The 112,933-nt window shown below is 41.7% G+C and overlaps 2 protein-coding genes across 8 annotated transcripts; one reads left to right on the top strand and one right to left on the bottom strand.

The window, feature by feature from the left end:
• Positions 1 to 21,412: 21,412 nt before the first annotated feature.
• On the bottom strand, positions 21,413 to 60,822 carry ccdc66 (coiled-coil domain containing 66). 6 transcript variants are annotated; one of them, XM_034083395.2, is made up of 21 exons: positions 60,662 to 60,822; positions 59,147 to 59,205; positions 58,958 to 58,980; positions 58,062 to 58,310; positions 57,029 to 57,278; positions 56,064 to 56,175; positions 55,720 to 55,814; positions 55,186 to 55,238; positions 54,339 to 54,446; positions 54,095 to 54,229; positions 53,352 to 53,584; positions 40,559 to 40,643; positions 40,282 to 40,440; positions 40,084 to 40,159; positions 39,202 to 39,285; positions 38,523 to 38,748; positions 33,353 to 33,557; positions 33,113 to 33,165; positions 26,870 to 27,042; positions 25,557 to 25,675; positions 21,413 to 22,880 (listed from the first exon to the last, which is right to left on the bottom strand). In XM_034083395.2, the coding sequence occupies exons 1-21, from the start codon at positions 60,670 to 60,672 to the stop codon at positions 22,779 to 22,781; spliced, it is 2,610 nt and encodes an 869-aa protein (XP_033939286.1). In that variant the 5' UTR covers positions 60,673 to 60,822; the 3' UTR covers positions 21,413 to 22,778. The 6 variants fall into 6 exon arrangements, with proteins under 6 accessions (XP_033939286.1, XP_033939290.1, XP_033939288.1 ...); XM_034083399.2 differs by having other exon boundaries at positions 26,870 to 27,012; XM_034083397.2 differs by having other exon boundaries at positions 39,202 to 39,282.
• Positions 60,823 to 61,957: 1,135 nt separating this feature from the next.
• On the top strand, positions 61,958 to 87,626 carry ip6k1 (inositol hexakisphosphate kinase 1). Of its 2 annotated transcripts, none has more exons than XM_034083404.2 (9): positions 61,958 to 62,157; positions 73,972 to 74,224; positions 74,525 to 74,670; positions 75,602 to 75,728; positions 79,216 to 79,450; positions 79,944 to 80,125; positions 81,324 to 81,499; positions 82,385 to 82,618; positions 83,110 to 87,626. In XM_034083404.2, exons 3-9 carry the CDS (start codon positions 74,554 to 74,556, stop codon positions 83,614 to 83,616), a joined length of 1,578 nt encoding a protein of 525 aa, XP_033939295.1. In that variant the 5' UTR covers positions 61,958 to 62,157; positions 73,972 to 74,224; positions 74,525 to 74,553; the 3' UTR covers positions 83,617 to 87,626. The 2 variants fall into 2 exon arrangements, with proteins under 2 accessions (XP_033939295.1, XP_033939292.1); XM_034083401.2 differs by having other exon boundaries at positions 81,318 to 81,499.
• The last annotated feature ends 25,307 nt before the right edge of the window (positions 87,627 to 112,933 follow it).

Raw genomic sequence — 112,933 nt, 5'->3', positions numbered from 1 at the left:
GTCATACAAAATGCTGATGAATGAGCCCAGTTACCGCATTTAAATCAGTTAAAAGACTGGTTATGAAAATGGATTCAACCCACACTATGATCTTCATTACATACACAGTTAATCATTTGAAATCTAATTTTAGACCAATGACAATCATATTAGATTCAAATGAAACCTAGAACTGCACACAATATAGCTAGGACTCAATCAAAAAGTCTGTTCAAAAAGGCAGAATTCCAGGTAAGAAAATCATGGCATTTGCAATTACACATATTTAATTTAAATGTATGTTAACACTAGAAACGCCAACAGCGTCAGCACCTACATACTGTAGATATCTTTTTCAAATCATTTAATTTGTTCCTCTTCATAATTTCCTTATAAACTAAGTAGGACGATTTAAAACTCAGTTAATTGGGTTAATTTAGAAATTGCTTCAGTTTATCATAACAGATCAAAAAGTTCAGATTCATATTACAATAAATCAAGGAATGATGCACTTCTACAAACAAAAACAACATAATTAAAACATTTAAACAAACTACATTATTCAAAGGTTTACAGTAACTTCTGATAATAACACGGGAAATAGACGAGGCATCTCTTTTCCTCTCTCTCTCTCTCCTGGCAGCCCGTCAGTATCGGGGTTAGTAAAAAATGAATCCCTTGGCGGTTCTAGTGTTAATTTACCGTTTTGTCTTCTCTTTGCAATGCTTAATCGATTTGAAACCAAGTCTAAGGTAGCTTAAACTTAACGTTAGCTTTCTAGCTAACACCAGGGTTGCCAACTTTGGGTACCTGGCTGGAGTGAGATTTTGATATCGTAGGTTTAATTACACATATGCGCACGAAATGACTGCTATCGTGTCAGCAGCGGGACCTTAGCATATATGTAGGATATATATACAAATACACAATATTGTTTGTTTCCACTGTTTTATTGTGTGCCTGTAAGCAATTAATTGACTTATCGTACGATAAATAAAAATGAACTCGATACATTTCCATTTACATGAGGATGTGACTAGCAGTTTGAAAGGATGTACTTGAATTATTATTATATATTATCATTATGTCAGTGGTCTAAAATGGTCATACAACGCCGGTGCCGACAATATTATCGTTTATCGCAATAATTTCCGGGAAAATGTATCCAACAAAATTAATTACCGTGAGAGGCCTATATGCTACATGAAACACACAAACAAATTGACAGATTTACTCCAAACTGCCAAATATATTAATTAACACACTCTCACTCTCATATACTCTTTGACTCTATTTTGGCCTAGTAGAACAATAAGCAGCAGACTTTTACTTTTTTATCATTTCTACTGGATCTTAGATCTGCGCATGCGTAATACGGGTCGGCAGTTGCGGCTCCAGAGTATTTTTGTTGGGTAATCTATGGTAGACAGACAGTGGTGGGGCTCAAATCAGTATTTACAATACACGTAATTACATACACGCTCCCCTTGACAGTGAAATGCCACGCGTGAGGTTTAGATTATTTCCCTGTCTCAATCCAAATTGAACTGTATGAAATAAAAAGGCACATTTGTCTTGTAGTAAATAAAAAGGGCGACCTGGAGCCAATCCTGCAATCTCCCCACAGGTGAAAGAGTTGACATGTTGAAAACCCAACCCCTGCAGGGGGGTCTGGGGGGATTCTCCCCCAGGAGATTTTTTGAAATACTAACATAAAATACATATTCTGGTACTCTTGTGTGTCAGGGGCGGGAGATTCATGTGATTGGTTGTTGGTCGAGTTTCAGACACGCACGCCGCTGTGTGGACGGGCCGTGAGGCATTTATGGCGGACAGGTTGAGGAGGATGTCCCGCTCCTCTGTGTGTGGTGTGTGTGTGTGTGTGTGTGTGTGGTGTGTGTGTGTGTGTGTGTGTGTGTGTGTGTGTGTGTGTGTGTGTGTGTGCGCGCTGTGCGCGTGCGTGCGTGTGTGTGACGGAGCTCAGGTGAGAGGGCTCTGATTACAGTTTTAAATCCTCTGTCAAACTGCATGTTTTCTGCTATATTTGATGAGAGATAAAATGATTTTCTTGCCACAGGAGTTTGACAGAGAATAACTGAAAAAGTACAGTAAAATAACTTCATAGTAGCCTACTTGTGGTAGAAGTCCAACTAGTACTGAGTCCAACAGTAAAGTACTTCATTGTATGTGTGGTAGTTGTCTTGTCTAACTGAGTCCAACTCTGTGTAGATGGAACATCCAGTATTTCGGAGGGGCCCTAACGGGACCCTCCTCTTGAAAGAAATGGATATAAGATAAAAGAACTGTAGGAAATAGTTCTGAACTGTTTCCGCCAGTTCTTTAAATTCGTCGTTCGCGAACAGCTTCTCTTTAGCTTTTGGCGGAAGGCGGCGACTCAAACAAACATCGTTTTGTGGGATGGAATCAGTTCAGTTCAAAAATAACGAATCGTTCGCGAACGACCCATCACTGGGCAGCGTGAGATTGAGAGTGAAAGCGTGTGTCACACGCCAGATGCGTGAGAGTTGGCAACCCTGGCTAACACAACCATTCACGCACCTTTCTCTGTGGGGTTTTGTAGTGACGAATGAAAGTTGGATGTTGTGGTGGTCGTGTCACTGCACACCACTGTTTTCTCTTAGCGTCATCGACAAAATAATCCTTGAATCCAAACTTGACTATTTGTGGAGTAACGCTAGCCGCTGCCATGTTAACTGAGACTCCTGCCGTCTAGTGCAGTGGTTCCCAACTTGGGGGGCGCCAAAGATCGCGGGGGGGGGGCGTCAGGCCTCAGATGATTTGAGGCCAAATATCATATTTGGACTTTTTTTAATTTATTTTTTACATATAATTGTAACGCAATACATGATTGTCACTAAAGCCTTGTCTCTACATTACATTAAAATATATAAAAATAATTGATTAATTAATTTGAATACAATTCAAGTTAGTAGCTATTAAAGGCATAAAAAGACAGAAATGTATAATTCTTTAATAGAAATGTTTCTTCTGCCCGTAAAGTGTCTTCCAACAGGAGTCATTTGGGGGGGCTCTTGGGAAAAAGGTTGGGAACCACTGGTCTAGTGGGTTGCCAGGTTTGCGCGCACGGCGCTATAATCACCCAATCACGTTTCGAAAAAACTAAATGTAATATCTCAATACAAAAACAAACGCAAATATTTAATTTTAAAAAGTCAAGTCCTTTCAAGTCATCTGTCTCAAGCTTAAGTCAAGTCTCAAGTCAAAGTAAAGTCTTTTATCAATGTTAGTCAAGCAAGTCTCAAGTCCAAAAAAATGCGACTCGAGTGTGACTCGAGTCCCCACCTCTGATAAAGAGAACTGGATAGTGTCGGAGGCAAGGCACCGTTCATTCCTATGAAAGTTGCTCTGTTGTGCCCAACATGGAGCGACTACAGATTCAGAAAGTACCCGGGTCATCTAGGGCAGGGGTTCCCAACCCCGCGGAGGTGTTACTACCGAGCCGCGAAATAGCTGTGAGTTTATCGTAATATTTGCAGAATTATAAATATATAAAAATATTTGATCATAATATTTTTTTCAAAAAGTGTTTAATTTTCGCACCTATACCAGTCATATTATTTCATCCAGTAGCCTAGTTAAACTTTCACCGAAAACCGTTGAAAATGGCTTTTATGATGTTCTGAGGGATTCGGCGGCTCAGCCTGGTCTCAGCCTCTTGTGCGCACGAGAAAGTTACCGGTGCGCCAAGTAGGAAGAGGAGCAGGAGACAACCGTTTGATTGCAGACTGCTTTGTTTATGTGGGGAAATGGCAGTGCATACATTATTTGAGATATATTTCAAACTCGGACTTCATTTTAAGGACATGTCGGCCAGGGGTGTAGAGCTAGCCTATTTGTTTAAGCACTGGATTGGCAAAACAGGAGAGTAAACCAGTCTGCCTTGATCTATGAATTCATGTCCGGGACTCTCACAGTATCTGCTGCCCACAGCTGTTTTATAGAAGGAAAACCTCCTTCACTTCATGAAATGGCTGCAGCATCCGGAGGCATATACTCATATACTCCGCCTCTGAGAAGTGCAGCACCAGCGGGTAAAGATGTGCCTTTTTACGCACCGCCTTCGCTGTGTTTACCTTCATCAGAACAGCGAGTGACTGTAGGCTGCTACGTGTTAACCACACACACATCGAACTGCCTGATTACTCCCCCTTTTATTAGTTTTATGAAGGAGATGTCCAGTCACCAAGGCGCATGATGTGTGTGTGTATGTGCTCTGCTCAGCTCAGCTCTGTGTGTTTGTGTCAGTCCGACACCGGCATTTGTTTTCAAATGACCATGAACAGTAATTTACACACATCTGGCTAACTCCATAGGTATATGCGGGTGTTCCCAAAAGAAGTTAGTTTAATCTTAATCTCGATGTAGAGCTAAATGCTGTCGGAGTGCACCGGAACGAACGTCACTATCATAATATCTTCTGAAAACAAATGCCAGTGTCACACAGACACTGGGGCTGTTTCTCAATCTCGAGGATACTGGCTTCCAAGACAATATTTCAAGGATGCTACGTCATCGAGTGCCCGCCGAAGGACTGTTCCAATATCCAGCATACTTGGAATTCCACCGAGGCCGCGTCCTTGGTTTGGGGGAAATTTCGAGGCTGCACATGGGTAGACTTCGCATCCTTAAAATCCCCACAATGCTTTTGTGCACGGACCAATTTCAAAAACCCTTGCGGAGAATGGCTGAACCGACGCAGCACACATTTAAATGTAAGTATAGTGGCGTAGAACATGTAAATATGTTACTTTGTTTGTTACATTTGTTATCACCACGCGACGCGGGACCTGTGTGTGCGGTTCTGTAACTGCGGTTCTGTAACTGCTGTCTCCGACGCTGCAGCTTCATACTATTGTGTGTGTGGGTGTTTCTCATTCGCGAGGATGCTGGCTTGGTAGTCGCGTACTTCCAAGTCACTTCCTTCAGAAACGAAGCAAGTATACTTCCAAGCCACGGCTTCGGAAAACGAAGAAGAATGGAACAGGCTAACAAGTGTGCCACTCTCTCTAACGGTTTCAACATAAACTGTACCGAAAATAAATGTCTATCTAATTATGAACTTGCTTTACTTTCACGGAACACATTTTTAACAGGGTAATTACCCTGTTAAAATGTAATAAGTAATGTAACTTGACTATGTAACTATTTGTATTGAAATTCTAATGTTAATTATGGTTATTTTATGTTTTTTGTGAGTCACTTGGATAAAAGCCTCTGTCAAATAACATAACCATAACATACAGTTTCATTAAACAAATAAACAAAATGGTTAACAGTTGGTTTTGCAGCGAGTCATCATAGGCTAACAGATTACATTTAGCACTTGTTGCTTGTATGGCTGTTCAATACAACAGAATAGTTGTTAACTTTAAAAAAAAAAACATGATTCACATTGCTCACACTCTTACTGTAATTAGTGATTCAATTACTCAACTATGACACCTAGTTGGGCTTGCCAAAATCACGCTAGTTTCATTAAACAAATGATCAAATATGCTAACGAAGCTAATGCTTTTGGTAATGCTTTTGCCGAAAGCTATAGCTAACGAATAGTTGTTTTTAGAGACTTTAATACGGTTATAAGCTATCATAAGCAAACAGATGTTTGTTTGTATTGCCTTAACACTATCATAGTTAATGTTAGCTAATCACACTTCATTTCAAGACACCGGAATTGTTATTAATGTTAAACAAATAAAACTGTAAAAGCACTTCACATTACTCACATTCTCTGCGTTGACGTTCACATTCATGTGAACGTGCTCCGTCACGTGCCGCCGTGACGCGGGACCTGTGTGTGCGGTTCTACAAGTGCGGTCCTGTAACTGCTGTCTCCAACACTGCAGCTTCATGCTACTCCACACACGCACGCACGCACGCACACCCTGGCGACCGGACATCTCCTTCATAATGCGCCTGCTCCTCGTTTTCCCAGCATACTGGATTATCCGTAGATCATACAAACAAAACGTTGATTTATCTGTTTTCCCGTTTTGGTTTAAAAACTGAATAACGTCGTTTTTTTGGTTTTCCGTTTTTCCGAAAAACCAAAAAACAACACTGGTTCTTTTTTAAACGTTATTAACGTTTTGGATGCATATTGTTCTAGTATTTGTTCAGGCTGTTACATATAATTAGCCTCTGTTGCTGCTGGTGGTGAGTAAATATTAAAATCAGTTAAAATTGACAACCGGTCCACGATTTTTTTTTTAATGGATCTGCCGGTCCTTGGCACAATAAAGGTTGGGAACCCCTGATCTAGGGCTTTACAGAGTATAGATGAGAGTAACAAATGCGTCACTTCCGGGCAAAAATAACGGCTCCGCCCACTTTTGGGGGAGAACAACGCTGTCAGTTGAACGGCGGTCAATACAAATTCTGAAGTTTTTGCCAATCTGATCAGAAATGTAAGAAAACCGGAGACTTTTGGATCTTCAAAGAGCCCGATTCCAATGGCCAGACAGGCAAACAATTGCATTAAGCCATTAGAAATCGACGATCGGGCTCGATATATGGTTAAATATAGCAGTCGGCGATCGATTTTCATAGATGAGAGTAACATCTACGTGACTTTACGGCCCCGCCCACTTTTAGGGGAAACAACGCTGTAATTTGAATGGCGATCGAGCCTGAAGCCACAGAGATCTTCTGTTACTGTCCTTTCTTCTTAGAGGAAGTACAGAAACACTGAACTCTTGATTATTTTTATGTTTGAGATGCTATAAACGACACAGCAGCTTTTTGGAATGTAAAACTATTATGTTCCGCCTCGCTCATGAGAGTAACAGCTGGAGAAATTACAGGCTCGCCTACTGATTTTAATTTAACCATATATCCAGACTGATTGTCGATTTCCAATGATCGAATGTAACTGTTTGCCTGACTGGCCATCGTAATCGAGCTCTTTGAAGAGCCAAAAATCCACGGCTTTCAAAATTTTTTATCGGATTGGCAAAAACTTCAGAATTTGTATCGACCGCCGTTCAACTGACAGCGTTGTTTCCCCCTAAAGTGGGCGGGGCCGTAATTTTTGTCCGGAAGTGACGTAGGTGTTACTCTCATCTATGCCTTTTCCTTAAGCCCCGCCTCCGATCTCGGGCTCTCGGAATGGAGAGGGAAAATAACTCTGGATTCGTCTTTTAGCACATTTTACAACTTTTAAAGCATTTTGCATAATAGGGGCCCTTTAAAGAATATGGTATGGTATACGTTTTGTTGGTTTTATCAGGTCACAGTAAGTTACTCCTTTTCTGTTCCTGTTTGCTATTTCAGTAGTTAATTTCCAGTTTTTTTCCTCATGTGTCCAGATCTCAGCTAACATGGTAAGTACATGGTTATTTATTATTAAATGACGATGCACAGAACAATGAATATAATCCCAAATTATATTTATCTAGTTTTCAGATCCTTCACCAAAATATGCTTAAACTATGTAGTACTCTTATCTTACTGTTAGAAGCTGAATAGAGGGTAGTAAAAACCCAATTTATTGTAGAAAACAACAACACAGGTTATATATATATCTATCCTGCTGACTAACAGAATGATCGTTAAGGGCAAAGTGGGCACCTTTAAGAAAATATTATGTATCAGAAGAACGTTGACACAAATAATAAATTATGTCTGATTGGAATCTGACAGCATTACATTTGATATTGTGTCCAGTGAGATATAATAAGAACAATCTCTACCACATGAAATTGTCACGTAAGAGCCTTGTTGAAATTCACTGGTCAGGTGGTTGCCTAAATAAAACACGACAAAACAAAGTCTAGAAAGAAATGTAAGGTTCTCGTAACACTTTACATCATTTTATTACATTTGCAATAAATAAAAAAGCACTTTAAAGGTCCCACGTCATGGCCATTTCTACTGATCATAATTCCATTGTTGAGGTCTACTAGAAAAGATTTAAATTGTGCAATTTTCCAAACTCACATTGGTTTCTCAAACAGCATCTCTGTAAAGTATGTGTATTCACTCTCTGTCCTACACGCCTTGTTGGAGCTCCTGCCCCCCCATCTGCGAGGCTCCACTATATTTAAAGGTGACGTTTCAGAAAGGACAGCTTGCTAAAACTTCAGCGTGCAGTACTACTCACATTGGAGGAAGTGCAGACATTCCTCTGTTTGGGTGCTGACAAAAGATCAGCTGGTTTCCCATTTGATGGGTAGTTTCGCAACTCAAAACGGGGCGGGTGGCGCAGTGGTCTGTGCATCTGATCATCAGATCAAGGGGGGTGCTGGGGAACTCCAGTTCGAAACCCGCTCCTGCTGCCACTGCGTCAGGCCGTTGTGTCCTTGGGCAAGACACTTCACCCGGATTTGCTCCTGTGGGTATTGTCCACAGTACATGTATGATATCAATGTGTACTTGTAAAAGCGCCTCGATGACTTCGAGGCGTGAAGATGGACGGTGTGGCGCAGTGCGCTGTGCACTGATCATCAGATCAAGGGGTGAAACCCGCCGCTGCTGCGTCTGTAAAGCCGGTGTGTCCTTGGGCAAGACACTTCACCTGAACTTGCTCCTGTGGGTATTGTCCACAGTACATGACCATTGCATGTATAAATATGTGTGTAAAGCGCTTTGAGCACTGGAAAAGCACTATAATAAATGTAAGGAATTATTATTATTATTAACAGAAAATGCAGTCTATTTGTCCACCTGTTTTTAAGTAAACACAGGAAACACTTGGGATCAGACCAGGTTATGAATCAAACTGAGAAAAAACATCACCACAATTGTTTTTCTCTCGTCTTCCAGGCCTTACTAATACATTCAACAATTAAGGACATCTGTCGGATTCACTCTGATGCACTTTAGTGTAGTAAACTCGTTTGTGGCACATCCAGTTTCAAAGTGATGGACGAGCTCCTGATTCTGTCAAAGGTTCTCCATGACGACCGGTTCAAACACTGTAGAGTCTCTTCTTTATCCTGACTCAGGAACACACACACACACACACACACACACACACACACACACACACACACACACACACACACACACACACCACACACACACACACACACACACACACACACACACACACACACACACACACACACACACACACACACCACACACACACCACACACACACACACACACACACACACACACACGGAGCAGGGGTGAAAGGTCACATGCGGTGCGTTGACGAGGGTGGCAGCTGCTCTTTGTCATGGCGCTTCAGGAGAGGATTCAGATCAGTCTCCAGCTCCCTCTGCTTCTGTAATAAACCCTGAAAACACACACACACACACCACACACCAGAGTTTACGTTAGAATTTTGCCGGTCAACATTTCCGTTATAGTTTAAATCTTCCGGACAAAATTAGAAAAGTGCTGGTCCAAGGTCTTCTTTGTTATTTATTGAGCTTTAAATCAAATTCATAACGACTCTATATTAAACAAACTAATTATAGTAGATTAACTACATTATTCAAAAGTGTACAGTAACTTTGGATAATAACACAGGAATAGTAAATAATAATATTTCACTCCCTCTATACTGTGGTAGAAACCAACTACAACAAAATGAACATAGTTACCGTGATTTAATTGTAATACATGTTTCCAAATGATGCCGAAGTAACAACATACTGATACCGGTTAGTAAAAACCATGAATTAATGCTTTGACAAGTCTGCAGACAGACGGCAGGGCGAAAAACTTTAAAATGCGTGTTTTTCTGAATGGAGATCGGATCGATCAGACTAAGCTAACGTTGTATCTGCTCCGTCCACACTCACAACAACATGATACAGACACAGATATAACAGCGGCTGTATTCGCCATGTTCCAGAGGTAGATAAACTAGCTAAGTGTGTTAGGGTCGAATGTTACAAGCTGCCGCCTTCCAGGTCGTCTTAAACTGTGTTAACCTGTGTTTTATGCAAATTAACTGTGTGGTTTCCCTGATGTCATTGGCTGCCATCTCCCGCCTCTGAGGACTGTGATTGGAGCTTGTCGGGCCAGACGCGTGGCGCTCCAATCGCAGCGCACATCCGGCGTACACCTTCTGGAGACGACTACAAAGCCTGTGACTAACGATCACTCTGGAGGCTCTGACATGTGAACTGACGCCTCCTTGCTCCTTATATAATTCTGTTAACTGTGGTTAAACTCGTGTGCCCATATTTAGTTTGGTATTGTGTATTAGTAGTGTCTAGAGTAGCTTAGGATTTTGTGACTGTTGCCTTTAGTTTAGCTGTGTTTTTGTACAGACTCCTTTTGTTAGTTGTACCACTTTTAAAGTGAGGTTTTGTTTCTCAACGAGGCTCCTCGGTCAGATGGAGGGAGTAAATACAGCGCCAAGCGTAACTGTATGTAACAACGGTTTCAAATCAGCTTCTCTTGGACAAAAAATGTCAATTAATAACTAAAATAAAACACCAAACATCTTTAATTGTTATTTTTATAAGCTTCTTAGTTTTTGCAACAGTCTGTAAATATACACAACTTTATAATAAAATGCACACATTTACCTTTTTCTAGACTAAACATAGGTACGATCCTAAGTTAAAAACATATGAGGTTATCATGAGGTTGTTAACATCGCAATTTATCAGTGGATGTTTGCTGGAACTGTTTGTAAACAGTGTGTTTCCTGACGGACACACACAGCGTGACTCCGGTCAGGTAGTCCGGTCTCAAGTCAGCACCGCTGCAGACTCGCTGTTTGAGGGCTTGATAGCCCACTCCCCCTCCACACCGCTCCACACTCGTTGGCTTGGAACAGCACTTAATGTGGCGGACCCTCCGCGCGAATGCACAAACGGAGGGGTAGTGTGTAGGGGGTGGTTTAGGATTGGGCCTGTGTTTTGCTCCGCTCACCGGTCCGTCACAGCGGGCGGAGCTGTGATCATGCAGAGCTGGGTGTCTCCGTCAGCAGCAGTTGATCTGCTCTCTGATCGCTCCTCGGCGTCCGGTTATACTTCACTCACAGTTATGTCCATATCGATCAGATCTAGCTAGTTCTAGCTAATGATATGACTGCCTGCGTATCAAAGGACACCTATAAGCGTTGCGGCAAAAGTATAGCACAGCATTAAGCATTTGTTTACATGAGGGGTCAAAATGTCCCCTTCAGGAGGATAAATCTCTTTCTCCACATGAATGTCAGACATTAGAAAGGAAGTGACTGTGCATGTAGCGTATTGACTCTTCTTGTCTGTCACATAAGTGGCACAACTGATGCGGTATTGTGCTAAGGGGACATTTGACCGGAGAGATTTAGATTTTCCGGTCTTCAGCATATTTTACCGGTCATAGTCCGGTAATTACCGGCTAACGGAAACCCTGACACACACTGCTGTCAGGGTTGTCATATTTTCATGAAAGAGAGCGTTGTACATCTGAATAACCGTGTTTATACAAACTGTAGCTTATACTTTCTTTATTAACGAGATTTGTTATGGCATACATTTATATATATCGTGATTCATATATTTTGATATGGCATACTTCCCTTTGAATTTTTCATTCATTATTAAATGACATTTTAATAAATATGTTGTAAAGAGAGATGAAAGGGGGGAAATTGCAGCTTCCCCTTCAACGTCTGCAGCAACTGAACAACCTGCCGCTCCATCTGACTCCACCATTCCTACAGCCACCACTGCACAGCCAGCAGCAGCAGCAAGGGGGCTTCAGCCTCCTGCAGACCACCAACCTGCCTCGATTCCACAACCTGCCTTTCACCCCCATGCTAGGCCCCCTGACTGGTGGTGGAGGTGGCCTCCTAGGGCACATGCCTGCCTGGCCAGGAGGCCTGGGTCCAGGTGGCCTGGGTCCAGGTGCTGCTGCCCTGTACTGGCGCTTCCAACAAGCCAGCAGGGACTTAACGGGCCTTCCACTGCTCGGGGGTTCCACAATCCTGAAGTACCGGGCCGCAGCAGGTTCAGGGGGGCCACAGAGGGAGGCTTCAACGGGATGTAGAGACGATTTGACTGACGTTACGCTCGTAACGTTCACACACCTACTCCCTATCAAAAATCCAAACACTACCAGTCTGTTAACAGAGGATAGGGAAATGCACACCCTGAATACAGACAGGTGCCAGGCTGAAGAAAGAAGTGACCACACTCTGCATGGCGCTCCAAGTTTTATTATTCATAATGCCTGATCATGAAAACGTCATGGTACTGATCACGGTGTCCAAGAATCTGGATGTTTTAGTCACTCAAGTTCAGAAACATGATAACAGGAGGAAGGTCGGAAATACTGACTTGACTTTATTTAGTATGCACGTCTGCTTTTATTTGGTGGAGATACTACCAGGTAAGGTTGGCAGAAATCGCTAACACAAACGGATGCGCCCTTTAGCGTAGAATACAAATCACATGTACTTTAACAGGGAGCATTGTCTTCCATTTAAGTAAGTACCTATCATACAAAATCAAAGCATTACATATGAGTTGTTTCTTGCAAGTGTCTGACTTCTCGCATAATTAAACGTTTTTCTCTAATGATTTCTTGTAAATTAACAACTTAACTCTTGGAAATTCAGATTTTTTTTCTCAGAATAAGATCGGCCTTCCCATCTCCAAAAATTAACTGCAAAAGCGCTTAAAATGTCGTCATAGAAAGTTGATTTAAGGCCAGTAAAAAAAGCTTGTGACGAATGCAGAGTGTGGACCAAAATAAGTGGTTGTTTGTGTTGACACAGCAGAAATCAGCTGCTATAAAACAGAATAATAACCTTTACTCTAACTTACTGTAACCTCTACGTGTTGACCTGTCAGAAAAACACTAATGGAAATCCCCTGCATCTTTACACATGTGCAGGAGATAAAAAGACATTACAGGTGAGCAAATGCAATTTTCTATGCCATATTTTTATTAATCTCTGACCTTGAATGTACATTTGTAAAATGCAGCTTTTAAACTGAACACATCGTCTCAGATTTAATCAGTTCAAAAGCTTCGAGTAAATATTCACTGTTTTTTTTTCTATACTCTGCTCGAAGAATTGTCATTGATTAGAATGTTAAAAGACTGGTTCCCAGCTTTCTTGAACGCACGCACCAGCTTGACGAGTTTTCTATTCCAACAAACCGACTAATTCCTCTCTACAAAAGGACGTTTTCTACAGCGAAGGAATATGACCGGATCACCTGTGAAGGACTGAAATAGGACAGACATGTCTTCAAGTGGACATTTTCTTTTGTACCGAATGTTTTGTTTGTCATCCTGCAAGTTGTTTGTGATTAGTTGCTGTTGTTTGTTCAGTAGGATGGGACTTTGTAACAGACTTGTTTTAACTTAAAAATATGTTTTAAATGTTTTTTTACATATTTCTTTTGTATTAAAAGTTGCCTGTGTAAACATTGAGTTTGCCACGAGATGTTTTTGACCTCTTCTGTAGAAACGAAACCAGAATACTTGTGAAATGTAAAAAAAAAAAATTCAATTTAGATAAGAGCTTCTGCAATGAATTAGTTTTTATTGTTGAATTTATTTGTTTTTTTAACAAGCCCGTATTGTTATTGTCTTCCTCCCTGCCTGAAACACCATAAATGTATAAAGAGCAGAGGTGGGAGTAAGCCCTACATGTGCAAGTCCCAAGTCACTGTGATGAGTCAAGCAAGTCAAGTCATACAAAATGCTGATGAATGAGCCCAGTTACCGCATTTAAATCAGTTAAAAGACTGGTTATGAAAATGGATTCAACCCACACTATGATCTTCATTACATACACAGTTAATCATTTGAAATCTAATTTTAGACCAATGACAATCATATTAGATTCAAATGAAACCTAGAACTGCACACAATATAGCTAGGACTCAATCAAAAAGTCTGTTCAAAAAGGCAGAATTCCAGGTAAGAAAATCATGGCATTTGCAATTACACATATTTAATTTAAATGTATGTTAACACTAGAAACGCCAACAGCGTCAGCACCTACATACTGTAGATATCTTTTTCAAATCATTTAATTTGTTCCTCTTCATAATTTCCTTATAAACTAAGTAGGACGATTTAAAACTCAGTTAATTGGGTTAATTTAGAAATTGCTTCAGTTTATCATAACAGATCAAAAAGTTCAGATTCATATTACAATAAATCAAGGAATGATGCACTTCTACAAACAAAAACAACATAATTAAAACATTTAAACAAACTACATTATTCAAAGGTTTACAGTAACTTCTGATAATAACACGGGAAATAGACGAGGCATCTCTTTTCCTCTCTCTCTCTCTCCTGGCAGCCCGTCAGTATCGGGGTTAGTAAAAAATGAATCCCTTGGCGGTTCTAGTGTTAATTTACCGTTTTGTCTTCTCTTTGCAATGCTTAATCGATTTGAAACCAAGTCTAAGGTAGCTTAAACTTAACGTTAGCTTTCTAGCTAACACCAGGGTTGCCAACTTTGGGTACCTGGCTGGAGTGAGATTTTGATATCGTAGGTTTAATTACACATATGCGCACGAAATGACTGCTATCGTGTCAGCAGCGGGACCTTAGCATATATGTAGGATATATATACAAATACACAATATTGTTTGTTTCCACTGTTTTATTGTGTGCCTGTAAGCAATAATTGACTTATCGTACGATAAATAAAAATGAACTCGATACATTTCCATTTACATGAGGATGTGACTAGCCAGTTTGAAAGGATGTACTTGAATTATTATTATATATTATCATTATGTCAGTGGTCTAAAATGGTCAACAACGCCGGTGCCGACAATATTATCGTTTATCGCAATAATTTCCGGGAAAATGTATCCAACAAAATTAATTACCGTGAGAGGCCTATATGCTACATGAAACACACAAACAAATTGACAGATTTACTCCAAACTGCCAAATATATTAATTAACACACTCTCACTCTCATATACTCTTTGACTCTATTTTGGCCTAGTAGAACAATAAGCAGCAGACTTTTACTTTTTTATCATTTCTACTGGATCTTAGATCTGCGCATGCGTAATACGGGTCGGCAGTTGCGGCTCCAGAGTATTTTTGTTGGGTAATCTATGGTAGACAGACAGTGGTGGGGCTCAAATCAGTATTTACAATACACGTAATTACATACACGCTCCCCTTGACAGTGAAATGCCACGCGTGAGGTTTAGATTATTTCCCTGTCTCAATCCAAATTGAACTGTATGAAATAAAAAGGCACATTTGTCTTGTAGTAAATAAAAGGGCGACCTGGAGCCAATCCTGCAATCTCCCCACAGGTGAAATAGTTGACATGTTGAAAACCCAACCCCTGCAGGGGGGTCTGGGGGGATTCTCCCCCAGGAGATTTTTTGAAATACTAACATAAAATACATATTCTGGTACTCTTGTGTGTCAGGGGCGGGAGATTCATGTGATTGGTTGTTGGTCGAGTTTCAGACACGCACGCCGCTGTGTGGACGGGCCGTGAGGCATTTATGGCGGACAGGTTGAGGAGGATGTCCCGCTCCTCTGTGTGTGTGTGTGTGGTGTGTGTGTGTGTGTGTGTGTGTGTGTGTGTGTGTGTGTGTGTGTGTGTGTGTGTGTGTGTGTGCGCGCGTGCGCGTGCGTGCGTGTGTGTGACGGAGCTCAGGTGAGAGGGCTCTGATTACAGTTTTAATCCTCTGTCAAACTGCATGTTTTCTGCTATATTTGATGAGAGATAAAATGATTTTCTGCCACAGGAGTTTGACAGAGAATAACTGAAAAAGTACAGTAAAATAACTTCATAGTAGCCTACTTGTGGTAGAAGTCCAACTAGTACTGAGTCCAACAGTAAAGTACTTCATTGTATGTGTGGTAGTTGTCTTGTCTAACTGAGTCCAACTCTGTGTAGATGGAACATCCAGTATTTCGGAGGGGCCCTAACGGGACCCTCCTCTTGAAAGAAATGGATATAAGATAAAAGAACTGTAGGAAATAGTTCTGAACTGTTTCCGCCAGTTCTTTAAATTCGTCGTTCGCGAACAGCTTCTCTTTAGCTTTTGGCGGAAGGCGGCGACTCAAACAAACATCGTTTTGTGGGAGGAATCAGTTCAGTTCAAAAATAACGAATCGTTCGCGAACGACCCATCACTGGGCAGCGTGAGATTGAGAGTGAAAGCGTGTGTCACACGCCAGATGCGTGAGAGTTGGCAACCCTGGCTAACACAACACATTCACGCACCTTTCTCTGTGGGGTTTTGTAGTGACGAATGAAGTTGGATGTTGTGGTGGTCGTGTCACTGCACACCACTGTTTTCTTCTTAGCGTCATCGACAAAATAATCCTTGAATCCAAACTTGACTATTTGTGGAGTAACGCTAGCCGCTGCCATGTTAACTGAGACTCCTGCCGTCTAGTGCAGTGGTTCCCAACTTGGGGGGCGCCAAAGATCGCGGGGGGGGGGGCGTCAGGCCTCAGATGATTTGAGGCCAAATATCATATTTGGACTTTTTTTAATTTATTTTTTACATATAATTGTAACGCAATACATGATTGTCACTAAAGCCTTGTCTCTACATTACAATAAAATATAAAAAATAATTGATTAATTAATTTGAATAACAATTCAAGTTAGTAGCTATTAAAGGCATAAAAAGACAGAAATGTATAATTCTTTCTTTAATAGAAATGTTTCTTCTGCCCGTAAAGTGTCTTCCAACAGGAGTCATTTGGGGGGGCTCTTGGGAAAAAAGGTTGGGAACCACTGGTCTAGTGGGTTGCCAGGTTTGCGCGCACGGCGCTATAATCACCCAATCACGTTTCGAAAAAACTAAATGTAATATCTCAATACAAAAACAAACGCAAATATTTAATTTTAAAAAGTCAAGTCCTTTCAAGTCATCTGTCTCAAGCTTAAGTCAAGTCTCAAGTCAAAGTAAAGTCTTTTATCAATGTTAGTCAAGCAAGTCTCAAGTCCAAAAAAATGCGACTCGAGTGTGACTCGAGTCCCCACCTCTGATAAAGAGAACTGGATAGTGTCGGAGGCAAGGCACCGTTCATTCCTATGAAAGTTGCTCTGTTGTGCCCAACATGGAGCGACTACAGATTCAGAAAGTACCCGGGTCATCTAGGGCAGGGGTTCCCAACCCCGCGGAGGTGTTACTACCGAGCCGCGAAATAGCTGTGAGTTTATCGTAATATTTGCAGAATTATAAATATATAAAAATATTTGATCATAATATTTTTTTCAAAAAGTGTTTAATTTTCGCACCTATACCAGTCATATTATTTCATCCAGTAGCCTAGTTAAACTTTCACCGAAAACCGTTGAAAATGGCTTTTATGATGTTCTGAGGGATTCGGCGGCTCAGCCTGGTCTCAGCCTCTTGTGCGCACGAGAAAGTTACCGGTGCGCCAAGTAGGAAGAGGAGCAGGAGACAACCGTTTGATTGCAGACTGCTTTGTTTATGTGGGGAAATGGCAGTGCATACATTATTTGAGATATATTTCAAACTCGGACTTCATTTTAAGGACATGTCGGCCAGGGGTGTAGAGCTAGCCTATTTGTTTAAGCACTGGATTGGCAAAACAGGAGAGTAAACCAGTCTGCCTTGATCTATGAATTCATGTCCGGGACTCTCACAGTATCTGCTGCCCACAGCTGTTTTATAGAAGGAAAACCTCCTTCACTTCATGAAATGGCTGCAGCATCCGGAGGCATATACTCATATACTCCGCCTCTGAGAAGTGCAGCACCAGCGGGTAAAGATGTGCCTTTTTACGCACCGCCTTCGCTGTGTTTACCTTCATCAGAACAGCGAGTGACTGTAGGCTGCTACGTGTTAACCACACACACATCGAACTGCCTGATTACTCCCCCTTTTATTAGTTTTATGAAGGAGATGTCCAGTCACCAAGGCGCATGATGTGTGTGTGTATGTGCTCTGCTCAGCTCAGCTCTGTGTGTTTGTGTCAGTCCGACACCGGCATTTGTTTTCAAATGACCATGAACAGTAATTTACACACATCTGGCTAACTCCATAGGTATATGCGGGTGTTCCCAAAAGAAGTTAGTTTAATCTTAATCTCGATGTAGAGCTAAATGCTGTCGGAGTGCACCGGAACGAACGTCACTATCATAATATCTTCTGAAAACAAATGCCAGTGTCACACAGACACTGGGGCTGTTTCTCAATCTCGAGGATACTGGCTTCCAAGACAATATTTCAAGGATGCTACGTCATCGAGTGCCCGCCGAAGGACTGTTCCAATATCCAGCATACTTGGAATTCCACCGAGGCCGCGTCCTTGGTTTGGGGGAAATTTCGAGGCTGCACATGGGTAGACTTCGCATCCTTAAAATCCCCACAATGCTTTGTGCACGGACCAATTTCAAAAACCCTTGCGGAGAATGGCTGAACCGACGCAGCACACATTTAAATGTAAGTATAGTGGCGTAGAACATGTAAATATGTTACTTTGTTTGTTACATTTGTTATCACCACGCGACGCGGGACCTGTGTGTGCGGTTCTGTAACTGCGGTTCTGTAACTGCTGTCTCCGACGCTGCAGCTTCATACTATTGTGTGTGTGGGTGTTTCTCATTCGCGAGGATGCTGGCTTGGTAGTCGCGTACTTCCAAGTCACTTCCTTCAGAAACGAAGCAAGTATACTTCCAAGCCACGGCTTCGGAAAACGAAGAAGAATGGAACAGGCTAACAAGTGTGCCACTCTCTCTAACGGTTTCAACATAAACTGTACCGAAAATAAATGTCTATCTAATTATGAACTTGCTTTACTTTCACGGAACACATTTTTAACAGGGTAATTACCCTGTTAAAATGTAATAAGTAATGTAACTTGACTATGTAACTATTTGTATTGAAATTCTAATGTTAATTATGGTTATTTTATGTTTTTTGTGAGTCACTTTGGATAAAAGCCTCTGTCAAATAACATAACCATAACATACAGTTTCATTAAACAAATAAACAAAATGGTTAACAGTTGGTTTTGCAGCGAGTCATCATAGGCTAACAGATTACATTTAGCACTTGTTGCTTGTATGGCTGTTCAATACAACAGAATAGTTGTTAACTTTAAAAAAAAAAACATGATTCACATTGCTCACACTCTTACTGTAATTAGTGATTCAATTACTCAACTATGACACCTAGTTGGGCTTGCCAAAATCACGCTAGTTTCATTAAACAAATGATCAAATATGCTAACGAAGCTAATGCTTTTGGTAATGCTTTTGCCGAAAGCTATAGCTAACGAATAGTTGTTTTTAGAGACTTTAATACGGTTATAAGCTATCATAAGCAAACAGATGTTTGTTTGTATTGCCTTAACACTATCATAGTTAATGTTAGCTAATCACACTTCATTTCAAGACACCGGAATTGTTATTAATGTTAAACAAATAAAACTGTAAAAGCACTTCACATTACTCACATTCTCTGCGTTGACGTTCACATTCATGTGAACGTGCTCCGTCACGTGCCGCCGTGACGCGGGACCTGTGTGTGCGGTTCTACAAGTGCGGTCCTGTAACTGCTGTCTCCAACACTGCAGCTTCATGCTACTCCACACACGCACGCACGCACGCACACCCTGGCGACCGGACATCTCCTTCATAATGCGCCTGCTCCTCGTTTTCCCAGCATACTGGATTATCCGTAGATCATACAAACAAAACGTTGATTTATCTGTTTTCCCGTTTTGGTTTAAAAACTGAATAACGTCGTTTTTTTGGTTTTCCGTTTTTCCGAAAAACCAAAAAACAACACTGGTTCTTTTTTAAACGTTATTAACGTTTTGGATGCATATTGTTCTAGTATTTGTTCAGGCTGTTACATATAATTAGCCTCTGTTGCTGCTGGTGGTGAGTAAATATTAAAATCAGTTAAAATTGACAACCGGTCCACGATTTTTTTTTTTAATGGATCTGCCGGTCCTTGGCACAATAAAGGTTGGGAACCCCTGATCTAGGGCTTTACAGAGTATAGATGAGAGTAACAAATGCGTCACTTCCGGGCAAAAATAACGGCTCCGCCCACTTTTGGGGGAGAACAACGCTGTCAGTTGAACGGCGGTCAATACAAATTCTGAAGTTTTTGCCAATCTGATCAGAAATGTAAGAAAACCGGAGACTTTTGGATCTTCAAAGAGCCCGATTCCAATGGCCAGACAGGCAAACAATTGCATTAAGCCATTAGAAATCGACGATCGGGCTCGATATATGGTTAAATATAGCAGTCGGCGATCGATTTTCATAGATGAGAGTAACATCTACGTGACTTTACGGCCCCGCCCACTTTTAGGGGAAACAACGCTGTAATTTGAATGGCGATCGAGCCTGAAGCCACAGAGCTCTTCTGTTACTGTCCTTTCTTCTTAGAGGAAGTACAGAAACACTGAACTCTTGATTATTTTTTATGTTTGAGATGCTATAAACGACACAGCAGCTTTTTGGAATGTAAAACTATTATGTTCCGCCTCGCTCATGAGAGTAATAGCTGGAGAAATTACAGGCTCGCCTACTGATTTTAATTTAACCATATATCGAGACTGATTGTCGATTTCCAATGATCGAATGTAATTGTTTGCCTGACTGGCCATCGTAATCGAGCTCTTTGAAGATCCAAAAATCCACGGTTTTCAAAAAAATTTGATCGGATTGGCAAAAACTTCAGAATTTGTATTGACCGCGATTCAAATGACAGCTTTGTTTTCCCCCAAAAGTGGGCGTGGCCGTAATTTTTGCCCGGAAGTGACGTAGGTGTTACTCTCATCTATGCCTTTTCCTTAAGCCCCGCCTCCGATCTCGGGCTCTCGGAATGGAGAGGGAAAATAACTCTGGATTCGTCTTTTAGCACATTTTACAACTTTTAAAGCATTTTGCATAATAGGGGCCCTTTAAAGAATATGGTATGGTATACGTTTTGTTGGTTTTATCAGGTCACAGTAAGTTACTCCTTTTCTGTTCCTGTTTGCTATTTCAGTAGTTAATTTCCAGTTTTTTTCCTCATGTGTCCAGATCTCAGCTAACATGGTAAGTACATGGTTATTTATTATTAAATGACGATGCACAGAACAATGAATATAATCCCAAATTATATTTATCTAGTTTTCAGATCCTTCACCAAAATATGCTTAAACTATGTAGTACTCTTATCTTACTGTTAGAAGCTGAATAGAGGGTAGTAAAAACCCAATTTATTGTAGAAAACAACAACACAGGTTATATATATATCTATCCTGCTGACTAACAGAATGATCGTTAAGGGCAAAGTGGGCACCTTTAAGAAAATATTATGTATCAGAAGAACGTTGACACAAATAATAAATTATGTCTGATTGGAATCTGACAGCATTACATTTGATATTGTGTCCAGTGAGATATAATAAGAACAATCTCTACCACATGAAATTGTCACGTAAGAGCCTTGTTGAAATTCACTGGTCAGGTGGTTGCCTAAATAAAACACGACAAAACAAAGTCTAGAAAGAAATGTAAGGTTCTCGTAACACTTTACATCATTTTATTACATTTGCAATAAATAAAAAAGCACTTTAAAGGTCCCACGTCATGGCCATTTCTACTGATCATAATTCCATTGTTGAGGTCTACTAGAAAAGATTTAAATTGTGCAATTTTCCAAACTCACATTGGTTTCTCAAACAGCATCTCTGTAAAGTATGTGTATTCACTCTCTGTCCTACACGCCTTGTTGGAGCTCCTGCCCCCCCATCTGCGAGGCTCCACTATATTTAAAGGTGACGTTTCAGAAAGGACAGCTTGCTAAAACTTCAGCGTGCAGTACTACTCACATTGGAGGAAGTGCAGACATTCCTCTGTTTGGGTGCTGACAAAAGATCAGCTGGTTTCCCATTTGATGGGTAGTTTCGCAACTCAAAACGGGGCGGGTGGCGCAGTGGTCTGTGCATCTGATCATCAGATCAAGGGGGGTGCTGGGGAACTCCAGTTCGAAACCCGCTCCTGCTGCCACTGCGTCAGGCCGTTGTGTCCTTGGGCAAGACACTTCACCCGGATTTGCTCCTGTGGGTATTGTCCACAGTACATGTATGATATCAATGTGTACTTGTAAAAGCGCCTCGATGACTTCGAGGCGTGAAGATGGACGGTGTGGCGCAGTGCGCTGTGCACTGATCATCAGATCAAGGGGTGAAACCCGCCGCTGCTGCGTCTGTAAAGCCGGTGTGTCCTTGGGCAAGACACTTCACCTGAACTTGCTCCTGTGGGTATTGTCCACAGTACATGACCATTGCATGTATAAATATGTGTGTAAAGCGCTTTGAGCACTGGAAAAGCACTATAATAAATGTAAGGAATTATTATTATTATTAACAGAAAATGCAGTCTATTTGTCCACCTGTTTTTAAGTAAACACAGGAAACACTTGGGATCAGACCAGGTTATGAATCAAACTGAGAAAAAACATCACCACAATTGTTTTTCTCTCGTCTTCCAGGCCTTACTAATACATTCAACAATTAAGGACATCTGTCGGATTCACTCTGATGCACTTTAGTGTAGTAAACTCGTTTGTGGCACATCCAGTTTCAAAGTGATGGACGAGCTCCTGATTCTGTCAAAGGTTCTCCATGACGACCGGTTCAAACACTGTAGAGTCTCTTCTTTATCCTGACTCAGGAACACACACACACACACACACACACACACACACACACACACACACACACACACACACACACACACACACACACACACACACACACACACACACACACACACACACACACACACACACACACACACACACACACACACACACACACACACACACACACACACACACACACACACGGAGCAGGGGTGAAAGGTCACATGCGGTGCGTTGACGAGGGTGGCAGCTGCTCTTTGTCATGGCGCTTCAGGAGAGGATTCAGATCAGTCTCCAGCTCCCTCTGCTTCTGTAATAAACCCTGAAAACACACACACACACACACACACCAGAGTTTACGTTAGAATTTTGCCGGTCAACATTTCCGTTATAGTTTAAATCTTCCGGACAAAATTAGAAAAGTGCTGGTCCAAGGTCTTCTTTGTTATTTATTGAGCTTTAAATCAAATTCATAACGACTCTATATTAAACAAACTAATTATAGTAGATTAACTACATTATTCAAAAGTGTACAGTAACTTTGGATAATAACACAGGAATAGTAAATAATAATATTTCACTCCCTCTATACTGTGGTAGAAACCAACTACAACAAAATGAACATAGTTACCGTGATTTAATTGTAATACATGTTTCCAAATGATGCCGAAGTAACAACATACTGATACCGGTTAGTAAAAACCATGAATTAATGCTTTGACAAGTCTGCAGACAGACGGCAGGCGAAAAACTTTTAAAATGCGTGTTTTTCTGAATGGAGATCGGATCGATCAGACTAAGCTAACGTTGTATCTGCTCCGTCCACACTCACAACAACATGATACAGACACAGATATAACAGCGGCTGTATTCGCCATGTTCCAGAGGTAGATAAACTAGCTAAGTGTGTTAGGTCGAATGTTACAGCTGCCGCCTTCCAGGTCGTCTTAACTGTGTTAACCTGTGTTTTATGCAAATTAACTGTGTGGTTTCCCTGATGTCATTGGCTGCCATCTCCCGCCTCTGAGGACTGTGATTGGAGCTTGTCGGGCCAGACGCGTGGCGCTCCAATCGCAGCGCACATCCGGCGTACACCTTCTGGAGACGACTACAAAGCCTGTGACTAACGATCACTCTGGAGGCTCTGACATGTGAACTGACGCCTCCTTGCTCCTTATATAATTCTGTTAACTGTGGTTAAACTCGTGTGCCCATATTTAGTTTGGTATTGTGTATTAGTAGTGTCTAGAGTAGCTTAGGATTTTGTGACTGTTGCCTTTAGTTTAGCTGTGTTTTTGTACAGACTCCTTTTGTTAGTTGTACCACTTTTAAAGTGAGGTTTTGTTTCTCAACGAGGCTCCTCGGTCAGATGGAGGGAGTAAATACAGCGCCAAGCGTAACTGTATGTAACAACGGTTTCAAATCAGCTTCTCTTGGACAAAAAATGTCAATTAATAACTAAAATAAAACACCAAACATCTTTAATTGTTATTTTTATAAGCTTCTTAGTTTTTGCAACAGTCTGTAAATATACACAACTTTATAATAAAATGCACACATTTACCTTTTTCTAGACTAAACATAGGTACGATCCTAAGTTAAAAACATATGAGGTTATCATGAGGTTGTTAACATCGCAATTTATCAGTGGATGTTTGCTGGAACTGTTTGTAAACAGTGTGTTTCCTGACGGACACACACAGCGTGACTCCGGTCAGGTAGTCCGGTCTCAAGTCAGCACCGCTGCAGACTCGCTGTTTGAGGGCTTGATAGCCCACTCCCCCTCCACACCGCTCCACACTCGTTGGCTTGGAACAGCACTTAATGTGGCGGACCCTCCGCGCGAATGCACAAACGGAGGGGTAGTGTGTAGGGGGTGGTTTAGGATTGGGCCTGTGTTTTGCTCCGCTCACCGGTCCGTCACAGCGGGCGGAGCTGTGATCATGCAGAGCTGGGTGTCTCCGTCAGCAGCAGTTGATCTGCTCTCTGATCGCTCTCGCGTCCGGTTATACTTCACTCACATTTATGTCCATATCGATCAGATCTAGCTAGTTCTAGCTAATGATATGACTGCCTGCGTATCAAAGGACACCTATAAGCGTTGCGGCAAAAGTATAGCACAGCATTAAGCATTTGTTTACATGAGGGGTCAAAATGTCCCCTTCAGGAGGATAAATCTCTTTCTCCACATGAAATGTCAGACATTAGAAAGGAAGTGACTGTGCATGTAGCGTATTGACTCTTCTTGTCTGTCACATAAGTGGCACAACTGATGCGGTATTGTGCTAAGGGGACATTTTGACCGGAGAGATTTAGATTTTCCGGTCTTCAGCATATTTTACCGGTCATAGTCCGGTAATTACCGGCTAACGGAAACCCTGACACACACTGCTGTCAGGGTTGTCATATTTTCATGAAAGAGAGCGGTGTACATCTGAATAACCGTGTTTATACAAACTGTAGCTTATACTTTCTTTATTAACGAGATTTGTTATGGCATACATTTATATATATCGTGATTCATATATTTTGATATGGCATACTTCCCTTTGAATTTTTTCATTCATTATTAAATGACATTTTAATAAATATGTTGTAAAGAGAGATGAAAGGGGGGAAATTGCTGGACTTTGGAACCTAAGTCCTCCGCTCGGGGACACAGCCCGTGTGTGGGCCACCAGCTCCACCCAGTGAGCTAGACAGCAGCGCATTAAAATTACAAATAAATAACTGAATTGATTCAGTATTGCCTAATATAATAATAATAACTTATGCCCTGATCAAATATCACTTCAGTTTCAGAAATGAAAAGTGAATGTCTTGCCAGGTTTAGAAAGAACAGTTTAAATGTAAGCTGGGCGGACACACTTGTTTGGTTTTTGTGTGTGTGTGTGTGTGTGTGTGTGTGTGTGTGTGTGTGTGTGTGTGTGTGTGTGTGTGTGTGTGTGTGTGTGTGTGTGTGTGTGTGTGTGTGTGTGTGTGTGTGTGTGTGTATTACCTGCCGTAGCTGGGCCAGGCCTCGGAGGATCTCTTGCTGTCGGTGTGTGTGTGTGTTGCGCAGCAGTTCAGGGTGGAGGAATCGATGTGAGGGAGGAGACTCTGAGATCGAAGGAGCTTCTGATGAGGAGAAGAATAGTTTACTGACAGTCTGTTAAACAGTCTGTTTCTTTATTTAGTTATTTCATATTTTTTTAAGTGTGGCTCCTCTGTACAAACAACAACTGTAACAAGCCTCTGTCCTGAAAGAGGAGTCGAGTACTATCAGTTAAGTGTAATGGTTACTTTTAATGTCTTGTCTTGGGTAAGGGGAAATGGCGGCAAAAAGAGCTGACATCACAATAAAAATACACAAAGACAAATGCACAGGTCGAGGTGTGTGTGTGTGTGTGTGTGTGTGTGTGTGTGTGTGTGTGTGTGTGTGTGTGTGTGTGTGTGTGTGTGTGTGTGTGTGTGTGTGTGTGTGTGTGTGTGTGTGTGTGTGTGTGTGTGTGTGTCCAACCTGTGTGTGTTTGAGGCGGGGGGGTGTCAGCAGCTCCACACTTGCCTCATCCAAGACACATGATTATCTCAAAGGGGGCAACGTCAAGGTTGTTGCCAAGGTAATAACAATAAAATAGTACTTATTTTATTTAAAGAGCACTTTTTCAAAATCCATGCAACAAAGTGCTTCACAAAGACAGGAACATAAGACAAACAAGTCTGAAATCACCAGGTTTGGAAGACAATAGATGAAAAACAATGTAGTGTTGAAAAAGGAAAGAATAGTAAAACAATTTATTTAAGAGATATTATATCAATATTGTGATGTGAGATTAGATATGGTCTTAGATGAGTATCGTTATCGTATGACATAATTGTTTCCTGGCTTTATAGGCTGCATTACATTAAAGTGATGCCATTTTCCTACTTTTATTATTGAGACCCGAAGACTATATCCACGTTTAAGATATTTATTTAGCAAAAACAAATCATATATCATGTGTAAACATTTTATAATAAGCACCAATAGTCAACATTACAATATTGTTGGTATACCAATATTGAGGTATTTGGTCCAAAATATTGGAAAACAAATTGATTCTCTCCATATCGCGCTTTCAGAGCCTCAGTCAAGTCAAAATCTATTCTATTGGGAGACAGTAAAACAAACGCTTATAAAAGAAGTGATATGATCACGTGATCACGTGTGTGTGTGTGTGTGTGTGTGTGTGTGTGTGTGTGTGTGTGTGTGTGTGTGTGTGTGTGTGTGTGTGTGTGTGTGTGTGTGTGTGTGTGTGTGTGTGTGTGTGTGTGTGTGTGTGTGTGTCCAACCTGTGTGTGTTTGAGGCGGGGGGGTGTCAGCAGGCTCCAGTGGGTCCAGGTTGAAGACTTCATCAGTGCGGACGTAAGGAATGAACTCCAGAGGAGGAGGAGAGGAGGAGGAAGGGGGCACCGGCTGAACCTGGACTCTGAGTCTGACAGCGGGGAGGGGGGGAGAGCGCCCCCTGCAGGGGACATCACAAGAGGAGTCAACGCACTGAACATAAAACATCTTCTCTGGCAGATTAAAGAGCTGAACTGGGTTGCGGTCGAATAGTCCATTTCGTTTAGGAACCTTCCTAACGGAGTGAAATGACCCGGAAGTACCTCAGTGGCAGCCATGATAAGTGCCGTTCGAATTCAGGGCTTCTCAAACTCCGGACCAAGGTCCGGATCCGGACCGAACTGCAAATCAATCCGGACCGAACCCTGTGTCCCATTATAAAAAGAAAGATATGCTATATTGGAAAAACATATTGTAGGGCCATCCCTATACAAAACATGTCTGTGAAGTTTTTTGCTTAAAATACCAAACAGTTCACCCATTGTAGCCATGCCTCATACTGCTCATACCCCTCTTTTGCAGCCCTGTTAGAGAAACACGGATTTTGGGTCCTTAGCTTGAAAAAAAAAAAGAGGAGGCGGAGCTAATGCCTGATCAGAATTCTACCGGAGATAAAGTTAAATTCTGCTGTGATAAAACGCCATCCTGTTCTAAACCACATCAAAGATTACTTCTGAAACAGTATGGAGCTCAAATGCTTTTTCTCTTGCGGGTTTATCACAATGTGAGTTCCTTTTTTTATTTCCTGCTTTTTAAAACACATGTGCTCTCCAGTACAGGTTAGCTCTGAGTGTTAGCGAGGCTTGCTAATGCAAACAAAGACGAGATTACGTCCAAAACACGTCAGGCATTGTTTCTGATAGCGATTTTCTGTGGGTCCGCTGCCGATTTGACGTCAGATCGGCAGCAAATCTGTATCTGCTCGTTGTACCCGTTTTGAAAAGATTTTGGTACGGAGGAAAAGAGAGAGGCTTTTATTTTCTGACGCTGTGTGAGTTCCCCGACGCACCGGGGACACATATTTATGTATAGAAGACATCACAAAGTGCATTTTGCATGATAGGTCCCCTTTAATGTATATTTTCTTGTGTCTGACGCGTTGTGAGAATGAACGTGCATATATATTTACTTGTGTGCGCGAGCGTGACACGCATTGCAGACCGCAAGTTAACCGCAAGTTTACCTTGACTTTCTAATGCCATTTCTCCCACTAGTTCAAGCCATCATACTGTATGTATGTATTGAATGTGTGTGTGTATACAGGGGCGCCGTTTTCCGACAGGCAAGTGCTTGGACCAGAAGGGGGCCCCCAAATAAAGTAGATTAATCCAATCCAACTTTATTTATATAGCACTTTAAAACCTCCAGATCAAAGTGATGTACAGAGAGATGCTTCAAATATAAAATCACACAGCTCAGCTCACAAAACATAAGATAAATAAATAAGTTTAAAATAAAAGATACAAACACAAAACAAACCAGAATAAACGTAACAATTTCAAAATAAGATTAAGAAGGTCCACAGCAACGACAACATGAAACACCCTTTAATTTACTGCAACGACATGTCGGGAAACCCAGTAGTTATGACCGGCCCGTTGGCCACAACAGAAAAACCAGGAGAGACGCTCAAAGTTTCCAACAATCTCCGCACTTTATTCGGCAACACCAAAAAACAGCAGAGTGTGGACGAGGGGAAAGGATCACGGTCAGTTCCTCCGCAGCAGGCTTGGAGAGAGTCATGACGGGGCTGTAACTCCGGGCAGCTGGGCTTTAAGTAGCACCTCCGGCCAGGTGTCCCCGATCACGCTGATTGGACCTGCAACAACATTCACACCCTCACAGGCCCCAGGCTCTGGGGCCATCACAGCCCCCCCCCATGAATTCAGGGTCCCCAACAGAACCCTGGCACCCAAATCAACCACTCTACCAAAACATAGTGCCCACCACAATGAGAGAAAACAACAGGACACTGGAATGCTGCGACTATTTAACCCACACTAACATGGCATTACTCACCGGGGGCCCGAGACAATGCATCCGCCACCACATTGTCCCTCCCCTTGATATGGCGAATGTCCAAATGCTTAAACCAACCAGCCAAATGTTGCAGAGACTCTGAATTCTTAAGTCGGCCATAAAGGACAGCATCATCGGGGCCCGACAAAGTCTGTTCGTCCTGCTCTGCCACAGCCTGGTGGGACGCAGAGACCGACAAACACGTTGCGTGGGCACCGGGCAACAGCCCTTCCTGGTTGGCTGACTGAGCTGTTTGAGTGAAGTATGGCTTCAACAAATGTACATGACAGAGCTGAGTAGCAGACCTACGATCAAGGGTAGCTATCACATAATTCAGTTCTGAAACGTTCTTCACCACCGAATATGGACCAGAAAACTTTGCCTGAAATGAGGAAGACACAATTGGCAATAAAGCGAGCACCTGATCTCCCGGAAGAAAAACACGCTTCTCAACTTGACGGTCATATACCTTTTTCATCCTTTCCTGCACGGAGGTCAAATTGCTCTTAGCCACCTCCTGGGCTCTAAAAAGCCTATACCTAAAACCACTCACATACTCAGCCAGCTTTTGAGGTGGTTTGTCTTCGGTCCAACCATCCCGCAACAATGCCAAAGGGCCCCTCACAGTATGACCGAACACTAGGTCATTGGGGCTAAACCCCGTACTCTCCCGGACAACTTCCCTTGCCGCCAGCAACAGCCAGGCCAAACCTTCCTCCCAGTCTCCATTCATTTGGACACAATACGCACGCAACATTGACTTCAACGTTTGATGGAACCGTTCCAATGCCCCCTGGCTCTGCGCGTGATAAGCAGTTGCCTGGTTGTGCTTAATGCGTAGTTGCTTTAACACTTGTGCAAACAAATGGGACGTAAAATTCGACCCCTGGTCAGACTGAATTACTTTAGGAACACCACAGATGGAAAAAACTGCGACAAAGCACGTACAACAGACCTGGCTGTAATCGTGCGTAGAGGATATGCCGCCGGATATCTTGTGCTCTGGCACATCACTGTCAGTAGGTAACTAGCACCTGACTTAGAAGGAGGTAACGGGCCCACACAATCAATAATGAGATGCTCAAAAGGCTGACCTGTAACTGGTATCGGGTACAATGGCACAGGTTTCAGGATCTGATTAGGCTTACTGGTTAGCTGACAAGTATGACATGACTTAATGTAAGTGGACACATTCCTTTTTAATAAGGGCCAAAAGAAATACCTCAGGATCCGATCATACGTCTTCCTGACACCCAAATGGCCCGCTTCATCGTGGGACATCCGCAACACCAAGGCACGGAACCCGGAAGGCACCACAACCTGGTAAACCGGCTCACCAACGAAGTGCTTCAACTGAGGAACCCACTTTCTCATCAGGACATTATTCTGGAAAAAGTACCCCTGAGCATGATTTCTCACCTCCCCACCAGGCAGAACACTCTCCCTCAGACCTTTTAGAGACGCATCAGCACACTGTGCCTTCCCCAGCTCACTGTGAGAAACCGACCAGGGAATCTCGAGACACATCATGCCTCATTGAGGCCTCATTGATTTCAGCTCAGCTCATGTTCCCCGCCTGCTCACGTCTCATAGCCCGTGTCACGGCGCATGCTGCAAATACGTCAGGGTACTCCGTTTCGCTCTTGTCTGGCTTAATACTGGCGCCATGATAGCAGGCGGTGCCCCATCAGCCCACACCCGACTACCCGCAATGTCGTTACCCAGGATCATCGTGACCCCTTTTATGGGCAGAGCCGGCCGCACGCCAACCGCTACTTCACCCTGAAACAGATCTGAAAACAGCATCATTTTATGGAGGGGGACCTGCATAACATTCAACCCCATTCCCAGCACCGGAACAAACAACCCCATGTACGTGTCCTCTGAAAACGGCAAAGCAGACGCTAAAATAAACGAGTCAAATGCACCGGTGTCACGTAATATTTGTATATGCACCTTCTCATCGCTCCCTACCAAAGAAACAAACCCCTCAGTCATGAACGGCAAATAAGACTTCAGTTCTGGGCTAGACCCCTGTGGTTTCAACTCACTGACTAACCGCCCAGTCACCTGCTCAGCGACAGGTGCCACGAACATTGCTGGCCTGGGACTACTACTAGTCCCTGCCTGCTCAGCGTTAGCCCTAAGTGCATAGCAGTCCTTTCTCCAGTGCCCTTGCCTATGACAGTAATTACACACATCGTCAGGTATACGTGCACCACGTCCATACCCTCTCTTGCCCCACAGATTTCACTGGACGACCAGACCACGCTCCCACACCCGAGGAATCTCCTTTGTGACTGCTGTGTACGTCACAAAGGAGACATGCATAGCGCGCCAAAACTGCTGGCATTGATCCGGACCATTGACCTTGTATAAAATTCACAAGTGGACCTTTAACAAAAAAGTTTGAGTACCCTTGCTCTAGAATGATAGGAAAGGAGGTTTCAAACCTCCTTTATAACCTCCTTTAGCTTAGGAACCACTGGATCTCCCTTGACGAAAGGAGAGGAGAAAATGCTGCCCCACAATGCCTTGCAGCCGCAGCATTTGCCGTCACACAACAGTCGGCCGTTCACGGAAACAACCGATTATGACCGAGAAATTATATCATTAAGCTTTTTAAAACGTATGTGGTAAGTTGCCAAAGTGCTTTGTTTTGAACGTTCATCAGTATTATAATCAAAAAGAGAAATATGAACATTAGTTTTTACTGAAATGATCAAATAAAGTCACCATTTCACAGTCTTTACTGAGCTGTGTGGAGTTTGTTCGACTTTTAAAAGATGTTTGAATGGTGATATACACATGATAGATGTTAAGGACTAACGTGTATAATAAATACATCTGTATTGATTTTAAGATCTTTTCATACAATCATACGTATTGGGATCATTTGTATTAATGTGGACCGGAGGGAGAGGGTGACGAGCATACGTTTCACTTTCCTTTTTTATTTCAATTCCAACTTTGGTCATGAAGAATATGTTTCTCTGTTGTCCACGTTCATAAAGCAAAGCAGCAGCATCAGAGCACGGTGCAGAGTCTCTAGATGAGTTTACAGTCGTCCCTCGTTCTTATTAAACATCCATGTTGTAGTCCGCTGTATAGAAAACTGTAGTTTCCATAGTTTCCCCACAGCAGCAGACGCACATTCATGACGTCCGCTGGCGCATCATAAACACGTCGGATAGTGAAAGTGCATTCGGATTCTCTAAAGTACCGCAGTCTCTTCTCCTAAGTCCTTTTGAATTATCCTATCCACTATCCCTTAACCCCGTGACGTTTCACTCAGAGGTCAAGGAATAGACGATAGGGATAGACGTTAGGAGCTGAATTTTGGACTATTGGACCGCAACTCGCTGCGAAGGGGACCCAAGTTCCCATCAGCAGAAACACGTGGGTTTGCTATCCTGGCTCCAAAATGGTGGAATGAGCTCCACATTGAAATCAGGACAGTAGAAAGCTTACACACCTTCCGGCGCAGACTGAAAACTCATCTCTTTCGACTCCACTTCGAGCGATAGAACTATTAACAAAGCACTTATATACTAATAAAGGACTGGCTTACCTAAAGCCAGTTGAGTAGCACTTGAAATGTTTTTGCTCTATGAAGCCTGATGTACTTTATGATTCTGTTTTCTTCAAGTTTGTATTTTGTTGGTCGAACGCACTTATTGTAAGTCGCTTTGGATAAAAGCGTCAGCTAAATGCAATGTAATGTAACCCTGGTGTTTAGTAATCACACTGTGGAACTTCTTCATGACTGCACAGATAACTTCCTGCATTTCCAGGAGTTCCAACTGCTCGTTTGTGCATTTCGTAGCAGTACAATTACTAACAGTAAAGGTTGTTTTCATTTCATTTTTATTTATTTTTTATAATTGTAAAAGGTTGCTGTGAAATAAAGTCCAAAAGTGTGTTACAGGACTTATACAAACGCATATTAACATTTGATAAGGCAGGAACTGTGAATTTTGACTTACTTTAAATGTAAAATGTGTATATTTTCTATCAAACAACTCATCTTATACTGTCTGTGGGGTTTACTGCTGGCCTGTCTTTACTAGAGACATTTTTCAGTTCTGCTTTTTGTATGTCACTATTGTAGAATTGTCTCCTTTTTCAGGGGAAGGGGTTGAACAGTAAGACATCTGCTCAGAGCTGCTCACCTCTCAGGGCTGACGGCTGCAGCGATGCTGAGTCCTCTGGAAACACTCTCCACCTGCAACAAACACTCATTAACACATATCCAACCACAGATAATATCATCATCCTGCAGGGAAAAACTGAACTCCTTTGGAGAAGGGAAGTAACTAAAGGTGATCAACCTCAACAGTTATATTAAATTAAAACAAAAGCAGCTTTTCAGAATTCACTGTGAAGGTTTACAGTATCAGGGAGTTCCCTACCTTCCTGGTGGGACTGGTTCTGGTTTGTGTGGGGTTGGAGGGGACAGAAAGCTCCCGCTGCTGAGGAGGAGGGTCGGCCCTGGACAGGCAGGTCCTCTCCTGCAGAGCGAGGAGCTCAGCCTGCCTCCTCTGCCGGCTCTCTTGCCTGTTCCTCTGCAGAGCCGCTGGGTAGCGCTCCGACGCGGGGACAAACTGCCGGCTGGGCCTAAGGACCAGCAACAGGTAAAGAGGGGGGGTCTGAGCAAATAAATACTGACAGGGTGTGAGGTATTTATTTTTTAAGACAATATGGAGGTTGTGGGATTGATTTTGGATCTCTACATTCCTGATTTTTAACATTGAAGGGTTGATTAAAGAAGATCAAATGGGGGTACACGGACCCCTGGGGGTAAGTTAGGGTACTGCAGGGGGTACGTGAGATAAAAAAAAAGGTTAATTAAAAAAAAATATTTTATATAAAATATTCCTAGAACCACCAAGGGTTCAAGATCCGTTCTTGTGCTTTTCTGGTGCTTAACTGGTTGTTCTCAGTTTTTATAAGTGTGTGGTCACGTTCTAGTCACTTTGTTCTGCGCTACTGCTTGTTACAACTTGCCGTACTCGCCATTAGCTGTTATTGCTCAGGTTAATTTCGCCCCCCTCCGACGTAAGCTTGAAGTATTGGTTATTACCGGGCAGCCGAGTGGGGCCAGCTAAGAACCGGGTTTCGGTACTGAGAGCCGGCTCCACTGCGGTGGAAACAGGAATAACCAGAGCTAAATCAGGCTCTAGCCCGGAAACCCGCCGAGCGGGAAGCCAGTTGCAATATTAGATTATAACCAGGGGTGCACATAACTTTTTTGCCCTGGTTCTCAAAGGAGCACCTGCAGATGTTGCTTGGTGCTCATCCTTAAAATGAAATAAACCGTAACTTTTGAGGGGGTCTTGACTTCATTTGCCAGAGTCAGACACACGGCACTGAACACACATGCAGAGGTGAACACAAGACAACATTGGCACGACCAGTAATCCTACAAGCTGTCATCACTACCCTCCTGACTGTTCTCCTCACTGTCTTCCTCTCTGTCAGACATAGCTGATGATGTAGGCCTACTACTTTCTCTCTGGTTGAGTCTGCTTGCATCCACAAGTCAACAGCTGGTTTTGGGTCGAAAGTCTCTATTGTCCTCTTAGACAAGTGGATGTAATCAAATAAGTATGTGAACATAACCAATAACCTACCATAGCCAATAACAAATTAATGTAACTTATTTTATTTGTGTTGTTCATTCATATCTTATTTTATAGTTAACATTTATTTATGCATTTTTTTTTATCTCTCCAGTTTTATAGGATGTTTTTGGTTTACTGTCCTATAGTATGCATTGGAATGATTTCAAACCTGTTTATCCCAATAATTAGGCCTAATGAGTGCCTTGGAAATATGTGTTTACATAAATTGTGATCAAAACGTTTGAGACCCACTGAGATAACTTAGACTAAAGTGAACTATCTAAACACTCAAGAGTCCTTTACCTCACTGAGCTGTAGTTATCAGCCTCTCAGTCTGACTGGAGAGGACTCTCCCTCCACATTATTGTAGAAACATCTTCTTACATCCGTTAGAGCAGCTAGCACCAGATGCTAATAACAACAGCGCCGGTACCGGGCGGTGCGCCCTTCCTTTCTCCCTCGCTCGCTCCCACGCTCACTCGCACTTTGGCTGTGAGCTGCGGGTGCCAGATAAGCCAACATCCCCCATTTTCATCACTTACAGCGCCCATCGTACAGGGAAAATGAAAAGTGTAACCGGGATGAAAAGGGTGTTACATTTACTTAATTATGAATGTTGTTACATCAAGGCCGAAAATTAGGATGAGCACCAACGGTCAAAACATTTATTTTTTTCTCCCAGAGCTGTCAGCGCAGCGCCTCCACAGATCTGGCGCCCTAGGCGAACATCTAGCCAGTGCTACGGGCCGGCCCTGAGTTGATATGCAACTCGCAAATATCTTTCTCTCTCCTCTCTTCTCCCTTCTCTCTCTCCCTCTCCCTCTCTCTCACTTTTGGTACGCAAATGCGCCTTTTTTCAAATGAGCCGGTGCTCTTTTTTTGGCGGAGGTGCGCATGCGCACCAGTTATGTGCAGCCCTGATTATAACAAATAGACATTGAAATAGAATCGTGGTTAAAAACGTAGCAGCACTACAGCAGGGAACGCGGACAACGGAGAAAAAAAGAGAGCCAAAATTGAGCCGTCAATATCAGGAGGCGTATGCTTTGATGGGATTCACGTCAACAAACGGTAACCCGCCCCAGGCATTGTGTTTTTTCTGTGGGGAGAAACTAGCCAACAGCTCGATGAAACCAGCGCACCTCCAGAGACATCTCAGCATCAAACACCTGTGTCATGTTGGTAAGCCACCGGAGTTTTTCAAGAGAAAACTCGCTGAGTACAGATCCTCGCAAAAGATTATGCGAAAAGCTTTCACAGCATCAGCCAAAGCACTGAGGCATCGTATGCGGTGTCACTGCTCATCGCTAAAGCCAAAAAGCCGTACACGATCGCTGAGGACCTAAAACTCCTAAATAGTGTCATTGCAGTGTTATTACAGTTTGTTTATAATTGCACTTTTTTTTCAGTTACAACGTTTAAAAAAAAAAGAAGCTTTTCATGCATTGCGGTCACTACATTAGAGACTGCTAATTTAATGCTGTTTTCTTGTATATTCATGGGGTTTCGGATGGTAGGTTACACATCAGGCACCACAGTGGATTTTATTATAATATTTGTGTATTGTATTTTATAGTTTTTGCATAATATATCATTTTGTTAATTGGTTTGTTCAACATATATTACTTAAATATTTGTTTTTTAAAAATGTCGTTATGTTCTTTTTTTTCATGCATAAAGATGAAAATATCCTTAGTTTGTTGTAATTCGTGCATGAAGGAGTTAATAAATCACACACTGATAGGACATCACTATATTGTAATTATTTATATAGGCTTTTTCTATCAAACATGTTCGGGGTCGGTCAGGGGGTACTTGGCTGAGAAAATGTTTCAAAGGGGGTACATTACTGACAAAAGTTTGAGAAGCACTGCTCTAGAGCTCCAACTAATCGTGTGTAATAGGCTAAGGGGCGGGACATCTCTAAGCGGCTGACCAATCACAACCAGCCAACCAATCAGAGCAGACTGGGCTCTGGTTTCAGACAGAGGGTGAAAAGAGGTGCTGCAGCACAGGCAGTATGAGAAAAATAAAGAGCTTTTTGAACATTAAAGCAAGGAGACATGTCACATATCCACCTGAAAATGAGCATAATCTGTCCTCTATAAATACATTTTGTTGATGTTTTAGGCCTACAAATATTCACTTAAATAAAACCGCTAATTCAGTAATGTCCGGATGAACAACACTTCTTATTCAACAAAACAACTAACACATAAATGAATAGGTACATAAATAAATGATTGAATAGCATTTGTTGAGATCTCCATATTAGGTTGAGTACTTCAAACGAAAGTTAGTTATAATCAAATATAATCAATTATATTCTTGTATAAACCCACAATGAAAATGCTTCATATTTTATGATTTTCTATATTTACAGTATAAACAAAACACAAGTGGTTTGTTAAGTTGAGTGTAAGGCCTATAATGGTTTATGGGTGTCCGATAAGAGAGAGGAGACCGTTTCTTCCCTCTTCCCTAACAGCAGTACACAGGGAGGGGGGCTCCTGACTTGTTGGAGAAATATTCTGAGGCCCCAAAAAGGCGGTTATGTCATGGCCGAGAATAATATTTTCCAGTCCTGCACACTAGAGGTCCTGAACTTTTTACACAAGCATGGGAAGGTGTGTCTTAGGGTTTCTGTCCTGTTTTCAGCATAAAAACACTGGGTGAGAGAGGGAAAGCTTCAGAGCTGTTTTTTCGCCTCGGTAAGGTTCTCTCAAACTTGGTAAATATTGCTTACATTTCTGTTTATTGAATGCTGAGTGAATTGTTGGATGAAAGTTTAAAACTGTTCATTCTTACGGACCATTTTTGAGGAGCTGCCTCTGAATGTTGTCAGGCTATAGGTGTGAATGTTAGCCCCGGCGATCCGTGAGGAGATTCCTTTGGATTATGTCGGAAGACTTTAATGTCTAAACTATGAATTAAGGTTTCAGATTATAAAATGACCACAGCATGATATTCTTAGTATGATTGTAATGTTGTAACGAGAGAAGGTAAAAACCCTGTACAAGTGTGGAACATTATTCTTCAAATAAACTGATCCCACCTTTTGGATTGGGACAATTTAAAGACATAGCGCTCTCCTCTCCTGCTTGAAAGGTAAGAAATGCACACTGCCACACACACTTAGGTAGGGCCACACCTCATTACTGATATCAAAATCCTTCGGGATCGCTTAAACAGATTTAAGAGAGTTGTCTGAATTGAAACAGCAGTTAATTGAACCTGGTTCTTCAGGAGTTAATAGAGGTGAGATCTTGCTGACGTTGGTGGATCTGAGCCAAGCAGTAAACTTACATAGACTCAATAACTTCTGTTAGGTCAATTAGTAGGTCAGAGTAATTTGCCGGAATAAATTATCAGCCCTCCCGACTCCCAACACATTGTTGTGTCCATTTCTATATTTTTGTTGTTTGTTTTAGCACTAGATGGCGCAATGGGGCACAAGGTCTTTAAGTGATTTGATCGTGCTGTGCACACACTGTTTTTCTTTGGAAATAAAATGGTACTGAGACTCTTAAATCAATATATCCATTTGAACAATTAAATGTACAATGTGTGAACAGCACAGCATGCTTTTTACAGCGCCACGGCTTCCACAGATGACATTTTTGTATGTATTTGTTGTCAAAGCATTTAATATATTCATTGCTATCGGGATGTTAAAAGCATTCCATGGAATATAACAAAAAGTGTTTCTGAAATAAATTACATACCCCACCTTTAAGCTATTCCTATAAAACATTTAGAATACTTTTTAATAATATATATTTTTTTTTAAATCTTGATTTGATGTCATGTTTATGTATTATACACAAAAGCTAATTCCTTGTATGTAAAAATCTACTCACCAATAAATGTATTCTGATCCTTGTATTTCAACACTTATGAAACAGTATACATTATTGTCTCGTTTCAGGTGTAGCTTCAATCTAAAAACTATTCTCACCTCTGTGTGTTCCACTCCGGCCTCCTCTTGTCCCTCCTGCTCCTGTCTGTTCTGGCAAACGCCTCATACGGGTCTCCTCCTCCTCCTCCTCCCTCAGGTAGACAGATGTTCTCCTTGCCGGTTGTCATTGCTCGGGTCCTGCTGTTTGGAAGAGCCACAGATGAAGCAGGGGGGGGGGGCTGGTACTGTGCAGCGACGTCAGGAGTCTGAACTGTGGCAGCTGCTTCTACACACAGAACATAAGAGGGGGGGGGGGGATTTTAGGATTTTATGGAAATATGTTTGTGAGCTGTGATCAAATCCCTATTTGATGTTTTCTGACAAAATAATGAGCATTAAAATATGTGAAGAATTCAACAGCAAGTTTGGCTGTAACAAAGTACATTAAACCAGCTCTGACTGGGGGATTCCATGGTTCTCCCAGGCCAGCGTGGAGATAAAATCTCTCCACCTGGTGCTCGGTCTAGAACACCTCCCTAGGAACCAAGATGGACTGGTAGATTGAGAGCTTTGCCTTCTGGCTCAGCTCTCTCTTCATCACACTGGTGCAGTAGAGCAACTGCTGTATTACTCCCGTTGCTCTGATTCTCCAGAAGTACTACCAATAGTTGTTTTAGTAGCGGTTACAGCACAAGCCGTAATAATAACAGTAATAGTTGTAGGAGTTAAGTTGAGTTACCTGTCTGTACAGCAGTGTCTCTGTATGGGGAGGCTGAACTGCTGACCTCTTCCCTCTCCAAACACTCGCTCTGCCTATTTACTGCTGAAACACACAAGCAAGTACTAATTACACACACACATTTTTTCACACCAGTTAATTGGGCCATACCAAAGAACAGTTACAGCATCAATAATGTACATTATTACATTGCTTAATTGAATGCTGGATTCTGATTAGTCAATTTGGAAATCCAAAAGATTGTAAATTCTCGCTAACAGACTGCCGGACTATTTCGCATCAATCAGCAAAAAGTAGTGAAGTAAATGTAACATCGGCTGTTGACAACAAACATTAGTTTTCTCCATCGGAAAACACCATGGAGTACTATTTGAATATTCATTTTCATATTTGTGGAGAGCACAACACTTTGGATTCATGATGTCCCCAGTAAAGGAAAGAAAAACAGAACTAGAGAACGAAAGAGGTTAAGAGACAGAGCACTGGAGGTCAGTGAAATCACAAAAAGAAGACAAACAGGAAGTAAACACTAACAGGAACACGGGATGGGCTCTCACAGTGTTAGGGTTATATATATATATATTATTATATATATATTTATTTTTATTTTATTTATTCAAATGTACAATTGTCGGGCTGGGCTAAGCTCTACATGATACTAGATCCAGGCAGCGCCCCCTGGTTTTTACAGACTTTGACAGTTACTCCATCAGTGCTGCTTCGCATCGGGAGCCTTTTTTCATTAATGACTGCTGCATATTATCGCTTTCATAATGTACCGGTACTTTTTAAAGTAAATGATCCGTGTACCAAACAGGTCAGGTGTGAAATCAGTCTCTCAAAGTGCAAAACACTTTTTAATATTGCACAAGCTCTACTCACCGCTCGGCTCCTGCATGTCTTGCTGGCTCTTCTTGTCATCGTCATCTTTCTCTAGCTGCTCTGCCAGGTTGGTCGACTGCACACACACACGCGCGCATACACACACACACACACACACACACACACACACTATAATTATAATTACAACATAGAAATAATACAGTGTGGAGAAAATGTGTGCATAGTTTGTGTCCCAACCTTCTGCTTCTCCCTCTGTGTGTCGATCTCGTACTGTCTCTCCAGCATCTCCCTCTCTAGCGCCACCCTCCTCTCGTCCTCTTTCTCTTCCTCTCTTCTCCTCGTCTCCTCTTGTTCCTTCTGCCGCCGTCGCTCCTCCACCTGGGCCTCAATCGCTCGCTGTGGGAGGAGACGTGTGACACTGTTCACAGTGCCAGCAAAAAAATACCTTGCTGTACTCCATCCTGTCTCCTCCTCCTCCTCCTCCTCCTCCTCCTCCTCCTCCTCCTCCTCCTACCTGCTGATCCAGCTGTTTGAGCCTCCTCTTCTCTCTCTCTTCTATCTGGGTGGGATCCAGCAGGGCGGTCATGGTCCTCAGATGGCTGGACAAAATAGGAGAGAACATTGACTCATTTATATACCTGGATATAAATCTGCAATTTGTTTAGAAACTCAAATACAGTCGTTGTATGATGAGTCTTGCGAGAACAACTGAGCCATTTAGATATTTAAGGCTCGTGTCGTGAATGGGAACATTCATTCAAAGCCTGAAAAACCACGAGGGGACAAATGAATCTTACATTTAGCCAATAGTAAATCTAAAGTGTTGGCTATGAAACCCAGAGCCAAGTCCAGACTCAAAAAATACCCAAATTAAATAAAAGTTTAAACTTTGGCAAAAAGTTGTGTTTTAAAGAAGAGTCACATAAGACGACTAAGGAAATAGGTTACAAAGTTTCCAGGTTTTGCTTAATGCCAATGTAAGTATGTTTATGAAGTTAAAAATGTGCAGAAATTGGAAATCAGTTTTTTTCCTGAATGGCTCTTTAAATGCATTTGGGAAGGGGTATATACAGTGGGGCAAAAAAGTATTTAGTCAGCCACCAATTGTGCAAGTTCTCCCACTTAAAAAGATGAGAGAGGCCTGTAATTTTCATCCTAGGTAGACTTCAACTATGAGAGACAGAATGGAGGTAAAGAATCCAGGAAATCACATTGTAGGATTTTTAATGAATTCATTGGTAAATTCCTCGGTAAAATAAGTATTTGGTCACCTACAAACAAACAAGATTTCTGGCTCTCACAGACCTGTAACTTCTTCTTTAAGAGCCTCCTCTGTCCTCCACTCGTTAACTGTATTAATGGCACCTCTTTGAACTCGTTATCAGTATAAAAGACACCTGTCCACAACCTCAAACAGTCACACTCCAAACTCCACTATGGCCAAGACCAAAGAGCTGTCAAAGGACACCAGAAACAAAATTGTAGACCTGCACCAGGCTGGGAAGACTGAATCTGCAATAGGTAAGCAGCTTGGTGTGAAGAAATCAACTGTGGGAGCTATTATTAGAAAATGGAAGACATACAAGACCACTGATAATCTCCCTCGATCTGGGGCTCCACGTAAGATCTCACCCCGTGGGGTCAAAATGATCACAAGAACGGTGAGCAAAAATCCCAGAACCACACGGGGGGACCTAGTCAATGACCTGCAGAGAGCTGGGACCAAAGTAACAAAGGCTACCATCAGTAACACACTACGCCGCCAGGGACTCAAATCCTGCAGTGCCAGACGTGTCCCCCTGCTTAAGCCAGTACATGTCCAGGCCCGTCTGAAGATTGCAAGAGAGCATTTAGATGATCCAGAAGAGGATTGGGAGAATGTCATATGGTCAGATGAAACCAAAATAGAACTTTTTGGTAAAAACACAACTAGACGTGTTTGGAGGAGAAAGAATGCTGAGTTGCATCCAAAGAACACCATACCTACTGTGAAACATGGGTGTGGAAACATCATGCTTTGGGGCTGTTTTTCTGCAAAGGGACCAGGACGACTGATCCGTGTAAAGGAAAGAATTAATGGGGCCATGTATCGTGAGATTTTGAGTGACAACCTCCTTCCATCAGCAAGGGCATTGAAGATGAAACGTGGCTGGGTCTTTCACCATGACAATGATCCCAAACACACCGCCCGGGCAACGAAGGAGTGGCTTCGTAAGAAGCATTTCAAGGTCCTGGAGTGGCCTAGCCAGTCTCCAGATCTCAACCCCATAGAACATTTTTGTAGGGAGTTGAAAGTCTGTGTTGCCCAGCGACAGCCCCAAAACATCACTGCTCTAGAGGAGATCTGCATGGAGGAATGGGCCAAAATATCAGCAACAGTGTGTGAAAACCTTGTGAAGACTTACAGAAAATGTTTGACCTCTGTCATTGCCAACAAAGGGTATATAACAAAGTATTGAGATGAACTTTTGTTATTGACCAAATACTTATTTTCCACCATAATTAGCAAATAAATTCTTTACAAATCAGACAGTGATTTTCTGGATTTTTTTTCTCATTTTGTCTCTCATAGTTGCAATAGAGTCTGGCTGCAGACCGCAGCAAGGAGGCGGATCCTATAGGGGCGGATCCTCTAGGGGCGTTTCCTATAGTGAACGACGGGAGCCGGCTCTCGCCCGCGAACGAGCCGGTTTTTTGTTTTGTTTTTGCGGAGGGATCTAGATCGGCATGAAGGCACATTATGAAATGTGCAATGTGGACATTATCCCGCTTATTACACATGGCCACATTCTCAACAAAGTAACGACATGACTCCCAATAATTGAAATGCTTTTATGGATTTAGAAAAAGATTTTATTGATTTAAAAAATAGTTTTTTGTATTGATTTAAATGGACATGCATCCGCTAAGAAAAATAGTCCGTTGTTACTGTTTGAACTAACGTAACAACGGCAGGAACTGCTTCTATAGTGTTTTTGAGGAGCTTTTTGATTACAGATTTGAAAACATCGTTGCTTGCTTTAAAAGTAGCACAATTCATGATGTCAAACCTTGAAAGATATCCCTGCCCTAATGCCAAAAGTAACTGGCAACTGAATATGTGTCGCCGTAGCTATGATGTCTATGTCTGGACCGCTGCGTAAAAAGGAGGGTTTCTGCCCCATTACTTCTCTTCTTACTTCTATAAGAATAAAACACGGAGGACGGAGATCTCTTTTTGTCCCCCTCTTCTCCCCGCTGCAGCCTAGCAGTTGATCTCAAAGCACGCTCCCCTCTCCTGCAGGGAGAACAACTATATTTATATACTTTATATAGGTTGATACAGTAGCCCCTTTTTTAAAATAGTTTTTATAGGTGTTGCTATCTGTTTTGTGTAGCGTGGTTCTACAAGCAAGTCAATGCATTCATTGGGTGGTATCAGAGAGTTACACGGGTCTGTAAATGCAATGAAAACAATTGGCCACAGCAAATAATTTATATTAAACATGTAATTTTAACTTTTGAATACTTTAGTACAAAGGATGTCTTGAATAATTTAAGTGATATATGTGTACACATATAAATCATTAGTCAAAACAGGGCTACATTTGATTTAATTAAAAGGTATAATATGTGGTAAACTGAAGAGCCCTTTGGGAGCCGAAAGAGCCGGCTCTTCTTGGTGAGCCAAATGATCCGGCTCACCAAGAAGAGCCGGAATTCCCATCACTAGAACGAATGACTTCTTCTGCGAGGATTTATAAAAGCAGCTGGAATCCCTTAAGTTGCTATTGGATAAAAAAAGTTAGGAAACGCCCCTATAGGAAACGCCCCTATAGGATCCGCCTCCTTGCTGCGGTCTGCAGCCAGACCCATCTCCATAGTTGAGGTAAACCTAGGATGAAAATTACAGGCCTCTCTCATCTTTTTAAGTGGGAGAACTTGCACAATTGGTGGCTGACTAAATACTTGTTTGCCCCACTGTATGTGTGCATTTATGTGTTTTGTTGTTTTTTGTTTGTTTTTTCAGATATATCTTTATTTGTACTTCTATTTGCAGTGCTGCTACAGAACGCCACTTTTGTCTTTATGTGACACTCCCACTTCCCAGTTATGACCCAGCCTAATTTAACAGTACTGTCTGATGGGGGCGACATTAGATTTACGTAGCAAGGTTTTACACCATCTCCACCACTTGGGTGCCCACGTAACCTTTCTACAAGAAACTCATCTTAAGGTTAATGATCATTAGAAATTAAAGAGGGGATGGGTAGGTCAGATTTACCATTCTTCATCTGGGGGCAAAGCAAGGGGTGCAGGAATTCTGTTACATAAATCTGTTCCCTTTGTTCACTCAACAATCATTTCTGATTCTAATGGCAGATTCGTCATAGTTACTGGCCAGATTCATAACACCCGCGACCGCGTGGCTTTAGTTAATGTTTATGCTCCCAATTGTGATGATGATGCCTTTTTTAAACGTCATTTCTTAATAATTCCTGATATGTCTTCACACTTCTTAATATTAGGTCGAGACTTTAACTGATGGCTTAATCCCCGCTTGGATCGCTCTTCCGCCAAGGTCTGTATGCCTTCCAGGTCGGCCAGCGTAATTCAGTCTTTGATGAAAGTCTCCGACGCCTGGCGCTTTTTTAACCCTTATAAAAAGGGAAACAATTTTTGTTCCCGCATGTTCATCATACTTTTACCCGCATTGATTTTTTCCTGGTTGATTACAGATTACTGCCTTCTGTATCCGCATGTAAATATGATGCCATTGTCATATCTGATCACCCTCCGATATCTGTGAATATACATTTTAAAAACCGTACTACTACACGTGGCCATGGCGTCTTAATACACGCTTACTCTCAATTGAAGATTTTGTTGGATTTGTTTCACAGCAAATAGATATATTTTTTGAGTCTAAACAAAACACCTGATGTTTCAGCCTCTGTGTTGTGGGAGGCATTAAAAGGCATATATTAGGGGGGAGATTATCTCGTTTGCAGGATATGAGAACAAAATGAGAAAACAAAAACGGACTTATCTGACACAACGCATATCTCAACTGGATAATATGTATGCTACGTCCTGATCCCCAGAGGTATATCCGTTCAGGCACAGTTTGATGTCCTTATGACAGATCATACGACCGAACTTCTGCTCCAAACGAGATCCAGGTATTACGAACATGGTGACAAGGCTAGCAAATTGCTAGCACACCAGTTATGCCAGGCATCATCATCTCATCAAATCCAAACAGATTCTGGTGTAACTACTGAACCTCTGGAAATAAACAAGGAATTTAAGAAATTGTATATGTCCCTGTACTCGTCAGATCATGGTCCTACTTCTCCCAATTTTGATAATTGTTTTGATGAGTTGGTCATTCTCCCTATTGAACAGTCTGTTGCAAAAGAACTATAAAAGCCAATTACTATTGCAGAACTCAAAGTAGCTGTGTTTTCTCTTCAAGGCAAGGCAAGTTTATTTATATAGCACCTTTCAACACAAGGCAATTCAAGGTGCTTTACAAAAATGAAAGACATTCAGACAAAGGCATTTAAAAAAAAAAGATAATAAAAGAAACATTAAAAGAAAAAATACATGAATAAAAAGTACATGAATAAAAATTACATGAATAAAAAGTTACAGTGCAGTTTAAGATATGAATAGTTCACACAGAAGTTCCACTTTACTGATGAACACAACGGCTCAGTTTCAATTAAAAGCAGCGACAAAAAGAAAAGTCTTCAGCCTGGATTTAAAAGTAGTAAGAGTTGCAGCGGACCTGCAGGTTTCTGGGAGTTTGTTCCAGATATTTGGAGCATAATAACTGAACGCTGCTTTACCATGTTTAGTTCTGACTCTGGGGACAGAAAGCTGACCAGTCCCTGAAGATCTGGATGGTTCATAATTTAGCAGTAGATCAGAAATGTATTTTGGGCCTAAACCATTCAAAGCTTTGTAAACCAGCAGCAGTATTTTTTAAATCTATTCTTTGACACACAGGAAGCCAGTGTATAGACTTCAGAAGAGGAGTGATGTGATCCACTTTCTTAGTGTCAGTGAGGACTCGAGCAGCAGCGTTCTGAATCAGCTGCAGCTTTCTAATAGATTTTTTAGTGAGACCTGTGAAGACACCATTGCAGTAGTCCAGTCTGCTGAAGATAAAATCATGGACAAGTTTTTCCAAATCCTGCTGTGACATTAGTCTTTTAATCCTAGATATGTTCTTTAGGTGATAGTAGGCTGATTTAGTAACTGTTTTAATGTGACTGTTGAAATTCAGGTCAGAGTCCATGACTACACCTAGATTTCTGGCTTTATCTGTTGTTTTGAACATTGCAGACTGAAGCTCAGTGCTAACTTTTATACATTCTGCCTTGGCTCCAAAAACCATTACCTCAGTTTTGTCTTTGTTTAATTGGAGAAAGTTCTAACACATCCAGTCATTGATTTGTTCAATGCACTTACTCAGTGTTTTAACTGGAGAATAGTCTCCTGGTGAAATGGTTATGTAAATGTGTGTGTCATCCGCATAGCTATGGTAACATATTTTGTTGTTTTTCCATTATCTGAGCCAGTGGTAGCATGTACTGTAGATGTTAAAGAGAAGAGGTCCCAAGATGGAGCCTTGAGGAACCCCACATGTCATATTTGTCAACTCAGATGTGTATTTACTATTTACCTATAGAAACAAAGTTGTTTCTGTCCTTTAAGTAGGATTCAAACCAATTTAGAACTGTTGCCGAAAGTTCCACCCAGTTTTCCAGTCGGTCTAGTAATATGTTGTGGTCAACAATGTGAAACGCAGCACTGAGATCTAATGATACTAACACTGAAGTTCTGCCACTGTCTGTGTTTAAGTGGATGTCATTGAAGACCTTTACAAGAGCAGTCTCAGTGCTGTGGTTTGGACAAAATCCTGACTGGAACACATCAAAACAGTTATTTAAATGCAAGAAATTACTCAGCTGTTGAAAAACTACTTTTTCAATGATTTTACCTAGAAATGGCAGGTTTGATATGGGCCTGTAATTGTTCATTACTGAAGCGTCTAGATCAGGGGTGGCCAACCCGCGGCTCTCGAGCCGCATGCGGCTCTTTGCCTAGTTTCATGTGGCTCCTCAGTTCATATCGAATTGTATATGTGTGAGTTTGGGGGAGAGACACTGACTCCTGACTAGTGTTGCACGGTGTACCGATACTTGAAAGGTACCGCGATACCCTGCCGTTAAAAACGTTACGATTCCCCGTTTCATTAGTATCGGTATTTTAAGAATGACGGGGGAAAGTACGCCGGTGAGAAAGTGCCGTTTTAATAAGAGCCGTGTGTGTTCAGCGCTCTGCTTCCACTCCCTGCACTGCAGCCGTGCCTGCAGTCCCTCCCTCCCCAGCACGCTCAAGTGCCTCCCCTCTCTCGTCGCTAGCTGCCAGAGCATGTGAGAAAAGGAGAAGCATGGCTGCAAGTGGGAGTGCAACTGCCGCTGCTACTCGGCTTGTTGACAAAAAAGACGCCAGAAGCGAAATGTGGAAGTATTTTAGCTATATCTCTGACAGTGAGGGCAAGCCTCCTACGGACACCACGAGGCCTGTCTGTAAGAAATGTATTTTATTTAATACGAATTCTTGTCATTTATTTCATTTATTGTTCTCATTGTTTAAAAGTGTGTGTTATGGTTATGGTTCTGGTGTGAAATAAAGCACAATAATTACATTTAAGACTGTTTCCCTTTTTTTAAGAAAAGTATCAAAAAAGAATCGGAATCGCAATTCTTGACTTGGTATTGAAACCAAAATGTTGGTACCGTGAAAACACTAGCTAGTCCTGACAGTTAAACCTGATATTTAGTAGTTCTGTTAAGTATTGAATGCTGATAATTCTGACGTAATTTGGCCGGTCAAAGTTGTTTGGGCTCGGATAAAATTGCTCCGTTACTTTCGTCCCATGTTACTTTCGTCCCGATTCTCCCTACGTGTGTATGTGTGGTGTCAGTATGAGAGGATGACAGCGTGTCTAATTTTGATGTGGCCCAAGAGCCAATCACAAAAATACCTGCGATGCAGTGAACCAATCACCTTTGAGGGGGGGGGGAAACCTATCGTTGATTAAACACTATCCAGTGTTTCCTCTACCATTGTCTTGGAGGGGCGCTACGCCCCGCCAACGGAGCCCCGCGCCCCCCCCCTGAAATTCAAGGTGTTTAAAAAAATATATATAATTTCTTTTTTTTAAATATATATATAGCACCAAATTGCAAATAATCTATAACTACTGTCACTTTTCACATTGAACATGTGCTCTTTTATTAAATAAACTAAACGCTTTCATTTTAAGTTGTGAGTTTAGTGTTTTTGACCCTAAGAAACACTGATGCATTAATCAATAACAATAATCCACAGCTCCTCTCTCTGCTCCAGAGGATTTAAAAAATATATATCCCAATGCCACAAAAATGCATCAGTGAAGTGGTTGAAATCTTGTCTCCAGAAAACAAAAAACTGAAACAAGCGGTATCAGTGACTGTGTGTTTGATGTGGCTCTTTGCAGTAACATAGAAAAAATGTGGCTCTTAACCTCTGACTGGTTGGCCACCCCTGGTCTAGATTATGCTTTTTTAAGAGCGGTTTAATGACTGCAGTTTTCAGGGCCTGTGGAAAAACACCTGAGTGAAGAGACTTGTTTACTATATGAAGTAGATCTGAGGCCATGCAAGGACAAATATTTTTTAAAAACCCTGTTGGAATAATATCAAGGCAGCAGGAGGAGGATTTCAGAAGTTGTATAATGTCCTCTAGGTTTTTATCATTAATCTGATGGAATTGTGTCATGATGTCTGAATTGATGTTAAGTGGACACAGAGACAAAATGTTTGCTGTTCCTGATGCAGAGGCACTGACTGCTTGTCTGATTTTCTGAATTTTGTCAGTGAAGAAAGAGGCACATTTATTGCACGCCCTGGTGGATAGAAATTCAGAGGCTAAAGACACTGGGGGGTAAGATAGTCTGTCGACGGTAGCAATCAAGGCACGTGCGTTGTTTTTGGCAATGATATCAGAGAAGAAAGACTGTCGGGCAAATTTCAATTCCAAATTATAAAGGCCAAGTCTCTCTTTATGGATTTCAAAGTGAACCTGGAGATTTGTTTTTCGCGACCTGCGTTCAGCTTTTAAACACTCTTTTTTCTCTGTTCTCACGGTCATGGCCTTTCTCCATGGAGATATTTTCTTCCCAGTCACTTCCTTTACCTTAGTTAGAGCAATGGCATCTATAACATTTTTAATTTTTTGAATTAAAATGATCTACTAGCTCATTTACTGAGGTGTTAGCAGGGGCAAGTGTGGAAGAAAAACTCTGAGTAAACATTTCCCTAGTATTTTCAGTTAAATATCGCTTTGTGGTTACCTCTTTTTGAACATTTTTGTGAACAGAAATAGAGCTCTCAAAGAAAACACAGGAATGATCAGAGAGTGCAACATCAGTCACCACAACCTTAGAGATATTCAGACCCTTTGAGATAATTAAGTCCAGAGTGCTTATTGTGCGTGGGCTCCGTCACATGCCGAGTCAGTCCATAGCTATCAAGAACACAAAACAGTTCTTTAGCCCCTCTGTCCTGGGGGTTGTCAACATGGATGTTAAAAGTCATCAAAAAAGCTTGCACAGTATTTGGGTGGTCTATAGATATTTAGGAACAGAGCTCGAGAGGAGCATTTCAGCTGAAGGGCCAAATATTCAAAAGAATATTTGGAAGAATATTTGGAATATTGAAGGTGGAAAATGTCCAGGACGAGATGGTTATCTTTCCAAGTTCTATAAAACATGTTGGCATAAGTTAGCCCCCTTATTATTGGACATGTTTAACGAATCATTTCTCTCTGGTTGCCTCCCTCAGACTCTTACTCAAGCCTCTATCTCTCTCCCCTTGAAAAAAGGCAAGGATCCTGTAGCTTGCTCTTCCTACCACCCAATAAGTTTGCTGAATGTTGACTTTAATTTGTTATCGAAGCTATTGATGTTACGCCTGGAATCCATTCTCCCATCTATAATCTCTCCAGACCAGACAGGGTTTATTCGTAACAGGCACAGCTTTTTGAACCTTAGACGTCTGTTCAATACAATCTATAATGTCTCCACCTCTAATTCTCAGGAGGCTTTAATATCTTTAGATGCGGAGAAGGCGTTTGATAGAGTGGAGTGGTATACAAATATACCTTTTATATACTTTAGAGAAGTTTGGCTTCGGGAAAAATCTTATTTCTTGGGTTAAGCTGTTGTACTCCTCTCCACGAGCCTCTGTCAGGACAAATAATCTTCAATCCGAATACTTTCGCCTTTATCGCTCTACTGGACAGGGTTGTCCTTTGAGTCCATTGTTATTTGCGATCACTATTGAGCCCCTTTCAATAGCACTTCCATCCAACCCCCATATTACAGGTATACTTAGAAGTGGTATAGAGTTGAGGGTTTCCCTTTATGCCGACGACCTACTGTTGTATGTTTCCAACTTGCCCGTTTCTGTCCCTGCTGCCCTTACCACTCTTCAATCATTTGGTCAAATCTCTGGGTACAAATTGAATTTGAACAAAAGTGAGATATTTCCTATTAATACAACTGCTAAGAATGATCTTTTGCAGAACTTTCCCTTAGAGTGGCCCAACATAGCTTTACGTACCTACCAACATTACACATGTGCTTGAGGATCTTTACAAGGCTCCCTTGTTGACCAGAATACGAGAGGATTGGGAACGCTGGTCGGTACTCAATTTATCTTTAGTTGCAAGAGTCAATTCCGTTAAAATTAATATTCTTCCCCGGCTCTCATACTTATTCCAATACATACCACTTTTTCTCCCTCAGACCTTCTTTCATAAAGTGGATAGCTTGGTTTTGGAGTTTGTCTGGAATAAGAAGGTTCCTAGGATGCGCAAACAATATCTGCAGAGGCCTAGCTCACTTGGAGGGTTGTCTTTACCAAACATCAGGTTTTATTATTGGGCTGCCAATATTAGGATTCTTAAATATTGGCTTCAATATGAGGCCCTCGATCCTCCTTTGATGTGGCTGGTTATAGAGGCAAACTCTACCAAACCTGTTTCTTTGAAGGCTCTAGTACACTCTCCTATTCATTCTCCGTATACCAAGAATGTGATTGTTAAAACCTCGTTCAGTATTTGGGTCCAATTTAAGCAGTTTTTACAATCACTTTTTGCTTCTGCCCCATTGGCTGCAAATCATGTCTTTCCTCCTTCCCTGGCAGATAGAGTCATTAAACTCTATAAAAACCGCTTGGGAGGAGGATTTGGGTCAACCAATACCGCAGGGGTGGGGAACCTTTTTCCTCTCAAGGGCCATTTCAATGTTTTCAACATCCTCCGAGGGCCGTACAAATTATTGACCTCTGCTTAAAAATACTAAAATCACAGCCCACTCATTTCACCTTTCTTTCATGCTGTGCAAAGAAAAAGCAACCTCTTAATCCAGATATCTTGCCATGACTCATGCATGCACATGCTCGGTTGTGGCATGACCACCAAACAGAAAGATATGGACACAAGATGTGTGCAAATGAATTTAGACTCCTATCCATGTGAACATGATTTAAGTGTGGGGGGGGGGGGGCCTAACCCCTAAAGATTTTTTTTTAAATGTTGAAGTTAAAAGCATCAATCTGGTGCACTTTGAGAGCAACATTAGGAGATCTATGGATACATCTCTCAACACCCATATGAAACAGAACTGTAAGCAGATTTTCTTTTTCTTTATGGATATTTTACAAATCACTCCCCTTTCAAACTGTATTCTTGTTTATTAATAACAACTTTTTTTTACTGTCATATAGTATTTTATAGCTGTTTACTTTATTCTCTTATTTTTTTACAACTATAATAAAGATGTGCCTTTACCTCACTGGTTGTAGAAAAAGCTTCTTATATTCGTTAGCATAGCTAGCTAACCAGATGCTAATAACAACAAAGTTATTGACTGTATGATCAGTATGACAGATCGCCACTGGGCTTACAACTAAAGACACAGCCACGCAAAAACTGCGGCATGTGTACGGCTCCTTATGGGTACTGCAATTTTTGGAAGTGCCGGAGCGGAGCGGCGTTCTGGTGCTCCCCGTCAGAACTACACCCCTGTCAGACGAGACATATACCACGTGATGACAATTTGGCTTGTGTTGTGTTCAAGGACCCTGACCTTGGCCAGGAAAAACAGGCACTCACTTGTTTATTTATTTTGCGGTCTAGATTTCTTTAATTTTTTTCTTTTTTGTGTGTGTTTATAAATTACCTCGAGGGCCACACCAAATGGTCTCGCGGGCCGGAGGTTCCCCACCCCTGCCGGATGAGGTGTGGGAGGAGATTCTAGGACGTGTACACAAATCTTCAATTTGTGCAAGACATGGTCTTATTCAATGTAAACTACCACACTGTATTTATTATAATAAGGCCCGTTTGGCTAGGATCTATGACAGTGTATCACCAGCCTATGATAGATGTCGACAATCGGGCTAATTGGGGCCCCAGTGGCACCGAAGGCTTTTACTGCATTGTTTGGGGTCTCCCCCTCTCCACCCTCCCCTCCCTAAGTCCAAGAGGGACGTGATAGCTTTTAACACCCTAATGGCTAGAAGGTTGATATTGATTAAATGGAAAGATAGTATACTGTACCTCCATTTCCTACTCACTGGATAAGAGACATCCTTTTTTTCCTGAAGATGGAAAGGATTAGATTTTCTCTGGGTGGCTCCTCAAATACATTTGGGAACATATGGGGCCCTTTTTTCAAATGTGTTAAGAGGATAAAGTTCCCAATCATTCCTGAATAACCTTTTGCATTTTGGAGAGGTCCCAACACTGGAAGGGTTGTCGCAGGGAGGAGGTGCTGCCGTACTGACATTTATTGTTTATTATTGACATTTTAGTTTTAGCTGACTAGTTTTTTTATTTGTTTATTTGTTTATTTTTTGTCTGTCTGTTTCTCTATGTCTGTTTGTCTTTTGTCTGTGTGGGATTTAGTTTGCCCTGGTATTAAGCAGTATTTACATTGTTACTCTACCTATTTTTCTATAAAGTGAAGATTTGTTTACCTATTTTTGATACATGCTCCGATAGAATAACTGTATGCTGTTGAAGAAACCCAATAAACAAAGTAAAAGAAAACAAAAACACAACTGTATACTTTTGCGGGAGGAACCCTTACCAACTGGCAATCATCATTCAGAAAATCAGAAATCAGATATACCCTTAAATATAAATGTTTCCATAGCTGTTACACTAATCGGCCCATATCATCTGTCCCCCCCCCCTCCTACCTGGCTCTGCCCGGGTACCCGCTGGTTGTATCTATGCTGGCCCCTACAACACTTTCCGCTCCACAGCTGCTGGCAGCCTCCCAGAGCAGAGACAGGCTAGAGGAGGGGTCCCACTCCCCCTGCTCAGAGAGACGGGACGGGGTTGCAGGTGGAGCTGAAGGAGCAGCCGTCTGCACAGGAGGCCGTCTCTGCAGAGAGTCAAAGTGTGCGGCCCAGAGCTCGTGATCCTCCGTCTGCAGAGTCACAAATAAAGTAAGGAACATGAAACAAAGGGAAACATTTACTCTACTGTAGAAAGCCTGGTGTCTGCTGTGTCTTTATCCAACTCTAGCTTTGAATGTGTCTCTACTGCTTGTAAGCCACATGTTAATATGTTTTCTTTTACTATGTAGTTTGTATAATTTAATATTCTGTTGAATTGCAGGACAAAGTCCAAAACCAATTTTCTCATCAAGAAATTAAGAATATCATATTGTATTCAGGTGCACCTGATTTCTAGTGTGTATCTTCTATACCTGGCTTTGGTTACCTCTGCAAATGAGGACATGTTTTTGGTTTGGTTTGTTTTTTTCTCTGCAGGATAATGGAAATATATTGGCTCATTTCCATGAAACTTGGTGGAGGGGTGTAGCATGGGTCACGAAATAACGCAAAAAAAGTGTGTTGATGATTTGAACCACAGAGCAGACACAGGCAGTATTTTATTCCATGCATTGTCTGCGTTTCTACCGTCTCTCCTGTACCTGGCTCTGCAGCAGTTTCTCTCGTCTCCTGCGTTCACTCGTCTCCTCCCTCTGTCGGTCCAGCTCCTCCAACCAGCGCCTCCTCTGCTCCTCCCTCCTCTCCACACACAGCACCTCCTCCATCGGGGTGACCTCCTACAGAGACAAGTCAGGAGGAAAAAAGATAATTGTACTTTATTTAAGTTTAATGAAAAACACACTAATACTCAATATATTGTAAAATTATTTGTATACGTAAGCATACAGTATGCAGTTGTACCCCGAGTCTAAGGCTGGATCTGATGGCTGCAGGCTGATCTCTGTGGCTGATGGAGCTCTGAACTGAATACACACTCTCTGTGTCGTCCTCTGCCTGAAACACACACAAAATTAAGTTTCATATGAAAAAAAAAAAGATTACTAAAGTCTTAAAACTTCAATAACTTAGCTTTGTTTTTCTTTTTTGCCTTTTTAAGTAAGGCATTTGGTATTTAATAGGGGATATCAGTCCTGGACAGTGTCCACAATTCTTTTTTATTCTTAAGGTCATTTTTAGATATATATTTTTTAGCGTTCAACTTATGTTACTGTGTCAACCCCTGCTTTACTCTTCCCTGTTGTGTGTGTGTGGCCCTTTAACGATCTCCCTTCGTCCCTATCAGCACTGAGGGCACCTGGCCGCCAGTAGCTGAGGAGTGAAAGGCCCGAGCCAGAGTCTTGCCCGCTTTCTCTGTTGGAGGATTTGTTTGGAGAGCAGCTACCTTATTTATGCTTTGGTTTACCTTCATCTTAGTTTGGCATTCAACACCTTGCACCACACCATGTTCACACACCCACACCTACACTACTGATCTTACTGACTAACAAATCCCATTGTGGTAGCTCTTTTGTTAAGTTGAGTTTGTTATAATAAATATCTTTCCTTATATTGTGTCCTTTCCACGTTCTTTGTTATGGCCAGTGCCAGGCCATGAAAATAACTTGTACTTTGTACTTAATTTTGTCTGAATAATTAAATGGACGAAACGTATTAGCTTATTCACTTTTTCCACAATAACGAAAAATAACCAATAAAGTTTAACTCAAAAGATAAAAACATTTTCATGCCGTACCTGAAGTCTGCCAGGAGCTGAACTCTGCTGCTGCTTTAGAGCCACTTGCTCATCTAATACACAAATACGACACACAAGTATATGTTAAAAAATCAAACAAGTTTCAAATTCAGTATATTCAAATTCACTCTTTTAAATAAACTGTAAAATGTAGCTAGATTTTGCATAAAAAGCCAAAAATGGTTTAACTTGAAAAACAAAAAGTAACTTTAGCTACTAAGTGTTCAAATTCTTCCATCAGATAATCTCTACCTCTTTCTGTTTTTGGGAGCAACTGGAAAAACTAATGTTTCATAAAACCAAAACTAGGATGCAAAAAAACTTAAACAATTGGTAAAGTTGGTGATACTACTCTGTAGGGTTGACAGTATAATTCATATATATGCATTACACTGTGTGTGTGTGTGTGTGTGTGTGTGTGTGTGTGTGTGTGTGTGTGTGTGTGTGTGTGTGTGTGTGTGTGTGTGTGTGTGTGTGTGTGTGTGTGTGTGTGTGTGTGTGTGTGTGTGTGTGTGTGTGTGTGTGTGTGTGTACCCAGTTCTCTCCTCCACTGAGCCTTCTTGGCGTCGATGGTTGCTCTGCTGAGGGTCTGTCGCTCTTCCAGCCAGCTGAACGGACATCCAGACAACCTGAACAGCAGTTCTGTTTATAACCACTACTTTACAAACACAGATTTCTACACATTCATTGGAGAATACTGAGGCTGACATGCACTTCTAGAGTTTGGATCTACACCTACAAATATGTAAATGACTGTATATTTTCTAAATAGCAAACTATTAATTATAAATATATTCAAATAATCCTTTTAATGTTTGTACGCTCAAGAGAAATCAAAAATTGTTTCACGTCAAATCTTGTTGATGTCGGCTGCTCACCTGTTGTCTTTATCCTGAGATGTTGCAGTATTATCTGTTCCTCCTCCTCTGTCTTCCTCCTTCATCTCTCCACTTCCCCGTCCTCCATTTATTAAGGATCCAGTTTTGGAGTCTGTTAAAGGGATAATTCCCCCCCAAAAATGTAAGGTTACATATTTGTACCTCTCAACTGAAGTGCTATACATAGATTGTTTTGGAGGGGAAACTGTCGTACAGATGTCTGCTTTCTCTTATAAATAAATGGAAAAGGTGGCACTTGGCTTGTGGTACACCAAGCACTACTTTTGAAACACTGAACAGCAATGTAATTTCCAGAAATAATTACCCGGTTTATCCAATATTTTGCATTTACTCAAGGACAAGTGGCTTGTGCTCGTTTGGTTGAAAGAAAGTAGTTCCTACTTGAAACTGCTAGTGCTTTGACACCATAAGCTTGAGTGCCATCTAGTTCCATTATATTCTATAGAAGGCAAACACATCTACATCCATTATTTCCAACAGTCTGCAAATCCCAGCAAGACATCTAGATTGATAAATAGCTCAACAGGTAAGAAGAAGAATATTATCAGTAGTATTTTGAAATTCAAGCATATTCCTTATATTGAAAACTGAAACAATTTGCAATTTCCAAACGTTCAAGATTTGTACCAACTCCAAACAGTATAACCAGAACTAGCGATTGGTTTTCTACTTTCTTCACTAGCTTTCTTTACAAAAACATGCCTGCTGGTGCTGGAAACACTGAGACTGAAACAAACAGTAAAACCAAACTAGAGTTTAAAAGAGACTTAAAAACATTGTAAAACTGGTGAGGTTGTCAGGATAATACATATGAATATACATTAATGGAGTTGAAATGGTGAGGCCTAATTAAACACTTTTAATTCTGATTTTGGGGTTAAACTTCTTGATACTATCATTACTAATCACTGCTCTCACTTTAATTCTAGCATCACTACTCCTACCCTGGCGCCTGGGATCCTCTGGTGTGTGTTGGCTCTGGTTAGAGGTATGGACGCTGTGGAGGATGTGCTGTAGCTGCTCGCTAGTCAGACACACCACACTGTCCTTCAGTCCTGCGTGTCCACCGGCCTGCGAGTCCTTCAGTCCCACATTCCCACTGGCCTGTGTTCCACTGCTCTGAGGCTGAGCTGTTTTCCCATTGGTTCTCAGGGAGCCAACGGTCATGCTGTGCTTATGTCTGTCTGACTTCACCTTCACACACACACACACACACACACACACACACACACACACACACACACACACACACACACACACACACACACACACACACACACACACACACACACACACACACACACACACACACACACACACACACACACACACACACACACACACACACACACACACACACACACACACACAAAAATGTAACTAAAACAGACCCAAGGGACGTGATCATATCACTTCTTTTATAAGCGTTTGTTTTACTGTCTCCCAATAGAATAGATTTTGACTTGATTGAGGCTCTGAAAGCGCGATATGGAGAGAATCAATTTGTTTTCCAATATTTTGGACCAAATACCTCAATATTGGTATACCAACAATATTGTAATGTTGACTATTGGTGCTTATTATAAAATGTTTACACATGATATATGATTTGTTTTTGCTAAATAAATATCTTAAACGTGGATATAGTCTTCGGGTCTCAATAATAAAAGTAGGAAAATGGCATCACTTTAATGTAATGCAGCCTATAAAGCCAGGAAACAATTATGTCATACGATAACGATACTCATCTAAGACCATATCTAATCTCACATCACAATATTGATATAATATCTCTTAAATAAATTGTTTTACTATTCTTTCCTTTTTCAACACTACATTGTTTTTCATCTATTGTCTTCCAAACCTGGTGATTTCAGACTTGTTTGTCTTATGTTCCTGTCTTTGTGAAGCACTTTGTTGCATGGATTTTGAAAAAGTGCTCTTTAAATAAAATAAGTACTATTTTATTGTTATTACCTTGGCAACAACCTTGACGTTGCCCCCTTTGAGATAATCATGTGTCTTGGATGAGGCAAGTGTGGAGCTCCTCCCTCCGGTGGTGGTGTTGGAGGTGAAGGAGGCGGCTGCTCCTCCTGCTTTGCTCTTGGTTTCTCTACGCCTCCCCAGCTGCTGCCGGGCTGGACGCTCCCCCCCCTGCGCCTCCTCAACACAGGACGGCTGCCTGGAGTTCAGGATGTTAGCCGCTCTGGGTTTGAAAGACAGCTGCTGGAATACAGGTAAATAAAATCATATTAGACAAAACTATAAAAGATAAGTTTACATTTCCTATAAGCATACCAATAGATATCAATTGTTACGTATTTTATTCTACCAGCTGTTCCTATTAACTTTGATTTTATGTTTTGATCCTGATCATTTGATGCTTAGTTTGCTCCTGTCAGGTGTGAGGTGGCAGGAGACGGCAAATAAACAAGACGATATAATGTTTCATGTCAAATATTAAAGAGGCCGTATTATGCTTTTTGGGGTTTTCCCTTTCTTGTAGTTCTCCTGCCTGAAACGCCTCGATTGGAATCCTGTGTTTACTTCCGTAACATAGTGACATTACTTTGTAACACTCGTGCTTCTATTGGCTAGCGCTCCAATACATTGTATTTTAATTGAACTGTTCATATCTTAGACTGCACTGTAACTTTTATCCATGTATTTTTTCTTTTAATGTTTATTTTATTAGCTTTTCTTTTTAATGACTGATTTTATCTTTGTAAAGCACTTTGAATTGCCTTGTGTTGAAAAGTGCTATATAAATAAACTTGCCTTGCCTTGCCTATGTGAGTTGCCGAGGGGCGGCCAGCTAACCACTCAGAGCAGACTGGGCTCAAGGTGCACATTGGTAAAGGAGGATTCCCTACCTTTGCTGGATTCTTCTCAGCGCCTGCAATGGAAGAAAGATGTGACAGTGAGCAGCTATGGATATTACACAACATTCACAGGTGCAAACCTGCTAATCCTATCAAAGGACAATTTCACAAATTAATGCCTTTTGTTACATGTATTACATTTCTTCAAAATTGCACTAAAAGACAGCCGCAAGCTCTCACCATGACTGAGTAAAATCAACTTGGGTTTTCCATTTTCAAGTTCAAACAGCAGGCCGTCTCTGTTCACACAAAAAGGGAAATACTATTACATTATTAATTATTTAGCACACAAAGAATTTGACAATATGTAAAGGCCCAATTAAATTAACTCCTTTGTTTCATTCTGTAACATGATGACATCACTATGTAACATTGGCTAACGCTAAATGCTATAGACATTTCTGATAACATCCCTAAGTGTTTGACCAATCACAACAAAGGAAGCCAACTAACCAATCAGAGCAGACTGGGCTCTGGTTTCAGACAGAGGGTGAAAAGAGGTGCTGCAGCACAGGCAGTATGAGAAAAATAAAGAGCTTTTTGAACATTAAAGCATGGAGACATGTCCCAGTAGAGGCACAACATACAAATATGAACCTGAAAATAAGTATAATATGTCCTCTTTAATGTTTTCAAGTGGCTAGTGTTTTTAAGGTCTTCTGTTTTAATGCTCTCTCACTGCAAACATAATTTCCCCTTTTGGAAACTGATGTCTAAACTGAACAGGCATCTCCGTAAAGGAGTGCTGAGTTAGTGCTGAACCCAGCAGTAACTACATCGTCACATACTTTTATTTATTTAAGTTGTTCCGTCTAAATGACCTACATCAGATATACCAAAACATTGTGTATAACTGGACTTCCCCCTTTATTAATGAATGTATTAATTAATCAATAAACTATTCCGTTTTTTTGTATTTTTAGTCCTACAAAGAGTATTTATTATTAACACCTGGATTAATGTTATATTTACACCTGCACTGCCCAGCGTAACTTCTGTACATGTCCATACTGTATATCATATCGTAGCATATTCATTTAATACTGTTTATAATGTACATGCGTAGCAGGCTCACATTTATCATAATGTTGAATATTTTATTTATCATATATTCTATTTTTCATATACTTTGTAGTGTGTACATCACTCTGCTCTGTACTGCTATTTAAATTCTGGCTCGATGCTAAACTGCATTTCGTGGTATTCACTAACTGTACATTGCTTTGCCTGGAAAAATGCTGCTTTATTCACACAGGAACTCCAAATCACACTTGTTACTCATTAATGACATATCCTATGCCTGTATTATGTGTTTGTATTTATCTTGTTTTTCTTTAACCTTTACCCTGAGTCAATGCAATGCTAAAAAGTGTGCCTTGTCAATTTCTATCTTCTTTGCATGGACAGAAGCACATTATTGTTTGAGAGATTATTGCCATCACCTTTATTGACTAATAACATCAAACAGCTAATGCTGTGTGGGTTAAAGTCTTAACCACAGCTCCTTTATATTATCTGCATTGTGCACGTAGAACTAATGTTGCGTGTGTTACGACAAGAGCTTTCTTTCTTCACAGTTTGGTCGCAAGCTATAAAATAATCCAAGTGCATTTCACTGCGACACACACGGCCAGTGTGTTAGCATTGCCAGCTAGCTAGTAGCTCCCACTAACGTGAGGAAAGGGTACTACTCACCCGAGATTCATGCCGGCAGAAATGTGTTTTTACCGTTTACCGAAACCGTTATGACATAAGGAACAGTCGGTTAACACATATTTGATTATTAATATAATAATAGGGCTTATGTCCAGCTCTGGACTGTCCACCCTGCCAGTCACACCACAGTTCCTGGTTAAATTGTGTACGTTGGTTACAGACAACGACCAATAACGGCTTCACTGATTGGCTAAATCAATTTAACTGTAAAATGGACGGCCAATCAAACGTCTCATTTGGATGTTTACGTTGGACGTAGTTGCGTTTAGTGTGACTGGGAATTTATTATAAACGATATAATCAATAACGAAAATAAAGCGATTACTAACGTTTACTAAGGCTTACAATTACTATGTTTATGACACGGCAGTTAATATACCTACATAATTCTATCTGACATAATAGGGACTATGAATTGACATTACACACAGTATCCCACTGCATTATACAGTATGTGCATTTTCAAAAAGGCCAGTGAAGGCAACCTTTACTTGCATTCAGAGGCCACTTTATCAGATACACACCTTTATCAATGAGGGAAAACATAATATAAAATGTTTTTCTCCATATGATATTCCTCCCCCTTTTTTTTTACATTAAAAACACCAATCAATGTGAGTGCATATATAGAAGAGGTATAATACAGTAGTGTTGCAGTAAGAATTAAGTATGATCCATCAGCCAGAAGCAATATGCTTATAATACCAATTTTAATAATGATACAAAATAAAGATGATCTATGTGATTATGTCAATTGATTATAGTTAAGCATTGAATATAGTATGACTTATGCATAAAATATGCCACTTACATGAGTCAGAGGTCGTCAGTTTAACTAGGTTGAAAGGTCCTCAAAAGTTTGGGAACCACTGCCCTAATCTACAAGACAATATTCCAGTGGTGGACAATACTTAAGTAAGTTTACTCAAGTACTGTACTAATGCGACATTTTGAGATACTCTAGGCAACTTAAACTCCACAACATTTATTAAATAATAAAATGACAAGGTAAAGTAAGGTGTACAGAAGAATAAACGCTTTTCTTTTCTGGGCTATATGTGAATTTGATGGAAATACATTTACTTAAGTACTATGTTGATTGCAGGTCTATTCCAATACTAATGGTATTTCTACACAGTGGTATTACTACTTTTACTTAAGTAAAAGAGTCCGCCACAGATATTTTCTATCATTATGTAATATTCAATAAATCCAATCAAACAAGTAGAAGAGGAGGAGGCAGTTCCAGTGACAGGCGGTAGGGGGCGCCAACCCGTCGCAGTCGTGGAAATGAACTGTAAAAGCCAAACAGGCTGCGTTAGCTTCACTGTAATGACGTTAGCCTGCTGGATGGTTTTTTCTGCCGTTAATGATTTAGGATACTGGGGACCGACATCCATGAGCCTCTCCGGTCTTTTGAAGCACAGCCACCGTGACCTCCTTGAATTCAGCCCCAGTACCGGGCAACCCTGAAGGTATGTTGCTATTGTGACAGCTCGCTGCCTCTATCCGGAGACACTGCGTAACGTCAAACCGTTATGCTAGCTCTTTAGCTAGCGTTAGCATGCAAGGATACTTAAACGGCAAAACTAACGTCAGTGTTTTCCATCAGTGACCGGGACACCGCGCGGCGGTTAAAGGAGAATTTTAGATCGAGATGTCACGAAGCGGTGTTAAGTTTTATTCGCAATGTAAGCTGTTTTAAGCTATTTTTGCTGACTTAGCCTAGCTAGCGTGTTGTCAGGCTAAGGTCAAGAAGCTGCTGGCCAGTCTGACAGCTAACGCTAACTAATATGGTACCCAGGGGTCTATACACGTGTAATATGTGGCAGATAGCCTCGCTGCTAATAGTTAACGCTGGCTATTATCAGGTTTAAACTGGGAGCTGGGCTGGTGTTGTATTCAAGAAGAAAAGGTAGGTATCTAAAAGTTTAATTAGCTTAAAGCTAGCTTGGTGGAAATATAATTAATGGAGGAGGTTTCTAGATGGACTGTCTGCTGTAATGTATTGTGACAAACATATTTGCAGTAGTAACTAGGTTGTTGTTACTGTATGACGTGGTGCAGTGAAGGTTTAATTTGTACTATGTTTATTTGTTTCTGTTGCACTGTGCGCGATGATGCCCACGCTGCTATATGTTATCATACAACTGATACAGAACTGTTTTATCATTCTGCTCCATAAACGACCATAGTGTTAGTAAATAAATAGACCGACATCCACCATTTAGGTACTTCCTGTCATATCAACCATAGTGACTCGAGGATGCGATGCATTTTTACCTATATGTAATGCTGAATATCATGCTGAACAAAACAACCAGTCTTTTCTATGTAATACATGCAGCTGGCTTCACATGTGATTGATGAAGACTGTTTAAATGTATTAATGTCAACATTTGAGGGGACTCTTCCTTGCCTGGTTATTGTCAACTAAGTGGATTTCAAGGGCATGTGTCCAGATCTCCATACCTAAAAGTTTGGGATTTTAATAAAGGGAAATGTCTATAAATATATAGTTTTCTTAGTTACAAATAGTATGCAAAGGTATGGAATATTTCTTTAAATATTTATAATGCTTAAATTGAGTTATTCTTTGAAGATCCAAAAGGAAAAACTATATTAAAGACCTGACTAAGGTATCGTCTTCCTTTCCTCTTCTTAATATGAATAGTTGGACATCTAAGCTCCCTTGTTTTTAACTGTAATACATGTTTTTTTATTGAGTTAGGGATGGGCTTATTATGTAAGAAAGTCATACACAAAATGTATTTGAATGTAAAACATTTGAAAAGATTGTCTATGTGGCACAATATGTTTTCCCCCCAAATCTATTTGGTTGCTACAGATTTATTACATGAAAAACACAAGCCCCATTTTGTGCTTATTCTCTTTTTTTATATATATTCAAACCAATTCTATCAATTTGGAGGAATGTTTATTAAATGTCTAAATGGAGTACCTGTACTGTACCTGAAAGATATGTGTGTAGTGTGCTGTCAGCTTGATGAAGTATAATTTAGATTTTAGATTATAATCTGATAATTTAGCCATATCTAGGCAACCAACCAAACTCTGGAGTACTTCTACCCAAGACCTTGAGTGCTCCATTTAGTCTAATCTTTTCTTTGCCTTTTGTTTCTAATGGAGAAAGACAGATAGAGGAGCGTGCAGACGTTGGGCTTCAGCCTGCCTTTTTGGTCCCAAAGATGTGATAAATGGTACATGATCCCATCATGTATTTGAGTAAATGATGTTTATAAAAAAACACACGTATGTAATTTCATAGAATAATTCAGATGACTGAATTACTTAAAGGGCAAATATTTCCCAATTGAAGTAACGACTGCAGTGAGTTTTTAAATTGTTTAAAAGAAGACCGTCTGCATGATCAACAATTACCAATGAATTCACAAACATCAGACACACAGACCTTTCTTTACATCATCAGGAGAAATTCTGCAAAATTGTCCTGCCTTAAGGTTACATTTGGCCTTACAGATTACAGAAGTGATTGTGGTGTAACTCTTGATATGTTATACCACTGTTTAGTCTATTTTATTTCTTTTGTGTTCAAAATCCTTTTATTATTTAGAGATATTCATAATTTGTTCATAATCTGAGCACGGCAGGCAAATAGCAGTTTCCACGGGGGAAATGTATCTGAATGGACGCTGTGACTTGTGTTCGTTTAATGTAACCACACGTTTATTATTCAGGTAATGATGTTACGCTGGAGGACTGCATTTTATGGAGATGTTCAGTTATTTACATTTTTTTGCAAATTACAAAATGAGTTGTAATCACATGTATACCAATACCACAGTTTTGTCCACAAAACACAAAACTTAACTTGAGTGTGTGTTGCTGACATGAAAGTCTCAGTTGTTGCGGTAACGCCGCAGTCGGTGGTTCGCGGTGTGGTCTTAGTCGTTGTTCTGACTGATGTTGACGTTGTCTCTCTCAGACGATTGTTGATAGGACAGTGTGTTCTTCTAGAACTGTGTGTGTGTGCATGTGTATCTGTGTGTAACTCAGCAGCTGTTGATTTGTGTCAGGGGACATAAGCCGCAGCTGTGCGTTTTCGTGTTTTTCCCAGTTGTAGTTTGTGATTTCTGTAGAAAGACAGATGTGTTTGGGGTGTCTCTCCCACAGCGCTGCATGATATGGAAAATGAGCCGGATCCCTTTCCCTGCACTACTTTCTCCGCTCCTTCCCTGCCTCCTTGTGTTGATCAGTATCTCATACTTTGTTTAATTGCTTCCTCTGTACTTCATTGGTCCTCATTTCCTTCATAACTCCTTTCTCACTTGTACTCCCTGCAGCACATCCTCCATCATCATGATTTCCATTCATTCATTCACTTCCTTTCATCCATCTCGCCACTTAGTCGCTCTACCAAAAAAAACGCCAACTATTTTGATGATCGATTTATTGTTTAAGAAGTTTTTCCTGCAAAGATGGCAGAAAATGCTGTCTCTCAAATGTTGAGATGTCTTGCTTTGTTATGCTTTAAACAGAAGAATACAATAAAAACATCTAGGATGAACACTATTTTCTTACATTTTTAGACCAAACATTTTCTATCGCAAAATAGTCCATAATGAAAATAACCTTTCTATCACAGCCTGTTTTTGGAGAGTCCCTGTTCTTTAATGTTCCTCTTATTTGCTTCCTTACGTCTTTCCTTCCTTCACAGCCTCCTACTTTCCTTTTACTACTTCCTGACTGTCCTTCATACATTCCTTTTTTCCTAGTTCTCCACCACCTAATTTATCATCCATCACACTTAAACCAACTTCTCTATCATAGTGTGTGTGTCAGCAGTACCTACCTCCATCCCATATTTAGCATCATTTACTGGTTATGCTGCGCTTCACTAATGCATCCACTCAGCAATAAAACATGCTCAAAGATGCTGAGTTAAGACATTATGATGGGAACGATGATGATGATGATGATGATGATGATGATGATGATCTCTTGGCTCTTGCACCTGACCTACAAATCATTCTGGGATATATCTTGAACATTGAATTGGTCAAGTTGGGACATTGCAATGCTTTGATTTTACATTGCAGACCAGACAGTTTTTCAGTTGCATTATTATATGTATTATCTGTTGAAATGCATAGCTGGGTTGACAGTCATTTCTTGCAGTTGGTGTATGTTTTACGTAGGGCTGCAACCAAGGATTATATTATATTTTTTCTATTAATGTATTACTTTACTAAAACCTTTGCTTTAAGAAGTTAAAACAATAACATTTTGATCTGTTCTGCTTTCAAAAATAATTGTTTTTAACTCATTATTCAGTCTGAAATAGTGTTTATTTTTTCCTTTTCTTTGCTAAGAGCAGTTAAGGATAATAGAAACATGTTGATTCAAGAGTTGTCATAACTGTTAATTGATTTAACAACAACCTTTACAGCTGCGTCCATTATAACAACTTGTCACCAGGTCTGTGGCTGTTGTCATTTCACAATAAGGTAACCGCTCTACATATAATATATTCACTTTGCCTCATAACTTAATCTCTTATTAAATATTCCCAGTATTAGGACAATTATTTTCCAGCTGTGTTGATATATATGATTTAGGCTAATTTGTTGCTTTACCATTGTTTAAGATGTTTGCAACTGTATATGAGTGTGGTTGACCTCTGACAGATAATAACCTGCTGACCAAACACGTGTTTCTGTATGCAGGTGGACCAGGTCTTTGTTGATTGTAAGCACATTTGGTCAGTTGTGTAAAATAAGTGTTTTGTTGGTGAGAGACACATTTTGCAATCCACTTTGCTGCGATTGATGGAGCCGAGTAGTGCCGAGTAGTTTTATTATTCATTTTATATATTACATTACATTACATTTCACTTGTTAGACGCTTTTATCCAAAGCGACTTACATACATTCAGTACTGTGGGCAATCCCCACAGGAGCAATTTGGGGCGAAGTGTCTCAGGGACACAACGACATGCTGACTGCAGTGGGGTTTGAACTTGCTACCCCCTGATTCAAAGTCCAGCACTCTATCCACTGAGCCACAGCCGCCCCCTATATCAAGTAAAACATTAATTATTGATTTATTGGTCAGTCATTTGAACAAATCACATTAGGGTTTGTAAACTCAGGCATGGCATTTTTCATTAGATGAAAAAAATGTTTGACTTTACATTACATTGATCATTCAAATATGATGTACATGTATCTGATAAATACAAAAATGTTTTTGTCACTTTTCCTTTTCTATTCCTGCATAAAAGGTTTTTTAAAGATGTCTGCTTGACGTTTAACGTAACAAACCTCTGTGGCTCGAGATGTCTTCGTTTTGTGGTTTTGTCTCAAGATGTCATGGCATCTCTCCGGTTTTTCCCCTCAAGTTTTCCCCACAAGTCAGAAGAAATCATTCCTCACTTTTAATTCTGGTTCATGTTAATTCCATCTGCAGCAGCTATTCATCTAACTAATAGAGTGGTGCAGTGATGATGTATCCTTGTAGGCCGACCTGGAAGTAAGCTGCGCCTGGGTTCCATCGACAAAAAAGCAATGGCAATGGCAATGGCAATGGCATTTCTCCATAGGATTTTGGAATATTGTAAAAGATAAGATCTGTGGAAAACAAACCTGTTTGATAAATGCACGTTTTGTTCAGCCGGATAATATCCACATGTCTACCCTACTTTTATAATTTTGTAATCATAAATCTAATCTTCAGAAGCAAATTGCTAATGTTATGCTATAAACGAACTACAGCCGAGTACAGCAGGGTCACGCGACTTCAACGTCACGCTAACTTAAGATCAATATTCAAAAATACAGATTCCAAATTGTACAAGTTGAAGCGTTTATTTTTACAGTTTGCAAGAGCGCAGGTACTTGCATTCAAGCAGAACAGGGCAAAAGAAACTTAGCGGGAGTGTTTACGTGTTCGGCGTAATAACGTACAACGTCCTCGACAACTTCTGTAGTCCTATTCAGCCACTTGGTAACAACCATCGTTTTTCAGACACTCTTCAGAAATCACCAGTGGAGTCACTGCTGATGTGTTTAATGTGGTAGAACAAAACGTGATCCGTCTCTTACATTTGTGTCAACCTCAGACCTTATTTCCAGCTATTTTCCAAAAACTAGTTAGAAAAACCCATTGACTCTGAAACGAGGGTTAGCAAAATGCTAACTCACTTCTGAGTTTTAGGACTCGTTCCTGCACCATTCTATTCCTTGTGTAAAAGGGACATAAATAGAGAGCAAGAGTAGCAGTAGTTGTCAAAGTACTTTAATCTAGTGTCGCTGCTATCGTAGTACTTCACACTACCGCTGATGATGTAAGAAGTACAAATTGGAAAACACGTAGCCAGAAGAGTCACTGGCAAGCGTGGAGGGTAAACATTTCTTATCACTTGAAGGCAGCTTAAAATACTCAGATCAAGGCCAAAAACATTCCTAGATAAAGCATTTTAAATGTGGGTTTGACTTAATTAAGCGCTTAAGATAACTGAAGAAATGGCCCACTTTCAGACTCGGATGTTATTATTAACTTTAGAGAATATTCATATCCTCAACACCAAAAGACAGCCGAGATAAAGTAAGTTCATGTGGTGTATTGAATCCAATGAAATATATAAAAAAGCTTCTCTGCTAAATGCGTTGTTTGGTAAAATTGGTTAAATAAAGTAGTCGTAGTAGAATTTATTTTTGCAAGAAGAATATATGTATTCTAAAAGCGTAAATACAAACAAAAATGTAACAATCCTGTAGTGGCCTTAAAATGTTCTGAAATACCAGACAGTGATTTGCAATTCAGTAACTCACCTTTTTATTTTAAACTAAACTATCAGGATGTCAACATCTCCTACAAATCAAAATGTTGTGCCATTCATCAGTACCCTTTAAACTTGACACGGATGCAACTCGCTGCCAAACTACGCATTCTACTATTTAGAGATCCCTGGAAGTCCTTAATTGGCTCTACTTACTAAGGAACATACACACACACACACTCACTCACACTCACACTCACACTCACACACACACTCAGACTCACACTCAGACTCACACACATGGTCCATCAGTCAAAAATAGCAGCTTAATCAGTCTACCGGTGTCGTAGAGCCCAAGTGAGCCTCAGCTTTGTCCCAGTGATGGCTGATGATGTAAGATACTCTCACTCAGATCCTCTAATGTGATTTGCTGGCTGCTCAGGTGATTCACCACACCTGGCAGAACATAGTGTGACGATTAGAGATGTTGTTGTTAGGTTGTTTGGAGCACGTACTCCTGAGCTGCCTCCTACAGGCATACGACAGGTCTGATAGACTAACGGTGGCAGACGTAACTGTCGGCTGTCGGCTGTTGTTTTTCGACAGTACCTTTGTGACGGGGCAGCCAACACTGCATGGATCACCGAGCTATCTGACACTGAATCCAAACACATTCATTTTACATAGCACACAAAACAGCATGATATGAAAGCAGCCCACAGCTATAACACAGGCTACAAAACAACCTGGTTTTCATGTGTTGTTGACATACAAAAACAAATAGTTGAATATAAGATAAAACTGAATATTATTTTCTGAGATATTCAGCCCAAAGAGAAATAAGAAGATACAAAGACAGAGAGGGAGCTGAGCGGATTTGGGCAGAGGGATGAGGGAAATGGGGAGGAGGAGAGTGTGTTTAGGAGACATCAGTTAGGAGGCAAGTCGCCCTTGACTCTGCCCTCCACCAGCCTATTCCCAGCCCTCTGCATCACACTGCATGCAGGACTCTGCCTGCTGGAAACACACACCTGTTGTCTGTGTGCCAGGAATTCAAGACCACCGTATAGAGGGGTAACCACACACCAGCTGTTCACTTAACACCCCGATACCTACCTCTGTGTGACCAGATACCTTTTGATCTCAGACAACAGCCACGCTAGAGGCTCACAGGCTCTCCTGTACTGGGGCACAGAGATGCTTTCAGCTACATGCTAAGAGCAGCATGCTAACATGATGATGTTTATCGAGTATAATGTTTTATCATGTTCATAATCTTTAATCTATTGTTGGCTAATAGAGTGGTGCAGTGATGACAGATGTTGGTAGGCTCAACCAGAAGTGAGCACCATAAGGGCTCCCTCTAAATATACTTCGCTAGCCAATACAAACACGAGTGTTACATAGTGATGTCACGCTGTTACAGGAGTAAACAAAGGAGTCCAATGGAGGCGTTTCAAAAAGCATAACACAAGTTGATGATACTTGCACGCTATGTTCAGCAGGATCATCTCCACACAGTAACACCACATTTGTAAGAGATTAAAAAGCTAACATTTTGGGGAGTCAAAGTTATTGCAAGTCAATATATAATCTTGATTTAATAACCACTGTGGATTCTCCCACTGTTTGACAGCATTATTTGATATACAATAACAGTGATTGAAATTCAGTGATGAACTAATGCTTCTTTGCTTTGGACTTTTTTCTGCCGTGAAATATCTAAAGTGTATTAATGAATAATGTCTTGGCACATGCTGAATATGTGAGTATGCAGCTGGACCTCAGAAATCTTTGATGCACGTGTGCTCATATACTTTTGTGTTGGATAGATGCTTCTGTGTGTGTTGCCGAGTGCAGCGGAACGTTAGACGTCATGGATCATCGGGGTGATTCCACTGATCCCAGAAAACAGAACAGATGTGACCTGATGTTTACCGTTTGCTGCTAACTTTAGAATGCATTCCTCATGGGAAACACTGTTCACAGTGTCTGTATGTGTGTGCGTGTGTGTATCTGAGGCGCGTGCTCAGTCAAGCTGGGATCGTGACTTGAAATCAGAAGTTAGATGTTGACATTTCCATCGTGGCTCGATGCGGCAGGGTGCTTTGAGCAGTCTTGTGATGTGGGCCCAGTGCGAGTGTGTGTCTGTGTAACAGGAACAGGGTGGTGAAAAGCATTTCTTACCTTGAAGACATGATGGTGGTTTGAGGTTTTCAAGGTTGCCAGCGATGTCTGGGCCCTGCAGCTTCTCACATCAACAGCTCACTTGTAGCACACATAGGTGTCATTAAATCAAAGGTTTCTATTACACAATCCATCAGTTACTAAGTATCAGTGATGACAATTACAATGGAAGCTCTCCAATGGTTTGCAGGTGTCATTTTTGCTTATTTATTTATTTAGTTAGATACACGGGGTGTTTCTCAATGTCGAGTAAAGCTGCTCCAGAGCCACTATTTCAAGCATACTACGTCATTGAGTGCCGCCGAAGTCCCACACAAACATACGTGGACGTACTCAAGAACGACGCAGGAGCACAGAGTACCAATGAACTGGCCAGATGTATGGAGAACCGGGATGACTGGAATCGACGATGGAGGGCTCGTCTGAGGACGACCTAGAGAGAAGGACTGTTCCAATGTCCAGCATACTTGGAAATCTACCGACCCGGTGTACTTCGTTTGGAGAAATTTCGAGGCTGCACATGTGTAGACTCCCTGGTCTTAAAATCCCCACAATGCTTTGCACACGGACCAATTTCCCCAAATCTGTGGCGGAAAATGTAAGGCGCACACTTGTTCGCCTGTTCTACTCTTCGTTTTCCGAATGCCAGGAAGTAGTCTTTCCTCGCTTCTGAAGCCAGTGACTCGGAAGACATGTGCTAAAGCGTACTCGACATTGAGAAACACCCATGGTCTAGTTCTGGTTGTGTCTTTGTAAGTCAATCAATTCCCTTTCTTGTGAACTATAGTTATTCAATGTACACTATAATACACTAGTTTGCATTGTTTCTGGCAATTGCATGTCCACACTAGGGCTGACGCCAATAAGGACTTTCTTTATCAATTCATCTAATGGATTCTTTTTTTTGTATATATATATATATATATATATATGAATATGAAAGTGCCATCACAATTTGTGTCAAAAGTGACAGATTCAAATGTATTGTTTTTGTCAATGGTCAAACAAACACATACAAAGAAAAACCGCAAATCAGCACATTTGTGAAGCTGGAAGAAGATAAAAATGGCAAACTGATTATATACAGAGTTGCAGAGTAATATTCTTTCAATCAATGAATTGCCTGAAATCACATGTGCCGTTGCTTATGCTAGAACAAATCTAATATTAGACTTATTAACCTTTAGGGAAAAACAAGCAAAGGACACATATGAACTAGAACTAAGAGATGTTTTAAAGGTCATGTAGTAAAAGAAAATGGCGATCTTTCTGATTCAACTCAGCAGGAGTTTGCTTCATCAATGTATGTTTGCTTCTTGGTAATTAATCAGAGAAGCCTTCCATTTGTGAAAACATGTAGAGACTTACACAATCAAGTGGAGACTGCATTGAGTTGAAGTTAGTCTCAAGTCAGCACTGATTGGCTAGGCTTGATCATTGAAACACTGCGTTGGGGAAACAGAGTGTGTGGGACAGAAACTCCCTCTGGAGGGAACAAGGGATTTTCGTCTCAGCAGACCATTTACATGCACACAGTTACAACGCACTACAAGAAAGGGAAACCCTAAAAGCATAATAGGGGCCCTTTAACGGAACACATACATTTGTGGAGAAACTTCTAACTTTACATTTGGAATGTTATTAAAAAAGGTACGTGGTGTCCGTCTTGCTAAAGAAGTTATTTAAAAAATAATAATAATAATGTTTTGCCGCGTCTGAACTGTTGCATATGGAGACTGTGTTTGGTGTTACTCCATTATGTTGAGCCCTCATCGGGTGACTGTCAATGAGCGTCGTGCCTTGCCGTGGCCTTGACACTAACCAGATGATGCCCTTCAAACACACACAAACACACACGATGATGATGATGATGATGGCCTGCCAATCCTCCCCAATCGTCTTTGTTCTCTTATGTCCTCCTCTTCCTTTCTTCTCATGTCTTCAGGCAGGCGAGGATGACTCATATTGGGGGAGCTTTGAGGTGCATTATGGGATATATGGGGATTGGATAGGAGGAGGTAGAGGGGGATTTGAGGAGAGGAGGGGAAATCTTGAAAATATGGCCCAGATATTTGGACACGTGAACATGTATGTGAGAGCTGAACTCGATCCTCTATTCTCCACTACGTGGAACATCAATTCAAAATGTCGTCTCTTTCTTGAATGAATTCACATTTGGAAACAAGCTCTATTATATTTGTGGCGCGTTTATAGATGTTTGATGTCATAATAAAACCAAAATGGTTTTGTACTCGCATTGTTTACGCATCCTGTGTCATGGTTTCAAATGCTAATCATTTATTGTGGTTTTTGTTTTGGATGATACTCGGCAACACACGGGCTTTGATTTCATTCTGCTGCTCGTTGTATTCAGTAAATCCTGAATATCAAATAATCCTTATTGACAATGATTTAGTATTAATATTGAATTAGTTGAGTTCTAAATCAACAGAGAGCTGGGTTGACATATGCGGTTGTTAAACAAAACCATGAACTGCATCTTTCAACATGTGTCGGAGTGAAGTGTGTTTCAGGAAGTGTTCCTAATCATATAGTAGGGTTGTTTTATTTACTTGAATTGACACATGATTATGATTGGATTTATAAACCAAATGAGTTACAACAAGATGTCTTTTCTGACCCTGACAGACGGTGCTGCTGCATGTCCTCTTATTTAACTACGTACAGAATAAAAATGTGTGTGTGTCTGTATTTGAAGATGATCTGTGTGTGCGTGCGGACACACGTATTTCCCTCTGCGGGACAGTGTCTCGATGCTGACGTGCTGAAACAGTTGATGTCAACTGTTTGTGGCAACATGCCCAGAAAACTGAGTTTGTGTTTTGAACATCATGTGTCAGGGAGTTTGTCCTCAAATGTGTTTTTGTCAGGCTGTTGTTATTCTGAACGTGCTCCACCAGTTCAAATCACACTCAACCCATTGTTTGAAAAATAACCGGAGATGACTTCACCCATCTTAAGAAATAATCATTTGTATTTATTATTATAAATATATATTTTAGTTTTTTTAATATTGAATGTGTATGTATGTATATACTTATACACTTATTTAAATTGTACTTATTACATTATAATCATAATTGTATTTGTAGGATGTGTGTGGGGCCAGGGTATTTTCTTTCATTGTACCTGTCAAACACATTTATACATTTATCCCAAAGATATAACCGCTCTCATTAATATGTGTTCTATTAACAATGGATCTGATGACTGTTTGTAATGATCCTCCTTAGCTCTTCAGTTTAGGTTTAGTTGCAGCAGATTCACAAATATACATAATATAAACTCGACTGGTATTTTGTATTTCCTCTCTCTACAGGAAGTGGTGACCCTGCCCTCCTGACACCCTGATTCCCCCTGCCTCCCTCCCCAAAGTCGTTGCCCCGCTTCCCACCATCCTGACTGGGTGCCCGTGCTGCCGGCGGTGGATTAGAGTACTCTGATTGGAGGCTTTGCGAGGTGGTTTTTCGGTCTGGCGCCGCCTCCCCCAGGGGCCGGCGTGCGCTCCCAGCAGCCCGTGGTGCCCTGCGCCCCCCCCTCCCCATCACTGCACACCAGAGCCAATGCCCAAGGTGAGACCAGGACTGCCCTGATATGTAGTGTGATACTCAGAGGACATAGAATACATTGTTGGTTATGTTTTCAGTATTCTCAGGTTAAATGAAAGACATTTTATAGACTAGAATAGAATCTCTATCAATAAAGGAAACTAATGAAAGGGTAAAGCACCACTGAAAATCAAATATGTTGGCGACGGGTATTTTCAAACAAATCGGCCATCGTAAGAGCATACTTCATCTAAAGAGTGCTTAACTGTGACGCAAATCCACATCAGTTTTCTCTGACACCTTAAATCCTTCTCTCCTCGGCAGGAGGAGGCGCGGTCCGTCCGCCAGGAGCCATGTGCCTCCCTCACACCAACAACATGGAGAACAAGTTACAGGGGGCGGCGCAGGGGGGAGGGGCTACACTACGATCACGGCCAGGAGGCGTCCCACTGGAGCCCTTCATACACCAGGTGGGTGGCGATGACGTGGGTGACGGAAAAGCTGACGTTATGTTCCAGCTCAATGCTGATGATACGGTTCTTTCTATGAGAAAGAAAACCTTCACGTCCAGGTTTTTTCCAAAGAAATGCGCTGACGCTGACGGTGTGCTCGGAGAGCCTTATTCCGGTGTTTCATCCAAAAAACAACATAATGACCTCTAACTGCCGTGATTTGACAGATCTGTATTTGTCATTGTACAAGTACAACGAAATTACAACAGACTTGGCACCTTGAGTCTGTTGTAATTTCGTTGTACTTGTACAATGACAAATAAAGTTCTATCTATCTATCTGCATCGCCCCTTTACTTTTTATTATCGATTGGTGTTACCCTCTATTTGTTGACATTGTTTTTCACCATAAGCAACAACGGGAAGATTTTGTATGAATACAGTTCGTGTCTCCATGAATGATGTCCCCAGCGATTCTCTGAGAGTTGAGATATGTTCCACTCACAGCACTCGAAGCAGCTGCACATAAACGACAGAGCACTATATTGACAACCATAGAGTTTCTGTCATCCTCTGTCTGTTTTTCGTGTGTGTGTGTGTGTGTGTGTGTGTGTGTGTGTGTGTGTGTGTGTGTGTGTGTGTGTGTGTGTGTGTGTGTGTGTGTGTGTGTGTGTGTGTGTGTGTGTGTGTGTGTGTGTGTGTGTGTGTGTGTGTGTGTGTGTGTGTGTGTGTGTGTGTGTGTGTGTGTGTGTGTGTGTGTGTGTGTGTGTGTGTGTGTGTGTGTGTGTGTGTGTGTGTGTGTGTGTGTGTGTGTGTGTGTGTGTGTGTGTGTGTGTGTGTGTGTGTGTGTGTGTGTGTGTGTGTGTGTGTGTGTGTGTGTGTGTGTGTGTGTGTGTGTGTGTGTGTGTGTGTGTGTGTGTGTGTGTGTGTGTGTGTGTGTGTGTGTGCAGGTGGGGGGTCACACCAGTATGATGCGTTATGATGACCACACTGTGTGTAAGCCTCTGATCAGCAGAGAGCAGCGCTTCTACGAGTCTCTGCCTCCAGACATGAAGGAGTTCACTCCGGAGTATAAAGGTCAGTCACAACTCACTGATTTGAAGTATTGCTGTCGCCATGGCTGGATTTGGGTTGTATATCCTGACCTATACAAATCCTATTTGAACAGCCCTGTTATTATATGATGAGCAGTTCAAATAGCTACACAAAAGAATACAACAGATATATATAAAATGTAAAACAAAACAATTTGTCATATTCATTTAAAGATGAGAAATGCTTTGAGTGAAAGTAAAAACATGTGCACACCGTCTTGCTTACTGCTGGACTAAATGATTTGATTGAAATGTATCAAAATCAGATTAAGGTAAAATAAGATGAGGAATTCAAACAAGGGTAATTGGAATAACATATAAGAGACAGTATATACAGCAACATCTACAAAATGTCAACATATTTACAGATAAGAATTATTATGTTAAATATATATCCAAGGAAGTTGATATGATGTGCCTGTGTCACTCTTAAGATATCTCTTTTTCAGTGTTTGCATGACAGCAAGCTTTTATGTTTTAATTAAATGGTTGATTATTATGAGGTTTTTTGCCACACCCCAAGATATGTTGCTTCCAGAGAAATCCAAGTCCCTTTTTTTACAAACAAATATTTGTGGGCCTTATTTCCTTAGTAATAGTAGTACAGTTGAAGATAGACAGGAAATAAAGGGCATGACTTACAGCAAAGGGCAACAGGTCAGAGGCCGCTGTACTTAAATCAAATGGGCTTCCAGGTCAGCGCCTCCTGCTACCCCGTATTTCTCACACTGCTCTAAACTGTCTTTACTGCTCTGGGTTCAGTGGCTGGTGCAGAACCAGAGAGAGACCGAAGTACGGATGTTTACTCGCAGTGAAGTGTTCTGGCTGCTCTGCTCTCCATCACCAGCCACATCATGTAGCTGCTCTCACTCGCGTTTGCTATAGTAACAGACCCAAACACACTCTGACAGACAGACAGCACACACACACACACACACACACACACACACACACACACACACACACACACACACACACACACACACACACACCTCACCCTATCCTACAATATGTGACCTTATTATCATTTAAGCAAGCAATGTAAAAGAGGAAAACATTTCACAAGAAATGTGTCGGGTCACAAGACAGCATCAACAAACCAAAAACAAACATTTAGTTATGAATAGAATGCAGTATTTATTATATGTAAAACAAAACAGGAGCTGTTCAACATTGTGAACATTCCTTGAGTACATAGCGGTTTCACAAAGGAAACTAAACATAATGGTTGCTTACTTCCAAAAACAACCTAATTTAAAATCGTCTACAGTTATTTTAAGGCAAATTATAATTCCTAAAGATTTTATGGTTAAATATAATTTCTCTTAGTTCCAGCTTTTTTCTTCGTTGCTGCTTAACGCCACTTGCCATCAGTCGTCATTATGTTAACCAACAGTTAATTATTTAATCCATTTGGCAGTCTCAAGAAACGCAATGCATTCTGGGGCGTTTGAGTATGTCCAATAATCTGACATCTTCTACTCAAACATTCTTGGGAAATGGGTTTACATCAAGGCATTTCTCATATTCTCAAAATACCAGATACTATACGGTTGAAGCCAAGTCAGTAAAAACACTAAACGACTTTTGCTCATAATTGTACATTTAATATCTAGATTGTAATTTAGACGCATTGTTTTAGACATTAAAAACATACTAATTAAAGAAAATAATATTCTTTGACACCCTCAAAAAGGTGTGTGCTTAGCTGTGGGGCTTACAGTAATCATATGCCAATATGTTTAGACACCAAAGCGCCTTAAACCAGTTGCCAGCAGACGGTGAATCTCCCGCTTAATGTGCAGACAGTTTATGATGATCAATGTGCTTACAAACACCAACGGGATTATTTTGAGGTGGTCATGATTCAAAGGTTAAACATCACTACCACTACACTGACCTGCAGCTCTCAGATGATCTTTATTCCCACCAGTTCACCTTGCTGGTGTTGGCGGTCCAAGTGCCATGACAACAGTGATCCATAAGAAGTCTATATTTAGCCCTGGACCTCTGCCCACTACCATTGTCCTGCTGATTAAATAACAACAGACAGACAGACATAGAGAGAGAGAGAGACAGGGAGACATACAGACATAGAGAGACAGGCAGACAGGCTGACAGGGAGACATACAGACATAGAGACAGACAGACAGACAGACAGGGAGAGAGAGAGACAGACAGACAGACAGACAGACAGACAGACAGACAGACAGACAGACAGACAGACATAGAGAGACAGGGAGACATACAGAGAGAGAGAGAGAGAGACAGACAGACAGACAGACAGACAGACAGACAGACAGACAGGCAGGCAGGCAGGCAGGCAGGGAGAGAGACAGACAGACAGACAGGGAGAGAGAGACAGACAGACAGACAGACAGACAGACAGACAGACAGAGGGAGAGAGACAGACAGGGAGAGAGAGACAGACAGGGAGAGAGAGAGACAGACAGGGAGAGAGAGAGAGACAGACAGGGAGAGAGACAGACAGGGAGAGAGACAGGCAGGCAGACAGGGAGAGAGACAGACAGACAGACAGGGAGAGAGACAGACAGACAGACAGGGAGAGAGACAGACAGGGAGAGAGACAGACAGGGAGAGAGACAGACAGACAGGGAGAGAGACAGACAGGGAGAGAGACAGACAGACAGGGAGAGAGACAGACAGGGAGAGAGACAGACAGGCAGACAGCTGCAAAGGGATGACTCCGAGTCTGTCAAGGTTGTTTTATCCACAAATTGTTTGGCATTATCAGATCAAATGTCTCCTTGTGTTGTCGTCTGTGGAGGTCAAGTCATGTTTGGTGGACCAGGTCTTTGGAGTTGATTTCCCACTATGGAGCTAACTGAGTGTAAAATGTCACTTAGTGGAGATGCTCTACTCTGCTCTAAAAATAACAGCTTAATGTTTACATAACAAATCTATCTAGGTTTTTCATCTATAATCTGCTCCTCAATTGGATTTACAGAACATTGACTACATCTTAATACACAGAAGGGTAGTTAGTATGATGTTCCTGCAACACACGCCTTCATTGATTAAATATTCAGGTATTATTATACATTAATCTCTGTGTGTCTGCCTTGCAATTCAATTTAATTTGGCAATTCTTGATTTGTATAGACCATTTTTTCTTTCGTTTTTCACATCTGTAATTCTGAGTGTAATACAGTATTTCAAGACTACATGGTAAGAGTATTTGTCCACCAATTTAAAGTCAAAACTGCTGCACCTAATGAGAAGGTTGTTTGAGAAACCCTTTGAACAGCCTACCGAAATGACAGATTGAGGTTTGCCAACGATAATGTCTCTGACCCTAACCATGTGTCTGACAGTATATGTGTTATTGTGCTTCAGGTATGGTCACATGTATTTTCCATTGTTTCTTGTCTTACATTTTTTTGGAACTGCCATGAAGTATCATCAGATCGTATCTGACCTTCCTGTCTTTATTTTCTCCCTCCTGTCAGGTGTGGTGCTGGTTTGTTTCGAAGGCGACTCTGACGGCTACATCAACCTGGTGGCTTACCCGTACGTGGAGAGCAACATGGAGGGAGGGCCCGGCGAGCACGAAGAGCGTGACCCCCCCGAGAGGGAGCAGCCGCGGAGGAAACACTCCCGGCGCAGCCTCCACCGCTCTTCCTCTGAACACAAGGAGGATCGGCCCGACAGGAGGGAGTCACATGACCCAGAGGCCTCTGATAAGTAAGATCATATTACTGGAAGGAATTGTTTTAGAGTTGGAAACATTTTCAACTGGTTAATTTATACTTATTTATTATTTAAATGTCTAATTCGTTCCACAACCTTTGTTCCAGCTTGAGGATTGTATTATTTGTTCTGTTTGATATGATAGTGAATTACTTATCTCTGGAGTTTGGTCTGTTGGCTCAGGGAACTGCTGCCTCAAAGCTGCTGCTATGGCCTTTTTGGTCAGGGCATTTGATTAATACATGTTTGTAGAGATGTAAGGAGAATTTCAGCAAATGTAACAAAATGAATTTTAGACTCGACTAGATGAAAAGACGTGAGTGTGCGCAAACTGAGACAAATTGCTGTTGGAAGTGCAAAATGTAGGTGAACATGTGCTGTAATCACACAATAGACTCTATTTGAATATCTAGACTTTCATTTAGACATATTGTTTGGACTTTTAGAAATGACCAATCAAATAATAATCCTCTCTCCTCCTCTGCAGTCTTGCAGAGCTGAAGAGTCCGCGGCTCGACCCGAAGCTCTACTCGGACGTTCCCTTCCAGATGTTGGACTGGAACAGCGGTTTGAGTTCAGAGAAGATCTGCCACAACCCCTGGAGCCTGCGCTGCCACAAGCAGCAGCTCAGCCGCATGAGGTCCGAGTCCAAGGACCGCAAACTCTTTAGTATCCTTTCTCAACCAACCACATGCTCCCATTCTCACTGTGTGCTTTGCATTTCAATCAAGGGGTACAGTAGTTACTAGCTTTCCCACGGCTATCAAGTTTACACGTTATAATCATTTTAGAGTCAATTCAATGAACCTGAAATTAGTCATTTCATCCAATGAATCACCTTATTTAATGTAAGGAGTTTGTTCTTATTTAAAACGTGTAGCTCTGGAAAATAAATGATACCTTAGATTTGTTTTCGTCAGACTACCTTTTCCAACATCAAAAATAAACTTGACCTTGTAAATGATGATAAATAATGCAAAAATATGCATGGAGGCCTGCGGTGTCACAGCACCTGAGGGAATATGGCTGTAGACATTATATAAATATGTTAATACAAGCACTGAGTAACTCATCTAGTGGTGCTGGCTGAAAAAGATCATCCAGGAGAAATCCACCGCGGCACATATCACTGCCCACTTTGTGGAGTTGAAGTTTCGAGCTGCAAAACATTTGAAGTAGTCAATTGGGCTTGGGAAACATTGAAAGTGTTTCATACTAATAACTTATTTATTCATTCGGTAAATAACCGACGGATTATCAGACGATACAAATAGTGGTCAGTTGCAGCCCTGGTGGAGTGTACCAATGCAATGAGAGGCACTGAATGTAAATGTCAGTGAGACTACGGAGGAGGTGAGGTTATCAGGCCAAAGGTCATGTTTTGATCTTGAGCTTCAAAGAAAGCAGCTGTTTGGAAAGCACAACAACACACACAGTGTCCTCAGCGAGGTCCATCTGTGTCCAGGCAGAGCAGCTCCAAGCTGCTGTGGACGGGTCGGCTTTTCACTTCGTCTGTCCTGTGCCTAATCATATTCATCCACTTCTTCTTCTAACGTTTTGATTTGACTAAATCATTTAAACTTACATTAGTTCCCACAAACACGTTGCAGTCTCTTTAATTTACCATTTTTTAAAGTTATTGTGGAAAAAAATGGTCAAAGAATGGAATTATAATTCATTATTGGACCTTTACACTTCTCTTTGTGCTTCTAGAGCTGTTACCATGTTTTTTTCTGAATGAAATGCAAAACATAATAATCTGTTGTGTGATCTTCTCCACGCCCACATAACAAGATGGGTGGAGAAGATCAGGAATGATTTGTTTTAGAAAGAAAGGTTTGCTCCTTGACCGCATCGTTTGAACCAGAGTTTCTGCTGTTGGAGAACGTGGTTCATCACTTCTCCTACCCCTGCATCCTGGACCTGAAGATGGGCACCAGGCAGCACGGAGACGACGCCTCCGAGGAGAAGGCGGCCCGGCAGATGAAGAAATGTGAACAGAGCACTTCAGCCACGCTGGGAGTCAGAGTGTGTGGCATGCAGGTACAGCAACGCCTTTACAATGATCAGCTGAGGATGAAGGGCGAAGTAATACAGGCTCCTTCCTCTCTAGGGCACATGTCAATTTGAAGTCCTTAGGTTTGTACTTTCGTCTTTGAAAATACTTAAATGTACATACACAGACATGGGTCATTGAATGTTGAATGTATATATTTTCTGCAAGAAAACAAATATAAATTATTCTTTATAACAAAAAAACGAGTAAATAGGCTGACTTTAGTTGAAGTTGCAACATTTGTAACACCCCACCTGCCTGAGAGACCCTTGTCCAAATAAAAACATTGTTGTTACATACATACCTGACCTTACCTTAACTCTGCTGTGTGAGGTTGTGCCTGAAATGAACTCTTAAAGTCTGTGAATCTGATATCATGCAAAGTTTAAAAACTGTGCTTGGGGAGGAAGGGTTCACATGTAACAGGATAACCTAATCAGGATACAAGTATTCCCGAACATAAAAGAAAGATATTATCAGATTACTGTTATTACTTTTCTATAAGCTGTACTGTTCTGTAGGTTAACACTTTAAGTGTCTATACGCCTGAATCTGAATCTACATGAGTTTGTGTGAGGTTAATTGTACGTATTAAACTAGAGAATTTTCTGTCAGCTCAGACTTTCTGCTTTTTTAAACTAGTATGTGCTCATGTGTTTCATTGTTGGTGTACAGACTACTGCCTGAATAGGTTACTGATACGAAATATTTTACAGGTAACTAGTATTTGTAATAGAATACATTTTTAAAGTAACCCCTTCGAACCCTGATTGAACAACTGAAGGCATCAAATGTCTAATCTTAAATATGAACATTTGTACCGATGCCGTCAGCAGCAGGTGTTTGACTGTTCCCACTCTGTGTCCCTGCAGGTGTACCAGCTGAGCACCGGTCACTACCTCTGCAGGAACAAGTACTACGGCCGCGGCCTGTCAATCGAAGGCTTCCGCGAGGCGCTCTTCCAGTACATGCACAACGGGAAGGGTCTGAGGCAGGACCTCTTTGAGCCGATCCTGAAAAAGCTGCGCAGCCTGAAGGAGGTGCTGGAGAGGCAGGCGTCCTACCGCTTCTACTCCTCTTCACTGCTCATCATCTATGAGGGAAAGGTGAGCTCAAGTTTAGAGACGATATTTCATGCTCATTTTCAGGTTCATATTTGTATGTAGTGTCTCTACTGGGACACGTCTCCATGCTTTGATGTTCAGAAAGCTCTTTATTCTTCTCATACTGCCTGTGCTGCAGCACCTCTTTTCACCCTCTGTCTGAAACCAGAGCCCAGTCTGCTCTGATTGGTTAGGAGGCCGGCTCTGTTGTGATTGGTCAACCGCTTAGAGATGTCCCTCCAGTTAGCCTATCATGTACAATGTGTTGGAGCGCTAGCCAATAGAAGCACAAGTTTTACATAGTGATGTCACTATGTTAAGGAAGTAAATCCTCCATTGGAGGCATTTCAGGCAGAGGGGGAGTGTGTGGGAGAAATCTCCCTCTGAAGGGAACACAGGGATTCTAGCCTTTGCACACAAACCTATAGAACACTTCAGGAAAGGGAAACCCCACATGTTTTCATCATGCTGATTCTTCCTGATTCTGTCTGTAGGAACCTGAGCATGCAGCGTCCCACCAGAAGACTCCCGCGGCCCCCGCAGAGCCCCACTGTGCCCCCGGCCCCCACGCAGCCCCAGGCGCTCCCTGTGAAACGGTCATGAGCAAGAACCCAGACCCGGGGCCTCAATCCTCTCAGGGGCCTGCTTCCGCTCAGGGACCTGGACTGATGGCCTCCCCCTCCCCTCGTCCCCCCCCACAGGCCCCACCCTCCAAGTCAGACTGCCACTCTTTCCTTCCCCCTCTCCCTTCGCCTCACCCCATACAAAAATCCTCCTGCCCAGCTCCCAACTTAAGCTCCTGCCCTCCACCTCCTCCTCCACCAGCCCCCCGGCAGCCACCCCCCCTGGTGGACGTTCGTATGATCGACTTCGCCCACTCCACCTTTAAGGGTTTCCGCGGCGACACGGCGGTGCACGACGGCACGGACCGGGGCTACGTGTTCGGACTGGAGAGCCTCGTCAAGATCCTGGAGAGCCTGCAGGACGACAACCTGCCGTAGCTCCCAACACACACAGACACACACACACATACACACACACACACACACACATTTGTTATGAGTTAGTTCAGGTCGTGCGGTCGTGTTTTCTAGAGAATTGAATTGGTTTCGCTGTAAATATGGACTGAGGTTCTTGAGGGCGTCACCATGGTAACGCGGGCATTCTACAGTTGAGTAGTTACTATAGCAACAGCCAGGAGGCGGGACAGTGGAGCCAAAATGGCTGCAACCTAAAGCTCATATGAAGAAACCTTTGCAAAACACACACCTTTGTATTCTACACTTGTGAGGACCTACATTGGCATAATGCATTTAGTTTTACATAACCTACAGTTCACCCGAAAATCTACTAATTTTTCCTTCTCAGCCACACTGCTTCTTTTCAATCTTGATTGTTTTGGTTTAAGTCGCCGAGTTATGGAGATATCGTTGATGTCGGCCTTATCTCCAATGTAATGGAACTACATGGCCTGTGGTGCTAAAAGTGCCGAGATCTGCAATGTCTCTTTTCACTAATCATATTGTTTCATCGAGGTACTCTTTCTTTCTACCAAAGTACTCTTGCCAACCCTCATCCTTTATTAGATGCATGCCTCAACTATACGATGAGAGGCGTGTGTGCGATGATACAGTTGGCCGATGTAGTTTGGTAAAAACAAATTAGTTCCTACATTAAACTGCTATCAACATGGTCTTTGGATTATCTTGAGGATCATGAGTTTTCAAATATATTTGTGGCACTTTTAATGCCATCTAGTTTCATTCCACTGGAGAGTAGGCAGACATCTCTCGCGCTCCAACACCAAAACAATCTGCTTTGATTTATAGCACCACAGCTGAGACTTGTTAGAGTCCCCTTGCACTCGCAAATGTGTTTCTCTTCTTCACCGTGAACTTCTTGCTTCACTGTGAGGATTATATATGTGTTTGACACCAGAGGGATATTTTAACATCTATCTGCAACAGAAGGAAGGTTGCTCTGTGCTTTCCTTAAATCTGAGTTTTAAGATGTGTACATGTGAGTTTCTCAACTGGTTCGGAGCCAGTCCTGATTCAATAAAAGGGGCAAGTAGTCACTGAATTTTAATGAGGCCTTTTTTGTAGAAAAAACACCGAAATTACTCTTCAAAGCGGATCACTTCTCTGTCTTAAAATCCGTTGTAGGGGGTCTTTAAACTACAGAAAGGAACAAAGCAGATGAAAGTGAAAAACATGCTTCCTGTGTCAAACTCACGTAGGTTATTCTGCACAGTGAGGATGAAACATCGAGTGAAATAAAAACACTGAAACACACACACAAGTCAAGGGGGTTTCATAATACCACTTCACACTATGAAGGATGAGAAGACCATCCAAAAAACATCCTTATTCCCAAGGTTGAACATTTCAATTGGTCCTGATTAAGATATACAAACAACCGCACTCTATACACACACACACACACACACACACACACACACACACACACACACACACACACACACACACAGACATCCTGGGAAAAGTTGTCTGTGGACAGAGCGTCCTCTGCACGACCAATCAGCTGCATCCCAGGGGCCGCCCACAGAACACTCACTTTATGTCCCCCCCCCTTGCTCCTCCCCCTCACTCCCCTGACTCCTCCCCTCTTCTCACCCCTCCACTCTTCTTCGCTCCTCTTTCTCTACAGAATCCAAACCCGGACAGATGAACAGACTCTTTCAGCGTTACCCTGAAAACGCACTCCAAGCATCTGTTAAAGCAATAGATGGATGTGATAGACTGCAATGTTTTGTTTGTTTCAGCAGTGCAGAGGGCAGCATTGCCCCACAGGGAGAACGGGGATAAAGTATAAACATAGAAGTAGGCTTAAGGAAAGGGTATAGATTATTTCTTTTAAAAAAAAGCGCTGTGTGTCCGTTTTTGGGGCTTACGTCAAAAACGTTAGTAGTCGGTGTCCGTAAATCATCCTCTGGGTTTATTGTGTAATACTGAAAGCATAAGTGTCACTTCCCTAAATCTGGTCTGCTGATATTTTTCTTATTCTCAACAAATCCCATTTAAAAGAAAGACTCAAACCAACAATTAAATGATCCACTTACACCAATTGTGTGTATCAAATTCCTGATGTATCTTCTTCCTCTCATCCATGGAGCTCCACTTTTGTCCAAAAATTATTAAAAACACACCAATAAGCCACACTATTCGTCCTTCATTAAATACTCATTAGAGCACCAATTGTGGATGAATCTGCTGCGGAAAATAGTGCCCAACAAATGCACTGTCCTCCTGTTTGAGTAAGGTTTGCTAACAACTACAATGACCAGCTGATTTAGGAAATGACTGAGTCTTTCAAATGTGAGATTTAATCTCCTTTTTTGTATCAAATTATTTTTGGTGGTGTTTGATTTGATTGCCAAAGCAAGAGAGACTCTATGGGGACGTTGTGTTTTATCATCGGCCCCTCGGGCTCAAGTGTCCCTTTCTTGACATAACAGCATATGGCCAAACATATTCCCAAAATGTCCCATTAATAGTTGTAAGGCTCTGTTGTGTGGATTGTTTGTTTAAATGTCCTTTATAAGCTCTAGCGCTACATATAAATATTCACCAAGTTTTAAGAGATGGACTAACACATTGTTGGTTTGGGTCTTTGAATGGGATATATTGACAATAAGAAAAATATAGAATAACACCAGCCTTATTCTTTAAGTTAGGCCTGTGTGATATGGTTGAATAACAAAAATATTTATTAAAAATTAATATTTTTCTTATATTATATACATATATATATATATGTATATATGTGATAAAATCACAATATTGAACAGCTGCGCAAAACCATACGAAATAATTAAATCCATTGAATTGAATTGTTTTCCATAAAGAACAAAACCTCCATCTTCTTTTCCCAGATTTTTAAATTTGTACCACATTATTGTGTTAACATGATGTGTTTGAATCATCATGAGTTTTAAGTTTTTTTAATCATAATGTTGCCCAGTGTACGGAAGCCCTGAGAGGCAAGTGAAAACTTTTTCCCCAAGTTGATGTAAAGAAAAATTATCCTGGACAAACCTTTTTTTTTTATATCTGTTTTTAAGTATTTATTTTAAGCCTGAAGTTAAACTATTTAGAGTCATCATTTTACTCACTTGCTTCTCAAGGCTTCAGTAAAATTGTCAGCCACAAAAACAAAAAAAAACCGTAATCTTTAAGTAATTGTCATCAGAATTGGGTATAGTTCATTTAAAGATATCACCATCCTCTTATCTGATTGGTCCTGATAAGACGGTGTTAGCCAATCACATTTGTCCATTTATGCTTCTGTCATCACGTTCCAGAGGCCGGCTGTGACGCAGCGCCGCCCCCTGCTGGACAGCACCGGGAGCTGGAATAAGAGAGAGCAAATATGAATATTTTATTTTTGGTTTATCGAGGTGATAATTTATTTTTTTATTGTACCTTTTACCCATGTGTTTGGGTAAATGTTCTGTCTTTTACATGTATCCCCTTGCCACCCCACAAATGTATAAAATGTAAAGAAATTCAGAGACACAGTGTGTGAAATGTCAGAAATTCGCAGTATTATTTGAGTCCGTTTTATTTGCCGCTGCAGCTTCAGACAAAAAGCGGATTGTGTTTCATGAAGAAAAGTCGCAGTAAATCCAGACTTCAGCTCGCTCAGTGACCCCAACACTTCTGCCTGCTTGTTGCTCTGGTGTGTGTTTGTGTGTGTGTTAGAACAGGTAGACGCCATCTTTAGTCTTTGGTTTGTTTCACTTCACATTTGAAGGAGCTGCATGCACATTAACGTCCTTCTGTTTGGGTCCGTTTCCAGCACAGCGTCAAACTATTTTGAGTCTAAAGCGGTGACGGCCCTCGTGTCCTCAGATAATCATGATGTCTCGTCATGGATATTATAGCCTCAATGCTCGATCAGTTATTAGCAGCAGTTTCTGCATCTGACATCATCCTGACTGTTTGTTAGAACAGTGAAAGTAAAGTGAGATTAAATCTTTCCAGAAGCTTTTGGGCTTGTGTTGTAATTTACTCACAGACACAACAAGTGAAGAAGGCTCCGGGTCAATGAGGCAAATGTTATCAAGCCAGTGTCCTCTTAATCCAACAGATTTACAAAACCTTCCATTGGCTTTATATAGTCACAAAGCTTCCAAATCAAGCGTACATAAAGGAGCTCATTTCAGGATCTTCTCCAGTCTACTGTGCGCTAAAGGAGATCCGCAGAGCTATAGAATGTAAGCAGAGTCAAGTGTGTATAAGATTATGAAGTATTTATATTTTGAATAGATATATAAACTGCTTGTTAACACACAAAAGGGAAACTGAAGACACACGGTTACATTTATTCACAAATAAAACACTTTTAACCCATTGTTCTTATTCATTCTCAGTGACTTGAGGAAATTCAAGCTATACCAAACACAAATGCTTCCTTTTACATGAAACAAATTGGTAGACCAAGGCATAAAAACATCGAAAATCTGACCACAACCCTTTTTGTATTCCCAGGGTCAAATGTTAAATGTATGTTTCTCTGGGCTAAAATCAATCACCTACAGCTAATATATGTAACCCTCAAATTTGGGGGAAAGAAAGTTATCCTTTTTTTGCCTTTTCTTAAATAATTCAAACTGCAATTCAAACGTCCATTTCCCTTAGTTCTTCTGCAAATTTAAATTCAATTACAGAGTTGTTATCAGGAACACCTAGTAACAGAGGGACGATTCACTAATCATATCAAATTAACATTAGCTGCTTGAGAGATGAGTCAAATAATTCAACATCACACATTCAAATTATAAATAAATACATAATAATATAAGGCCTATTTGGCCAAGAAGAATAAGGAACTAAATCAGGACTCTAAACCTCTAGAAACTGATTTTAACCAGTTTTGGGAAGACTTGTCATATATCATCCAGGACCATTTTGGTACCTGTTGTGAAGTATTTATTTTACGCCTGTCCTGAAAGAGAGATTTCACATAAAAGGGATTTGCTTTGAGGTGAAATAGTACATTTAGAAAACAAGTTGTACAAGCATTACAAATATAAATAGATTTTTTTGTATAAAATATATCAACTGCCGAAATATTTGTTTTACCTGTTTTAAAGAAAAAATGAGGGCTGAGCACACATCCTTGAGGGGCCCCAGTGTTGAAGATCAGGGTGAAGGATGTGATGTTTCCCACCCGCACTGCCTGGGGTCTGCCCGTCAGGAAGTTCAAAGTCCAATCACAGAAGGCGCTGTTGAGCCCGAGGTCTCTGAGCTTGATGACCAGCTTGGAGGGCACAATGGTGTTGAAAGCTGAACCGTATGCTGGCAAAATCATTTTTCCCAAGTTACTTCATTTTTCAAAGAAATTAAAAAAAAAAAAAAAAATGTCCTTTTCTTGAATCTTTCTTTTAAGCCTGTCCTTAAGCACATGATATAAAACTATATTTAGTCTTATAAAATGTATCAGAGGGACTTCCGGCGACGAGGAATGGAGTAAACGCATGTTTCTAGCTCCCACTACTTTTAAGATACAACTAACATTTAAACCTCTTCCCTGTATACAACTCGGGGATTTTGGTTTATTTTCTTTCTTTCCGTTAAATGGCTTCGAAAACAAGCAAAAAGGAGAAGAGTATGGTGGCTGAGAGGTGCAATCGACAATTACAAAGTGTGAAACACTTTAACAAAGCTTAAGACAAATTTTAATTTTATAAAACAAATTTACATTAGCAAAACACTTTTACCAAAGAAAAAACGATTTAACATGAACAAAAACAAATTAACTAGATGCAAAACTGTATTATCTGTGTTATCTGCGAGACATCGCCACAACGCAACGAGTCAAAATTCTCCACTATGTCCACTGCAGAGCCCTAGAGAGATAAGAGTTACGACACTCTTTGATGTCGCCGCCAGCCGGTCACGTGGTTTATGTATGCCGGGATAGTTCCAAACGCACTTCCGTGGCAATGCTTCTCTATGGCAAAAGCAGCACAAACATGCTCAAAATAGTCATAGATTAAACCAACGCTGTTATTTTTTAAAGATTGCTTTCATATTTACATGATGTGGTTACACTTTGTATGGATTGGCACTATTTACAAGTTTCGTTATTTAACGATATTTTGAGGGGAAAGTGTGGTAGCACAAGCAGGCTATGTTGCTGTCACTGCCAGGGCAGTCACGTCCGTAGTATAGTTGCGCTGCGCTGTCATGTTCTTCTATGGGACAGATAGACAGCAGCGATTGCGTTATTGAATGGTAAATATATATATATATAAAAAAACACACACCCCCAAGTACTTTTTCAGCTGTAATTGCATTATTGTATACTGTTTATTGACAGTTTTGCATTTGGTAAAGCTTGGTAGTGTAGTGCCAGGAAAAGGGAGTCGGTGTATTAAGAACAGAGTTCCAATCTTTATTAGCCATTAATAACAGAGAGGTTATCACATCAACTGCTGTGCTTGACGAGCTAGCAGGAATGCCAGCTAATGCTACAGGTGTTCCCACTAAAGGGTCCGTGTGGCAACACAATACGAGAGGTGAATTATGTCCAATAACGTGTCACCACACAAGCCCCCCCCAGAATTCACGTGTAAACAAAATCCGTATGGCGGGGAGGAACAATCCGCCTGCCCCCACGAGACCTGCGCACCGGAGTCGGTACAGCGACCTCCGCCCGTGCGGCCCCTGACAGAGGAGGGACCGGAACAACAGGTCCACACTCCCTGACAGGAATCAAAGCCGGGGGTCGGCCCGTCTCGGCGGCCGAGCCAGCACCACCGGCCGGTCCACGTCCAAGGGAGCAGCCTTCACCCGGTCAACCGAGACGTGCTCAGCCTTACTGCCCATGTCGACCACCAGGTGTTTTTCACCGTGTTCCAAAACCCGGAAAGGTCCATCGTAAGGGGGCTGCAGGGGGCCTCTGTGTGCGTCGTGACGAATGAAGACGTGCCCAGCCGAGCGTAGCTCCGCGGGAACTTGAGACCCCGACGCACCGTGCTGAGTAGTCGGGACTGGAGCGAAAGCCTCCGCCGCGTCACGCAGAAAAAATTGCTGGGCTGTGGCAGACCAGGGAGCTGATGCATTTGGGAGGAAATCCCCCGGAACTCTCAGCGGCTGACCGTAGACCATCTCCGCTGTAGAACACTGCAGATCTTCCTTAGGTGCGGTCCTCAGGCCCAGCATCACCCAGTATGTCGTCGAGGTAGACAAACACAAACGGCAGGTCCCGCAGCACCAAATCCTTCAGGCGCTGGAACGTCTGAGAGGCATTCTTGAGTCCAAAAGGCATCCTCAGGAACTCAAAAAGTCCAAAAGGCGTTATCACTGCTTGGGAATGTCCAGGGGGTGCATGGGAACCTGGTGGTATCCACGCACCAGGTCCACCTTGGAAAACACCCCCGTACCGGCCAGATGCGCCGAAAAGTCCTAAAAGTGCGGCACCGGATAGCGGTCAGGCGCAGTTGAGTCGTTCGGTTTGGGAACGACGTGCAGGGGGGAAGCCCAAGGACTGTCGGAGGGTTCAACCGCCGGGCCCTGGCGTAGACAGGAGGCAGTGACGTGGTGTTCCACGCCATGCTTAGTGGTAAGCGCAGAGAAGGTGGGTAGCGACAGGTCTGGAAACTCGGCCAACAGTCTGAGAAACGTGTCTGCCCCTGACAGCGAGCCTGACAGCCCGTTGTACGCTGCGCTGCCAAGTGTGCACACGAGGGAAGAAAACGTTAAGGCATCAACCAAACGCCTATTCTTAACGTCCACTAAGAGTCCATGAGCACACAAAAAATCCGCTCCGAGGAGGGGGAAAGAAATGTCCGTTGTCACGAAATCCCAGCTGAAACGCTGTTCTCCGATGCACAGACACATAGGCCTCACGCCGTACGTGCGAATGGGACCGCCGTTAGCCGTCGCCAATCACGGTCCGTGCCCCCCACTCAACGCTGGAACTACGCTCCGTTGAGCGCCCGTGTCACACAGAAACAGGCTCCCCGAAAAGCTGTCGCTGACGAAGAGGAGCCTGCACGTGCCACCGACGCTCAGAGCCACTACTGAGCGCCGGCCCCTCCGTTTCCCGGGGGTTTGTAGCTGCACGGAGCGATGCATCTCTTCACCCTTGTCCCAAAACGTGCGTGGTAAACGCACTCTCCGGCGTCTCCACGCCGGCTCGCCACATGCTTTCTTGACTGTAGGTGGGCCGCTGAGCGTCGCGGCTAACGTCTCTGCACCGGGCTGTTGTGTAGCCACGATCTGCTTCCTCAGCCAAAGCACGGGGCTCCGTGACAGGTGTGTTGGCCAGAGCCGTCTTGACCCGGGGAGGCAAGTGACGCAGGAAAATCTCCGTGAATAAAATCCGGGGATCTTCCCCCCCTAGCAGATTTAGCATTTTCTCCATTAGCTGGGATGGCTTGCTGTCTCCTAGGCCTTGAATGTCAAGTAACTGGCGAACCCTCTCCTTCGCAGATAAGCTACATGTCTTCAGGAGAAGGGCCTTAATCGCCTCATATTTGCCATGATGCGATGAATCCCACCAACCTGGACGACGCAGAGCTGCCCAGCGCTGCTACCACATGGTAGTATTTCAGGTCCTCGTCACGGACCTGTCGGCAGGCGAAGTGCGCCTCCACATGTGCGAACCATGCCTCCGCGGTGTGCTCCCAGAATTCCGGCAGCTTTACGAACACATCGCGTTCAGCCATGCTCGTTAATTTCCCGGAAACTTTCTCGGAAACGTCGGGGTCACCAGTGTAGTGCCAGGAAAAGGGAGTAGGAGGTGGTGTATTAAGAACAGAGTTCCAATCTTTATTAGCCATTAATAACAGAGAGGTTATCACATCAACTGCTCTGCTTGACGAGCTAGCAGGAATGCCAGCTAACGCTACAGGTGTTCCCACTAAAGGGTCCGTGTGACAACACAATACGAGAGGTGAATTATGTCCAATAACGTGTCACCACAGTAGCCTATTACTTAGATACGTTTGACATTTTTGGAGGGAAACGCTTGTGTTCATGTTAGCATGGGTAGCATGATCATGTTAAGACTATGAATATCATTTTACCACAACAGTGGATGAACAATTGATATATGTGTTTGAACAAGAACAACAGGAAGAACAAAGTAAAAGGGACGAACAAATGTGTGAACAAGTATTAAGAACAGTGTATGGAAAAAGTGATGTGTGTTAGAACAAAGTAAAATGAATGAGAAGGAGAACAAAGAGGGTTAGGGTTCAACAGAAAAAGATCAATTCAGACAAAAAACACAATTTTGATTAATCTAAAGCAGGGGTAGCCAACACGGTGCCCGCGGGCACTCAGTCGCCCGCAGGGGCAACGTGAGGCGCCCGCCGGGCACGTTCTAAAAATAGCTCACCAAGAAAATCCAAAATGTATAAAATACACAAAACAAAAAAGGAAATGTAATTAAAAGAATCTACCCTATGCATAAACAAAACCTAAATCATAGCGAACTCTATCTACTTACTACAACTCTATATCTATCTAACACCCCTCCTCCCCCCCACTCCCACAATGAATATCGACCAATCACGTTCTTGCTTGATTTGCGGGACCAGCGTTGCAGTCGGGAAGAAAAGCAATGTGGCACCTCCACGCTGATTTTCCTTCTGGCAGAATCGACACTACACATCATCCCCATTGAACACAGCCTAGTCATGCCAGCCTATACAACACATGAGGGGCAGAGTTTTACTCTGTGTGTTGTAACTTGCATATATTTGTTCCACTTGACGCACACACACGCATGGCGTAATCTCCAGGGGAGACATGTCCCCCGCTCTTTTCGAAATCCCGTTTGTGTCCCCCCACTTTACAAATATGTTTATTATTTTTTAACGCAAGCCGTCATCGCCACGGAGGAGCACACAGCCTGTGTGTGTGTGTGTGTGTGTGTGTGTGTGTGTGTGTGTGTGTGCGCGCGCGCGCGCGCGTGTGTGAGTGAGAGAGAGCACCCCATTTATCTATTTAATATATAAAGTAAGAAATCACTCCAATGTGTATAATAGGACAGTACAAAAAACAGTTTGAAAGGGGAGTGATTAGTAAAATATGCATAAATAAAAAGAAAGAATGCTAACTAGGTAACATAATGTTATTGGTTGTGATAAAGATGTTTGGATTATTGAAAAGTATACAGCTCCCTTTCATCTGAGTGTTGAGAGCTGTATCCATAAATTCATGTTGTGCTCAAAGTGCTCCAGATTGATGCATTTAACTTCAACATTTAAAAAAAAATCTTCCCGGGGGAGCATGGACCCCACTAGAGGAGGTGAGGTCCCCCCTGGAGGATGTGAGGCCCCCCCTAGAGGAGGTGAGGTTCACCCCCAAATAAAGCAGGTTAAAATAATTAAATTGCATTGTTCTTTTAGTAAACACTGAAAACGGGTCCCACAGACCCAAACAGCACAAAAAGGTTAAAGGTAAGCATATAATAATGTTAAAATGTGCTAAATATATACACTGCAAAAAACAAAAAAGAGAGGAGTAAAAGTAGCCCCCGACTTGTTTTATTTTTAGAAAGTAGCCCTCATCCTAAAAAAGGTTGGTGACCCCTGATCTAAAGTGTAAAACAATCTTCAACACAGACCAAATTAGTTAACAAAACATATGGTGGGGCAAAGAAACGATAAATTAAATTGAGAGAGTGGGAGACTGAAAATGATTACTATGATAAATATTCAAACTATTTACAGAAGCTCCTGTTGAACCATGGTTCAACAGAGCAACAAAAACAGGTTTGTCAACAATAAAATAAAAATGACGAGGCCACTTTGCCAGGGGGAGGTGATCCAGCGACGAGACAACAACAAAAAAGAGAAACTGAAAAAAGCTAGTAGGTTTGTTTGAGACAAGCAAGACCTGCGCAGTTGCGATCAACGTCTTGCTAGTGCGTTGCATGATGGTTAGTCATTTTGTCCGACTTGCTCTGGAGGCTCGCCCACATGAGACTTTGAAATCTCGCGGGACAAAGACGCCCGCAGCCTTGAGAGCGAGGCGAGGCGAGTTGGCGCAGTTGCTCTCCACGAGCTGCGGAAGCGAAATGCTTGATGGGAAACGGCTCGCTGGTATCTCGAGCTGAGCGCTCATTGGTGGGTTTTACCCCGTGCTGCTGATGAAGCTCTCCCATTGGCTGGCAAAAGTTTGTTGTTGTTTTGTGTCAGTTTTACGTCGCCACATCCATTCCCATTTTTCATCATTGTTCCACAATGTTTATCATCATGAAATTAATATCTATATATTTTATACTATACTGCTTACCGTTTTCATACTTTATATATCTTAGCATATTCACACACACTGTTCATACTGCTCACAGGCTGATATCTAGTGTATTCATACACACTGTTCATACTGCTCACAGGCTGATATCTAGTGTATTCATACCCCACTGTTCATACTGCTCTCAGGCTGATATCTAGTGTATTAATACACACTGTTCATGCTGATATCTAGTGTATTAATACACACTGTTCATACTGCTCACAGGCTGATATCTAGTGTATTAATACACACTGTTCATACTGCTCACAGGCTGATATCTAGTGTATTAATACACACTGTTCATACTGCTCACAGGCTGATATCTAGTGTATTAATACACACTGTTCATACTGCTCTCAGGCTGATATCTAGTGTATTCATACACACTGTTCATACTGCTCTCAGGCTGATATCTAGTGTATTAATACACACTGTTCATACTGCTCACAGGCTGATATCTAGTGTATTAATACACACTGTTCATACTGCTCTCAGGCTGATATCTAGTGTATTAATACACACTGTTCATTCATCATTCAATTCATTCTATATGTTATTCTGTAGATTGTGTACATTACTGTCCACTTCGCTGCTTGTTGCACCTGGTTAGAAGCTAAACTGCATTTCGTTGTCTCAGTACCTGTAATCTGTGCAATAACAATAAAGTTTCTCTATAAGTTAAACCAAATCATTAAAATAAAATATATTGTAATGTAATGATTTGGTTTAACCTTATTTATTGAATACATCATTTAAAATGGCAAGATTAAATCAAATTACATCCATGTTGTACACATCATAAAGCTTAAAGTGGCAGCTAAAGAATTAACACAGCAGCAGGTCTGTTCAGTTCATGCTCATGAAGCTTCATGTGTGCGGATCTGAAGGACTGATCATTTGTAGCCTGTCCACCTATCAGTTTCAAACATTAAGAGGGAGGAGCATTTCTAATGATGGAACCCAGTCACTGGTGTGGTTCCTCATCATGACTGAATTAACACACCTATATAAAGCAATGGAGATCACCTCTGTCTTCAGTGGGTACAATGGAATTTGTGGTGCTTACACTGCGTGATGGACAGGGAGACATCACTGTAAGAGTCTCACAAGACATGTCCCAAAGACTACAAAATGGTGAGTAAACAACTAAATTGCATTCCAACAATCTGGATATGATTTTAAATTATGTAAATTATTTTTCAGATAACAGTTTAGCAGCTGCACTTATGCAGCAAGCAAGGGCTGCAACAAATGCACAAGGTAATCTATCATTTAAATCAAAAATGGTATTGTCTTTTAATGCAAATCAAACAAATGACATATTCATGTTTATTGTAAACAAATATTTAATTTTCTCTCAATCACAGTCCCTTTAGATCATGTCATTCTCCATACAATACATGTGGGATTTCTATTGCATCCACTACATCTGCAACGAAAAACGCCAACGCAATTTCCGTCATTGCAAACCCAGCCAGTCAAGCCGACTCTGAGTCCGAGCTGTCCGACTTAAAGGCCCTGACACACCAACCCGATTTTGGGAGTCAGAGGCCGTCAGAGGCTGTCGGGCATTCGCTGCGCCGTAATCAGGTTGGTGTGTCCCGCACCGTCGACCGTGACACGCCTTATTTGGACTGCCAGACCCGATGCATGGCCGATTCAACATGTTGAATCGGCCATGCATCGGGTCTGGCAGTCGGACCAAATAATCACTCTGATTGGCTGTTCAGCTAGCAAATCAGTGCATGAGAAGCGAAGCGGAAGTGAGGGACGTAAACAAACGATTTAAGAAGGCACACACAGACTGCTATTCATTTTCATCTCATCATGGCGATCTGGAATGATGCAAACGAAGACCTGCTCATCACCTTGATCCAGGAGAGGCCAGCTCTGTATGATATTACGGAGAAAAGATACTCTTCTTCTTCTCTGTCTTCCGGTTGTTGCCTCTTTTGAATGACGAATACACACTACCGCCGCCTGCTGGTAAGGAGAGTTATTGCCACTCATGCACTGAAGTCGGTGCGGTGTGTTACCGTGCGACACATGGCCAAAACGCAGGAGAACACGGCCGGGCAACAGCCGACTTCAGCGTCGGCTAGTCCTCTGGTGACTGCTTGGTGTGTCAGGGCCTTAAGACGAGCATTTTGACACCTCCCCCGGCTACTCTCGTCTACTTTCGAGGCGAGCCGCAATGTGTCTCAAACAAGCCTATTCATATTAGGTTCTGTTGAGGCACTACAGGATATAAAACCTTCCAAGCCATGACCTCTGCCTGAAATCAGGACCACTCAGAGGAGAATGCAGCACATCAAACTGGAGTCAGGAGTGTGAATAACACATTTTGGCCAAAACAAATAGTTGCTTACCAATACAGTGGCTGAACAATGGACACCAACAAGTGAAAAACAGAAGCATAATTGTGCGAACAACAATTGTGGGGGGGGGGGGGGGGGGGCATTTTACAAATATTTACAAACAACTATTTACAAAAAAGCAATACAGAACTCTAGGGCAGGGGTGATTCCCAGTCGATCGCGAGATGTGTCTAAAAATAGAACAACAATATTCTGTGTTATCGTTAATGTCCTATAACATAATCTTCCTGTGCCAGAATAATGCACTTGAACGCATCAACGCTTTGTGATTGGCCGGCGTGACCCCATGTGTCGGGGCGTGGCTGGTGGGCAGTGGGCACTATTTCGCTGTGTCCGTGTCAACAGGAGTTACAGTCCGCACACACACAAGACTGCAATTATGGCAGAAGCAAAACATATATAATTTTCACTCCGAGTGGGAGGATGATTATTTGTATCTATTCCAATTCAAAGTCCATCTGTCTCATCTGCAATGCGAGCGTGGCTTTATCGAAGAAGCGTAATTTAGGAGCGGCATTTGAAAACAGTGCACAAATGCTACGAGACGGAATTCCCTCCTATTTCTGCCCTACGCTCCCAAAAGGGGAGGGGCCTGAAAGGACAGCTAAATGCACAGCAGTCCATTTTTACCAGGCCCAACAATAAGAGCAAGGCTGCTACCTAGCATCTTATCGTGTCAGTCACGTTCTTGCGAAACACATGAAGTCTTTCAAAGACGGCGAAGTTGTGAAAGAAGCATTCCTGGAGGCTGCCGACTCGCTTTTTGGGGACAGTAAAAATAACAGTAGCATTTCAACAGGTTTTTGATATAATAAAAACTCAAGTTAGATACCGTTAAGTTTTAGTTTGTTTGAACTTATTCATTATAATTATTGTACACAATGGTATAAGAATGCAAACTTAAATTGATTATAGTCTATTATCAATTCAGGTTAAGAAACTAGTGTTGCTTGCATCCAATTTTAAAGGCATTTATTTTTAATACTCTACTAAAATGCAACAAAAAAAGGGTTTGATTCTATTAATTTTGTCTTTTTTATTGCACTTTGGCAGCAGATTCCTGTGTAGCTTCAGATCTGAGTTGTCTTATTAGTAAGCCTCATTTATACTTTTGTAGCAACACTTTTTTATATAATGGCAAAGAAAGGGTTCAGAGTCTTTTCTTTTTTCCCTGTGTCATGTGGCAGCACTGTTCAATGTTTCTTGAAAACATTACCCACTGTAGTGACGTGTGAATAAACTCCAACTCTGTATCAACAACACTGTTGTGTAACTTCAGTTACATACTTGTATGTGTGTAGATTAGAAAGAGGTAAGATAAAGGATCTGCAGTATTTTATGAAGTATTAATCGTACAAAGGTCAGTTTTATACAAGTAGAAGTGTGTATTTACCTGGTAGTAGGCTGTCAGTAATGATCTCTATTTGGACTGGTAGATCTCGGCAGACTGGCAACTTTAAAAGTAGCTCTCGGTTCAAAAAAGGTTGGGCACCCCTGCTCTAATCGATCCGAGAAGGGGTTCCGGATGTATGGCTTCCCTAAGGACGGAGAACGAAGGAAGAGATGGATGGCAATGGTCAACAGACAACAACAGTCAAGGAGTATGCCTCCAGCTGTTAATGTCAGGAATTATGACCACACCTATTATGGCACATCAAACATTGGTATGATATATGAAGCTAACAATGTTTCCCATGTTATATAATTCAAGGATAGACTACACTCCTAATGCAACCTTCAGATTATACAGCTTCAAAACTACCTGGGTTCAGGGATTCTCTGAAGACTCATATACCACATGTAGATAATCTACAGATGTATTCATACTTTAACATTGCCAATAGACGAACTTAGATGAATGTCACTATAGGAGTGTAGTGTACCCTTAAATGACAATAGGTGCACATGTAAAGGCAGCATACACATATAACAGCAAGATTGCCTTGTTATTGTTACAGAGATTCAGGGAGATATTGAGGTGGAGTTCCAAGGGAATGAAAGGGACATCACAGACAGAGAGAGTGAGACAGATGTCAGCAGACTGCCAGGGGCCAGTATGTCAGGGGCCGACAATCAAGAGGCCACCTTAGCAGAGATCAGTGTGCCAGGAGCCAGTCAGTCAGGGGTCAGCTATGAAGAGGCCAGTTTGCCAGGGTCAGTTGCTCCAGGGACCAGACTGCCCAGGGCCAGTTGAGACCGGGTTCACGTGGAGGATCTAACAAGGCAACTGAGAAGGGAGAGATTACTAAGAAAGAGAGCCGAGAGGGCTCTGGGAAACCGGAAAAGGATTAATTCGGCATTAAAAAAAAAAACACTTTGATTAATCTAAAGTTTAAAAAAATCTTCAACACAGACCAAATTAGAGCCAGATTACCGTCCATCTGATGAGGTTTTCACCCTTGTTCAGAACGTGGAGCAGTTTCACAGCTGGAACAAGAAGCCATGTTGCTGGACAGCAACCTTCCCTCATGCCATGACCTGAAGAAAAAAATCTTCTCAACATACATCAGGCTGAGGTTAAGGATTGCATCAAAGTGCATCAGGGCTGAGAGGAAGGATAAACATAAAGGGTATCTTGGCAGCAAGAGTCAGAGTAAGAAGGCAAAGAAGACCCAACAGACCTCTGCACCGAAGGTCATAACATCTAGGCCACTGCCAAACACCTTACTCGTTGCCATCGATGTAATTGGCATCTCCATTCCCGGTCCACCGTCAGCAGCCTCCAGCCTCCTCTTCTTTCAGCAGTCATCACCTGCAGCCGTTGCCAGCACCAGCCTCCTTCAGCAGCAGCACCCTCCTCCAGCAGCAGCACCCTCCTCCAGCAGCAGCACCCTCCTCCAGCAGCAGCACCCTCCTCCAGCAGCAGCAGCACCCTGCTTCAGCAGCAGCAGCCTCCAGCAGCAGCACCCTCCTCCAGCAGCAACAGCCTCCTTCAGCAGCAGCACCCTCCAGCAGCAGCACCCTCCTCCAGCAGCAGCACCCTCCTCCAGCAGCAGCACCCTCCTTCAGCAGCAGCAGCCTCCGCCAGCAGCAGCAGCAACAGCCATGGCTGACATATGAGGCTGAATAAAAAAAAGTGCTAATTATTTTTTTAAAAGTGTTTATTTTGTTAAAAATAAACATTTTGGATGCATGACCATGTTTTAGGCTCATCCTTCATTCACTGCTGTAGAGTAGCCTATTCAGTAGGCTATTATTTTTTTAATACTGAATAATACCTTTGAAGAACAATCATTAAACTAGTGTGTATATTACAATACAAAGGAATCTATCCTAGCATGCCATCAAGCATTAAAAAGTAGCGCTAGGCTAGTTGTACAGTACAGATGAGTACACGAAACAGTACCAAAAAAAACTAAGTACAGTCAACATGTCACATAATGAAATGTTAGTATATCCCAAAATTCAATGAAATATGAAATGAAATATTTATCACAAACGCCACCTCATTTCTACTAGTGCTAGCAGTTAAGTCATATCATACAGAAAAAGCCGACTAAGGATCACTGACACGGTCAGGTTCAGCAGATAAAAACCAAAATAACAATAAAAACACATAATCAATCTAAATCCTGCTTGTTAGTTACCCAGCATCATCGATATATAAGCTGCTAGCGATTCATTACTGAAATCTTACCTTCAAAGCTGACGAAGTCGCGGTAGCTAACTAGCAGGCAATGCTAGCAAAATTGGTTGTAACAACCAAGATAAAATATAGATAATTACGCTGTGCATATACAAATGAAGACCAGTATAGAGAGGCGAAGTCCCTCCCCTTCCGGGAGCCTCCATGGGACCCCGGAAGCGGAAAATTATACATTGAAGTCAATGGAGAGAGAAAGGTTATCTTTTGATCCCGTTTGAATTGTGCCACGATTGACACATATGATGTTTGTCAATTTAAAAGAATATTTTGCAAGTCAAAAAAATAAAAATGTGTCGTAAAACTGTGAAGTTACACATTTTTTTGTGTGAAACCGCTGAGTGAACTACAGTTCTCTGGTCTCGCACAATACGCGTCACCATCACAAAGACGGCCGTCACGTTATCAAATTTCACCTGTTTCTTTCAGAATGAGAATAAAAGTATAAAACGAGGTGAACATCACTACAAGTCTGGACACGCTGAGAACTGTATACATACACGAAAGGGGAGTTAGTCGGTTCTGTAAGAGCAGCGGGACCGGCTTTACAAGATGTTGGTGAGTAATATGAGTGTAATGTGTAACGTTAATGTCAGCTAGCTAGCATTAGCTAACAAGGTACACTAACGTGTTTTGTTTCAGGAACTAGTTTTCTCCTTAAGAACTTCGTGGTCTTTGTGTATGCTGTGGATAACATTACGGCCCGTCCACACAGCGACGTGCGGCGTGCGCTGACGCTTGCCGGCGGGCGTGTCTGAAACTCGACCAACAACCAATCACATGAATCTCCCGCCCCTGACACACAAGCAGCGGTTTGATTGGCTAGAGCTTGTACTGGCATATGATTCGATTGGCTGACGCTTCTGCCGAGGCGTCAAAAGTTGAACATTGCTCCGCGTCGCTTCCCACGATGCATTTCGGCTAAAAGTGACGTCACCCCATTCAAAGTGAATGGTGAAGCGTCAACGCACGCCGCTGTGTGGACGGGCCGTTAGTGTTCATAAGAACAAGGTACACTCCCGTGTTTTGTTTTAGTTGCTCTTCAGATTGAAGTGGCCAGTTTTATATCGACTATACTGTATGTGTGATCTCCTTTTACATCTCGTTGTGTCATTTGAGTTTATTTGCTGTGTGTAGATTCAAGGGTTTTGGTTATCTTGTCAATTTGTTTGGTTATCCAGGCACAGCTGTGCGTGACTCCCTCGGGTACACTGGTATGTGTTTTCCTAATGTAGAGAGCATTGATTAATTAATAAACTACACACTGAGTCTATATCCTGACCAAATCCTTTTTTATTGTTGATCAAATGTTTTTCAAAAATGTATTCATACACATTTAGAAAAATACAATGTACAATCACAACCAGTACAACACAAATTACAAAAAATACAGAAAAAACAAACAATCAGACAAGAGGACAAAACTATGGAAAAATAACCCCTCCCACCCCCAGATCCAGACCATCCTTGTATTATTGCTCATTCAATCTATTATAGCATGCTAACAAACATGGTACTTACTTTATTTGTACAGATCTGCATGGGAGACGATGGCGCGATGCAGAGCGCTGTCTGTGATTGTGCACGGGGGATGTACAAATGCAGCCACGCTGCAGCATTGGCAATATGTGCCATGTGGCAGATCAGCTCCACAGATGTTGAGTGCCAGTGGAGGAAGCCTGGCACTTCCAAAGTAGTCCAGCCGGTGTCTCAACTTTACCAACAGTGAGAGGAGACATACAACCCACTGGCCAGAGACATCGCCACTCAGGATGTAGACTGGTTCAGGTCTGCACTGAGGGGCGCACAGTGTGGCATGGCATGGCTTTTGTCACCTGAGCCAGAGCCACGGCCTCAACATCAGGCCATTGTCACTGTGCCGGAGCTGGTGAAGGGGCATGGGGGTCGGGGGCTTGATTTATTCTTTATGAAAATAGTTGACTGTTGGAGAAATGAATCCAAATGAAACGTTGGACTGAACTACAACTACGCCTTTAAATCTCTACGGACTGTTTTTCAGTGGGATGGTAAGTTCCTATCTTTAAACATTTATTAGATTTGATTTTCTGAAGTTAATTTAACTTAACCATGTAAGGTCATTATTAAAAAGGTACAATCAATTTGTTTAGGGTTGACTAAAATAATTATAAACATTTCATTTGGATAATTTACTGACAGAATAAGAAACTCAATGATGCTCTACTCACCTGTTCCTTTTTATAAAGTGAAACAGTTGAAACGATAGATTTTAGTAAACTTAAAAACAACCTTCTCCAAAAGCTATGAAGGAATATACCGAATACTTATTTTAGAACTTTATTACATATTATTTGTATGCAGTTTGAATGATCCATAATTGACAGAAGCTTGTGTTTACACTGACCTGTTACTCATATATTAATCAGTATTGGGTCCACTCCTATTCATCATTTACCTCCTCCCACTAGGCACAATCCTCCATCACCATGGAATCCACTTTCACTGCTATGCTGACGACACGCAAGTCTATATCTCAACCAAACCCAACACCGCCCTCCCGCCCACCTCCCTCACCACCTGCCTCCAGGATATCAGGAGCTGGATGAGCAGGAACTTCCTGAAGCTAAATGGTAGTAAAACTGAGGCCCTGCTCATTGGCTCAAGGAACACCCTCTCCAAAATCTTAACCACCACACCCCCAAGCATCATGATCGACGGCTTCCCTGTATCCTTCACCAGCCAAGTCAAAAGCCTTGGTGTCATCCTGGACAGCACCCTTTCGTTTGCACCCCACATAAAAAACATCACCCGGACTGCCTTCTTCCATATCCGCAACATTTCCAGACTCCGCCCATCCCTTTCACAATCCAGCACCGAAATCCTGGTTAATGCATTTGACACATCCCGGATTGACTACTGTAATGCTATCCTCTCTGGCCTACCCACAAAACTACTCAACAGACTCCAAATCATTCAAAACTCGGCTGCCCGGATCATTACCTGTACCAAATCGTCTGACCACATCACCCCCATCCTCATCCAACTTCACTGGCTCCCTGTTCAGTACCGGATTGACTACAAAAACCTTCTGCTTACATACAAAGCCCTCAACAACCTCACCCCCACCTATCTCTCAAACCTCCTCCAGGAATACACCCCCTCCCGCTCCCTGCGCTCATCCTCAGCCGGACTCCTGACTGTCCCCACCTCCCGCCTTAGCACCGTGGGAGCCAGGGCTTTTAGCTGCACCGCGCCCAGGCTCTGGAACTCTCTGCCTCCACACATCAAACAGTCTGACTCCATCACGACATTCAAATCCCACCTCAAAACTCACCTGTTTAAACTGGCCTACTCACTCTAAAACACATTCAACCTGCTATCACAGATCCCCCTCTCACTCCGTCACTCCACACTCTTGTCTTGCCTGTGTTATGCTTTTATGCTGCTGTATTGCCTTGTCGGTTCGATTAAATTGTGTTCCGTTTTTGTTTTAGCTGTTTTAACACTTTTAAATGCACTGTAAGGCGACCTTGGGTGTCCTGAAAGGCGCCTCGAAATAAAATGTATTATTATTATATATTAATGTCTTTGTAACTTCTTTAAACCACTACCTCACTCATTTCTTTCATTCATCACGGTTCAGTAAACTAAGTGACACATGAACCAGTTTAATCATTATAATAACGTAAGATTGCAACTCTTTGAAACTGTAGGTGGCTCTTAAAAGAGCCGTTGTGTTTGTGTGTGCTGGTCTCAGGTCAGTTTAAGCCCTCTCTCCGCGGATGCGGCGGGCCAGCTGGATGTCCTTGGGCATGATGGTGACCCTCTTTGCTTGGTTCATCTTACTGGGGGGCAGCTACATGGATGTCGGTGCAGTCCACAATCATTGTGCAGTTGAAGGCAGAATGAATTTATTATTGACTCCGAATGAAGCACAACTTCATGTCATACAATACATTGACTTTATTTGTAATTGTGTAAAAACATATGAGCATTGATTAGCAAGCAGGACCTGCAGGAACAGAGCACGATGATGGATGGAGCTGGCAAGAGAGAAGAATAAAGAAAACAGATCAACTTCATTATCGGATATTAAAAATTCAATTTCAAAACAAGTTGCCGCTCCTACAGTTTTCTAGTGTGTAAAGATGATTTCACTTGACCTATGCACAATATCACACTCAATTAGGGGTGTAACGGTTCACAAACATTTCGGTTCGGTACGTACCTCGGTTTTTTGGTCACGGTTCGGTTCGGTACGTTTTCGGTACAGCAGAATTTTTTTTCACAAAACAAAACATATATATATATATTTTTTTTTTATTATTATTAAACTGTGAATAATGTATTCACTCAAATAAATACAAAATATAATAAAATAAACATTAAGGTGCAGCATTTAGATGAACTGAAATTATCTGTATTTGAACTGTACTGTACTAGTACCTAAGCAGCCAGTTTGACATTAGGACTTGCTTGTCATTGTATTTTCATGTTGTTTAAAGAAAAATGAACTTTTCCACATTGCTTGCCGAAAGGGCAGATCTGCTGGCACTAGCAATGTATCCTGCTGTGGAGAAAACCCTCTCGCTAGGGACAGAGGTAGCAGATACAGCCAGGTAGCGCTTTGCTAACATGGCAACATAAGGATATTTGGCGTTTGTAATAGCTTTGGCTCGGTCTGAAGTTTTTGCGAGTGGTGGAGGCTTAAATGCTAGCGGGAGTTGGGTTTGCACTTCAGTCTTTTTTCTTTTGGTACCGGTGATATTCACGTTCGGGTGATGCCTTTTCAAGAGTGTGCAAGTTTGATGTGTTGCCAGCCGCGTAACCAATGTTAGTTGAACAATGCCGACAAACAGCTTTGGTTTGGTCCACCTGTCTTTGTCCGTCATCCTTGTATGTAACTGCAAAACCAAAATGTTCCCAAACCGGAGACTTCAATGATGCTGGAGGATTTTCGAGCTCAACTTTATCTGCGTTCGCCATTCATTTTTGACAGTTCCTCAAATTACTGACTAAATTTGAACGCATCCCTCTGACCAGCTCTCATAGCATGCCCTCTCATCCAATGGAATGACTTGCTCGCTCTATGACGCGATGAGCCCAATGTGAGGAAATTACTCTGAATGCTGCGACGCAGCACCTGAGATTACTTCCAAGAAGTTGTTCAAGTTCTCAATTTTTTACGTTTAACGTTATATTCGTTCGGTACACTTCGGTACACACGTGTACCGAACCGAAGGGCCCGTACCGAATAATTTCGGTACGGGTACGTGTACCGTTACACCCCTACACTCAATACATCTGTGTCTCTGGGGGGTGCATTGTGCCTTTGATGTATATAAATAATATACCATAACCAAATACTATTACGTACAGTGGAAATCAGGTTGCCAGAGCAGGTCAGTGTGCATGTTCCTCGGGGTCTCAGCAGTTACAGGTGAGGGAAAGGAAATAAAAGAGAAAAAGGTCAGTTACAACACTTTAAAGTAACAACACTTTGAATAATTATCTCTTCTAATAATTTTCTCTCAGTAATCACTCAACTACTGTCTTTCCAACAAACAGATTGACTCACCCTTACTGTCATCACAATGAAACACGTCCAGAAGAATCTGTCATGCAAAGCTCCCTGCCTGCCTTCGACTCTCCCTGACTGCTTCCATAGCACCCGGTGGATGGCGCAGTAGGCTACTCTTCAAATGTTTCACGAAATACTTACCATCATGACTACTCTTACTCTTACTTCATGTAATAAAATAATAACTTCATGGTAAGGCTACTAAAAATGACAAGGCTAAGTAATGTAATGCTAACTAACGTGCTCGCTACTCGTCGCTACTAGCTAGGTAGCTAACTTGACTATGTTCCATCATGCACAACATGTATATTACCTGATATGTCTGATCCAGCGACTCCTGGTCCTTTCATCAGACGGGAATCGATAGAACGAGCAAGTGGTATGATCACTTATGTGATTACAACCTGGTACAAAGCACACAGGCATCTTGTAAAAGTGAATTTATTTTTAGCAATCTCTTATTTATTGGACGGAATAAATCAGTTATGAGATCTTGATCTTCTTCTTCGCTTTAATTACGAGTCGCAACCACTTGGAGAATTATCGCCTGTGACATCCCTTTCGCGACCCAGAATGGGATTTGGGATGTGTAGTCTTTTTAGTCGCGTATTTTTCATAGTCTTATATTTCAACAGTTTTACGACAAAATGTGACTTTTTTGACATGGAACTTATTGTTTAAGATTGACAAACATCATATGTGTAGTTCGTGGCACAATTCAAACGGGATCAAAAGATACGTTTTCTCTCTCCATTGAATTCAATGTACATTTTTCGCTTCCGGGGTCCCATGAGCCAGAAGTAGATGGGCGTGACTTCGCCTCTCTATAAGCATCATAAAGGGCCTCTGATACAATATAGACAGTTGACAATTCAAAAGAGTTCGATATTTCAGCAACTTACCTCTGGAACTAATCGACGTGCCGTAATGTAAGTGAATGAGGTCCAACGCCCAAATGACAATATTTGGAACTATTTCGATGTCCAAACCCCGGAAGTAGGCGCCGCCATTTTTTACAACGGAGGTCTAGAGTGTCGTAACTCTTATCTCTCTAGGGCTCTGATCCACTGCTCTGCATGTCCGACTGTTCCACTGTCTGTGTGTCTGTCAACGCATTGGTCCAATCACATTCAGCATCCCGTCAGCGTTTTTTTCCCCCACCAACAATCTGCGAATCAGAGGCACAGTAGGGCGGGTCTTCGTGGAATGCGGGTGGGAAAAATACGTGTGTCGTCTCTTTCAACCTGTCTGAGTCAGAGCGAGAGTTTAAAAAAAAAAAAGTCAGAGCGAGAGTTAACAGCTCATCTAGTTGCATCGTACTGTAGCTAGTAGCCTAGTTTCACCTACCGGGGTGGCACCCCCAGCTGCCACCCCATATGCGGAAAGTTGCGAAATATGCGGAAAAAATAAATATTGGGCTGTCTTATTTATTTATTCTCTCTCACACACAACCTGCCACTAACGTTAAACCCCTTTACTATTCAATTAAACACATTCAATGTTTATTTATTGTAAAAGCAATTGGGCTATTTTAATCACACTCTCTCTCTCACACACACACAAACACACACACACACACACACACACACACACACACACACACACACACACACACACACACACACACACACACACTTCTCCGCCTCATTCTGTTTTCATTTACTCGTTCGTTATCTGACCAGCTTCAATCTTGTAGGCTACTCACCTCGTTTCTTGTAACCCTCGAAAGGGTTTTGGAGGTTGATGCCTCGGTGAACGTGTGTTGTTTGGCTTTCTTGTCCGCAGCAGCAGAAAGCATTTTCGAATGTTTGAATGAATTGTGTTTGGGTCGTCACCGTCGATTTTCTCTTATGCTCCAACACAGAGTTGCACGGGTTGCAGAATAGTTCCCCCCCCCCACTTTCGTGCAAAACATCGGGGTACTGCTTTGCCCGGTCTTTAGCAGAAATGTTCGTCGGTAAATGAGATTGAGATGAGATTTTTTCATCTTGGTGTTTTCTCTCTCGTCCACACGTTCACTCTACGGTGTTGTTTACCTTCTGTGATGCGCGAGCTGATGACATCGCGTCATCATCATCATCACTTCACGTCAAGACAAGTTAATTTTTTTTTTCTCAACTTTGTGTGGAACAATGCGGGGATTATGCGGCCTTTTGATAAATATGCGGCCTTTTAAAAATCTGCGCCATTTAGCTGATTACGCGGTAAATTCTGCGATCGCAGAATCGCGTTTTTCTGGAGGGTCACCCAAGTACTGAAGAAATTAGGAATTTGCAGTCTATAATGACAGATAAGAGACTGTCAAGTGTGGCTGTATTGAGCATTGAATCAAAACGCACTAAAGCTTTGGATCTTACTCATTTTGTGAGGCGTTTTGCTGAACAAAATGGTAATCGCCGCATTCAGCTGTAATAGAGGCTTCCTAATGACGTCACGGGATTTCGCGGCAGACATCTTGGAGTACCACTCTACTGGCGGCAGCGTTAAAAAATGGCGAAAATGAAAGGCTACTACGAATCACTAAATCCGGAGGATAAGACCGTTTACAGAGACAAATGTGCGTCGATTGGTTCGGTGGACCCTTATTTGATTCCCGTTAAGGATTACAGCACCGACATAAATTCATGGCCTTCACTTTCCTACCGTGATATCGTGAACTACCTGGTTTTTTCGCCTATTCCATTGTACACCATGGAGGAAATGAAGGCGTACAAAGGACTCGATGCACATAACCAGTTCACATCCGGGTGGATCTGCGACGTTTGCGTTGCATATTAAGGAGATGTGGCTGTAATAGCTGGAAAAGTGAGTAAATATTTCTTGAGGTCCTCTTCAGCTGGCTTTTTAAATATCCCTAAAGTCTCCCAAAATAAAATGTGTGAGGCTGCTTTTATCCACTACGCTACCAAGAAATATCAGAGGCCAACTCAGTGGACATTTTTAAACACCAGCTTTTATTTTTGTTGTACCTATATCTATATGTTTACTTTATTTTATAGGGATATTGTTGCATCAATAAACGTAGTCTTGTGTCTTATTATTTATTTGTATTATCATACCTTTTACCTCCTCGTGTCTCTTAACCATGCTATGCTGCATGTACCTGTAAAGGTCTTAAAATCTGATCTGAGGGGAGTTTCTTGTAGTTTATTTTTAACTTGTGATGTGTGCCATTTTGTAAAGCACTTTGAGCTACACGTGCTTTATGAAAAGGTCTTTATAACTAAAGCTTTATTATATATTGCAATATATTTAAATTACAAAAGTTGTGAACCTATTCTTGGTTGTCAGCTTCTGTTATGGGCTACCTAGCATAGGAATATGACAAGAGCTGACCACCCACTGGTTGTGTAAACAATCAGTATTTGAAAGTAAAGTTGGACCAAAATATTGGTGGTTCTAAATAGTCAACAATCCAATAATATTTTTGTATTTTATTTTTCAGATATTGCATTCTCAGAGTATTGGGCTGCCGCCAACATATCCGTGGGTACTGATGAAGAAGGATGGTGCAGTCATCACAGCTAACTACAATGGCAAGGCTGGTTTGGGATCGACATGTACCCATGTTGCATCTCTCCTGTTCTACATTGAAACATCTGTACGGATACGTGATGCCAAGACAGTTACCCAGGAAAAGGCGTATTGGCTTCTACCTGGATCAGTGAAGGATGTAACACCTTCCCCTGTTGCTGACATTGACTTTACTTCGGCTAAAACCCGAAGGAATCGTTTAAGCCAAGCAATTGACAGTCTTGGTGATGCAGCTAATTTAACAACAACAACAACAACAATAACAACAACAACAACAACAACAACAACAACAACAACAACACCACTTTTACGTCACTCAAGGGAAATTCCAAAAGCGACAGATGCTGAGCAACAGTCTTTCCTGGCATCACTGAAATCTACTGGAAGGAAGTGTGTAATATTGACAATCTCAGCTCCACACAATGCCGATTTTGTCCCAAAAGTGACTTTTCCTAAGCCGCTTTCTAGTTTAAAAAGTGAGAACTGCCTAGAAATGGACCATAAAGCCCTTACAGAACATTGCCAAGGGATCAATGTAGCTATCACCAAGCCGGAGGCGGATGTCATTGAGAAGGCCACAAAAACACAGGCCAAATCCAAACTCTGGTATCGATACAGAGCTGGGCGGATTACAGCATCTCGTATGAAGGCAGCATGTTCAACAAGTGCAAGTAAACCATCGCTTAGCTTGATTAAAGCTATTTGTTACCCAGAAGCCACAAAATGTAAAACTGCAGCTACTGAATGGGGATGTAATCACGAGAAATCAGCACGTGAAGATCACATTACAATTATGAATCAACATGACAGTTTCATTTGCCAGGACTCTGGGCTCGTGTTATCGCCAACATATCCATATTTAGGTGCTACTCCAGATGGTGTTGTGTCCTGCAAGTGCTGTGGTGTAGGTGTTTTGGAAATTAAATGCCCCTACTGTGTTGCTGCACCGTCAGACCATACATGTCTGGAATCACGTGATGGACAGGACAGGCTGAAGAAGACCCATGCCTATTTCTATCAAGTGCAGACCCAGTTATTTTTGTGTGATGTTGAATATGCTGACTTTGTTCTGTGGGTGAATGGAAAGATTCATCTTGAACGCATAACCCCAGATATTGACTTTTGGGAGAAGGTATACCCCAAAGCTCATGAATTCTTTCAGAAGGTCATTCTCCTCGAGTTGAGTGGGCAATTCTTCACCAGAATTTCCAGTGCAACTACACCAGTCTCCATTACTGCACCAAAAAGGCCTCTCTGCCTGATACCAGACCCTGCTGTATGTGCCACTCTGACTCAGCCAACCGATACCCAACCACTGGTACCCAAATGGTGCCTTTGTCGTGGAGAGGAAAAGCTTCCCATGATAGGATGTGATAACACAAATTGTGAAACTACCTGGTTTCATTTTGAATGTGTTGGTATAACAGTTGCCCCCAAAGGAAGCTGGTATTGTGACAAATGTCATCAGCATGTCCCCTCTCAAAAGAAACAGAAGTATTAATCAATCTGAATGACAGTGTATATATTTATGTGATTATATATGCAGTATATATGAGGTGTTTTGCACTTTGTGTGTATGGTTTTGTGAATGTGTTTTGAGAAAATAAGCCCTGCTTTCAAAAAATGTGTTTTAGCATTGAAAAAAACTGTAATATGGACACAATTTTAATCTATCTCTGTTATGTGAGGTGATCTCTGCAGCTTACAGTTAAAGGAGCATACTTGTTTTTCACCCTTTTTCAATGGGTAAATTGGAAACCTGTAATAAATATAATACTTTGCCCTTTCAATTGTTTTTCTCCAAATGTATTTACCCAAGCTTGAATATTCTACCAGTACTATTACAGTGCGCAGTGCAGGTCTGAAACCACATTCAAGCAATTTAGGATGTGTCCAATCTGACAATAGAAAACTTGAGAGAAAAACATTAATCTTCCATGCCTGAAAACATCTTAAATAATGTTTCAAACATTCCCCTACACAACCAAACCCCAAATCACTTTTCTGACCATCAAGACATTTAATTGACCAAGTACCACATTGACATTAATGTAATAATAATTACAATACAAACATATCATATTTTTCAATCTGATATGGTTTGATTGGGATGTAACAGAATGTAAAGGCTCAATGAACGGGAGAAGTTCACCATTATATGCCCGATTAAAAACAGGTATGAGTATTACGGTGTCTGTTTTGGTACTCCAGTATGGCCGCTGGGCTGACGTCCCGTCACCCGTGACGTCATATGCAAAGCCTCTATAGACATGTCAACTTGATGCTCTGCTCACGGATGAGCATACAAAACTGTTAAGATGATGACCTTATGTGTGTAAATATATGTTCTTCTTTGTGGAGGTCTGCCCCCAAAAAACAGTTTTCAGTCCTGAGAAAGTAAAAAAAGACGGTGTGTAAAACTACACTGCCCAGCCAAAAGGTAACCACTTTGATTTAACTGGATAATGAAGTATACAAGAATGCAAAATGCACAGTGCATTTCCTTAGCTGTGGATGAGTCCACTGACACCACTGACATTGCTCAGTTGCTGGTGTTTGTGAGTTTTTATGATGAGGCAAAGGGGGAGTTTGTTGAAGATGTGTTGGGCCTGACGAACCTCAGTGGACACTAAAGGGGGCAAGACATTTATAAAGCAATAATGGGAATGCTGAATGAAAGAGGGTGCCGCTGCCTTTATTCATAACTGCAGCTCTTACACTGCGACTCTGAGATGTCAAGCACAGACACAATAACAATGAAAACTGCTGCATACAGATTATTTTAGTTTTTGCAACCTCGTTTTAAGAATCTTGTTGCAATTGTTTAAAAGTTTGAATGACCGTAATAAACGGACCTTTATCTTATTGAAAACAAATGTTTGGACCTTTTAAGATTTGTATTTGAGTACCCCTGAACTAGAG

Source organism: Pseudochaenichthys georgianus, chromosome 5, assembly GCF_902827115.2.
Source record: "Pseudochaenichthys georgianus chromosome 5, fPseGeo1.2, whole genome shotgun sequence".
Taxonomy (NCBI): Eukaryota; Metazoa; Chordata; class Actinopteri; order Perciformes; family Channichthyidae; genus Pseudochaenichthys; species Pseudochaenichthys georgianus.
Note: the sequence above shows the minus strand (reverse complement) of the source record. Positions and strands in the feature narration are given on the sequence as shown.

What these genes read in the sequence shown, in the direction of transcription:
- ip6k1 (XM_034083401.2), top strand. Translation starts at nt 74,554, where the DNA reads ATGTGCCTCCCTCACACCAACAACATGGAGAACAAGTTACAGGGGGCG. An exon ending in TGGAGCCCTTCATACACCAG is followed by an intron (nt 74,671 to 75,601) that starts GTGGGTGGCGAT and finishes GTGTGTGTGCAG; the next exon opens with GTGGGGGGTCACACCAGTAT. An exon ending in GTTCACTCCGGAGTATAAAG is followed by an intron (nt 75,729 to 79,215) that starts GTCAGTCACAAC and finishes CCCTCCTGTCAG; the next exon opens with GTGTGGTGCTGGTTTGTTTC.
- ccdc66 (XM_034083395.2), bottom strand. An exon ending in AGACATGCAGGAGCCGAGCG is followed by an intron (nt 39,286 to 40,083) that starts GTGAGTAGAGCT and finishes TGTGTGTTTCAG; the next exon opens with CAGTAAATAGGCAGAGCGAG. An exon ending in CCGGAGTGGAACACACAGAG is followed by an intron (nt 33,558 to 38,522) that starts GTGAGAATAGTT and finishes GCTGGTCCTTAG; the next exon opens with GCCCAGCCGGCAGTTTGTCC.